Genomic DNA, 136,125 nt, shown 5'->3' on the forward strand with positions numbered 1-136,125 from the left:
TCAAAGGAGAATGGTGGCAACCCCCCAAGAGTAACACAGCAAGGACGGCAGCATGACACTGCCAAACCCACAGACTCCAGCGGGATCTCCCAAGTGTAAAAATGGGGGGCTCTTGCCAAGGGATGCTGGGTTCAGTCCTGCCATCCGTCCTGCCTTGGGGCTTCTGCTCATGTCCCGCAGAACCCAACTCTTCACTCCTGTTCAGTCTAACTGGCCAGCAGACAGCTCACAACAGACCGGTAACTCTAAGATCATCTACAGCAGAGATCGGCGACCTATGGCTCCCAAGCCAAATATGGCTCTTTTGAAGTGGTTCTGCAGGTCGAACTTAGCCTGACCCCACCCCCTGCCCTCCCGCCTGCACAATGGGAACCCCCTCTCCCCAAGACTGGAGCGCCAGCTTTGGCTTCCTGCGGGCGGGGCGAGAGAGAAAGCTCTGATAAGTCTTGCTCCTGAGTTTGGTTTTGGTGCTGTGTTTTGATGATTTCCAGGCTGTGTTTAAGCTCCTGAAAGTGATCCTGTTTTATTGATTCTGGTCCGTATGTCCTGGCTTGGGCTGATGGTGCTGCCCGATTATCATAGAATATTAGAACTGGAAGGGACCTCAAGACATCATTGAGTCCAGTCCCCTGTCCTCGCGGCAGGATCAAGCACCATCTAGATCTAGATAGCTGCCTATCCAACCTGCACTTGAACTTCTCCCAGTGATGGAGACTCCACAGCATCCCTGGGCAATTTATTCCAGTGCTTAACCACCCCGACAGATAGGAAGGTTTTCCTAATGTCCAACCTAAACCTCTCTTGCTGCAATTTAAGCCCCTTGCTTCTTGTCCTGTCCTCAGAGGCCAAGGAGAACAATTTTTCTCTCTCCTCCTTGTAACATCCTTTTAGCTACTTGAAAACTGCTCTCCTGTCCCTTCTCTGTCTTCTCTTTTCTAAACTAAACAAGCCTGATTCTTTCAGCCTTGCCTCCTTCCTCATGTTTTCTAGACCTTTAATCATTTTTGTTGCTCTTCTCTGGACCTTCTCCAATTTCTCCACATCTTTCTTGAAACGTGGTGCCCAGAACTGGACACAGTACTCCAGTTGAGGCCTAATCAGTGCACAGGAGAGCCTAGAGTAGAAACATGTGGTGAAAACATGACCCTCTCTCTGCTCTGGGGATGGTGAGGTCATGATACCGGTCGTATTGTGGCTGCTTTTCAGTCCAATTTGCTGCCTTTCTCCAGTTTCCTTATGTGGATGTCGTGTGCGACTGTGTCAAAAGCCTTGCTCAAGTCCAGGGACATCACAGCCCCCACATTCCTGCTACCCACCAAACCAGTTCCCGTGTCAAAGAAGGGAACCCCGTGGGATCTCTCTGGGGAGCAGGGCTCCCCTGCACCGGGGCCTCATTGCAAACATTGGCCCCTGGTAGGAAAGGGACGCTGGTGGAGATGGAGAAAGTGGGCAGAGGATGGATCAGACCCTGGCTCCTGTCTTTGAGGCCTGAAACGTAGAGCAAGAGAAGGCTGCCTTGACCTCAAGTACCAGTACTTCAGTCCTAAATTTGCTTCTGAATTCTCGCATGTGCCATGTAGCTCTCAAGTTTATCAGGTGGTTCCAACATCTCTTCCTTTCCCCTTGAATCTCACAGCACCTCATCATGTGACCTGCATCACGATTGGGCATCTGTCTCTAAAAACTGTGCTCTAGCTCGACCATCAGATCCAGGCTGGCGGCTGGCATCCCTGGGGGAGAGTCTCTGGCTGGGGCTAGGCAGGCAGCCAGGCTGGACAGTCAGATCCTCTCCTGGGCTTGCAACCACATCCACATCACTTCCGAGCTTTGCTCCCTCTCAGCTGGCAGGATTCCTTGCTCCAGTTTTAGAGGGCCAAGCTTTGTCAGGTACTACCTCCGGGAGAGCCCAATTGGCAACAGCATTGCCTAGTGTGTAGAGCAGCAGGCTGAGCCCCTAGCAACCTGGGCTCTTTTCCCAGCTCTTTGACACTCACTTGCTGGGTGAATTTGGGCCAATTGCCCCCCTCTGCCTCAGTTTTCCCACCTGTGAAATGGGGAGACTGATCTTGCTACCTGAGAGCAGGGAACTATTATTTATTATTAGTATGTTCGATTTGGGATCCACCACCATTGCCAGTGTAGCCAATAAGAGGTATGGCTGAGCCAATGCCTGTAATTCCTGTGCTCTTTACAGTCCCCACTGGACAAGATCCCAGTGTTAACATGCTGGCTGGGTGTGCGGCTGTTTCCTGGTATTCCACGGGGGAAAGCCCCGACTCGCAGGAAACATCAATTCAGCTCAGGAAGAGAACTCATTGTTAGCCTCAGCAACAGGATGGGAACAGCCTCTAGCTCTGCTGCCAGGAATGAATGGATGGTGTTAAATGCAGGATGCATCTGTACCATGAAGAGTCTGTCTCTATGCTCTGACTCCGCCAGGAAGGAGACCGCTGAGCCTCACTATGCTGGTGGCAGCGGTGGGATCGGCAGTGGAAGGAAAATGGCTGACTCCATACCTTATAGCCAGAAGAGCCTATTTGGATTACATAGCTAGACCTGCCTGGCACAGGCCAGAGAACCTCACCCATCCCATCTCCTCCACCCCGTGCACTGAGCCCAAAGCAGGCATCCAGAGATAATCGAGATGGTGCTTGGTCCTGCTGCGAGTGCAGGGGACTGGACTCGATGACCTCTCGAGGTCCCTTCCAGGCCTAGGATTCTATGACCCAGCCACTGAGAGATGGTGCGCTCACCCCATTCCTGGGGAATTTGATCCTCTGGTTAATCACCTTCACTGTTCAAAATGGGGGCCTGACTTCTAATTGGAGCACGTCTGCCTTGCACTCGCAGCTATTGATTCTTGTTTGACTCTTTGCTGCTACATTCAAGAGCCCCTTAGTACCCAGGGTTTATTCCCTGTACGTACCGGGGCCATGCCACCTCTCGACCAGGTGTGGTAATAACACAAAGAAAGTGAGGCCTGTAAAACTCTCCATCAGGCAGTTTTCCAGCTTCAAATAATTGTTTGTGGCTTTTCTCTGCCCCTCTCCAGTTTTTCAACACCCTAAGGACACGATGTTCTTGTATCTACCTTGCTGATGCTGCCTGCAGAGGGAAAAAATACACTCCTGGCTCCTAAGGTTTATGGAACTCTTGGTACAGCGGGAATTCGCGTGAAGTTGCTCTTCCTCTGGGAATTGTGGAACTTTTCACAGGACATGAGACAAACCCCAGTCGAGGGTAGACCAAGAAGCTGAACGTGGGTCTCTCGTGCACCTACCGTAGCACCCTAACCACTATGCCAGCCTTCCTCCTGAAAAGCACCCCAAGGGGGTTATGTGCAGTTGATAAGCTCACGGCTGGCATAACGAAGAGAGAATGTTCTGTAACCTGTTAATGAAATGGATCTGTGCCTCAGTTTCTCTCTGGAGTTAGCATTGCTGTCCCCTGGATTCAAAAGGGATAACCCTGCTTCTGGAGAAGAGCAGGAGTTGTGAATGGCCTGGCAGCTGGGGTGCAATGAATAAGCCTTTAAAGAACTGATTGAAACTGAGCCAGACCCACAGAGGATCCAGAATGCCCTTGAGGTCCCTGGCGACTAAACAATCAACAGAGAGCATGGAGCCACTGAGCTCAGCTGGAGAACAAAGGGGGAAGAGGGAGACCAGGGCTGACCTTTGGAGACCTGGGCCTGAACTAGAGATGGAGGGTACAGCTAACCCTATGCTGACCATCCATTCTGGAAAATCCAGGACAGTCCCGATTTTTAATCTCCTGTCCTGGTGTCCCTGTGAAGCACTGAAATGTCCTGAAAAGCCCCGAGACTCCAAACACAGCTGCGCGCTGCTGTTTCCCCTTCTCCTTCTTCACTGGGGGAATAGGTGTCATGGACGCTTCCTGCTCAATAGGAGCAGCAGGAGGTGGGGCTTGGGAGCATGGGAAAGCAAGTGATTTGCGAGGGGGGCGGTGCAGGGAAGTGGCACAGGGCTCAGTCGGGCTGCAAGGGGGGGCACTGGGAACTGGTGTGGGGCTCAGCTGGGCTGTGGGGGAGGGGGTACCAAGAAGCCCAGTGGAGGGGGGCAGCAGCAGGGGGCCTGAAATGATCTCCCCTGGTCTGGAAAAATCCCTCATCTGGAACCAGTCAGGTCCTGAGGGTACCAGACCAGAGAGGTCCAACTCCCACCTCAAATCCCCTCCTGCTCCCTCCCTCCTGGCCAGACACCCTTCCCTCACCCTGCTCCTGCATCCACCATTGCTCCTGCTCCCTTCCCCTGGCCAGACACCCTATTCCCAGCCTGCCTCTGCACCCTACCTGCCACCCAGACCTCACAACCTCTCCCCCTTCGTTCCATAAAATTCACCAGAAAAGAAAATCTGGCCTATGGGAAGCCCTGAACACCCGTCCTCCCTGTCCTTTCCCCTCACCCTGTGGGGCTGCAGCACTGGAGGTGTCTCAGTTGGCGGCCACATCAGGGAGTGTTGGGTTTTTTGGAAGAGTTTTTTTGCTTCTCACTTGTGTGGTCCCCAACTGATTTCTCTGCGACTCAGTGGCCCCCAACCCAAAACAGGTTGCCTACCCCTGCCATAAAGAAAGAAAACATTGAAACCTTTTATGTTGGACATAAATTAATATTTTACTTTATTTAAAATGACGTTTGATAAACTAACACGAGGAAAGTAAAATGCTTAATCTGTTTAATAAATTAAACCCTTCTCCCTATTTGCAGCACTAGCAAAATGGCTCGGGCGTAATTACGTAATTAGCGGTGGGTTTCCATAAGCAACTGGTGGTCCATGGAAAGGTTTACATTGAGCCAGGTGGTCCACGGGCCAAAAAGTTTGAGAACCACTGAAATAGAAGCAACCTCGGCCCCTCTCCTCAAGAAACCGAGGCGGGTTCCACAAGAGCCCACAGAGAGATCAGGTCTGGTACCTCGGCAGTGAAATCACCGTGTCACTCCGGGGCAGGGATGGTGGACAGAGTCTTTGTGAGTCTTCCTCATCCACGCAGTTGATGATTTAAGCAGCATGTTACGATGCCATGTGAAAACACTTGGCGCGTCCACAGAGAGGCAGGATGTATCGACTCTCCAGAGAGAGTTGTCATGACTTGAAACAAAAGACAGGACTACGTAGCACTTTAAAGACTAACAAGATGGTTTATTAGGTGATGAGCTTTCGTGGGGCAGGCTTGTGTGTCTGGGTGAACAAGCCCTTTGTGAGCTCTGTGAAGAGGTGAGATGTTTTGACTTCCAGTTTCAAGGGATTTATCCTTCTGTCTTTGGGCTGCAGGTTGCCTAGACCTGGATGGGGTGAGCTGTGACAACGCATGTCGGAGTTATTCCGACACACACAGCTAAAGACCCCACGTCCAGTGAGAGAAAGTGCTGCTGTCAGGGCTACAAAATAGCAGGTCCTGGTTGGGCTGCAACCCGAGCTCAAGGCTCTTTCTCCTTGACGGGTTTCGGAGCTCGGGTTCCAGCCTGCCTGGGAATGATGGACTGGAGGCCCACTCTGGGTCATGGAGGCTACAGGGTTGTGTGGGACCCGGCCGCCCAAGGGGGCAGTTACAGGTAGGGTTGCCAGATGGTTTAACCAAAAATACCAACACCCCCCCCCCCAAAAAACCCACCAGGGAAAAAATTCTATGGGGGGGGAGGGGAGACCAAAGTTGATCAGTAAAAAATAACTAAATTAATTAATTAAAACAGCATGGCCCCTTTCAAAGTGCATGCAGAATAGGGATAGGAACAGGGGAGCGGCTGAGCACTAAGACGACCCAGGGAAGGCTTTGCTTCCCCTTGGCCTTTAGGCTTTCTGTCGGCAGACATTTTGTTTTCTTGATCAAGCCAGAATGCAGTTTCCCAGTGGAACCAGGTAAGCAGAGGGTCCGGGGGCAGGGGGCTGGGGGTGTCGAGGGCCCGGGGGGGAGGGTGGCCGGGGTCTGGGCCCAGTTGCCGAGTGTGTCGTAGGGTTGCCAGGTATCTGGTATTTTTGCCTCCTGGCTGGGAAAAAAAAATCAGAAAATACCGGACATTTCAGGTGTCTGGTTGTTTTTGAATTTTTTTTACCGGCTCTCACCACTACACTACACTCCTTTCCCAGAGGCAGGGCCTCCAAGCATGGAACGACACACCTGGCCTTGGTACCCCTGATGGGGGGGCTACCCCATTGCTGCTGCTGCTCCTCCCTGCCCCTAAGTCAGGACTCTTTGCCCCCTGCCCCAGAGGTGCTGGCGCTGGGCGTTTTGCCGCTTTCCTTTCTTTGCTGTTTCTAGATCAATCTCCACCATGGATTGACCATTGCCATGGAGAACAATAACCATTGGCACGTCAGACTGCTCAAATCATGTGCCTGTGTGCATGTGCACACACGTGTGACCGCCAACGTGTGTGTCTCAGGGAGTTTGAACAACAGGGCATTTAAAAATGGCGGCACCCAGGAACATGCAAATAAAGCCCGGGATATTTAAATCCCGGGCTTCATTTGCAAGTTCGAATGCCTACATTAGCCACCCTAGTTCGAACTAGGGTGGCAGTATAGACATACCCAAGGTGTGTTAGTGAAAGCACAGTGTTTGTGTGACCATGCGTGTGCATGTGGGGCACCACTCGTGTGTGTGTGAGGGCGCCTCTGGCTGCAGGGAGCACATCCCGGAGTTGGCCAGCAACCAGCACACCCCCATCTGGCAGGTTTGAATGAGCCACGGGGGTCAGGGCGAAGCATCAGGCCACAGAAAGCCACCAGGGCTGCAAGCGCATCTGTGCTAGGGGAGGACTCACCAGACGCCCCAGCCCTCGTGATGCTGAGTGACGCCCACCCCACGACGCCCTGAGCACGCCGCAGCCCAGCGCTGGCACCGGGCCCCGCTGCAATGCCAGGCTGGCTCACGCAGCAGGGGAGGGCGATCTCCGTTAGACCCCCAAACAGGGCCTGCCTGCTCCCATTGCACAGCCACGTCTCAAAGCTCCTGGAGCCACCACTGGGACCTGCACACACAGAGCAACCCGCTCCCTGGTCACTGCCCCGAGCCCCTGCCCCTGCCCCGGCCCCTCACCGAGAGCCGACTAAACGGAAGGTGCGCGGGCAGCTGGATCGCAGTATTTACTGGCCGGTGCCGCACTGCCAGGCGGGATGGGGCCGCACAGCGCGAGGCAGATCCCCCGCAGGCCCTTCGGTCCCTCTCCTGTGGTGCTCGCTGCCACACACCAGTGAGGCCCAAGGCTCAGAGGGACCTTTCTCTGCATCCACCTGAGAACAGGCTCCGTACCTCAGACAGGCCAAACCCTGGCTCACAGGGCTTGGGCGGGAACTGTCCCTGGCCCAGGGTATCCCAGGATCCCCTTCCTGTCCTACACCCGGAGGTGACTGGTCAGAGGGGGACTGGGGGGGCTGCCAGGAGAGCAGAGCGAGCTGGGCCACGTTGCTCTGCTTCCCCCGCCACTGCCGGGGAGTGGGTGGGCCAGCCCCCTGCTGCAGGTGCCAGGCCCCCCCTCCCTGCTCATGCCCCTGCCAGCTGCTGGCCAGCCCCTCCCACTCATGCCTTTGGGGGTCATGTGACCCCTCGAGCCCTCCACATGTTGTCACTTCCACCTCCTTGTGAAGCAGGGGGTGGTCATGACCAGGGCCATTGCTAGAGGGGTGCGGGGTCTGCGGCAACAGCGTCCCTTCCCCAGGCATGGAGCGACTCCCTTCCTGCCCCTGCTCCAGCCCCAGCCTTGCTCTGGCCTCTCCCCCCACTGCACCCCTTTCCTCCAAGAGACATAAGCCGGGGAGCTATTGGGGGGCCTGGCATGGCGCGGCAGCAGGGATCGCCCCCCTCACACTCACCACAGAGCCAGGAGCTGCGGGAAGCAGGGCGCCCCACCTGGCCCCAGCCTCTCCACGCTGCTCCCCTGAGCCCCGCATTGCTCGGGGGAGGGGAGAGACGGGTCACTCTGCATCCACTGCACTGTGTGACCCGGCTGGGAGACGGCGGCGGAGTGGAGCAGGCTGCTGGGTCACCCCGTGTCCTGTAGCTCCCGCGCCATGGTGAGCACAGGGGGTCTACCCCTGCCATTGCCCTGTGCCCCCAAGCAACCCCCCTGGCTGCCCTCCACCCCCGGGCTCACATCGATACAGGGAATCATCCCGGCCGTGGGACAGACGAGGTGGCTGCTGCTGGGCCCTCAGAGCTCGGAGCCTGGGTTCCTATGGACGGGGCAGCTTTAGCCGGGCCTCTAAGAGATGGGGCCCCAGGCCAGGTGGGCCCCTGGACTGATTCACTGGCGCCATGGGGCCCAGAGGCAGAGAGCAGCCATGGCCAGACACAGAATACACGCAGGCTAAGCTGGGCTGCAGATTCAGCAGCTCTCAGCGTCAGGAGACATTCAAATGCCCTTCCTCAGCAGAGCGCGGCGCCGCCTGGGAAACACAGACCTGCCAGCTGGGTGTTCCTCCCCCAGCCCTCCCTCTGGCCGCCCAGCCAAGCGCCAAGCGGGGGGAGATCCCCCCACCTGCGGCCAGCGCCTAGAGACCGGTCCTGGACAGCAACACCGACCCTGTGCACTCAGCTCCCCCACGCACCAGGCCCGCGCCAGCCGTGAGGCAGTGCAGCTAGGGTTGCCAGATGATTGAAACAAAAATACTGAACTTCCCCCCCCACAAAAAAAAAACCACTGGGAAAAAATTCTGTTGACGGGAAAAAAAGGGGGGGGGGGGAGACCAAAGTTGTTGAGCAAAAAAAAAAAAAAGACTCCAAGACTTATTAAGCAGAAAATAATTAAGATAAAAGAGCATTAAAACAGCATGTCCCCTTTAAGAGTGAGCACAGGGATAGGAACAGGGGAATGGAAAAAAAATCAGAAAATACCCGACATCTCAGGTGTCCAGCATTCTCTGAATTTTTTTACTGGACAGGAGGTGAAAATACCGGACTGTCCAGGTGAATACCGGACACCTGGCAACCCTAGTTACAGGTTGGGACATAGACCCGGATAGCGTCTGCCTGTGACCCTCCCCCCATCCCAGCACAGAGGGAGCATAGAGCCCTGGCAAAGGCCTGGCTGGCGCATTGAGTGGCAGCATCATTCCAGCCGTGAGCCTGGCTTACAGACAAGCCACGTGTGGACATGTTTTTTCAGCCCACGTAGGGTTCTTTGGATGTGCCTGGCAGCTTCCCAGATGGAGGGTGGCCCTGAGCATCTCCCGAGCTCGGGGCTGGGCATTCAGGTGGGATCTGAGCCTGAGATTTGGCCTTTTCTCCTTCATGTGGCTGCCACAGGAAAATCTTGGATTCCATGAGACGTTTCAAGGCAGAGAGTGAATTGACCTGCTGTTCACACAACTACATGGCCCCCACAGACACCCTTCCATAATGTCTTCCTAAGACTGGCCTCTCGCTCACACACTTACGTCCATGTAGCAAAGGCCCTCAGGAGTTTGAAGAAGCCACACCCTGAACACTGTAGCTATCCCGACCAAACATCTACCGTAGACACAGGATTGTCCTACACTGATGGCTAACCCCCTTTCTGCTGCTGTAGCCTACGTCTACACTACTGAGGTTAATCCAGAGTAGCTACAGATCCCAACCCAAGATCCAATTTAAAAAAAGCTTTGGAAGGCAGTTTGTGACAGCACCAGCTGCTGACTCCTGGCTAGAGCAGCTCCCTTCACTGCAAGGCCTGCTAGGAAAAGGTGGGACGGGTAGCTTCCTGCCTTTGTGACAGCAATGGGAGGGCAGGGACTGAGGGAAGTGCAGCAGCTGTCTGGTGTAGGGGAAGGACCAGGATTCAATTGGAGTTCAGTGGCATTAACATTCCCTGTGGGAAGCTGAAGGCATAAGGGGTGGGTGTGGTGGGATCCTCTTTCAGCACTAGCGCCGAGTGGCCTCTCCAAGCCAAGGCCAGCTCAGTCGAAGGGGCAATTGCAGAGGACAGAGAACCAGAGCGCGAGAAGCTGGGGCTGGCCCCGGGGCGGGATCACTTGAAAATCGCCCTGTTCTGTGTGTTGCCTTGGAAGCCAGGTACTGTTGGAGACGGGGGGGGGGGGGGGGGGGGGGGGAAGGAGCCCTGGGCTGATGGCGGTTCATAGGAGGCCCCGGGGGAGGTAACTGAGAACAGCAGCCAACACCTACACCTGCACTTGCTGTCACATCTAGCATGTGGTGCCCAAACTGGGGTAGCCGCTCTCTGCCTCTCCCCATTCCAGCTGCTATTGAACCTTCCTGGGATTTCGGGGGCAGCTGGGAAGGGGGGCTGAAGGTTTTAGGAGAGGCCAAAGGGGACGTTCACTTAGCAGGGGCGTTTTCATCTGTATGAGTATCTCTGGGTCTGCGCAATATCATCCCCCCCATTCTGAGACACTGGAGAAAGGGCTGGAAATAACTGGCCCCCAAGTTCCAAATAATGCCTCAGGAAAAAGCCAGCAAGGCCCCCAGTGCCCCATGGAGCACGCAGGCTGGGGCGGTGATCACAGACTGGTAGCGCTGGGCTCGCACTGATAGGCAGGAACCTGTTGGGCACGAGGCCCTCGTGGGTGGGGCTGATGCATTGGGTCAGGCAAGGTCAGCACATGGGACTTTCCAGCAGGGGGGCAGCAGGAAGGACAGACGTACAGACACACACATGGTTAATGGTTTGCAGTGGGGCTAGTCACAGAGCCGGGTTATATCTCCCCAGCAGAACGGCAGCGCTAACATGTTCTGTCGCTCTCCCCTGCCCTTCTGCTTGCCTGGAACTGGCACCCTGGAGCATGCCAGGCACAACGTCTCGTCTTGCCCGGCCCCACGGTTTCCCAGCAACTCAGCCAAAAGCGCTAGCACCCAGAGCCCTGCGCAGATGCACAATCATGTATCTGCGTCCGTATCCATACAAATGAGCCAGTGCTATCTGCAGCCGTGTCTGCAGATCCTCGCCGATATAAAGTCAATATTGGCACCTGTCAGGGCTCTGCTAACTCCCACGCTTTCTCCCCACCCTGCCCCACTCCCAGCCACCTGGCTCAGCCCTGCCCTGTAAACAACTCAGGCTCCAGTGGAGAATCGGCAGCGATCAGCGCAGCCTGCGTAGGAATCATTATGAAAGGAACAGAATAAGACAGAAAATACCATATTGCCTCAGTATAAAGTCACGGTAAGGCCACATCTTCAATGCTGTATGCAGATCTGGTCACCCCATCTAAATAAAGCTATCTTGGATTTGGAAAAGGAACATCCAAGACAACAGAAATGATTAGGGGTTTGGAACAGCTTCCATATGAGGCGAGATTAACAAGAGAGGGACTTTTCAACTTGGAAAAGAAATGACTGACATCTGGGGGGATATGTTAGGGGTCTAGCATATCATGAATGGTGTGGAAGAATAGAATCAGGAAACATTATTTACTCCTTCACTAACATAACACAAGAAGCCGATCCACTGAAATTGTATAGGCAGCAGATTTAAATGAAAATATTTCTTCAATCAAGCTGTGGGACTCTTTGCCTGGAGATGGTGGAAAGGCCCCAACGATGTTAGGGTGCAGAGAGGAAGATGCAGACTTCTATTGACTGCACCTGCCGTCCAGCCTTCTTTTCTCCTGGGCCAGTTCATCTAGGAGGAAGAGTGAAGAGAGGTAGGATTAGGGGCAAAGGGAGGTTGTTTCGGATTTTCCCTGGCCTGGGGGAGCATGTGGCTGTGGATGCAGAGAGCTGTCCCTGAATCGCGGTGTTTTAGGGGCCACTCCTGCCTCCGTTTCCCCAGCAAGGCTGCCTTACTACCCAGGGGAGCCTGGATGTCTGAAGCTCTCAGCTGGTGCCATGGTTACCGCTTATGTGATAGTCAGGCCTATGCTGTTGTTTTAGCTAATGAGCATGACGGACCAAGGTGCAGCTGAGAGCCGTGAGAAGGGGATGGCAGCAGCGGAGACAAACCAGCCCCTGGAAAGGGAGCATTGCAGTTTGAGGTACCTGCACCTGCTTTCCCCCTCCATGCGCCACGTCTCTCTCCCGTGTGGCTACACAGTCCCCTGCCTACCTGGCTGGGGCTACTCCCAGACAGCCTCACCGGCCCAGCGCCAGGCCTTGGCTTCCTCTCGGAGGGCTGGGCCGGTGAAATTGCCGCAGCGCCGAGTGACCAGACAGCTGCTGAGCAAGCCCCACGCCTCTTTAACCTGAGAACCCACAGGCCTGGCAAAAGCTCCCCACAACTCAGCCCCACCCCAGCCTCAGTCCTTCCAGCCCCACAGCCGTGTTCCCCGGGTTTCCAGCTCCGAACCAGGGTCCTGGGCGCTTGCTGGCCCCTCTCTGGCGCTGGTCAGCAGCCGCTCGAGCCCCTCTCCACAGGCACAGCTGTGCAAGGCTGCTGAGCCAGCGGGGAATTTCCAGGTGGGGCTCCCGGGAATCCGTGGCACAGGCATTGCTTCTAGAGGCCCGGCTTGGGCCTGACGCTGCTGTAACCACGGCAGGGCCCTTGCAGAGTGACCGGCAGCCAAGCTGGGTCTCAGCAGAGGGGGGCACCTCTGGCCTCGGCTGCCCAGGGCTGAGCTCTGGAGAGGCCAGATCCGGGCAAGCCATAAACACTCGCTGTTATGAAGAGGCTGCTCTGCTGGGAGGGGGGAAGTTTTGTGTGATCTCCCTGCCCCCAGCCCAGAAACAACCAGCTAATAGGAGCTGAGTGATTGGCCTGGGAGGAGGGTGGGGCACTGCAAGCCTCTTCCCCCTGCCAGAGTTGAAAGCCACATGGAGGGAGCAGCCTGTATTTTCAAGCTGGCTGGGGCTACAGCAGGTAGGGAGCCCAGCCTGCCTTGAGTTCTTAGGTAGGCACCTCCCAGCCAGAGCCTGCCTCTGGCACCCCCGCCACTAGGGTTGCCAGATGGTTTAACCAAAAATATTGCCCTCCCTCCCCAAAAAAAAACCACCTGGGAGGGAGGGAGGAAGGGGGAAGACCAAAGATGTTGAGGGGGAAAAAAAAGGACTCTGAAAGTTATTAAGCAAAAAAAAACATTCCTGAGGGGGAGGGGGAGTGTGTGCACCCCCCCCCTTAGGCCCACACCATTCCTGAGGGGGGGGGAAGGAGGAGGAGGAATGTCAAATGTTCACCCCTTGCTGGAACAAAAAATAAATAAATAAATAAATAAATGAATAAATAAAATAAAACAGCGTCAAAACAGCATGGCCCCTTTAACTGAGAGAGGGGAGGCATTGCTTCCCCTTGCTTCAGGTCTTTTTGCAGGTGGCCATCTTGTTTTATTGATTGAACTCCCCCCCCAGGTAAGCAGAGGGTCCGTGGTCGGGGGTCCGGGGGCAGAAGGGGGGGACGACCAGTTGTCGAGTGTTTCATAGGGTTGCCAGGTGTCCGGTATTTTCGCCTCCTGGCAGGGAAAAATCCCAGAAAATACCCGACATTTCAGGTGTCCGTTATTTTATGATTTTTTTTACTGAACAGGAGGCGAAAATAGCGGACTGTCCAGGTCAATACCGGACACCTGGCAGCCCTACCTGCCCCCCAACTTCCTCTCCCAGGTCACCAGCCAAACCCTCTGCCCCAGGTCACAACCCCCTCCTCCACCCAAACACTGTCAGACCTCACACCGTCTCCTGCACTGAGTCCCTTACCCCGTGTGCCCTTCTGCACCCAACCTCCTGTCACGGCTCACAGGTCGTGCCCGCACTTGGCCCCTCGGCCCTGGGCGCGACCCCCCTCTTCAGCGTAGCAGCCCCTTCTCAGGGAGCCCGCTCCACTGCAGTGACCCTCTCCTGGGGGGCCCACTCTCACCTGGGGGGGTCAGCCCCTCCGCCTCCAGGACAGCATCTCTCAGGGCCTTCAGCCGCCTGCCTCCGTGAGCCCCTTCAGGGGGTCCCCTCCCTCTAGACCCCTGGGGCTTCCACTCCCAGAGGGAATAGCGCCCCCCTGTTCTCTGGAGCAGAGCGACTCTCAGCCAAGAGGGTTTATTGAGCTTTGAACACAGGAAAGGATCTGTCAGGCCTGTAGGGCTGGGCCCTCAGCCCCACATATCAGTCTCTCCTGCAGCCAGTGAGTCCTGCCTGTTCTGCTTTCTGTCTCAAACCGCCCAGCAGTCTCCCAGCAGAGCCTCCAATATCCTTAGCAACAGCCCCTTCCCGGCCATTGTCTCTCTCCAGGTAAGAGGATCACCTGGGCCCCTCTCTTCTCCACTTCTTCTCTCCTCTGTCCAATGTTCGCCCCTCGCTGGGACCAGATGGGTCGGTCCCTGGGGTCTTCTCTCTGCAGCCCATTGTCTGTCCTCTGGCCGGGACTGGTTGGCTATATCTACACTGGCAGGTTCTTGTGCAAGAACATCTTGTGCAAGGGTTCTTGTGCAAGAACACGTCCACACTGCCATGTGCTTTTGCACAAGAGCATCCATGGCAGTGTGGACGCTCTCTTGCACAAGAAACTACTGGTGGCCATTTTAGCCATAGGGGTTTCTTGCTCAAGAAATCCCTGCTGCACATCCACACTGCTCTCTTGTGCAAGAGGGCTTACACGTATTAGAAAAGACCATAGCTCTTGCGCAAGAAGCCCTCTCTTCCGACGCCGTACTGTAAATCTTCTGGCGCAAGAGCGGGCGGGCAGTGTATGTGCTGCGGATTCTTGCGCAAGAACCCGCCAGTGTAGACATAGCCGTTGTGTCGTCTGAGCAGGTCCGGGGTCACCAGGGTACCGGTAACTGGGCTCCAGTTCTGGGCTGTTCTCTGAAACAACCTCCCTCCCCTCTGTCACATTAAACCAGTAACATCCGGGCACTGAGTGTCCCTCTGCAGACAGCTCCCCTGAATCCTCAAAACTCCCCACTTCCTCAGACCTCCATCCCAGACCCCGCACTCCCTCCACAGAAAAGTGCAGCCCTTGACTCTTGGAGTGGCCCACACCAAAGATGATTGCCCACACCTGCTGCAGGGGGAGGAGCTGGCACAGTCCCTGCGATGCAGGTTAAAGGGCTGTTTGAAGCCCCCCCATGTAATTCCACTGATGGGTTTTCGGAGTTAAAATGACTTTACAATCAGGGCAAAGGGCCCAGAGCTGAGAATGAGCCGCTGTGCCTTGGTGCGCTGCTCTGGCAAGGAGCCGTGGCCAGGGCGCTCGGGTGCAGGAGGAGGGGCCGCGGCTGCCAGACAAGTGACAGGGGTGCACCCCCCCTTTCTGGAACTGCCCCAGCCCTGAGCCTCCTCCCCCCCGGGCGATTTTGAGAGGGTGGGGGAGGGGCCTGCAGTCCTACCTACTCTTCTTCCCCTGACTATCAGGGAGGAAGGGGAAAGTGCTAGCCTGCAGCCCCCCTCCCAAAATGGTGCTCTTGCCCCCCCAGATCTCACCCCACACCTCCTGAGCTCCCTGCTCTGAGCCCCTCCTCACAGTCCCCAACTCTGACTCCTGCACCCCCAAACTCCAACCCTTTACCCCGAGCTCCCCACACCCTCAAGCTCCTGTCCCCCCCATCCGTCCCCCCCTCCCCTGCACTCCAGCCCACACTTACATTTCTTACAGATACTGCCCTATCACAACCTCTCATGCCCCTGCCCTAAGTCCCTCCCAAGGGTGCAATGCAACAGTACCTGTAAGAAATGTGATTTACTTTCACCCCTGCCCTGGCACAAAATGATCTGACAGGAACAACGCTGAGCAGTTGAAATCACATGCACTGGCTGGGCCTGAAGCGATCGGGCAGTGAACGAGACACTGGGCAGCTTGGTGTTCCCCTGTTGCAGATGGGGAAACTGAGGCCCAGAGGAGGACATGCCACATCCTAGGTGCAGATAGTTGTCTGTGGTGGAGCAAGGATTTGAACCCAGGAGTCCTGACCCTTACTCACTAGGCACCTGCTGCCTGCAACAGCCATGAAGATGTTCCTCGTGTACTGGCTGCACTTCCCAGTTCTGATCATGGGAACAGGTAATGGGATGTGTCACCCTCAGCACCTTGTGCATCACAGCTGGAGTGAGCTCTGCCCCAGTCCCTATATCGCCCCCTGCTGGTCCAAGCTGGGACTGGGGCAGCTTGGAGCGCCTCCCACGGCTAGCATTCCCACCCCACTCCCACAGCGCCCCCTGCTGGGCCAAGCTGGGACTGGGGCAGCTTGGAGCGCCTCCCACGGCTAGCATTCCCACTCCACTCCCACAGCACCCCCTGCTGGGCCAACCTGGGACTGGGGTAGCTGGGAGCTCTGCCCCTGGTTAGCACTCCCACTCCACTCCCCACAGCACCCCCTGCTGGGCCAGGCTGGGGCTGGGGTTGCTGGGAGCTCCTCCCAGGGCTAGCACTCCTACCCCACTCTCCACCGTGCCCCCTGCTGGACCATACTGGAACTGGGGTAGCTGAGAAGATCCTCCCATTGATGGCAGATCCATCCCACCTCCCACAATGCCCCCTACTGGGCTAGGCTGGAGTAGCCAGGAACATCTCTGAGGCCGACAGTCCCACCTGGCTCCCCATGGTGCCCCCTGCTGGGTCACTGGAGTTTCTTACCCTAAAACTCACTACTCCATGTTTCCTGCTCCCTGCAGTGCAGTCAGTACCAGACGTGGTAGCTCACTTCGGGGGGGACGTCACCCTGAGCTGCCTCTTCCCCTCCCAGCCCAGGATGAACCTTGATCGTCTGACCCTCACCTGGCAGAAGGAGCTGGAGCAGGCGAGGGCAGAGCCCCGGGTGGTTCATAGTTACTACTATGGGAAGGACCAGCTGGAGAGACAGGATGCGGCTTATCGGAACCGGACGTGGCTGGATGCCGAGGGGCTGGCCCGGGGGAATGCATCCCTGGTGCTGAGGGGCGTCCGCACGCAGGACGAGGGCGTCTATTGCTGCCATGTTGCCTCGGAGCAGGGCAGCAGGACTGAGAACTGGGAGCTGCGAGTGGCAGGTGAGTGCCGGGAACGCTGGGTCCTGGGATGGGGCCTTCTCCATGCCCTCAGCTGGGGGCTGCAGGGTGCTTTACTATGTAATTGCCGCCCAGAGCTCTCTGCGCTCGGACTCTGAGAGCTCAGGTCCAAGCCTCCCTCATCGTGCAGGTGGTATTTTATCAACACTGCGCTAGGCTGGGCTGCTTCCAGGGTAGGGGATGGGGGCAGTGTGTCAGCTCCGCAGTCCCACAGAAACTCGCTGTTGCTGTGCACACTTGCTCAGCGCCGCCCCCCGGCCCGAATTCAGAGCGGTGCTTCAGGCTGCAGCCTAGGCCTGGGGCTCAGGAGGGGCTTGGGCTGCAGCCTCTGAAGTGCCTGTGTGCTGAGTACGGGGCCAGCTCTGCCTGGTGGTTGGGATGAGGGGCAGCTCCACACGCTGCCGTTCTCTTCTCCCCCCTCTCCCCGAGCCTCATTGCGGCCACAAGCCGTGCATCGTGGAGCTCTGTCCGGCCGCTGCCCTCTCCTGCAGGCTCCGCCCCTGCAGCTCCCATTTGCCGTGATTCTGGGAGTCAATGCGGGGCTTGTCTGTGTGGCCACTTTGCTGTGCTGTAACTTCGCCCAGGGGTGTGAAAACGCCCCCCTCGGCGCGCAGCTGGGGACGGTGCAGTAACGCACCAGTAAATGGGCTCCCGGTGCAGGGAGTTGGTTTTCTTAGCACGTGAGGGAATGGCTGCACTGCCGCGTTACAGCACTGCCGTGTTCACAGAGCCCAGGGCAGGACACGGCGGGGCCCAAATCCAAGCCCCCTGCCTAAATCTGCCCCCACGTTCCTTCTCCAGCCCCGTTCAGCGAGCCCCATCTGAATGTCAGCCTCTCCAGCGCCGGGCTCAGGCTGACCGCCTGCACAGGGGGCGGGTACCCCGCAGCCACAGTGCGGTGGCTGGACGAGGCAGGCAAGGACATCATGGCAGAGAGCACCACGGAGCAGCGGGCGGATGAACAGGGCCTGTACCACGTCACCAGCTGGGTCACGGTGCCGCCTGAGACTCGCAGCGCCCAGCTGACCTTCATGTTAACCCCTCGTGTGCTGGGAGTGCCGATCACCCGGCCCCTGAGCCTGGAGCTGAGCCCAGGTGAGTTGGGTGGGGGGTCCAGCCCCCAGGAGCAGTGCAGCCTCGCAGACCCTGAAAGAGAGTGTGTGTGTGGGGGGGGAACCAACCAGGACAGGGGAGCCCCATCCATCTCCCTCAGTCTAGTGCTCCCATTGGTAGATCTGTCCAGCCAATGCGATTGGGCCCTGCCCCTTTCTCAAAGCACTCGCCCCTGCCTTGAGAGGCCGTCCCATGTCCTCTCTCTGTTGCAGGGATCCTGGGTCCCCCAGCCTCCTGCCTGGGGAGCCGCCTGGCTGTTCTCTGTGCTGCCTGCCTCTTCCTCCTCCTGCTGGTCTCTGTGTTTCTCTGCCATCTCCGCCAAGGCCCAGTTGGCTCCTGCTCCCGGAGGAAGGCTGAGCAGGAAGAACCTAAAGAGGCCTCTTGCCTGGTCCCAGCTGGGCTCAGCTCAGGACAAGTCGGCCCCGCTGGCCATGAGCAGCCAGCCGGGGCTGAGACCTAGGGGACTGGCTGGGCAGAGCTGGAGTCACCATCAGCACCAAGCGGGCTCTGTTATCTCACAGCAACTGAGCCCTGGGAGGAGCTAGGACAATTCACACTGCTTGGCTCTACCATCCAGCCATGCTCCTCTGCCTGCTGCCCTGGACCTTGGCCAAGAGCTGGGAGACCAACCCCATCTTCTCGCAGAGTCACCGCAGGGTCTCTGGCCTGTAAAATGGGGATAACGCTTCTCATGTAACACTACTGATGTAACACTACTGATGTAACGCTGCTGATGTATTATGCCAGGATGGCTGCTGAGTTTCCAAGTGAGGTTTAGTTCAGGTTGTCGTTCATTGTTATTTATTATTTGTGTCATTAAATATGTTCATCTTTGGCCTTGAAATCCACGACCCTATGCCTTGCAGGGACATCAGGAGCTGGAGCATTTTAGCTCAGCAAGGGGGCGACTTGATGTGGGCCTCTCAGTGCCCCTGGTATGGAGGTTCTGGGAGCAGAACCACACTGGTGTGATCTAGGGCATGGGAGGGGCTGTGGCAGGATCCCCAGCTTGCTCTGGTCCTGAGGGGGAAGGGATGGGGTGGGGGTGGGGAAGGAGAAGAACCCAGAATTCCCCGTCCTACAGAAGGGACTCAGGATTCACAACCCCTGTGCCCAGCTGATCGGGGCCTGGGCGCTTAGGTGCTAACTCCATGGAGCACCCCCCCTGTGCGGCTCAGCTCCTCCCCTTCCATCTCAGCCGCTCCCACCGGCTGCAGTCAGCTGTTCTCTGTGGGCAGGAGGCACTGAGGCAGAGGGGGTGGGCTGAGAGGGAAGAGGCAGGGTATGACAGGAAGGGGTGGGGCTTTGGTGGAAGTGGGGGCAGGGCCTAGGGCAGAGTGCAAGTCAGGTGCTCCCAGGGAAATTAGGAAGTCCATGCCTTTGTGTAGAATAGAGAATGGCTGGAGCATCTGCCATGTGCCTGGCCTTGGGTCAAGGTGCCACTAGGAACTGGTGTGATCAGGCAGGAAGCACCTTCCTGTCCGGTTCCCTCTGCCCCAGGCTCACTCCCATATCCCCACCCCAACTTCCTGCTGCTTCTCCCACTCCTGTAGCCATGCTGTAGACTAAGCTGGCCTGGACCCGATCCCAATCCCTGGTCCCTTCTGCCAATCAGCCCAGAACTCCCCGCCTTTGTTCTGAAACAAGCCGTTGAGCGGAGCCAATAGAGCAGATATCTATCCAAAGGAAGATACGCTCGTTCCCCGCCTTAGAACAGGCTGGGGAAGCAGCGTTCCTGCACCGCCCTGGGAGGCTGGTCCCGCACGCAGGTGAGGGAGGAAGAGAACAAGTTGGAGAACTGGGACAAAGTGAGGGGCAGTTTTAGTGACGTGGAAAGAAACACGTCAGGCGTGAAACAGAATCAGTGATCCTCGCTGGAATGTGCGCGCCGGGGGCAAATCTTCTGCGGAGGGCACCTGGAAAGTGGCTACAGGGGACAGCTCTTCAGGGCTTGCTGGAGTTGAGAACCTCTCTCCTGTGCTTATTAATAAACCTGAGTGTCACTGGCATTGGGTCTCTTGAGCCAAACGACTGACCACACCCATGGCTTTTAGCCTGTGCTCTGGGCAGGCCAGTGAGGAAGCTGAAAATACCCATGGGGACCTCACATCTATTTGAAATGTGTAGGGGCCACAGGTGACGATGTTGAAATCCAACGCACTAAACAATCTCGCCTGGGGTTCTCTCCAGGGATGCAGATTAGCATCCGATTTGCGACTCTGCCGAAGGGACCCTTGTGATCATCTACTCTAGGGGAGTTCACAACGGTGTATTTTGGTAATGTGCTTATGTTTACACGCGGGGGCAGGCGGGAGCTGGTACTCGCAGGGAGCCGACTGTCACGGCTCCCCATGAGCACCGGCTCTTGCCTGCCTCGCTGCGTTGCTGCCTTCATACTGGAGGCAGCAACAAGGGCAGGGGGCAAGCGGCACTGGGGAAACCGGTGCTCATGTGGAGCCGTCCCCTCCCACGAGTGCTCCCATCTGGCCCAGGGCGTGTGTCTGCACTGCCTCAGTTTGTTAGTCCAACGTCTCTTGGGCAACTCAGCCCTCTGCCGAGTCCCACCCGCTGTATCACAAACACCTCCCTGGGTACACGTCTAACGGGCCCATCCCGGTGCCCCCTGTGGAGTGTCTCTCGGTTCATTCTCCCCACTCCCATCAAGAGTGGTGCCTCCAGGGCTCCTCCTCCTGGAGACAATTCCCTCGCCCCTATCTTGGGTGCGTCTACGCAGGACAGTTATTTCGAAATAACCGTGCGAGCGACGACACAGCAATTCCGTTCTTTCAAAATCATTTCGAAGCAACGGACGGCTTACTTCGAAATCTACAAACCTCATTCCAGGAGAAATAACGTCTCTTCTGACATAGCGATTTTGGAACAGCCGTCGTGTGCACGCTCCACTGCGGCTATTTCAAAATGGCTCCTCCCCCACTCAGAGTAGCTTCTCTCCAGCGCCTCCTGGGGCTCTAAACCGAGGTAGCGTGTCCACAGTAGGGGAGCCAACCTCGGACTCATTTTGAGGCTTCCCTGTAGTGTAGACGTGCTAGTTTGAAATAAGCCATTTCAGAAAAAAAAATCCAAACTAGCTTGTTTTGAAGTGAGTGTGCTGTGTAGACAGACCCTTGGGGCTTTGTCTTCCAGTCCTTCAGTCTCGCAGCATCTCTCCACTGGGAGCTGTCCATTGTGCTGCCGCTTCCTCAGCCAGCCAGCCAGTTGCTCCCCACCCTCACCTACTCCTGCTCTTCTCTCCTTCAGGGCTCAATTGCAACTGAGCTGACTCTGGTCCTCTAGCTTCCTCTTGGCTTTCCTGGCCCCTGATTGGCTGCAGCCCATCTAGACTCCTTAGAGGACTCCTCTATGCTCTTTTCTGGCCTCAGGGCCTGGTCTGCCCATCACAGGCAGCAAAGAGACACCTAATGTTTCGAGGGCTGGAGAAAAATACCTTCTAGTGAGGTACTGAAAAAGCTCAGTCTGCTTGGCTATACAAAGAAGATTGAAAGGTGACTTTATTGAAGTGTTGACGTGTCTTCCCGGAGAGAAAACAGCAGGTATCAAAGGGCTGTGCAATCGAGCAGACAGACGCAGTGGCTGGAAGCTGAAAGCAGAGCAATTCATGCGAGAAATAAAGCACAAATATTCACCAATCTACTAATGTATGAACAATGGAGTGTGGCAGGGAGCAGCCTCTGTTGTGTTACTGAGCCTGGCTTGGGTCCTCGAATGAAGGCTCCTTGCGGGGAGGGGGGGGAGTGGGGGATCCACAGGGAGCAGCTGAAACCTCCAGTGAGGCTGGCTAGGGGCAGGACACTGTTGGCCTCCGTTGGTCAGTTGACCATGGATGACGTATCCTAGTTCTCGTCTTGGTTCGTGTCGGATTGTCTGGGACAGCGTCGGGGACAGCGTCGTTGGTGGCTGAAAAGGCCAATCCAGGACAGGCATTCTTTGCCGCAGAAGTCGCAGCTGTAGGTGGTTCCCTGGCTGTTGTTGTTGCGTAACTTCCTGCGGGCTCGCTTTTCTTCTGATGCACGCATCATGTTCGTTTCGCCTGACTTGAGCTGTGTGGTCAGGGTGCCCCTCCACTTCGGGCGGTCTGCTGCGAGGTCTTCCCAGGACTGCGTGTTTATGTCGATGGCTTTCATGTCCCTCTTCACGACATCTTTAAATCGCAGGTTCGGGCGCCCTGTGGTTCTCTTCCCAGATGCCAGTTCCCCGTAGAGGATGTCCTTTGGGATCCTCCCATCCTCCATGCGGCGTACATGGCCAAGCCAACGCAGGCGACATTGTCGGAGCATGGTGTACATGCTGGGGAGGCCGGCTCGAGTCAGAACTTCGAGGTTGGAGACTTTGTCTTGCCAGGTAATGCCCAGGATGCGGCGCAGACCTCGTAGATGGAAGGCGTTCAGTCTCCGCTCTTGTCTCGCGTATGTGGTCCATGTCTCGCTCCCGTACAGCAGGGTGCTGATGACGCAGGCGTTGTACACTGCCATCTTTGTTGCGGTTGTCAGCCTGGGGTTGGTCCACACTCGGGTTGTCAGGCAGGCTAAAGTAGAGGCTGCCTTCCTGATCCGCTTGTTGAGCTCAGCGTCAAGGGAGAGATTATCGGTGATGGTGGAGCCCAAATACGTGAACTGGTGGACGACGTCAAGCTGGTAGTCGTCTACTGTGATGGCTGGTGGAGTGACAGTGTCCTGGCTTAGGACGTTTGTTTTTTTCAAACTGATAGTCAGCCCAAAGTCTTTGCAGGCCATGGAAAAACGGCTCATCAGCGACTGTAGTTCTTCCTGGGTATGTGTGACGACTGTTGCGTCGTCGGCAAATATCATGTCCCTGATCAGCGTCTCGCGTATCTTCGTCTTGGCTTTGAGGCGAGAGAGATTGAATAGCTTGCCGTCCGATCTGGTGCGGAAGTAGATTCCTTCCGTTGCTGAGCCGAAGGCATGCTTGAGGAGCAGGGCAAAGAAGATCCCAAACAATGTGGGGGCAAGAACGCAGCCTTGCTTGACGCCGCTGCTGATGCTGAAAGGCTCGGAGCAACTGCCGTTAAACTGCACTGTTCCCTTCATGTCTGTGTGGAAGGATTCAATCAAACTCTGCAGTTTTGGTGGGCAGCCGATCTTGTGAAGGATTTTGAAGAGTCCGTCTCTGCTGACCAGGTCAAAGGCTTTGGTGAGATCAATGAAGGAGACGTACAGGGGCATCTGCTGTTCTCTACACTTCTCCTGGAGTTGTCGTAGGGAGAAAATCATGTCTACGGTTGACCGTTCTGCGCGGAAACCACACTGTGACTCCGGGTAGACACGTTCAGCCAGCTTCTGCAGTCGGGTCAAAATGACCTTAGCAAATACTTTGCCTACGATGCTAAGAAGGGAGATGCCTCTGTAGTTGTTGCAATCACTTCTCTTGCCCTTATTCTTGTAGAGGGTGACGATCTTAGCATCCCGCATATCCTGCGGTACGGCTCCTTCTTTCCAGCACTGACAGAGCACTTTGTGAAGAGGGTGCAGTAGGGAACACTTGCACTGTTTCAGCAGGTCTGGAGGAATCCCGTCGCTGCCGGGGGCTTTTCTTGAGGCCAGTTTATCAACAGCCTTGCTGAACTCTTCTACTGTTGGCTCTGCATCAAGTTCTTCCATGGTTGGCAGGCATTCAATGGCATCTAATGCTGCGGAGGTCACCGTATTCCGTCTGGAGTAGAGGTCGGAGTAGTGTTCCACCCATCTCCCCAACTGTTGTTGCTTGTCGGAGATTATTTCTCCAGTAGATGACTTGAGGGGTGCTGTTTTGCTCTTGGTAGGGCCCAGCGCTTTCTTGATGCTGTCGTACATGCCTCTTGTGTTCCCTGATATGGCTGCTTTCTGGATGTCATTGCTGAGCTGCTGCCAATATTCGTTCGCACAGTGTCTGGCAACCTGTTGAGCCTTGCTCCTAGTATCCCTGAGAATTTGTAGGTTCCTCTGGCTTGGTGACCGCTTGTATTCTGCCAGGGCGGCACGCTTGGCTTCTATGACTGGAATCATCACAGAGGACTTTGCTTCAAACCAGTCTTTGTGGTCCTCTTTCCAAAGGTTGCCAGGGCAGTGCGGTGCATTATGTTCCGCAGTGTTTCCCACTTTTCCATGGCAGAGTCTCCTGTCTGTGTGGCGTCAAGTTCCTTCTCAAGCGCTTCTGCGAATTTCTGCGTCAGGTCAGGCTGCGACATCTTGCTGACGTCGATGCGAGGATTTTCTTGTTTCCTTGAACAATGAAACCTCTTCGGGTTCAGCCTGATCTTGCAGCACATTAAGGAGTGGACTGTGTCGCAGTCAGCGCTGTGATAAGAGCGTACGTGCAGGACGCAATTGATAGCTGAGCGACGAACTAGTATAAGGTCCAACTGGTGCCAGTGTTTCGAGCGCGGATGTCGCCAGGAGACCTTATGCTGGGGCTTGGTCTGGAAGTATGAGTTGGCAATGCACAGGTTGTAGAAAGCGCAGAGCTCGAGCAGGCGTTGGCCGTTCTCGTTCATTTTGCCGACGCCAAATTTTCCAAGGCACGAAGGCCATGAGTCATTGTCCGCACCTACTCTGGCATTGAAGTCACCCAGAAGGATGAGTTGTTCCTTGTCGGGGATGCTGTTGATGACAGATGTTAGGTTCTCATAGAACCGGTCTTTAGTTTCCAATGTTGCGTTCAGAGTTGGGGCGTATACGCTGACGAGGGTGATAGGGCCTGTGGTGGTGTTGAGACGAAGGGTGAGGAGTCGTTCTGAGCCATTACTGCCTGGTTCCACCATACTCAGTAGGCTATTTTTCACCGCGAAAGCTACGCCATGCTGTCTGGGCTCGTCTGGGGCCTTTCCCTGCCAGTAGAAGGTGTAGTCTTTTTCTTTCAGAATGTCTGAGTCTGCCAATCGTGTTTCCTGTAGGGCGGCGATGTCTACGTTCAGCCTCAGAAGTTCGTTGTTGATGACTGCTGTCTTTCGTAGGTCGTCAATGTCCCGTACGTCTTCGGAGAGGCCCGTCAACATTGTACAGACATTCCAACATCCCAGTTTAAGAGGTGGTCTCTTTCTCAGTGTTTTGTTGCCTGGTGCGATGGTTGCAGCCTGCCGTTCGGAATGTTCCTAATCCCCATGCACCCAGTGAGGAAAGCAGACTGTGGCGGGGCAGTACCTGACTGTCTGGGGGCTGCCCAGCTTGAGGCGGGCGGTAACTGCCCAGTGAGACCCGAAGATCCCTCCCACCGTCGGGAACAACCCCTGGCGCCATGCTCTACGCCAATTGAGCTGTGGCTTATAACCGGTAAACTGTTGCTCCCCGTGTTGTTTCCGCGCTAGTAGCGCTAGCGAGGCTGGAGTGTCCTCTCCAGGGTTGCGAGATATGTTGGTAGTCGGATACTAGCCAGGGCGATGTAATATGGAGGAACAGGCTATTGCCCACGTAGCGGGTCCCCCCTCTCCACGTCGTCGATGGATCCAAAGGAACAGCAGGGCTGCTACAGTTTGGCATCGGCGCCGTCGCAGGAGTTGCCAGAGCGAGGCTGCAAGCAGCGTCGAACTGCCTTAGGGACTCCGACTCCGGATTTTTCCTCATGGTTTACTCCTGAAGCCTTTTCCATGGAAGAATATAGCCGCAAGGCAGCGGAGGTTTAAAATCAGGGTTTTCCTTCCCCTAGATGAACTGCCTTCCTAGGCTGACGAGTATCATCTCCCCGAAGCAACTGGTTATAAGGCGCCAGTGACCCGCCTGCGCCCCTTCTCCTGTCAGTTAAAACAGTTCCGCCGGGTTTACAAGCTAAACCGCACGTGAAGGCCAGGAGCTGGACTTGGTTGTCAGAGGCTATTGGAGACGCACGCCGTATAGGGGTACTTTATAGACAGTGGGAGCTTATCCCCACTACCACCCCTGGCTATGACAACCTTGGCAGGACACTAGCCCCGCAGTTGAGTGGTGGGTGTGGCTGTGACATCACAAAGACCATTAGCAGAACCTCAGCCTATTGGTCGAAGGTGGTGGGGAGGTGATGACCTCACAGAGAGCCCCTGACATCATGTGGGTAAGAGAGGGGGGCAGGGCTGGGGCAGCCTTGTGGCTTTACCTCAGCAAGTCTCTCCTTGAGGGCTGAGAGCGTGTGGCCCTTCCCAGGGGTGAGCACCAGGAGGACCATCCTTGGAGTTTCCTCCTTTCCTGTTACTGAGTTTGCTGGAAAACCGATGCCCCTGCTTAGAAGGGAAGAGCCTCCAAGAGGCCTGGCACCTGCTCAGTTTGAAATAACCAGATACCGGCTGAATTCTAGACACAGAAAACTGGAGAAGTGGTGGACATTCCCCCTCCATCTAGGGCTTCCTCCCTTCGAATCACTGGGGACGCTGGGACATCTCCTCTCTGGTTTCCCTCTCCCCCCACCCCTCCCTCCTTTCTCTTGGTTTCTTGCCTCTGCTCCCTTCCCAGCACCAGGAGCCGTGTGAGTTTGGTGGGAGGCCCTCACACAGAGGTGGGGCTGGAATGGCGCTCTGAGAGGGATCCCTTGTGGTGGTGTCCTGGCCCATCTTTGGGTCACCTTGTGTGACTCTCCCACCTCTCGGTGGCTCAACGCTGATTGGGCAACCATGGGGCCATCTAAACCAGGGGTGGGCAATAATTAGAAAGTTACCACTTAATGAATGTTGTTACATGGCCATGGACCAGCCCCTCCAGGAAGGAGCAGGGCTTCGGGTGGAAGGGGCAGAGCTGGGGACTAGCCTCCCCCCAGAGTTGTCTGAGGCCAGAGGCTTTGAATTAAAAACAGCCAAGGGCTCCTCCTGGTTCCTGGCCCTGCCGCTACCACATTGTCTGAGAGCTGGCCAGGATTACTGTGGCTATTGCTAGGGCTCACAGCTCTGGCTCCTGACATTGTAGCGTGATGACCAGGAGCCCTTGAAATAGCCACAGCAGCCCCAGGTGGCTCCCAGGAAATGTGGTAGCAGGACTGCCTGGAAATTCAGTGGCGTGGGAAGTTAGGGTTGCCAGGTGTCCGGTTTTGAACCAGACAGTCTGGTATTTGAGCTTTGTGTCTGGGAAACAAATTGAGAAAACACCAGACATAGAAATGTTGGGTATTTTCTAATTAAATAAGTTTTATTATCATCATGAGTAGCAGTATGTAGTTGCATACTGCCTGGCTGGTAGACACACTCACATTGCATGAGCATGTCTACCAGCCAGGCAGTACGCAACTACGCAGTAGATGGGGGGTGAGGCTGGGGCGGGATGGAATCCCCGGGGCTGGACTCGCCCATGTGCCCCACTGGGACTGTGTGTGAGATGGGCAGCACCCCCGGATCTGCATGTGCCCAGGCCAGCCCTGCTCCCCACCAGCTGGTTCCCCCCGGACAGCCCCGCTCCCCCCAACCCCCTCCCGGCCAGCCCTGCTTCCCGTCAGCCGGTCCCCGCCCCCCCGATCTCCTCCAGCCAGCCCCACTCCCCCCAACCTCCTCCCAGCCAACCCTGCTTCCCGCCAGCCAGTTCCTTCCTCATAATCTCCCCCAGCCAGCCCCATGCCCCCCGACCTCCTCCTGGCCAGCCCTGCTTTTCGCTGGCCGGTTCCCGCCCCCCCTGGATCTCCCCCAGCCAACCCCACTCCCCCCAACCTCCTCCCAGGCTGCCCTGCTCCCTTCCTGGCTGTCCCCCCCTCCCCCGATCTAAGATGAAGTGTGTCCAGTATTTTTTTGAAAGCATCTGGTAATCCTACGGGCAGCAGGATATAAATAGAAAGTGACCAGATACAGTTCGTGGACCGGATCCAAGTGTTAGGCAGGCCAGATCTGGCACCCGGGCCGCATCTTGCCCAGCTCTGATCTAGAGGAAGATGACTTGGGTCCTTTGGGTTCTCTTTTAAAACCAAAGAAATAAGTTATAATCAAAGATGTGTTTGACTTCTCCCCACTCTGTCTCTGAGCAGTTCCTCTCTCTCACTCTCTCTGGCTATGTCTACAGAGCTTTTCTGTGATGCCAGCGGTATCCCAGAAAAGCTCTGCTGCGTCCAAGGAACGTGCCTGCTTTTTCAGAACAGTTTCCAAAAAAGCAGAGGCATTCTTTCAGCATCCCTGTATTCCTCACTGTATGGGGAAGAAAGGATGTTCCGAAAGAGGAGTTTTTTCCGAAATTCAGCCCCGTGTAGATGGGCCAAATTTCTGAAAAGCCTCTTCCAAAAAAAAAGCCGAAAAAGATACACAAATTGGGGTTCGTAGTTTGCGTGTTTTTTTCCGATATAACTCTGCAGTCTAGACATAGCCTCTGATGGTTAAGTTCTTCTTAAACACTTAGGCTACGTCTACACTGGCACGATTTTCCGAAAATGCTTTTAACAGAAAAGTTTTCCGTTAAAAGCATTTTCAGAAAAGCATGTCTAGATTGGCAGGATGCTTTTCCGCAAAAGCACTTTTTGTGGAAAAGCGTCCGTGGCCAATCTAGACGCGGTTTTCCACAAAAAAGCCCCGATCGCCATTTTCGCCATCGGGGCTTTTTTGCGGAAAACACGACTGTGCTGTTTACACTGGCCCTTTTGCGCAAAAGTCTTTTGGACAAAGACTTTTGCCCAAACAGGAGCAGCGTAGTATTTCCGGAAAAGCACTGACGATCTTACATGAGATCGTCAGCGCTTTTCCGGAAATTCAAGCGGCCAGTGTAGACAGCTGGCAAGTTTTTCCGCAAAATCATATGATTTTGCGGAAAAACTTGCCAGTCTAGACACAGCCTTAGGCTATGTCTACACTGGTGGGTTCTTGTGTAAGAACGGCCATTCTTGCACAAGAACCCGCAGAGCGTCCACACTGCCTGCCTGCTCTTGCACAAGAAGATTTTCAGTATGGCATTGGAAGACAGGGCTTCTTGCGCAAGACCTACGCTCTTTTCTAACAAGTGTAAGCCCCCTTGCTCAAGAGGGCAGTGTGGATGCACGGCAGGGATTTCTTGCACAAGAAAGCCCTATGGCCATCAGAGCTTTTTTGCACAAGAGAGCGTCCACACTGCCATGGATGCTCTTGCGCAAAAGCACATGGCAGTGTGGACATGTTCTTGTGCAAGAGTTCTTAGGCTACATCTACACTGCTATTCTGTATCTTAAGAACAAGCCCGTTATATTGAAATACAAGGGGCTCACTATTCCGATGTCCCTGCAAACCTCATTGCACAAGCGTTGAGGCGTTTTGGAATAGCACCTTATTTCGAAACTGACTCGAAATAAGTGACACAAAGGGTACGTCTAGACTACAAGCCTCCTTCAAAAGAGATTGTCTAGACACCCCCAAGGGTTTCGAAAAAGCAAGCCACTTTTTCGAAAGAGAGCACCTAGGCAATCTGGACTCTCTCTTTTGAAAAAGCCCTGTTTGCGGTCAAGAACGCCTTTCTTCAAAAGAGCTCTTTCAAAAACAGGCATTCTTCTTGGTAAAGTAGGTTTACTGATTTTGAAAAAACCGGCATTCTTTCGATTTAATTTCAAACGAACACAACAGCAGTCTAGGTGCAGATGAAGTTTTTTCGAAAAAAGGCCACCTTTTCCAGAAAACACTCAGGGCTGTGTCTAGACTGCATCCCTTTTTCGTAAAAGGGATGCAAATTAGACATCGCAATTGCAAATGAAGTGGGGATTTAAATCTCCCCCACTTCATTAGCATAAAAATGGCTGCCGCTTTTTTCCGGCTCGGAGCTTTGCCGGAAAAAAGCGCCAGTCTAGACGCGGATCTTTCGGAAAATAAAGCCTTGTTTTTCGGAAAATAAAGGCTTCCTTGTCGAAAGCGGTGCGTCCAGACTGCCCCGATCTGCCGGCAAACAGCTGATCAGCAGAGCGCAGCAGCTATTTAAATTTAAATGAAGCCGCGATTATTTAAATCGCGGCTTCATTTCCCTCTGCCGATCAGCCTAATCTACATGGCTCCATCAACAGAGCCATGTAGTTTAGACACACCCACTGGTTTAGTCTGGCTAGGATGTTTTGACAGAAAATGACCCTTTCTCACCATCTTCATTCCTGGGCTCTGTCTTGCTCCTGGGGGCTTATTGTCTGTTAGTTAGAACAGGAGTCAGGACTGTGGCCTGTCTCTGCCACTGCCTTGCTGGGCAGGACCTTTGATAGGTCATTTCCCCTCTCTGTGCCTCAGCGTCCCTGTCTGTGCAATAGACATAGGGATGGAAGTCTAGCTCCGGGCAGCCGTGAGCCTGGCTGAGATATGGGGAGAGAAAGGGAGATGCTTCAAGCTGTTGAGTGCCCAGAATTCTAAACCCAGCTAAAAAGTTTTGTTTAGTGGAGCCGGAAATGGTGAGAGCCACGTTACAGCCTTTGTCTTTTTTCAATCCATTCAGGGATGGGAGCCCCACTGAGCCAGAGAAGGGGAGCAGCTTCCCAAAGACCCCGGTCAATAGGAAAACCCGCAATGGACTCCAGGAGTCCTGGCCTCCAGACCCATGCTCCAGTCACTCCAGCAGAGTAGGGGACTGGCCATGTGGGCCTGGTGGGAACGGCCAGAGGTGGGAGGCAGCATGCAGCAGTGGTTAGCAATGGGGCCTGGAAAGAGGCATTGCTGGGTCCCATCCATGGCTCTGACCTTGATGTGATCTGGAGCCAGGAGCTTCACAATGACCCCAGGCCGGATTCCCATCAGCAGGGTTTGGGCCCCAGTCCCTACACCCTGGGCCTGGGGAGGGCTCTTGGAGGTGTGCAAGTGCCAGCTGTCAGGAGCTGGGAGGTGCCGTCTGCCCCCTGCCGCTGGCTGGGTTTCTGCCTCCCTCGGCAGCCAGACAGACCCTTGTTTTCACAGCCAGGTGATCACCCAGCGCCATCCCCTCCTGCGGCCAGGGCAGGGCGGCTCCTCAGGTCCTCCCCTACAGCATGTGCAGGTTCCTCTGGGGCTCCCCCGTCTGTTTGGGGAGAGTCTCTGCCATAGGAGAGGGGATTTGCAAACAGCCCCCAGCAGCCCTGGCTCCCCGGCTGGACAGGGCTTTTTCAGAACCTGTCTCCAGGGCGTTTGGAAACGTACCAGGCCTGGGGCTCCCAGCCCTTCCCTTGTGGGAGCCTGGTCCCACCCAGGCTGAGCTGGGCCAAGCCCTGTGGGCTGCTGAGCATGGGAATCAATGGGACCCGAGGGGGCCCTGGTCTTTCTATGCCCAGGGACTTGGTGGAACTGACGTGGGGCGGAGCCCGGCGACTGGTTCCTTCTCTAGCCTGGCCGGGAAGAGGGGGCTGCTTGAGCCAGCAACTGATGGGCTTTGCGACTGATCCCCGCTCTAGAAGGAGGCTCCCCAGGTACTGCAGCACCAGGCTGGGAGCAGCCCGTGCCATGAACTCCTGCCAGGGTGTCGCTGGCTCCTGCACCCTTGTGGGGAAGGAGGTGTCCCGTTAGTGGATTTTAAGGGGAGTAGCCAGATCACTGCTGCACCCATGGCGGGGGGGGGGAGGTATTTGCCCCAAAATCTATACAAAGGGGGTTGTGTGAGGTGTCAAATGAAAGCTCCTCTTCTCCTGATTCTGTGTGTGCTACTCGTGTACTTGTGTGATGTCTGTATGTGGAGTTGTGAATAGGGCTCTGTGCTGATACTGGGAATGTTCTCTGTCAAAGACAGAGCAGTGGGCCTGGGCTGCCTGTTGGAAAGAAGGATTGTCCAACAAATGACGATGCTAATTAGCACAGGTCCGGGGACAATGGCTCTCAAGGTGCCCAACACACACCTGAGGAATGCGTCTGGAAACCCGCAGACCATCTGCATCTAATGGCCACTGACACAGGACACGGGGATAGGTCACTTGGCCATGTGACCCGCTCCAGCTTAGAAGGTACCAGGAACGGTTATAAAGGGCCATGAGGCAAACTCCATCTTGTCTTCAATTCTGCCACTGATCCCGGATGCAGCCTTGCAAGGGACAGCGAGCGGGAAGGATTGTCAACCCGTCCTGACATACAGTGTACACCAGAGACTTTTAAGATAGCAGCTTGTAACATCTCTGCTGAGAGCCTGCATCAAGAACTGGGTGATGGGTGCATGTGAGGTATTCTCCTTAACCTCACTCTCAACCTTTTCTTTCTTTTACTAATAAACCCTTCCATTTTAGATTCTAAAGGACTGGCCCAGCGTGATCTAGTGGGTAAGATCTAAAACAGGGTTTCCCAACCTAGGGGTGGGGACCCAAATATGGGTCACCATTACATTCAAAAGGGTCGCCAGGTGTCTCCCCAGGTGGCTCTTAAGGAGCCATTCACACATTTTTTCAATTGCCCTGGGTCACTAAGGCCGTGTCCAGACTCAGGGGTTTTTTCGGGAAAAGTAGCCTTTTCCCGAAAAAACTTCCCCTGCGTCCAGACTCTAGCCGCGTTCTTTCGAAATTATTTCGAAAGAACGCGGCTTTTCTTTCGATGGCGGTAAACCTCAATTTACAAGGAAGAACGCCTTCTTTCGAAAGTTCCTCTTTCGAAAGAAGGCGTTCTTCAATGTAAATAGGCCGTCTTCGAAAGAGAGCATCCAGACTCGCTGGGTGCTCTCTTTCGAAAAAGCGGATTTCTCTTTCGAAAGATCCGCCTGCAGTCTAGACGCGATCTTTCGAAAGAGCCTCTTTCGAAAGAAGCCTGCAGTCTAGACATAGCCTTTGTCTTCCTGAATTGTCAAAATGGGTCCGCATCCGGAAAAGGTTGGGAACTGCTGATCTAAAGTGTAAATTGACTGGGAATCTGGCTGGTTCTTTGGGACCGGGAGAACCCGTTCGGGGTAGGTGGGATTGGGTTCTAGAACCCCTCACCTGTGTTAGGCCCGGGGCTGATTGTGGTACAGGGAGAGCTGGGGTGTCTGAGGGGTTTTGCTCGTGAGGCTTCCTACTGGCTGGATTGGCAGCTGAAGTGCTCGGTGGGACTGGTTTGTGACCTGTTTGGAAAAGGGGCTGTAAGCAGCCCTGGTTTTGAGCAATTCGCCTTGAGCGGATGCCCTCAGCAGTGCCCGGACCGGGCCCGGTCCATCACAAGAGGGACTGCTCTGGCTGGGGTAGGGCTGGGGAGGGACTGGAAAGGCCCATGAGGATGCCTGCCGCCCAACTCGGCTCCTGAGGATGTCCAGGATGAAGGCTCTGCAGGTGCCTTAGGAGCAACCCAGCACCAGACCCAGCAACTAGTGACATCCCAAGTCTTCCGGTTTGTCAGCTCCAAACCTCCACCCAGGCCCGTAGCCACTTGAAGCAGGAGATCTCTCTGCTGGAAGCAACACGGCTCCCCTGCTAACACTGGGAGCTGCACACCAGAAGCTGCCTGCTGACATGCACGGACGCCCATTTTCAACCCAGCAAGGCCCCTGTGCAGACAACTGAGCCTCAGAAAGAGCCGTAGAGGCTTTGGGCCCCTGAGGGCTGCTGCCTTGGAATAAAGAGGCTTTCCAGAGTCGTGGGACCTGGAAAGCCTCCAGGGAAGGAGCTGCCCTGGGCCAGGGGAGGTGCTGCTGTTGTAGCCCTTGGATTATGGGCCTGGCTCTGAGCCGTCTGCTAATGTCGTGTGGTTCAATTTATTTTAGATCCAAGGAAAGCCAGTACACTTCAGGGCTACTTAACCACATTCTTATTTATTGCAAGCTTTAAGCAGTTAATATAGTTGTTTAAGTTTTACAACCTTAAATATGATAAATTATATTAGAATATGATAAATTCTAAAGCAAATAGCAGCGCAAAGCAATGCAAAAGCAGTTACTAAAAGATCTACTATATAAAATAATAACCCTAATTCACTTACACCTCACCCGTAAGCTACCTACAGTGCCAGGCAGGAGGTCGTGGTTCCATCTTTTCCCACCCATAGGAACTCTACCACTGACATAGCCGGTGTGAAGAGCCTAATCACTTCTAGTTACCTGGAGCAGGACGTGTGGGTCAATTCTGCTCATTCCTTCCCACCGATTGTTCTTACTAAACCCAATTTATTGCAAAGCGAGACTTGTGCATTCTAATATTTACCAATTGATTATGTATTGCGTAGGATACGTCAAATGCCCAATGCCCCTATTTGGGGTACACCCTGCTACTCAGGACGTTGCTGCTACGTGCGCAGTTAACAGTTTTATGACTGCATCTGTACTCTTTGCTTATCAGAACGGAAGTACCAATACAAGGCTGCTTGTTCTGTGTTTTTTTGACGTGGTCTCACATACTAGGCTTAATCTGCATTGTTCTGCATAACAATTCCTGACTCTCGGGCCTTGTCTGCATGCATCCTACTTAGGGCCAAGAGTAATTGCCCTGTTTACGATACTACTCGGCTACATCTAGACTGGCATGATTTTCCACAAATGCTTTTAACGGAAAAGTTTTCCGTTAAAAGCATTTGTGGAAAAGAGCGTCTAAATTTGCACGGGTGCTTTTCCCAGCATGGGGCTCTGCTCTCCAGGGATATCCTGGAACCTGCACCCCGGCAGCAGCCCCCGGGGCGTGAAGAGCATCGAGCAGCCTCCTTCACGTGGCATGGAAGACTAGCGGGGCAGGGGGAGGTGCAGCTGCCAGCGAGTGCGGGGCGGAGGCACCGGGCCCCCCGGCGCAGGGGGCTGGCCCGGCTCTGGGACCCCGCGCTGCACGGTCTGGGGGCGGGAGGCAGGCGCTGTATCTAGTCTCGCCTCCATGTGCTGGTTTATTATGTGCATTACGGTCACCGTGTGCCCGGGTATTACGTGTCATACGGTAGCCGCTGGCGGCCCACTCTCCCAGGGGGCCTCGCGCTGCTCCCAGCTATTTCCGCTACCCGGCGCCGCTCTAGCCCCGCACCTCGCGTCTTGACATCGTCACTTCCGGCGCCGCTCTAGCCTTTCCCGACTCTGTGGTTCCGGTCTCCGGCCGTCGGGCGCAGGGTGAAAGTCACTTTCAGGCAGAGCCGGGTGAGGCCGGGACTGGGGAGGGGGCGGATCCCCCCCCCGCCTGTTTGCGGTGGGGGCCCGTGTCCGGGGGCTGCTCTGCGGGGGAGATGGAGGCCGGGAGCCCCCCCCGCTTGGCCCGAGTCGGGGGCGGGGAGGCCCCAGCCCGGCATCGAGCCGGTTAACTGGGGTCTTCCCTGCTTGGCGCCAGCGGGCCCCTCCCCCACAAGGCCCCGCCCCGCTCGACAGGCCCGCGGTGCAGACTCGCCTGCTGAGTCCGTTCCGCCCCCTGCTCGGTGTCGCGATGTAACGGGCCAGCGGCTGCGGTAGCTCGAAGGGGGCTGCCCCTGCTGCTTCCTGGGGTGGGAACGTAGCGGTAAATCCCCCCCAGATCCCAGAGCGAAGTGGGGAGATGCCGATGATCTGGATGCCCTCGTGTTTGCTGGGGGGTCCTGCTGCTCCAGGCTCAGAGGGTTTGCTTGGGCTAAATTGTTAGCTCCTTGGGGCAGGGCCTGCCTCTTGCAGTGCCTGGCACAACAGTGCCCTAATCCTAGCTGGGGCAGGCTGTGTTAGGAATCTTAAAGTGCTGCCACAATACAAATGATGGGATTATTTTTTTTCCTCCCTCTGTCTAGAACAAAAATGGCAGACAGCATCCAGGCCAAGCTGGACAACTACAGGACTGCTCCATTCGACAGCAGGTTCCCAAATCAAAATCAGACTCGCAACTGCTGGCAGAACTACCTTGGTGAGAGAGGCTAATAGCAGCTGGATGATTTGAACTCTGATGTAGCTTGTTTGCTTTGACTGGTGGTGACACAGCCTAGGATGTTTCACTTCCTGACAATAGTTTAGATTGTTCATAGTCTGTAAATTGTTAGAAATCCCAAGGCAATGATGAAAACTTTTGCTTTCCCCTCCTTTAGCTAACTAATTTCTGCATCGTTAAAGTAGCATCTAATGGCCTCAATCCATGGGGTGGTCCTATTGTACTGAGTGCTTAGTACACATGCCATGAAAAGACAATCTTTGCCTTGAGGAATTTATAACCCGAAGCTCTAATTTGGCAAAGACCTAAGAACCCACTTAACTTCACACTTGCTTAGAGCCCCACATGGATACAGAATGTTATCCGCAACCAATCCACACCTGGTCTGTGGCTATAAGGGGGTATCTGCAGAATAACAGGGTTCCATGAATGGTGTGTAGATCCTCTGAAGACCCCTGGGTGTGATTAATAAATGTAAAAGCTAGCAGGACCTATTCACTCATAGTCTGAACTACTAGATAACCTAGGCCGGAGGATTGTACTAAGGATGTTAAGAGACTGGTCAACTACCTCTTTGTTCAACTACGCCATTAGTCAATGAGGGAAGGCTTCCTCAGTCCTGACTGGTGCCAGTCTAAGAGCTATCTGGACAGAGAACATCTTATTGCCTCTATATAAATCCATGGTATGCCAACATCTTGAATACGGAGTACAGATGTGGTCACCTCATCTCAAAAAAGATATATTGGCATTGGAAAAGGTTCAGAAAAGATCAACAAAAATGATGAGGCATTTGGAGCAGTTGCCATATGCAGAGAGATTAAAAGAGAGGGACTTTTCAGCTTAGAAAAGAGAAGACTAAGGGGGGATATGACAGACGTGTATAAAATCTTGACTGGTGTGGGAAAAAGTGAATAAGGAAAAGTTATTTACTTGTTCCCATAACATAAGAACTAGAGGCCACCAAATGAAATTAATAGGTAGCAGGTTTAAAACAAACCAAAGGAAGTTTTTCTTCATGCTGTGCAGGGTCGGCCTGTGGAACTCCTTACCAGAGGAGGTTGTGAAGGCTGGGGTTCAAGAAAGAACTAGATACATTCATGGAGATTAGGTCCATCAATGGCTAGTAGCCAGGCTGGGTAGGAATGGTGTCCCTAGCCTCTGTCAGAGGCTGGGAATGGGTAATGGGAGAGGGACTGCTTGAAATTCCCTGTTCTCTTCTCTCCCTTTGGGGCATCTTGCATTGGTCACTGATGACAGACAGGATGCTGGGCTAGATGGACCTTTGGTCTGACTTAGTATGACTGTTCTTATGTCCCCCTGCTGAGGCTCTGCAGTTTAAATGTAGTAAAAGCCAGGTGCGTAAGCAGGGGGTAACTTTCGGACCCAGTGCGAGCCAGGACTGAGCAATCCTGGCTTGTGCCAGATCCACCCTCCCCCTGCTGGGACTACCCATGGACAGGGGCTGCTGCTGGAGCAGCCTCTGTTCACAGAGAGCCTGGGCCCACCGGGGGCAGAGGCTGCTTCGCTGCAACCTCCCCTGGCTCCCTCCCTCCCCCCATGTGCTGTCTCTGATAGAGGCAGCAGCATGGAGACAGTATTGGGAACCGGCTTTTAAACCAGCTCCACCCTAGCACTGGCTCCTGCTTATCTGCCCCTTGCTGCCTCTGATACGGGGGCGGGGAGCGAGTAGTTGAGTACTCGATTACTTGCTTATATCCCTAGATTGTACCTGGCCGTTCATGTGTTGAGCGCAATAATAGTTTGTTTCACATTCCATTAAGCGCATGTCAGTGGTCGTCTTCATGCAGTTTAAGCCAGCCCGTTCCTGTCTCTTGCCCTCCAGAATGCAGGGGAGGGCTCTGAAAACCAGGAAATAGAAAGCTCTGACACATGCCACCGCAAGCTTGAGGCACCAGTGAGACAGTTGATGTGTTAGCTGTTGTGCAGTGCACAATACAGAAATCCTGCCCCCAAGGTGATCAAGGGTGGTGTTAATCTAACTTAACAAGGCTTCATTAGATGCTCTGCTGTAGTTGCTCGAACTTGGTGGTGCCATCTGGTCCTAGGCAATCCATCCTGAATTGTGCTTCCTGATGGCTAGTTCACTTGGTCCGAAGAGCTATCCATGAATCCAGATTTGCTTTGAACACCTCATTTTTTCTCAGGCTCTTGAGTTACTCCACGTCTCAGCTTGTTACTCATGTGAGTAGTTCAACAGGGCCCGTGTGGGTGATATTGCAGCAGCTTTCATTCAAATCTCACCCGCGAAAGATGGAAAATAGGAATTATTGTGCTCTGGGAAGGGTGGAGAGAACCTTCAAAATCTGCGTGTGGCATGTGTGTTTAACCATATCGCTGTTGTCTGGTTTCTAGCACTGCAAGGGAAGATCTAGCTCTGGGCTTTTTAGTTTTTATCATACAAGACCTAAATAATATTCAGCTTAAATATCCTCTTTTCAGTGCTTTGCTAACATATTATCTCGGTAATGAAATAATGGATGGCCTAGTGGTTAGGGCATTGCTAGCCTGGAACTGCAGAGACCTGGTTCCTGCTCCATTTGTGATGTTGGTTGCTTAGCCTTGCTGTGTACCTCAGTTTCCCCAGCAATGGGTATAACAGCACTGCCCTGCCTCACAGGAGTGTGGTAAGAATAAACCCATTAAAACAGAGCCAGTTAGAAGCTGGGTTTTCTTTTTAGTGGGAAAATCTGAACTTTTTGATACCAAATAAGAACAAAAAGTTGAATTTTCAGAATTCTCCATGGAACAAAATTCCCCCCCCCCCCAACTTGATTCAGAGTCATCACAATGTTTTGCTTTGACTTTGCTAATAAATATAATCTATAATTGTTTATATTTTAACGTATTAGCTTTAATATGATAAAGTAGCAACTACGCTTTTTTGCCTTGATAGAAGGACTTGTTTTGGCTCTTTCCCATTGAAAATGGGCAGGGAGGCTGTCTCTAGCCTCTGTTTGTCGGACACTGGGAATGGGCGCCAGGGGAGGGATCACATGATGATTCCCTGTTCTGTTCACTCCCTCGGGAACCTGGCACTGGCTACTGTCGGCCGACAGGACGCTGGGCCAGAGGGACCTTTGTTCTGACCCAGTCAGGCCGTTCTTATGAAAATGATCAAAAGCAGCATGTTCCTGCAAAATCTTAAATTCTGGTGAAACTGATCCATGGAAAATTTTTAAAGGTGCTCAGATACTACAGTAATGGGGGGCGGGGGCAGATTAGTGCCGAGCCCTCAATCTAAGCTGCATTAGAAAGTAGAGGAGATGCAGGCTGTGTCCGCAGGGGCTGTACAGAAGAAGGGCTATCACCTGGCTGTCAATATCCACTGACTTCCCATGATCAGCACCTGTCACTATTAGGCCTGAAGGAAGCTACACCGATGCTGTCAGTCGCTGGTGTTTGAAACCCTCAGCCTTTCGTTTGGGAGAGCTCTCTCTCGGGAATTAGGGATGTAAGCCATTAGTTAACACCTGATCAGCATATCGGACGGCTCTTCTCTCATTTAAAAGGGAGAGCAGCAGTGGGGTTAGCTCCCGGGGCCTGGAGCTAACCCCGCTGCAGCTCTGCCGTTTTTCCCCTTATCGAGTAGTTGATGGAAATTCCATTGACCAGTTGATTAGCTGATTAAACGCAATGTAACATCCCTATTGGGAATAAGAGGAGCCGAGCCTCAGTGGGTAAAACTGGGCGTGTCAGATTGAGGACACACTGCTAAGACGCAGGGCAAACACACCCCAGAACTGGTGGTTAGTCTCCCATGAGATATACCGAACCAGCCACAAAAATAAACGTCTGTTTCACTGCACTGACTGGCAAGAAGTCAGACAGCAGTGACCAAAACTGATCTGGGGGTAATGGCAGGTAATCAACTGAACGCACATTCTGTATGGCCGAAAGGGGCATTGCAGTCCTGGGATGTGTCAGAGGAATCCTGAATAGGAGCCGGGCGGTAGATTTTCCCTTTATATTCAGCACAGGTGCGACCACAGTTCAAGTCAGAGGCTGAGAAGTTGGGAAAGGTTTAGAGAAGAGCCAGGAGAAAAATTCATGGGTTAGAGAACTTAAAGGGTTAGGCAGTAGCTCAGAATGTTTAGGTTCGGGAGAAGATTAAAGGTGGCTTGATCCCAGTCTGCAAGTACCTACCTAGTAGCTGGAGCTATTACCAACAGAATTTCCCTGACACTAACCAGAAATGCCTGTTTCAGATCCAAAGGCCGAGCAGTATTGATTCAGTTACTCTAAAGACACTTATTTAGTAAGCAGCTTGCTGCCTCCAGACAGCAACAAAACATTGACAAGCAGTTGACCAAGATACTTACAAACAGGCTAGACTCAATGTTTCCGCTCATCTTTTCCATCCATGTGCAGAATAGTTTTGTGTGCATCGAGGCATGTATAAATGTGCACCACCAATAGGAAACAGATCTAGCTGCGGGGAGTCTGCTGATCAGCTGGGCAGCATTTGAATCTCTCCTGAGCGGCAGCACAAGTGCACAGTTTACAGGAAACACTGGCTTAGAGCCAAGGCAGGTTGACACTTAAAATGCTTCTTCAGCGCTTAGTGAAGAGGTTCCTATGCCGTCAATAGAGCTCTCCTGTCGACTAGTTAGTCCACCTCCCTGAGCCGTGCTAGCTGTATTGATGGGAGGAGCTCTCCTGTCCACATAGTCTTCCCTCCCTCAAAGATAGCACTAAGGTCAGTATAACTCTATTTCATGGGCGGGGAGTGGATCCACGAGGAACTGTTCTACACTGCAGACCTGTGGTGTTAGACCTGGTCCCATTTTTGTCACCTCCAACCTGGTCAGGTGGGTACTAGCAGAGAACACTTGTGATGTCATTGGCAATTATCAGACTTCAGCTATGCCCAGATGAAGCAATTTCTTAAATAGTCAATGTATTGTGCTGCAACGCAGTTAACCTTGTTTAACTTCTTTCTTAAGTGAGAACACTGATAGCACGAAGGATCCTTACCTGTTCCTCTCAGCTGTTCCTCTTCCCCCATCTCATACGTTTTGGCCACGTGCTTTGGGCTGGTTGCTCCTGCTAAAGTCCAAACTTGATTTCAAACCACTGTTCACCCACATTCTATGTGGGCTTCTGTTCCTGTGCTGGGGAACAAATATTTGTGGGTTTTCAGTCTAGCAAACCCCATCCAGGGGCGGGCAGTGGGAGCTAGACAATGTCAACCTGGAAATCCTGTGCGTATTAACCACTGGAACGGTTCCCTAAGGAGCATGGCGGATTCACTATCACTGGTGATGAAAGTCCCCACTGGCTGTTTCCCTAAAAGATCTGCTCCGGGACGGTTATGGCAGATGGGAGGCAGATGATCACAGTGGTCCCATCTGGACGTCGAATCCATAAAACAGCTCCTCCATCCTGGAAAGCATCAGCGGGTGTCCCTTGGGGAATTTTTCTAGCCTTGAAACTACGGAAGTGAAGGACTAGTCAACTATCCAATAAGCAAATGCTGACCCCAGGCTCCGTACTGCGCTGCTACTTTGAAAAGCTGCGGGGAGCCCAGCATCAGGCTCCTCGTGGTGTCTCAAAGTGGCAGTGCCACTCAGAGTCCCCAGCTGATCCTGGGCTCCATTTGGTGCTTTCACCATTGAAGTATAGCAACAGCCCTAGAGCTGTTGCTGCACTTCAGAGGTGGAGACACCCTATTGACTAGTTGATGCAAAATGCATCAACTGTTTGATTAGTCAATTACCTGATACTTAACATCCTTACTTGAACATTTCTCCCCTCCCCTTTCTCTCTCAGACTTCCATCGCTGCGAGAAAGCCATGGCGGCCAAGGGAGCTGACGCCACGTGCTGCCAGTGGTACCGTCGTGTGTACAAGTCCCTCTGTCCCATCTCTTGGGTAGGTCGCTGCAGAAGGCTGGGTGTTTGCTTGGGTGTCTCTCCTTCAGCTGGGCTGGAAGGCTCTTGGCTAGAAAGCGGGGTGAGGAGGGTAGGGAAGAGGATTGGGCCTGCATTAATTCCAACTAGAGACAAGACATAAGAGCCACTTGGCATTTCTGGGAAGCCAAAATGCATCTGAGTGTGAGTGCCTTTAACTACAGTGGCCCCACTAGAGACTCGGCTCCCATAATCTCTTGCAGGCCCAAAGGATTGTGGGATCCAGGAAGTTCCTTTTAAGAATCTCCAGCTGGGGTCCCCTTGATTGGAGCATAGCTGAGTGGATCAGTGCCCCATCTTTGCCCCCCACTTGGGTTCCTGCACACCTCACTCTGGTCGCAGCACCCCTGTGGGGAGGGCAGTTGGAATAGTTGCCTTGTCCCCTGGATGGGAAGTCCTGGACTGCACCCATGTGCCTGCCCTTCCTCTAGTGGAACCACTAGGAAGGTGGCAGGGTCTGGAGTGAATCAGCAGCATGTGCTGCTAAACAGCTGCTGTTAATCATGCTGCTGACCCTGGCCTGCTACATTCTCCTCCTTGTCCTCTGTTTCCCATGATGCACTGTGGTCAGGGGATGCCCTGACTGAATTGCTTCCCCCAACAGAAGGTTGTGGTGCATCATGGGAGTTGTAGTCCATCCGCATGCCCAGTTGATATAGAATGGAGATGTGAAGTCTTTGAACTACAACTCCCATGAGGCACTAATCACAATTCTATCTTGCGGTCAGAATGGTGCCGAAAATTCCAGCTTTCTGCCAGGCAGGAAGGGAAAGAGCCGTTACTCAGCCAGCTTCAGCCCTGGCCATCTCCATCCATCCCATTCTGCCACCAGCCCAAGCGCCTTCCTTCTGATCCCATGATGCATGTTGGTTTCTTTCAGGTCAATGCCTGGGATGAACGCAGGGAAGAAGGGACCTTTCCCGGCAAGATCTGATTGGCTGGTGTCGGTGTGTCGGCCACTAGTGCCCCCTTGCCTCAAGGGGCAGTGGCTCTGCTCGGCCCAATGCCTCCGGCTGCTTCTTTGATTGTCTTTGTCTTCACTCGAGAGTTCAGTGTCCTGCCCTGGGACAGAGTCTGAGCCTTACAAACTGGTGATAAAAGTAAAGGGATGAAACCTGTTATCCATGTCTCGTGTTCCTTGGGAGCCATAATGGGATGTGCTAAGGAACTCGTTCCTCCCAGCCCCTATTCTTCCCCCCCCCCCCCACCCCACCCCATTCTCCCCCCCCCCCCTCCTCCCAGATGTGCTCTGGCCCCTAGGCTCTATTTCCCTCCCCCGGATGGGAAAGTCCTGCCTGATGCTAGTGGGAGGTTGATCCAACCTCTCCCTTCCAATGCCTGCCTGCCTCAGTGAGGCACCAGGTCCAGCCAGTCTTCCCCTCCCCACAGGGTGGAAGAGAGACCAGGCATGTGAGACTTCTGCTCAGCTTGGCACGCTTGTTGCCGGGGTGGCCCGTAGATACAGGCAACCTCAGCAGTCGCGGAGGGCCACAGACTTGGAGTCCATGTGCAGCCCTGGCTGCCACCAGCCCCATACGAGGGACTGTGAACAGAGAGCCCTGGGGCACGTCCTGCAGCAGCCGTGAACCTGGGATTTCCCAGCTAACCCCAGGCTCCACACTGCGCTGTCTCTTTGAAATGCCATGGCAGCACTGCACTGAGCCTGGGACCAGCTGTGTGGCACTGCCCCTTTGAAATGCTGCCTGGGTCAGTTTCCTGTACCCCTCCCCCAACAGCCCAGCTGAGCCTTGCACCTGTTCCCTGCCCCTCTCACAGCCCAGCTGAGCTGCTCATCTGTTCCCTGTGCCTTCCCCCCCCATTCCCTGCAGCTCAGCTGAGCCCTGCACCCAGGTTCCCTGCCCATCCCCCACAGTCCAGCTGAGCCCCATGCTGGGTTCCCATCTGTTGCAAATCACTTGCTTTCCTGTGCTCCCTCAGGCCCTGCCTCTGGCTGCTCCCACAGAGCAGAATGTGTCCGCGACTCCTATTCCCCCAGCAAGGGAAGAGGAGGGGAAACAGCAGGGTGCAGCTGCATGTGGAGTCTTGGGGCTTTTCAGGCTATTTCAGTGCTTCACGGGGACACTGGGACAGGAGATTAAAAACCGGGACTGTCCCGGATTTTGCAGGATGGATGGTCAGCACATCTCTGGTAACATCCGTGTTAACACCTGAGCCGTTATTGTTCTGTTGCAGGGAGTCCTAGTGGCTGTGTCTAGACTGGCAAGTTTTTCCGCAAAATCGTTTGCTTTTGTGGAAAAACTTGCCAGCTGTCTACACTTGCGGAAATTCAAGCAGCCAGAACACTGACGATCTCATGTAAGATCATCAGTGTTCTTACGGAAATACCTTGCTGCTCCTGTTCGGGCAAAAGTGTAGACAGCACGGAACTGTTTTCTGCAAAAAAGCCCCGATGGCTAAAATGGCGATCGGGGCTTTTTTGCGGAAAAGCGCGTCTAGACTGGCATCTAGATTGGCCACGGATACTTTTCCGCAAAAAGTGCTTTTGCAGAAAAGCGTCCTGCCAATCTAGATGTGATTTTCCAAAAATGCTTTTCATGGAAAACTTTTCTGTTAAAAGCATTTCCGGAAAATCATGCCAGTGTAGACGTAGCCAGTTAGTTTATTTGTATTAGCTAAGAAAGATCTTGTTGTTTTATCGAATCTCCCTGCGTCTCAATTACACTCAACAGTGATGATAGATGCGGAGGGTGTAGGATACTGCCGACAGCCCATCTTCTGACCTGTAAAATCATAGATCTAACTGTGTCGGGCTAACAACTCAGGATGACGTCCCCCTGAAATGAGCTATTACGGCTGGTACCAACTGCACTGCAGGGAGCAGAAAACACAGGGCAGTGAGTTTTGGATTATGTGTGTGTGAAAGGCTGGCCTGTCCTAGCCGGGGCACTAGAGGAAGCAGGGCAGGATGTTGGCTGAGGGGGAGCTTTTGGCCACTCCAGCCCCAACATGGCTCACAAGGGGACACTGTAAGGACAGAACACTGGGCTAGATGGGCTTTTGGTCTCCCCCAGTACGGCCATTTTCATGTGGGGCAGGAGAGCTGGCTGGGGGAAGAGGGTGCTCCTGGCTACTCCAGCCCCACTCTGGCCCAGCAGGGAGTGCTTTTGGGAGGAGGGCAGGATGACTGGCTGGGGGGGGGGGGGGGGGGGAGTTCCCAGCAATTCCAACCCCAGCAGGGGGTGCCGTGGGAAATGGGGTAGGGGGAGGGTAGCTCCCAGACATGCCAGCCCCATCAGGGGGTCAGTGGAACACAGTACAGGAGCCCTGGTTGTGTGAGGGGGGAGAGCTCCCAGATATGACAACTCCAGCAGGAGGCTCAGCACAGGCCAGGGCCCTGGCTGTAGGGAAGGGAGCTTCCAGACATGTCAATTCCATCGGGGGCACTGTTGGGAGCAGGGTAGGGTTCCATGGGAGGACCTCCCAACCATGCAAGTCCCAGCAGGGGGTGCGGTGGGGCCCAATGCAGGGACCCTGGCTGTGCGGGGGAGCGCTCAGACATTCCAACCCCAGCAGGGGGCACTGTGGGGCCCAGGATACAGGCCACTGTAAGGAAAATGTTAGCACAGGCTGTGACACGATTGGTTCCCGAGACCCTTGTGTGAAAGCCCCAGGATCCCCAGCTGGGGGCTTTCCTTCCTCACCCTCAGCGAGCTCCCCAGTCCAAAGTACGGACGTTAAATATCAGTTAATCGAATAGTCAAGTAGCCTCATTAATTCTTATCGGTTACTCAACTGTTCTATTGTCCCCGGAAGTGGGGCTAGCAGCCAGGGGGCTCCGGCCCTACTCCCGGGGAGCCTGCTGCCCCTCAGGAGCCGGTGTTGCCTGGGGGTGAAGTATAATATAATCTATATGGGTGTGGATTGCCAATCTGACTAGAAGGTTCCAAGTTTGCTCTCCTTCCCTAGGTCACAAAAGTTTGAGGACTATAAAGCTATTTCTGGAGGTGGATCTGGGGGCCCACAACAGCAGCCATGCTTACAATGAGGACAGTACCAAATTAAAACAACTTTTATTATGACTGGCATTAAGATGTCAAGCAAAACAAAGCACACAGCACTGATCACAGCTTGATTCAATCTCCCCTGAGGGTAACATTAACAAAGTTGGGATGTTCGGAAAAGGCCAGCACTCCTCCTATCCACTGCAGGGCCAATGGAGCCAGATCCCAGCTGGGGTCAATGAACCATAGCTCCACCGGAGAGGAGGGTCAGTCCAACTTAGCGGAGACGATTGAATTTCTGACCCTGCCTCCAGCGTCCATGCACTTTGATCCCTTTATAGCCAGCACCAACCAGATTGTTAAAATAACCCTTGTAATAAATGGAGTGGGAGGCACCATTGCCTCTTATACTAGTTATGGCTAGGGAAACTGAGTCATGAAGCAGAGACTAGGTGTGTCCCCAGGGTCCCTCCACAAATCAAGTTTTGAGTCCAGATTTGTTTTTGTTCCTGGTTGCTTAACTCCACTGATCAATTAACAGGTTGGAAGGAGGAAGCCATTGCTAGAAATGTAACATCCCAATTCCCTTCTGCTTAGATCCCAGTAAACATCCCAGAGACCAGCCTCCAGGGCTCCTGCAAAGCCATTTGTGGGGGAAGGGGGGGGATCACCATTTCCTAGGTATTTCTACGTTCGGGCGTAGCAAAAAGAAAGGATTTGCAAGTCATGTGGGCTGGTGCATGAAGAAGCAGGACTTGGGCTTTCTTAAAGCCATTTCTCTTTGGTATTTCATAGAAACCTAGAACACTAGAACTGGAAGGGACCTCGAGCAGTCATCCAGAACAGTTCTCTGCCCTCTTGGCAGGACCAAGTACCATCTAGATTAGAGGTGGGCGAGAGAGCCTCTGTGGGCCGGACCCGACCTACCAAGCAGGTTGATTTGCCCATGGACACTCTGCTGGTCCCGTCTCCAGGCCAATCAGGGCCTAGGGATGGGGGAGCCCGCAAAGTCTCCTCCCCCAGCAGTGGCGCACGGCATTTAGAGTGAACCATCCGATGAACAGCTGGCAGTTCACTCTAAGCACCACACATCCCTCGCAGGGTGGGGGCAGGGAGCAAGAGACTTTTCATGTTCCCTGCCCCAAGGCCCCAACTGGCCTGGGCTTGACGGGCAGGGGGAGGGGGGAGTTGTGTGCGAAGTCTCCTGCCATCACAAGGGGCACAGGTACCTAGAGGGAGCCACTAGCTGTTCAGAACAGCTGGTGGTTCTATCTGGGGGAGGGGTGGGGGCAAAGATTTCTTGGGCTCCCCGCTCCCAGGCCAATCAGGATCTGTGAGTGGGGGAGCACAGAAGTGTCCTGGCCCCTCCCCTTCTGCCCAAGGCTCCGTCCCTTCCAGGGCAGCCTAGGGCCACTTCAAAAGTTTCTGAAATGGTGCCCCTTCTAAAATTATTGCCCACCCTGATCTAGATGATCCCTGATAGATGTCCATCTAACCTGCTCTTAGATATCTCCAAGGATGGAGATTCCACAACCTCCCATACAAAATACATATTTTTATAAAAATAAACATTTTTAAAGCCTTTCATTTCTTTCAAAGAAAATCGCTCTGTTTGCTAAGCTGAAATAAATCAGCACCATCAATAGCTGCACAACATGCGCAATAACTTCCTGGCTGTCCCCAAACCCCACAAGCTCCTGCCACCTGTCCCAGCCGATCCTGCGCTGCAGAATCCCATGAGGCAGGTCCCAGAAATCATAAAATTAACTTCACAATCACAACATTATAAAACATAATAAATAAAAGAGTCAGTTCTGCCCTTGGGGCTGCTGGTGCCTGTGCATGAGAGCTGGGTGCTCCAGCCAGCTGGAACCGAGCACGGACGGAGGATTTCAAGGGACAATTTGGGGTGGTCATGTTAGGCCTGATTGGAGGGGCTGTTCATAATCCCCCATGCCTACTGCTCTGCCTTCTGCCCCCAGTGATTAATTGTTCTCCATGTCCATTGGAGGCAGGACAAGCAGCAATGGCACAGCAAGGGAGAGTGAGGGTACGGTAGGTCGGGAACCACTTGCCAGCTCCCAGGCATGGTCATCCTTACTCATACGCAGAATATGCAGCTGCATAGGGTGCCCAAACATTTGAGGCACATCTGGGCCTTCGTGTCACCCCACCTGCCTCTTTCTACCCCTGGAGCAAGTTAGCTTAAAAGTGAAAAGCCAGCCAGAGCTATGAGCAGACACTAAACCTGAGAAAGAGCCATTCAAGTGGTAATGAAACCATTTAACAAGGGGTTTGCCAATCGCAAATATATACAGGTATACTCAGTTTCTGCATTTACTGTGTTAGTCCACAAGACCTTTATAAACAATAAGTAGTCCTCCTGTAGCACCTTAGAGACCAATATATATATATGGGGGGGGGGGGGTTCTTTCTCTCTCTCTATGTCTGACCCACGAAAGCTCATCACCTATTAAACCATCTTGTTAGTCTTTAAAGTGCTACATAGTTTTTCCTTTTGTTTTAGCAAGATCAGACTAACACCGCTACCTCTCTATTACTATTCTCTATGTATATGAACAGGTACCCCCAACAGAAAAAGGGAGAGGGGGATTAAAAAAAAAGGACCTATTAATTGTAGTGCTAATAAGGCTAATTGAGTAGGCTGGAAGTATCCCATACTTAGCTTTTCATAGAATCATAGATTCATAAGATCATAGAATACTAGAATTCGAAGGGACCTTTAGAGGTCATCGAGTCTAGTCCCCTGCCCTCATGGCAGGACCAAGCACCACCTAGATCAGGTGTGGGAAATAATTTTTGGTGGGGGATCACACCAGGATTTTGGAAAGTGGTCAAGGGCCACACACACTATGGCAGGGGTGTGAGGTCCAGGAAGGAGGCTGGGTGCAGAAGGGAGCATGGGGTAAGGGTCAGGGTGCAGGCGACAGCGTGAGGTCTCGGAGGGAGTTTGGGTGAAGGAGGGGGTTGTGACCTGGGTCAGGAGATTGGGTGCAGGAGAGGATTCTGGCCTGGAGAAAGGGCTCTAGGAGGGGGTGCAAAGTCTGGAAGGGAATTATGACCTGGAAGAAGGGGAAACGGGGTGCAGACTGCAGAGGGTTTGACAGGTAACCTGGAGCAGGGGAATGGGTGCAGGGTCTGGTGCAGGAGATAATTCTGGCCTGGGAGAGGAGTGTAGGAGGAGGTTCAGGATCTGGGAGGGAGTTGTGATTGGGGAAGGGGGTGCAGAAGATTTGGCTGGTGACTGGGGGGAGGGAGTTGGGATGTGGGAGAGGCAGGGATGCCAGAGGCAGGCTCTGCCTGTGAGGTGCTCCTGGCCAGCAGCCCTACTTTAAATTGCAGGCTGTTCCCTCCATGGGACTCTCAGCTCCAGGAGGGGGAAGAGACTTGCTCGGCCTCCATCCCCCAGACCAATCGCTCAGCTCTTATTGGCTGGTTGTTTCCAGCCAATAGGAGCAGAGAGATTGGCTGGGGTCAGTTCCTATTGACCAGTTGTTTCTGACTGGTAGGAAGTGTTTCCTAATGTCCAACCTAAACCTCCCTTGCTGCAGTTTCAGCCCATTGCTTCTTGCTCTATCCTCAGAGGCCAGAATGAACAAGTTTTCTCCCTCCTCCTCATGACACCCTTTTAGATACCTGAAAACTGCTCTCATGTCCCCTCTCAGTCTTCTCTTTTCTAAACTAAGCAAACCCAATTCTTCCATGTTCTCTCACAGGTCATGTTTTCTAGACCTTTTGATGTCAATTGGGTGTTGAATGTAAGGACAGCAGGATTTATAATGGCCCATCCAGTTCAGGACCTTTGTTAAAAAGGTCCCCTTTAAAAATATATAATCAGTGCATCGCTGAAGATTATAGAATCACATCTCTAAAAAAAAAGTCATCTCCCATTCCCCTGAGCTGCCAATAGGCACAGGGCATGAGTACTGCCCAGGGCCCATAAATCCTAAGGATGGCCCTGATCCTTGGCACTGGATTGGAAAAACCCTTGTCAGAGCTGAGCAGGGGGTTACTTGGTGTTGGTCAGGGTGGAGGGCTACACTCTTACGGTCCCTGCCAGCCCCACCTCCTGGGGGTTCTATAAATACCTTCGAGACTTCCGCGGGGGTCTTGCTAACTGCTTTGTCATGGGGCAGTGATGACAGAGGGACAAAGCTGCCCTGCATGAGCTGGTTACGTTCCCCCTTTGGAGGCCGCAGCGTGAGCCCCATTGTCTTGACACAGCTTGTTCTCAGCTTCACAGGAAGTTCTTATGTTGCAAGGGTCAGGAAAAAAAAGCAGGGCCCAGAAAGCCAAGTCCCAATGCAGGGTGTAGCTCCGGGTTACAGCGCTGTGGTGTCAAGGCGAGGGAGCTGCCAGGAGATCAGCCCCCAGGCTGGTGGTGGGAGTAGCTGGGCAGGTGCCAGGTTTTGGGTGGCTCTAGGGCGAAGGATCCTTCACATCCATTGTCCTGGTGAAGCAACTCCCTGGGCAGCGTCCCCACATCTCCCGGCTGGGAGGGCAAAGGGTCCCTGCAGCCAGCACCGCAGTCAAGGTCATGGCAATCAGGGTCGTGGCACCCAGACCGGCCACCAGCAACCAGACCCAGCTGCATCTCTGCCCTGCAAGAGAGAGCCCAGAGCACCCTGTGAACACGGCCGGAGAGCTGGCATGAGCTGCTCAGGCTCAGCGCATCACTCAGCCTCCCGCCCCGGTCCATGGGGAGAAGCCCAAACTCTGGGCTGCCAAGCAGCAATAACAAACTCTGCCTGCGGGAGGGGGGGGGGGAAGCGACAGTGGGACACAGAACTAAACACAGTCATAGAGAGGTAGCCCTGTTAGTCTGATCTTGCTAAAACAAAAGGAAAAACTATGTAGCACTTTAAAGACTAACAAGATGGTTTAATAGATGGCCCACAAAAGCTCATCACCTATTAAACCAGTGGTCCCCAACGCAGTGCCCGCAGGCGCCATGGTGCCCGCTGGGGCATTGTGCACACCTGCCGACAAACTGGGACGGCCCAGCCCCCCGGTGTGTGGGAGGCGCCGGCCCCAGGTGCGCGACACGCACCGGCGCCGGGGGCGCGGCGCTCTGGCGGCCCCAGCCCCGGGGCACATGCAGGCGCTCGGGCACGCGGCGCTTGAGCAGCGCCAGTGCCGGCCCCAGGCACGCGGCTCAGGTGGTGGCGCCGGCCCCGGGCCCACGGCACAACGCGCTCGGGTGGCCGCAGCCCCGGCCCTGGGACATATGCCGGCACCAGGGCATCCCCGTCTCCTGGCGTGCCCCCGGACGTGCGGCCCCGCCCCCGGGTGCCCGGCGCGTGAGTAGCCCCACCCCCCCGGGCACCCGGGATCCTCTAAAGGTTGGGGACCACTGTATTAAACCATCTTGTTAGTCTTTAAAGTGCTGCATAGTTTTTCCTTTAGAACTAAACACAGCTACTAATCCCCTCCCCCGTCCCACTGTAGGCAGCACCTGGACCATTCCTAGCTCCTGCCCACTCACTGTTCCCTGTTGCCATTGTGATGTGCTGCATGGGGCGCTCCTGCCCCGGTGCTGTCACCAGGAACACGGTGAGGTTGGCACTCTGTCCCACGGGCACGGCCAGCTCGCTGCGCACGGTGTAAAGGCCCTGGGCGTCCACGGACTCTGTGCTGCTGCTGAGCCCCGTCAGGTTGGTTCCTGTCGAGTCCCTCCACTCCACACTCGCCTGCGGGTACCCACCCGCACAGCTGAACGTCAAGAGGGTGTGGTCCCGCCAAAAGGAGTCAAGGGTCAGATGAGGCTCACTGTAGGGTGCTGAAAGGGGAAAAAAAATTATTTCCCATGTCTCTGGAAATTATTTCCTCCCATTGCTTGACAGGCTCCAAACTCAGGAATTGCTCCCCCAGCGCAGGAATTCAGCCACCCAGCAACACGGCACAAGAGGTTAAGCTGCACAGCTTGAAGGGAAGCCATGAAGGCTTGATCCAGCTTTAAGGAGAGACAGCGCCTGCCATACATCCATAGAAGGAGGCCACAGTGTCCACACCACACCAGAACACTCCCCCTCTCTTGGTCTGACCAGCCAGAGCCAGTTACCACTTGCAGGGTTCCTGGTTTCCTTCTGCAGAACATGTTTTCTGGGATCTGGCCCAGTGGGCTGTAGCACCACTGGAGTCAATGGGGCCAGATCCCAGATGGGTCAATGGGGCCAGATTCCAGGTGGTCAATGGGCTGTAGCTCCACTGGAGTCAATGGGGCTATGCCAGATAACTCAGCTGAGAATTTTGTCCTGGGGTTTTAAGTTGTGTCTCCAACATTAACTTCATTTTCCTCCCACTGATATTTAAGAACATAAGAACGGCCATATTGGGTCAGACCCAAAGGTCCACCTAGCCCACAGTGGCCAATGCCAGGTGCCCCAGAGGGAGTGAACAGAACAGGGAATCAGGTGATCCAACCCTGTAGCCCATTCCCAGCTTCTGACAAACAGAAACTAGGGACACCATCCCTGCCCATCCTGGCTAGTAGCCATTAATGGATCTATCCTCCTTGAATTTATTTTGTTTTTGCTGGAACCTTTAATAGCCTTGGCCTTCACATCCTCTGGCAAGGAGTTCCACAGATAACTGTGCATTGTGTGAAGAAATACTGCCTTTGGCCTGTTTTAAAATTGTTACCTCATAATTTCATTGAGTGACCCTCAGTTCTTGTGTAATGAGGAGTAAATAACACTTTCTTGTGTACGATTTCAAAAGCTGCCATGAGTTTAAATAACCTCTGTCATAGTCCCAGTCTTGTTAGGCTATCAAGCTGTTCCATACCCCTAATAATTTCTGTTGCCCTTTTCTGAATCTTTTCCAATTCCAATATATCTAGTTTGATATGGGTCAACGACACCTGTATACAGTATTCAAGATGTGGGCATGCCAGGGATTTATAGAAGCAATATGATATTTTCTGTCTTATTACCTGTTCCTTTCTTACAGATTCCCAGCATTCTGTTTGCTTTTTTGACTGCTGCTGCACACTGAGTGAATGTTTTCAGAGAACCATCCACAGTGATTCTGAGATCTCTCTCGAGTGGTGACATCCAATTTAGTTCCCATCATTTTGTATGTATATTTGGGATCATGTTTCCTAATGTGCATTACATGCCGTCCTCACTATAAGTCTAAGATACATTCCAAAAAACTTGAACTTATAAACAACCTAAAGTGAGATTTTTTTTCCTGCGGCTGACTTCCATTTAAGCAAATTTTTTTTTTACACAACTTATAGCAGGGAATGGGAGGACATAACGCATCAGTTCCTACAAACATAATGAATGTCCTGCAGAATGGATGTATGCCAAGGTGACTTAGAGCAGGAATGCCCTGTACTTTGTATTTTCAATATGGAATTTAATCTGCCATTTTATTGGCCCACCACCCAGATTTAAAAAAAATAAAAAAATAAAAAAATAAACCCTTTGTGGCAGTCTGTTTTGGACTGAATTATCTTGAGTGGTTTTGTATCATCTGCAAATGTTGCTACCTCATTCTTTACCTCTATTTCCAGATTGTTTATGAAGATGTTGACTAGGACGGGTCCCAGTACAGACCCCTGGGAGACACCACTAGTTACTTCTCTCCATTCTGAAAACTGACCATTTATTCCTTTGTTTCCTATCTTTTAAGCAGATCCATGAGAGGACCTTCCCTTATATCGATGACAGCTGGCTTTGCTGAAGACACAGAACCCAATTTGTGCCTCTAGTTCTACCTATCTTGCCCCAGTGGGAACTGTAGAGTTTGGAATGCTGGTGACCAGCCTAGAAGAACACATTTCTGAATCTGTTGATTACTACTAATCTCTGCCATACTTCAGCCCTTTGTGGTGCATTGCTTTGAGCCCCAGACCCCTCACTGGAGTTCATAAACCAGTAAAGATTGGTCCTAGGAAATATTTCTCCCACCACAGTATACACCTAACCTGTGGAACTCCTTGCCACAGGTACCCTTGTCTCTGCCTCACAAGCAGTCTGAGATGGGCTACCAGGCTAGGTGGCCTCATGGGACTGAGTTAACCTGCAGATTCTTATCTTCTACAGGGCAGCTAGCAGAGCCTGGAACCCTATGTCAGCATCTGGCGTCAGTGCTGATTATAAGCACAGTGCCAGGAGCAGGCCTCTCTGGGGCTGCTGCCCGTTAGCATTAGGGGCGAAATAATCTCTGAATAAAGCAGCTTCTCTCAGCCCGTCTGATATCAAAAGACAATGGAGCCTAAGGGGAAAGCTCAGGCAAAATGCACCATACCCAACACTGCAACCTGCCTTGTCATCAGCGTCAGGCCCAGCTCGGAGGTCATGTGGCAGTGATAGACGCCATCGTCCTGCGTGCGGACACCCCTCAGCACCAGGGATGCATTCCCCCGGGCCAGCCCCTCGGCATCTAGCCACGTCCGGTTCCGATAAGCCGCGTCCTGTCTCTCCAGCTGGTCCTTCCCATAGTAGTAACTATGAACCACCCGGGGCTCTGCCCCTGCCCGCTCCGGCTCCTTCTGCCAGGTGAGGGTCAGACGTTCGAGGTTCATACTCGGCTTGGACGGGAAGAGGCAGCTCAGGGTGACGTCTCCCCCAAACTGAGCAGTGATGGGCGACTCGGCTGTGATGAGTCCTGAAAGGGAAACGGGGTCAAGGGCAAAGATCCTAGCCATGGCTCTGTCCCCCTCACCTGCCCTGGGGCCGCCGTAACCCCAGGAGCTAGCAACATGGGATGGAAGTTTGGGGGCAGGAGAGGCGAAAGAGGATCCAATCTGGCATGCTGACTGGATTGGGACGTGGAACCTCTCTCCTCTCAGTTATTAGTCAGTGGCTCATATGTGAGATGAGTTGGTGGGTCTCAGCCCAGTTCCTAGCAGGCCTGGCCATCCACAGCAATAAAACCACCCTCCCGCCTGGTCCTTTGCTCAGCAGCAGAGCCCAAAGGCTCGACAGGTGCCAGAGGCTCATCTCTAGCTGTCCCCCAACACAGCAGTGGGGCCAGTTGGAGATGGTGGGGTGAGGGAAGGCTCTCTGTGAAGCTCTTTCCCTTAGCATGGGAAAGGCTGGAGAGATGTCTGAACACTGAGGGGAGAGGCAGGGAGTTCCGTGGTGCCAGGCCCCCAACCCTCAAACCCTCGTCATTCAGGCCCTCAAAAGCCATAAGTTTGGCTTAAAAATCAGGAACAATACAAGGGCCATTGCGTTCATTGGCTTTCTGGCATCAGAGCCTCGGGCTGCACCCGGGCGGAGTCTGCAATTCAGCAGGTTAAAAGTTTGGAACATTCTTTTCAAACAAACAAGGGCTTCTGAGGCCCAGAGGGAACACATGTGCTCCTTGCCCCCGACTGCTGAACGGTTTGAGGCAGCCCAAATCCCCCACATTTCAATCAATATTCAATTAAATACTCGATTGAATATTTTCAATTTTCTGGTTTTCAGAGGCTTCAATGAAAACACCCAAAAAGTTCTGAAGAAAAATTTCAGCAACCCCCCCAGACCTTTCCACTGGTGTTTTTCTTGGCAATGAAAATCCATGTCCCAGCTCAGACTTCCAACCTTTTCTCCTCAAACATGAGGGCTAAAGTCTTCCTTTTTAACAAAATAATTCCTGTGTTATTCACAGCCAGCCAGAGCCAGGGTTGCTGTGAAACTCGCAATGTCACCATCAAGTTGTGTCCTTCGGGGATGGAAGAGGCAGAGTGTGCGGGGAGAGGAGGCTTCTTAATCAACACGGTTTTAGGGAACGGAACAAATATCGACTCGTTTTCCCATTACTGTTCAATAACACCGCCTCCCTGTACTGTCGGGAACTCGAGTCTCCCCCCTGAAGCCGGTTTCTTGAGCTACAGGTGAGTTTGGGAAACACCACGTGGTTTGTAAATGGGGCAGGATAGCAGGGCCTGTGATGAGATACTCACCCCACTGGGTTCCCCACACCAGGAACAGGAAAATGGGGGAGCAAGGGCCAGGGCTCATCCCACGCTGTGGAGACACAGATTTGTCCTGCAAGGGAAGCAGAGACACTGATTGGCCAAGCGACCCCTCCCCAGTGCCCTAAGAACGGATTTCTCAGCTATGCCCCCATTCTCCACCAGCTCCCAAGTGGGACCCTGCTCAAACCAGCAACTTCCTCCCAGCCCCAGCTCAGCAGAGAACAAACACTGGCCCCATCTGAGAACAAGGCAGTCCCTAGGGAGTCACGGGGCCCGGGACAACCCACCCACCTCAGGCCACGCCCCTGACCCTTCCTGTCCCCACCCTGCTCCTCCTCCCACCCCACCTGTTCCTGCCCATGCTCCGCTCCTCCCATCCCCATTGCACCCCTTGTCCCGAGAGACACAACCTGGGAGGATTATCGGGGGGGGGGGGGGAGATGGAGGCTTTGTGAGGGGCACAGCAGAGGCTGGGCCTCCCCATGATGGCAGGAGCTGCGGGAAGCAGCGTGATCCAGCAGCCTGCTCCACTCCGCCCTCTCCCAGCCAGGTCTCTCCACTTCACCACAGTGGCAGGGAGTCAAATGCCCCGGCCCCAGCCAGCTCCCCTGAGCCCTACATCACCGAGGGAAGCAGGCCAGGGCTGGGGCCACGGCCAACGCCCAGGTCACTCTGCTTCCTACCGCTGCGAGGTGTACAGGAGAGCTTGATCCCTGCTGCTGACCTGTGCCAGGCCCCACCTCCAGGGAACGCCCCTGGCCACCCTGGGCCCCATGACTAAGATGGGGACTGGCCTGCCCATGGGACAGTTGAGACAGCATTGTAGACACATCTCTGCGTGAATCACAAATCTCCGTATTTCATGTGAGTGGGGATCATCTTCATAGAATCTCTGTTACATGTTTAACTTGGTATCACGTCCTTTTATACAGAAACTTTGTAGCTTTTCATACAGAACATAGAAACATTATGTTACCTCTTGGTAAAATAGTCCCTGCAAATAAGTCAGGTCAAGAGAATGTCTTTGTACCAGACTAGATCTCCCCCCTTGTGCTGAGTGGATTGCTTTGTGGAGTGAATGAGGTGCGAATGGAAAAGGCGTGAAAATCAAGCACTTCCAGGCACTTACAAGGGTTGGAGAGGGGATGGAAGCCAGATCCAAGAACAATAAGACCTGTTAAGTGAGCTCATTGAAAGACAATTGAACATATGGACCCGTTGGGTGTCAGAAGATGAAGGTGGCAGCATTAAGACTAAGGATGTTAAGTAACGGTTAATTGACTAGTCCAGTAGCAGATGGAATTTCCATTGACTGGTTGACAGGCACTTCTGCATTCCTTCTTCGAAATGTACAAGCCCCTCCCCCTGACCTCTTGCTGGGGCTTTTGTACATTTCAAAGGAGGAATGTGGAACTCCCCCTGCAACCTGGGGAAGTCCCTCTGACTCCAGGCTGCACTCTCACTCCCTCTCACTCCCCACTGGGGGATCTTGTGCATTTAAAAGCGGCAGTGCAGCATGGAGCCCGGGGTTCATGCTGCGCTGCCAATGTGATCCCCAGTTGATCCTGGGTTCCGCAGAAATGCCACACTGGAGCCCGGGATCAGCTGGCAAGTCCCCAGCTGATCCTGGGCTCTACCTGCAGCAGCGCCACACAGCTGATCCTGGGCTCAGCTGTGCGGCGCTGCCCCTTTGAAATGCCAAGGCAGCGTTTCAAAGGGGCAGTGCTGCATAGCTGAGCCCGGGATAAGCTGTGCAGCATTGCCCCTTTGAACACCGCCTTGGAGTGTAAAAGGGGCAGCCGCACAGCTGATCCCCAGCTCATCTTTGCAGCGCTGCCCCTTTGAAATACCCCCTCTCTCCCGCCCTGCTTTTCTGCCTCTATCAGGGGGGCGGGGAGGGACTGACTAGTCGACTGACTATCTGATAAGCATTTGCTTATCTGATAGTCAAGTAGTCGACTAGTCCTTAACATCCCTAATTAAGACACCCCCCAGAAGAAGGCACCACAGACAACTAACTGTGTATGCATATGATGACTCACAGATTTTGCATATGCATAAGATGATAAATTTGCATGAGAAGGGAGCTACTATAAATCAAAGGCATCTTGCAGGGGGACCCCAGGGTTTCGTCTTGTCAACATGGGAGCATCGATTCGGATTGGCACAAGCTCAGCTCCAACCCTCCCCCACCTAGCCAGTGCGGTTAGGGGGAGCAACTATTGGTAACAACAGGACAGAGTGTGCTTGTGTGTGCGTGTGCGCCTCTGTGAATGTAATATAGATCGTATGCATGATAAGTGTTAATTGCTATGTGTATTACCGATAAATGTGGCGTTTCCCCTCCCCCCCCCGAAAAGCTCCTGTGCAGGGCTTTTAGTACAACAACTGCTGTGGGGCCCCCCAAAGTGTGGGGCCTGAGGTGGCCACTCCCAACCATCCTATGGACTCTGCCTGCTAATGCAGTGGCTCAGCCAGGCTAGCCAGCCCTGTTTCTAGGGTATCAACACCCTTCTGAGCCCCTGTCCCACCCACAAGCTCCATCTCCTCCCTGTCTCTCGCTGCACCACACCATCTGTGCTCAGAGATCACATGGTCTGTGCCCTGGAGTGGGGGCAGGCCAGATCTGGCCCATAGGCCACCCCACCAGGGCCCTCAGGCACAGAGAGGCCAGCGGCTTCTCAGCAGCTGCTGGTGGCTTCCTGTGACTCTCTGCTCACAGGATGGGGCGGGAGGGGGGGGGAAGAGGCTTTGCATGCTGCTTGTGCTACCCAAGCAAAATCTCTCAGCTTGGAAACTGGCCAATAGGAGGTAAGAGATTTTCCTGGGCAGTAGGGTCAGCATGTGAAGTCTCCTTCTCCTCCCTACCCCCAACATCCGGAGCAGAGAGGCACAGGGAGCAGCCAGCCATTTTGAGCACCTTGGGGTTGCTGCATGCAGGCAGCCTGCCTCAGGGTCCTGCAGGGCTGCTGGCTGAAGCCACCTACTAAGTGCCTCCTGGCCACAGCCTCCCTCTGGCACCCCAGCCCCTCCCTCCCTCAACTCCCTGTGCCAGGTCACCACCCAAACCTGCACCCCCTCATCTGGCCGAAACTCCTACCCAGATCCCGCATCCCCTCTTACACTCCCCCTCCCCCAGGACAGAATCCTTTCCTGCACCCAAACACCCTCCACACCCTGCACCCCAGATCACAACCCCCTCCTTCACCCAAACTCCTTCTTAGATCACACATCCTCCCCTGCACTCCAGTCCCCTACTCAGAGAGCTCCCTTCTGCACACAACCTCCGTCCCAGACCCCGCACCTCCTCCACAGAAAAGTGTAGTCCTTGACCACTTTCCAAAATCTTGGAGTGGCTCCCCTCTAGAGGCCCATCCCTGCACTAGAGGCTAGATCAGACACTGTAGGGCCTGTGGCAGATCCCATCCCAGCCCCACAGAGAGGGGAATGCTGTCTGAGAGCAGTAACCCACATCACTGATGTACTCACCGGAGCAGCCCGGCAGACTGAGTGGCCAAAGGGATGGGGAACCAGGCAGTGGGGCGTCAGCACAGGCAGTGGGGCCTCCTGAAGAATGCGCTGAACAGCTGTTACTCATCACTGGGTATTTAAATCACTGAATGTGGAATTTCCAGATAACGTCATGGTCACAGGATTTGTGGTTTCTATGCTATCACTATGGCAGGTCCAGCCCCCACACACCTCGGCTGTCTCTAGACTGCATCCCTTTTCCGTAAAAGGGATGCAAATTAGACACATCGCAATTGCAAATGAAGCGGGGATTTAAATCCCCCCCGCTTCATTTGCATAAACATGGCTGCCACTTTTTTCCGGCTCGGAGCTTTGCCAGAAAAAAGCGCCAGTCTAGACGGGGATCTTTTGGAAAATAAAGCCTTTTCCGAAAGAGGGAGCGTGGGACCCTGGGGATGGGGCAGCATTGGGGTTGGAGCCATGCTTCAGGCACCGGGCCCCCACCATTGCCTTGCCCTGCAAGTGACCTATTTCCTGTAACCAAGACGCAAGGGAAAGATGGAAGCACCTGCAGTTTGCTTTAGTCCTCCACCCCCAGGCAGAGCCCCCAAGGGTCCTGCCGGCTTCTCACCATGGAGCTGCCAGACCCGTCAATGGGAACGGTGGAAGTTAAATGGCCTGTGACCACAGTGGATTCTTGTGCCAGGGGGAGCCGGCAGCAACCGGCTGGGTTCCACAGCCAGGGGCCCCTCTTAGCAACACAACACAGAACCTGTTGAAGTTTCCCTGGGCATTGTACTAATACCTAGATGGGGATGGGAATTATGAGACCTAAGGCAGGATGGCATATGCCCTTAGTAACCAGAGCACCAGGTGACACCTTTTGCCTGAGAAGCAGGACAAAGGCCAGAGGGAGAGCCAGGCTAGGGTCTGGGACCAGGAGCTGGGGTTAAGTCAGTTTCAGCTGGCTTGGGGTGCAGGGAGAGGCTCATGCTGACTGCTTCTGATTCCTGTGCTGACCAGTCTGTGTCACTGGGAACCAATAAACCTTCTGTTCTGCTGAAAGCCCTATCTGGCTATGGGTGGGGGCGCAGGGCCCAGTGACTCCTCCACACCTCAGTGACACCAGGCCTCCTCTGTCCCTCCCACCCACCCTCGTCCAGGTGCACTGGTACAAGCTAGATTGGAACAATGGGAAACTAGGTTTGCGGGCACCTGGGCGCCATAGGGCAAAGTAAAGCCTGGAGTTTGGGGGCAGGGTGCCCATTTGTGGGTGGGGTGACTCTAATCTACATTAGGCTCCATGTGGGCAACAAGGCCACCATGGCTCATAGGTAAAGGTCCTGGGGATGGAGAAGGGCCTGTGCAGGGTAGAGTGCAGTGAGCTAGCAGGCAGATCCAAGGCGAGTGTTCTAGCCCCACTTTTCTCAACCTTTCTTTACAAAGTACCCCTTTAAAAAAATTGATAAGTATCCCCAGTACCTACAGTTTTCAGACATGCAAACATTTTTATACTGTTGCAACACATTTGTTTAAACAACTTAATCGTAGCTGGGCGGGCGATGACATTTTTGGGTGTAAAAAGTACAAAAATAATAAAACACTGTAAAACTTAAAACAAAAATTCAGTTTTCTCCAAGTTTCAGTTGTGTTGACGAACCCCCCCAGACTCCTCTCGAGTGCCCTTAAGGGTACTCCTGAGACAGGGGAGAATCACCTTCAGTGCTGGGGTTTCAGAGAAGATGGGGCATGTTCAATGGGGAATCGCCAGAGGTTGCTGGCTCCCAGAGAAGCTGGAGAGACACGGCATAACCGGGCCCTGACTTAAATTACCCCCTCTGGTTTTGGTTTCTTCTCACATTCTTGTGAAACTGAAATGCACCAAAATACCCCAAGTCACTTCCCAGAACTGGCTCCGTCCCCACTGGTGGGACAGCCCAAGTGTGGGGAGGCCCCTTGAGGGCTTGTCCCCAGGGAGCAGGGAGAGGGGTTTGGTGGAGTTTGTTGAGCAGCTGGTTCTGAGCCTTTGTGAGCCTCAGCTTCTAGCTTTTCTGCTGCAGCCAGGTGGGCATGACCCAGCCATTCACCTGACTCCGGGGGCTCAGGAAACTTCACGCGGCTTCAGTGACACTTGAACTGTCTTGTGAGTGAGATGCCCCTGACTAATTGTTCATCCCACGCCTGCTCTGACACTCAGGCTACATCTAGACTGGCATGATTTTCCGGAAATGCTTTTAACAGAAACATTTTCCGTTAAAAGCATTTTTGGAACAGAGCGTCTAGATTGGCACGGACGCTTTTCACTTTTTGCGGAACAGCGTCCGTGGCCAATCTAGACGCGCTTTTCCGCCAAAAAGCTCCGATCGCCATTTTCGCGATTGGGGCTTTTTTGCGGAAATCAAATCTGGGCTCTCTACACTGGCCCTTTTGCACAAAAGTTTTGCGCAAAAGGACTTTTGCCCGAGCGGGAGCAGCACAGTATTTCCACAAGAACACTGACAATCTTACATGAGATCCTCAGTGCTTTTGTGGAAATCCAAGTGGCCAGTGTAGACAGCTGGCAAGTTTTTCCGGAAAAGTGGCTGATCTTCCGGAAAAACTGGCCAGTCTAGACACAGCCAGTGTGCTCCCCTTCCTGCCCCTGCTCCCTCCTCCAGTCTGCCCCTACTCCCTGCTCCCTCCTCCAGTCTGCCCCTACTCCCTGCTGCCACCTCCTGCTTCCTTCTCCTTGTCCTCTGCTCCAGCCTCTGCTTCCCCCTCCCAGCCGCCTCCCTACTGGGGCTGCCTCTTACCTGCTGGCAGGGAGCCTGTGTCCGGCAGGGGGGGCAAAAGGCGGCTCCTGCTGCTCCCGGGGGAAGTTCATTTGCACCGAAATTAATGGGTTTTACAGAATCCGCCCCCCCCCCCCCCCGGAACGGGCTGCAGCGCCGCTGGGGCGGCCGGACCCCGCGCAGCCCCAGACGAGCAGAGGTCCCGGGGCGGGGGGCGGGATCTGAGCGGTCCTTGCAATTTCCTTCGCTGGTGCAGACGTCGGCGCTGACTCCATGGGTGCCCCGGGGCTGGTGCACTCTCGGGAAATGGTGGGAGCTGAGCGCTGGAAGCCCCCAGGCAGCTGCCCCCCACCCCACTCCCTGCCCGCTGGGACTAGCTGCTCTGGCGTGTGCAGGAGGCTGAGGGGCGGGGGAGGAGGGGAGCAAGGTGGAGAGTTGGGAATGGCTGAGAAGGGTTCCCCTCAGGGCGCCTGGCCAAGGGGAGCTGTGGAGGGCAGTGTACACCCTGTGTCAATGGGGACCTGAGGGCACAGCGCCATGCTGAGCCACCCGGAGCCGCCTCAGATGAGCGCCACCTTGTTAGAGCCCACACCCCAGTCCCCTGCCCCAGCTCAGAACCCCCTCCTGCACCCTAACACCTTCTCAGAGCTGGGACCCCTCCAGCTCAGAACCCCCTCCTGCACCCTAACACCCTCTCAGAGCTGGGACCCCTCCAGCTCAGAACCCCCTCCTGCACCCTAACACCCCCTCAGAGCTGGGACCCCTCCAGCTCAGAACCCCCTCCTGCACCCTAACACCCTCTCAGAGCTGGGACCCCTCCAGCTTGGAACCCCTTTCTGCACCCTAACACCCCCTCAGAGCTGGCACCCAGCTTGGAACCCCTTTCCACACCCCCTCAGAGATGGCACTCCCACTCACGCCCCCTGCCCCAGCTCAGAACCTTGTCCTGCACCCAAACACCCTCCCAGATCTGGAACCTCCTGCCCCAGCTCAGAACCCTTTCCCGCACCCTAACACTCGCTGAGAGCTGACATCCACACTAGGGATGTAAGCGAGCAGTCGACTAGTCAATTACAAATCAGCCTAGGCTTATCAGTTAATCTATCTGACTACTTGCATCCTCTCCCCCCTTGCTGCCTCTGTATCAGAGGCAGCAAAGTGGGGGGAAGTAGGAGAGGCTGCTGTGAGGCCACCTGTGTCTCTGTGGGGCCACCTGTTCTCCCCTGCTGTGCTGTCACTTCTGTTAGAGGCAGCAGTGCCTGGGTGAGACCGGGAGAGGCTGCTGAGAAGCTCCAGCAGCAGCCCCTGTCCATGGGTGGTCCCAGCTCTCAACTGGGACCTCCTGTGCAGTTGCCTCTGAATCAGAGGCAGCAGTGCCGGATGACAGGCAGCTGGTCTGTGCCGAGAGCTAATTTTTAAACTGGCTCCTCCCACAGACCAGCTCCTACCTGATACAAAGGCAGCAGCATGGGGTGACAGTGGACTTGTGGGGCCAGACTTCACTGGCTGCTGGCCCTGCCCTTGAATAGTTGTGTAACTATTGAATAGTTGTGTAACCACTAAGAATTCTTGCAGATAGTCGACTATTCTATTACCTGATAGCTAACATCCCTAATCCACACCCGCACCTGCTGCCCCATCTTGGAACCCACCCTAATGCCCTTCCAGCTCCCAAATTCCCTGCCCCCAATCAGAATCACATCCCAAACTTAAATTCCCTCCCAGATCTTGCGTATCACACTTCCCCCTTTACCCCAACCATCTGCCCATCCCTGAACCCTCTTCTGTATTCCCTTCCCCAGCTCTTCACTCCCCCTGGAACCTGCACCCCACACCTTTACCCAAGCCCTGAATCCTTCCTACACCCAAACTCCCTCCTGGAGCCCTCCTCCTGAAATCCCTCCTGTACCCCAATACCCTGCCTCAGTCCTGAGCATACTCTTGCACTCCAAACACTTCAGTCCCAGCTTCACCCCAGAATCCACAATCCCCAGCCAGAACCCTCACCTCCCCCTGTATGTCAATCACGTGCCCCAGCCCTGAGCCCCCTCCCAGCATCATTTCTGGTCCCACCCAGGAACCCATATCTCCAGCCACAGCCCTCACCCGCTCCCGCATCCTAACTCTCTGCCTCGGCCCAATGAAAGTGAGTGGAGAGGGGGAGGGACCAATGGAGGGAAATGAGTGTGTGTGTGTTTGTGTGTGTGTGTGTGGGGGGGGGGGGACAGGGCTGAGAGAAAGGGTGGAGCAGGACGGGGGGGCAAGGAATTTTTGAGTCTGTGCAATTCAACCCTAGTGGCATGGGTGATTGGACAAGGTAGGTCTAGGGGAGGCACTGCCCCTTCTGCTGATTCCCTTCCCCTTCCCTGCCCCTAACCACAGGGAGGGGAACAGGTGGGCTCCAGGGCCGACTTATCCATTAGGCACAGGTAGGCACAGTGCCTAGGGCCCATGAAAATGTTTTAATTTCTTTTAAAATCAGAAGAAAAAAATGGACTTTTAGGGTCGAAGACAATGTTTTAATTTTTTTCTCACATCAGAGAAAAATGAAACTTTTAGGGACCATGAAAATCTATTACATTTTGCCTAAAACAGAAAAAAAATAAAATGTTGAAGTATTTAAAGTTACATAAAAAATAATTGTTAATATTTTTTTTAATGGAGGAAAGGGCCAACAAAAGCAAAAGTGCCTAGGGCCCACGAAAGTCATAATGCGGCCCTGGTGGGCACACAGCATGGCTCCAGCCCCAGAGGAGGGCACATTGCATGGCCCAGCCCAGCCTCCCTAGCCCCAGAGCTCCAGGAGGGCGGGTGCTGAGGGCAGCAATACTCCTTCCCCCGAACAGGCGTTCAAGGGGTGGAGCCTGGGTGGGGCCATGCCTAGCAGTTTGGGAAGGCAAAGCCCATGCCTAGCGGAGTGAAGTACACTGGATGGTGGCGCTCCTTGCCTTGTTTTAGCACACAGGGCAAGGGTGAGCAGAGAGCAAGTGTGAAAAATCAGGACAGTGGCCGGGAGGTGATAGGCAGGTATATCAGAAAAAGCCCCAAGTATCAGGACAGTTCCTATAAAATTGGCACATCTGGCCATTCCAGCTCGCAGGAATCCTTTGTGTCAAAGCGTGATTCCTAGACCAGTTTGTGGGAAATACTGACATCCCCAGATGGGTCCAGAGACATGTGGTCTGATCACACACCTTTGTAGAGTTATAGCAGCCCCTGCTTACAGCGGGGATGGGGTGAGGATGGCCTTTTTTCTAGCAGGGGCCTTGAGTGCTGGGAACTGGACTAGATGAGGTCTCAAGGTCCCTTCCAGTCCTTCGAGTCTATGGTTGTGTGGGCCACACATAGACCTGCGGGGCAGTGTGGAGGCTTGAGGCTTCCCCTAGACCCTGGTGTAGGGGCATAAATGAGGGATTTGGGGTGCAGGGTCTGGTCAGGTAGAGGTTGCCTCAGGCTGCTCCTGATGGGTGGCCGCAGAGCTGAGACAGCCCTACCTGCCCTGGCTCCACGCTAGCCCCGGAAGTGGACGGCATGTCAGGCCTCCAGGCAGACGGGCCAGGAGGGTCTGTGTGGTTCCCAGCCAACGGACGCTGTGGGCAGAGAGAGTACACAGAGCTTCTCTGATCACCTGTACACCTAGGGGCTACAGGGACAGGCTTGGGGCATCTGTCCTGCAGGATGAAATAAAGCAGTGGGACAGATATGGCCCACGGGCCGTAGGTTTCCCCACCTCTGTCTGGCCAAAATGTTCACAGGAAGGTTGACATATTCCACAGTCCCTTGTCTTTGCTGATGGGTCATCAGCCTCATCTGGCTTCTTCACTGTTGTATCTAAGGGCTGAAGGGCATGAGTGTTTTCGAAAGTGAGCCTATTTGAATAACAGATCCCTAATCAACATTCATACCGTCAGATGCCAAAATCATATAGATGGGTAAATCTAGCGCCCATCTATAAAAAGGGAAACAAGAACAACCCAGGAAACTACAGACCAGTCAGTTTAACATCTGTGCCAGGAAAAATAATGGAACAAGTAATTAAGGAATTCATCGGCAAACACCTGGAAGATAATAAAGTGATAGGTAACAGCCAGCACGGATTTGTAAAGAACAAATTATGTCAAACCAATCTGATAGCTTTCTTTGATAGGATATCAAGTCTTGGGGATAAGGGAGAAGCAGTGGACGTGGTATACCTAGACTTTAGTAAAGCATTTGATATGGTCTCTCATGATATTCTTAGCAATAAACTGGGCAAATACAACTTAGATGGGGCTACTATAAGGTTATCCAGCGTAACAGGCTGGATAATCATTCTCAGAGGGCAGTTATTAATGGTTCACAATCCTGCTGGAAAGTCATAACAAGTGGGGTTCCACAGGGCTCTGGTTTGGGACTGGTTCTGTTCTATATCTTCATCAACAATTTAGATATTGGCATAAAGAGTTCACTTAGTAAGTCTGCAGATGATATGAAGCTGGGAGGGGTTGCAACTGCTCTGGAGGCTAGGGTCATAATTCAAAATGATCTGGACAATCTGGAGAAATGGTCAGAGGTAAACAGGATGAAGTTTAATAAAGACAAATACAAAGTACTCCATTTAGGAAGGAACAATCAGTCTCACACATACGGAATGGGAAGCGACTGTCTAGGAAGGAGTACTACAGAAAAGGATCTAGGGGTAAGAGTGGACCACAAGCTAAATATGAGTCAACAGTGTGACGCTGTTGCAAAAAAAAGCAACCATGATTCTGGGATGCATTAACAGGAGTGCTCTGAGCAAGACACTATTCTTCCGCTCTACTCTGTGCTGATCAGGCCTCAATTGGAGTATTGTGTCCAGTTCTGGGCACTACATTTCAAGAAAGATGTGGAGAAATTGGAGAAGGTCCAGAGAAGAGCAACAAGAATGATTAAAGGTCTAGAGAACATGAGCTATAAAGGAAGACTCAGAGAATTGGTCTTGTTTAGTTTGGAAAGGAGAAGACTGAGAGGGGACATGCTAGTGGTTTTCAGGTATCTAAAAGGGTGTCACAAGGAGGAGGGAGAAAAATTGTTCTCCTTGGCCTCCGAGGACAGGACAAGAAGCAGTGGGCTTAAACTACAGCAAGGGAGGTTTAGGTTGGACATTAGGAAAAACTTCTTGCCTCTCAGGGTGGTTAAAGACTGGAATAAATTGCCTAGGGAGGTTGTGGAATCCCCATCTCTGGAGATATTTAAGAGCAGGTTAAATAGACATCTATCTGGGATGGTCTAGGCCTGTGGTCGCCGATTGGTCGATGGCCTCGACCAATTGATCGTGAGATGTTCAGGCCCCCCATTTCTCCCCCACCCCTGAAAAGCTCCCATACCTACCTCCAGTGATAATGGAGGTAGTGCCGGCTTCCCATGAGGTGGATGGAAGTCCTGGAGCTTTGCGCCACTTCCGGGGGTTCCAGAAGTGCGCTGCCTGCTCCCCTCCCTCAGGTCTGTGGCATGCTGGGCATGCTGCGGGAGGGGCGTGAGCCCCGGAGGTGGAGTGCGGGGGCTTCCCTGCACCACGGGCGGGGGGTCGGGCCTGGGGAAGGCGTGCGCGGGGGTTTCCCTGCTTTGTTGGAGGGGTGGGTCAGTCCCGGGGGAGGTGCATGTGGGGGTTTCCCTGCCCCGCGGGAGGGGGGAGTTGGTCCCAGGGGAGGCGCACAACAGGCAGGGCGCATGCGCAGGCCGGTCAAGGCCGCTGGTGCTCAGACAGGGGCTTGCCCCCGGGGCGCACGGCACAGGCGCTGCCCAGCCCGGCCCGGCCCGGCCAGAGCTGCTGGCACGTGCACCGGGCCACGAAGGGCCCTGCAGCCGTGGGGGAAGGGCGCTGCTGGCCGGCGCCGAGAGGCCGGCGCTGTGGGAGCCGGGCGCGCGGCTCCTGATGGCAGCTGTAAGGGATGCTGCATGCCCCTTACAGCTGCCATCAGGCGCCCCCCGTTGCTTGGAGCCCTGGGCAGCTGCCCGGCTCACCCATGCCTCCGTCCGGCCCTGGCAATGGGGGTTCCCTGCTCCATGGAAGGGGGGAGTCAGGCCCAGAGTAGGCATGCGCCGGCTTCCCTCGGGGGCGGGGGGAATCCTGGGAGGAGGAGGGTGCAGGGGACACTCTGCCCCCACTGGCACCCTGTTCCCTGACCTCCCGGCACCCTGTTCCCTCTCCCCTGCCCCCAGCCACAGAACTCTGTCTCCATTGGCACCCTGTCCCCTGCCGAAGCTCCCACTAGCACCCTTCCCCATTACTATGTACCCTACTCCCACCAACACAGTTGGGGCCACATTAGTGAAGCTTGGATTGGAGGAGGTTTTTTTGCATCTCACTTGTGTGGCCCCAACTGACTTTTCTGTGGGTCAGTGACCCCTGACTCAAAGCAGGTTCCCTGCCCTTCTCAGAAATAAAGACAACGCAGAAACTTTTTGTGTTTGACATAGTCTTTTATTTAAAAATGAAGCCTGGCCAACAAACCCCCATCTGGCCACAGCATCATAACACTCCTGCACTCCCCTTTCCCCCAGACCCTACAACTGAGCCTATCATACACTGGAACCCCCTGCCTTGAGCCCCTCACATACCCCAACCCAAACTCCTGAACCTTCACATCCAGAAGTGTGTGGCTTGCTTAGTACCCTAACCCTACATCTGACCCCAACACTGCCTGGCCTGGAGCCCCCTCCCCGAGCCAGTGTCCCCTTCTCCACCTCCTCCTGCATCCAGATTTCCTCCCAGAGCTTGCACTGCTCACCCCTTCCCACACCCAAATCCCTCATTCCTACCCAAGAGACTGCACATCCTGTCTCAACCCAGCGAGGGTACGGCCAGACTGCAGGAGTTTTTCAGGATTCCGGAGATATCCCAGAAAAACTCTTCTGCATCCAGGGATGCGTTTGTTCTTCTGCTTCTTTTAGTGGAAGAACAAACATGATCTTTCGGTCACCCCCATATTCCTCTTTCCACGAGGAATAAGGGGGCTTCCAAAAGAAGGGGGTTTTCTGATATTTGATCCAGTTTAGACAGGCCACATGTTGGAAAAACCTCTTCCTACAGAAGAATTGGGGAAAAAAGCAGCAGTATAAGGGTTGGGGATAGGAAGTGGTGGAGAGGAGGAGAATAGAGAGGGCAGGGCTTCAAGGAAGGGGCGGGGCTTCAAGGAATGGGCCGGGTGGTAGATCTTGGCTTGTTCTGTCATTTAAAAAGTGATCTTGGGTGTAAAAAGGTCAGAGACCACTGGTCTAGGTGGTGCTGGGTCCTGCCCTGAAGGCAGGGGACTGGACTCGATGACCTCTAGAGGTCCCTTCCAGTTCTAGTGTTCTATGATTCTGTGATACAGGCATACAAATTGGCTAATCGTGTTCAGAAAATCATAGCTTTTTCAATGACACCTCATGGCTTATCTTGTACAAAACTTGTGATAGTTGTTGGAAATGATGGCAGGCAATAATTTAATGACAATAGGCAATGAGATTAAAAAAATGTAATCTTTATAAAAAATGTCAACATCACATATGCAAAGTAAACATCTTTAAACCAAACTAATAAGGTCTCAAGCAGTTTTTATTTTACTCTGCTTCAATTATTGTTAATGGAAATATTTTCCCGTTTGTTTCTAAAATTAATGTTTACAGTCATTCCCTACTAAAATTCTAGCTATTCCAATCTGTGTTCAATATTTTAATATAAAAGTTGAAATGGATTGAGTCTAAGTATTGTGACACTATTGAAACAAAAATGTTTCAAAGTTACCACCTGTATTTCTTTTAAATGTTCCTTTCATGGGAAATTTCTGTTTCCCTAGACATTTTGAACTTTATGGAGGGAATATTTTTATGGGAAATTTTGGAAATGTTTTTGCAGGAAATTTGGAAAAAAATATATTTTCCATGGGAAATTTTAGAGTATTTTTTAATCAGAAAATTGTGATTTAAAAATAAATAATGGGAATGTTGATTTAAAAAAAGATTATGAGGAATCCTATGGCAACAAACCCTGTTGCCAACTCTGTGCACATAGATATACAAGCAACACAATCATAGGACCTAACCACATCAGCTACATCACTGGCACATCCGTTATTGTGATATATGCCAGCAATGCCTCTCTGCCATGTGTATTGGCCAAACTGGACAGTCTCTGTGCCAGAGGATAAATGGACACAAATCAGACACCAAGAAAGGTTGCATACTAAAACACTTGAACTTCCCTGGACGCACAGTAACAGGTTTAAAAGTAGCCATCCTTTTACCTTAAAAAAGCCACAAACAAAACAAAACAAAAAATCCCTTCAAAGCCAGACTACTGAGAGAGACAGCAGAGCTGCAACCATTTGCAAATTTATTATGCTCAAATTAGGACTGGATAAGAACTTAGAATGGTTATTCAGTACAAAGGCAATTTTCCCTCTTTTGGTATTCACACCTCCCCATCTATTGCTGGGAGTGAAACACATCCACCCTGTCTGAATTGGCTTGCTAATACACCAGCCTCTGTGATTTCCACTCCATGCATCTGATGAACTGGTTTTTACCCACATAAGCTTAAGCCCAAATAAATCTTTAAGGTGCCACAGGACTCCACAATGTTTTTGCAGATACAGACTAACATGGCTACTCCTCTGAGATTTAAGAAGATTATGGGAGATTTCAGTCTTTTGCTATTGGGTGCAATCAGTGGAGGGGATTTTTTCCTGGGGGAAATTTCAATGTGTTTGTTTTACAGGAAAATGTTTACTTTAAACATGTTATGAAACATTCCAGAAATTGGTTTGATGGGATAATTTTACATTAGAGGCATGCTTTTCTCCTTTGGAAAATTTTGGAATTTTTGTTATACGGGAATTTTTTATCTTTTTAAATAATTATTTTCTGTGGGAAATGTTGGAATGTTTGATAGGAAATTTTGTTTTTTTACTTTTGTGTGAAATTTCAGAATTTTTTTTAGCAGGGCTACTCAACATGTGGCCTGTGACCTGTTTATTTGTGGCCCCTGGTGCAGTTTGGGTTTACATGGGGCTCAACATCCGGCCTGTGGGTGGGATCCTTGGAACATGGCCTCCACTGGGAACACGCTTCACAACATGATACAGTTCTGTGGTGATCTGGAAGCCTACTTTCGCTGTCTCCATCTCAAGGAATACTTCCAACACAACACTGAACAGTGCACTGACACACAGATACCTTCCCACCAACAGCACAAGAAGAAGAACTCCATATGGACACCTCCTGTGGGTCGAAATGACAGTCTGGACCACTACATATGTAAGGGGACTGTTAGCCCCTTATACTCTGTGGGAGTTTTTTGGTTTGCCAGCTCCCAGTGTCAACAGGGGAAGGGTCCATGAGACTGACAGACCCCAGAGACAATGGAAAGCAGCCAACACTCCAGCTTAGCCTGATTGACAAGTTGGACAGGCCAGTGAGAAAAGCAAGAGGCCAGGCCCCGTCCTCCCTGTGAGCTGGGATTGTTCTGGCTCTCTCTGAGCAAACAGAGAGCTGAGAGACTGCCCAAGGGGGGCAAGCTGTGTGCAGAAGAAGTCCTGCAAAAACACGGAGCTGAGAGACAGCCCAAGCAAAACAAGCTGTGTGCTGAGGGGCAGTTTTTGCAGCAGCTGAGCCAGACACACACAGCTCAAGGAGCGCAGACCCTGTGTTGAGCAGCAGACTGGCAGTGCTCAGAGAGCCAAAAGGAACAGAGAAGCAACGCAAGAAGCTAGAGACTGGCCACGCAGCACAGCCTGCAGCTGGATGTGGTGAGCAGCTGGGAACTGCAAAGTGTGGGGAGAGGCTCTGGACTGGGAGAGGGGTCTGGCCACTTAGAGCTTGAGGCTGTGTGGTCACTGCCAGAGCAAGCGTGTCCAGCCTGCAGCCCCCTGCAGCACATCCAAGGCCTCTAAGGGGCCTCTAAGGAAGAGACTGTGGACTGACCTTACACTCTGCAGGCTGCTGTTTTGATGTCCCTGTGCTACAGAGCAGGGCTGTGTGTTCTCATTTAACCATTCTCATTTTTTCTTATTATTTTCTCTTTAATCAGTTGATGTTTAATAAATTGTATTTGCTTTGAACCTTATGAAGTGATCGCTGGGCCAAGAAGGCCTGCAGTGTAAAGAGAGCACCTCGGAGTGGGGACACCCTAACTCCTGCCCCCAGTGACTACAAGGTCGGGGATTAAGCCCCAGGAAACCTGGGCCCAGCCTTGTTGGGGTTTCGAGGGCTCTGCTACTCAGGAGAGTGGAGGGGGAGCCCTCAGGATCAGGGAAGCCGTGGGGTAAAGGAAGTGGGAGCGGGGACTCAGATCCTTTCGCTGGTCCATTTCACCGGGGTGTATAGAAGCCAGGAAAGTTCCCCACAATAGCGGGACCATTCCCCCACTTACACATAGAATGCTTCTGCCAACGTGCACAGGCAGAAATTGTGGAAAACCAGCATCGCTTGCCCCGTAACCTCAGTCGTGCAGAACGCAATGCCATCCACAGCCCCCAGAACAACTCTGACATTATAATCAAAGAGGCTGATAAAGGAGGTGCTGTTGTCATCATGAACAGGCCTGACTTACAAAAGGAGGCTGCCAGACAACTCTCCAATACCAAATTCTACAGACCACTTTCCTCAGATCCCACTAAGGAATACACTAAGAAACTGCACCATCTGCTCAGGACACTCCCTAAACAAACACAGGAACAAATCGACACACCCTTAGAGCCCCGACCAGGGTTGTTCTATCTATTACCCAAGATCCACAAACCTGGAAATCCTGGACCCCCCTCATCTCGGGCATTGGCACTCTCACTGAAGGACTGTCTGGATATGTGGACTATCTACTCAGATCCTATGCCACCAGCACTCCCAGCTATCTCTGTAACACCACTGATTTCCTGAGAAATCTACAATGCATTGGTGATCTTCCAGAAAACACCATCCTAGCCACCATGGATGTAGAGGCTCTCTATACAAACATCTCACATATAGATGGAATACAAGCTGTCAGGAACAGTATCCCTGATGATGCCACAGCACAACTGGTGGCTGAGCTCTGCGACTTTATCCTCACACAGAACTATTTCAGATTTGGTGACAATATATACCTCCAGACCAGTGGCACTGCTATGGGCACCCGCATGGCCCCACAATATGCCAACATTTTTATGGCTGACCTGGAACAACGCTTCCTCAGCTCTCATCCACTTACGCCCCTTCTCTACCTACGCTACATCAATGACATCTTCATCATCTGGACCCCATCATTAGTGACCTACAACCCATCCTGGACAATGATCCCTCACTTTCACAGGCCATGGGAGGCAGGCCAGTCCTTGCCCACAGACAACCCGCCAACCTGAAGCATATTCTCACCAGCAACTATACACAGCACCATAATAACTCTAACTCAGGAACCAATCCATAAAACAAACCTCGGTGCCAACTCTGCCCACATATATATACCAGCAACACCATCACAGGACCTAACCAGATCAGCCATACTGTCACTGGTTCATTCTCCTACTCATCTACTAACATAATATATGCCATCATGTGCCAACAATGCCCCTCTGCTATATATATCAGCCAAACTGGACAATCCCTACGTAAAAGAATAAATGGACAAAAATCAGATATTAGGAATGGCAACATACAAAAACCTGTAGGGGAACACTTCAATCTCCCTGAACACACAATTGCAGATCTAAAGGTAGCCATCCTGCAGCAAAAAAACTTCAAGACCAGACTTCAAAGAGAAACTGCTGAGCTACAGTTCATCTTCAAGTTTGACACAATCAACTCTGAATTAAACAAAGACTGTGAATGGCTTGCTAACTACAAAAGCAGCTTCTCCTCTCTTGCTATTCACACCTCCAAATCAGCTACTGAAAGTGGGCCTCATCCTCCCTGATTGAATCCACCTCGTCATCTCTAGTCTGATTCTGGCCTGCATATTTATACCTGCCTCTGGAAATTTCCACTACATGCATCTGATGAAGTGGGTCTTTGCCCACGAAAGCTTATGCTCCAACACTTCGGTTAGTCTATAAGGTGCCACAGGACTCCTCACCACTTATGCTTCACAGCGGTGAGCATTTCTCAGACGGGGTGAGCATTGAAAGACGCAGGCAGACGGGCTGGCTGGAACAGACCGGTACAGGGTGTCGGCATTTCTAGCCCCCAGGGAGGAGGTGCCAGGAGTGCTGGGGCATTGTGGGAAGTGCTGGCTGCTTAGCCTTGTGGACAGAGCCTGACAGGTGCTGACTGGCTCACACTGGCCCATGGTGGCTTGAGGTTTAATCTTTGTATTCATGCAGGTCAGTGTGAAAGAAGCTATTTGCATATATTTGCATATAAATGTGCATGTATATGCAACCACACTTAAGTCACGGCCCTTGGCATGTGCTGTGAGTATCATTGTGGACCCTGGGGCTTCCTAAATTGAGTAGCCCTGGTTTTAGGATAAATTTTTGTTTACTTTTTAAAATGTTTTGCAATCAAATATTTGAAACCTGTGTTTTGCAGAAAATAAATCAACAGGACATGTCAGAATTTTTTCATGGAAAATATTTAATTTTTTTGAGAGTAAGGGAATTATTTCCAGCACAAAATTTCAACATTTTTGTTTTATAGGAAATAATTTTATTTTTATGCAAAATTTCAGAATGGTTATTTCACAAAATTTTACTTTCTGCCAGTCCCGCCCCCCTGCCTCTCTATTTCTGGCAGGCAGAGGTTTAGGGAAGCCCAAAGCATGGGCGTCACATCCCTGGCTCTCTTGGCTAATAGCCAAAGAAGTCATCCATGCCTTTTTTGGGTCACAGTGGCAAGGAGCTCCACAGGTTAACAGGCTAGTATGCTGCAGGGCTCCCCCATCCCAGCAGCTGCCCCCAGCCCTCATCAGCCATGTGTTGATGTGGACTCACTTGGCCTCAACAGCCCTGGTGCGGGAGGGGACCTAACACCGGGGCCAGGGATGGGCCGGGGGAGTACTACACGCATGCGCAGCGCTCTCTTTTTGCAGCGGCTCCGTTGTTGTGCGCATGTGCTGGCAGCGGAGACTACATTTCCCGTGGTGCCTCCTTCTGGCGGAGATGGGGAAAGCGGGGTTATTGTGGGCATGCGCAGCGGCGGCTCTTGGCGGAGCAGAGTTGCGCGTGCGCAGTGGCCAGGGTGCTGGTGTCTGCGCAGTGAGGCGGCTCGCGGCGTTGGGCGAGTAGCATGAGGCCGGGTGAGCGCGGCTGGCCCACGTGTGCGGGGAGGGGCAGTCAGTGGGGGCCGTGTCCCGGGGGACGGGTCAGTTGGGGGGGCCATGACCCCGAGGGGGGGGGACGGACAAGGTCAGTGCGGGGCCGTGACCCCGGGGAGGGGGGGTCCGGGGCTGGGGGTGCTTAGTGGGGAGCAGTCACGTGGCCCGGGCTGCGGGGGGTCGCGTGGCCCAGGGGGGTGTCCAGGTGCGGGAAGGGGGGGGGGTCTCTGTGCCCCTGCGGGGGGCTCGTGTCTGCACAGGAGCCTGGGGGGGTAGTGGGATGGGGGCGCGTGTTTGGGTTTTACTGTTAGATGGGGGCTGGTGGGTGGAGGATTTGGGGCGCACCCGAGAAGGTGGAGACAGTGGGGATAGAGGGACGTGGAAAGGCAGGTGGGAGGCGGGCTAGCAGGGTGCTGGGGTGGGGACAAGGGAGGTGAAGGTTTAACCAGTTAAGGTTAACCAGGGGGGGCTGCGCAGGCCAGGCTGGAGCAGTCCCTGCCTCCCGGGCAGGGGATGGTGGGGGCTGCTCTAGCTCGGGATGTTAAGAAGCGGGTATTTAACCAGTTGAGTAGTCGATAAAAATTCTATCGACTACTCGATTAGTCAATAGGCAGCTGGCTCAGTCCCGGTTTGTACAGGGTTGGGACCAAATCCCGCTGTGTCTCTGCAGTTTAAAGGCGGTAGGAGCTTGGGGGCAGGTTGCCTAAGTCCTACTGCATTTTCAATTGCAAAGACACAGTGAGGTGAACTGGGGCTGAGCTGGGCTGCCTGCCCAGCCGGCAGAAGCCCCTGCCCCTACCTCCGCGGAGACCGTGCTGGGGAGAATCGGCTTTTAAGCCAGCGGAATGTGAATAGTTAACTCCCTGGTTGACTAATAGACTGATCCCTTACTTCTCTAGGTCCAGCCCTGTGGCAGGCCCTCCCACTGCCCCCGTTTAATTGGTTTACCTATGTTTAACCAGTTAGTCAATTCAAGGGGATGAGGCGACCAGGAAGGATATGGGGTGGGGCTGTATCCATGGTGGGAGAGCAATGGTGGGGAGTGGTGTTCGGGTTCAGGCCGATCTCTCTCTCTATGGTGTGGGTGGAGGGTCATGGTGGGGTGTGGTCTCTAACTCTCTCCTGGTTGCAGGTTTCAGTCCCCGTGGAGGGCGCGGTGGGTTTGGGGACCGTGGAAGAGGCCGAGGGGGCTTCCGAGGAGGCCGAGGTAAGTGCTCTCTGTGCCCCAGTGGCATCGCTGTGTTGGGGAGGGGAGGGCTTTGTGGTTACGACTGAGCACCTGTGTGCTGCACCTCCCCCTCTCCCCTCGGTCCCAGGCAACACCCACTGTTGGAGACCTTCCTGTCCAGTGAATACTGGGAGAATTTTGCTCCCACCGCACCTCAGTTCAGTGGCCATTGACTTTGGGCTGTGTTGCTGTGTGGACAGCACATCCTGTCCCAGCTCCATCAGAGTGCCATGGTCCAACCCCTGCCTGGGTTATTTCCCCTCGTGATCTCAGGGACACTGGATCCCCGCCTTCATATCTTGTCCCAAAGTGAACAGCTGCTCTGCCCCTCTGCTTTCCATGCAGGGCGGGGACAATGGCACAGGGCCAATGTGCTTCTACTCCATCTCTTCTCTCCCTTGTAGGTGGTGGGTTTAAATCTCCGGGTGGGAGTGATGGAGGCTTCCGAGGAAGAGGAGGTGGCGGTGGTTTCCGTGGACGAGGCGGGCCAGGCCGAGGAGGCCGCGGTGGAGGAGGCCGGGGCGGCCGAGGAGGGTTTAAAGGAGGCAAGAAGGTGACGGTGGAGCCCCACAGGCATGAAGGTAACCAGCATGGGACAAAATAGTGCTGTCTCCTGGGAGCAGTGAGGTGTTGTGGCCAAGGTGGTCTGCCTGGACTGGACAGCGCTGGGATTCACTGCTAGATGTTGGATTGATCAGGGCACAGCTGGGGTGGATTGCTATCCAGTGTTGGAGGCACTGTGTATGGGAGGTTACATGGCTGATCCATGGCTTGGCAGCCCTGCTGTGATCTCTTTATGATTTGCAAGGGCAATTGACTCCTTCCCATAGCAGGGAATGTTCCCCCTGCTCTCCTTAGACTTGGGAAGAGGGTTGTCCCTGTTCTGACAGCTTCCCATCCGTTTCCTCCTTCCACCCAGGCGTCTTCATCTGCAGGGGGAAGGAGGATGCGCTGGTGACGAAGAATCTGGTGCCCGGCGAGTCTGTGTATGGAGAGAAGAGGATCTCTGTGGAGGTAGGCGGCCTTGTGGTAATGGGGGAAATTCTGGGCAGCACTGGCTGCCCCAGGACTCAGGGGTGGGATGGTGCCAGCCTGTTAAGGCAGCTCCCATGTTTCTAGAGGGACACTACCCCAGCAGGAAGGGTATTAGGGTTGGGGCGACTGCCACAGTGGAGCATGCTCGCAGCCAGTTAACAGCCCCGGGGGAGCTGAGCTGAGCTTTGACCCTGCTGCTCTCTCTGCAGGACGGTGAGCTGAAGATAGAGTACCGTGCCTGGAACCCTTTCCGCTCCAAGCTGGCAGCAGCCATCCTAGGTGGCATTGATCAAATCCACATCAAGCCGGGAGCCAAGGTCCTGTACCTGGGAGCTGCTTCTGGAACCACAGTCTCACATGTCTCCGACATCGTGGGGCCGGTAAGGAGCTGCTGTTGGGCCTGGGTCTGAAGAGGATGGGGGTGGGGGCAGGGACGAAGTGTGTGGTGAGTATGACTCAGCTGTGCTGAGAGAAGGCAGTGCCTGATTGCATTGTGGGGGGAGGGGAGAATGGGAAGAAAAGCTGCTCTGCCCTTGGGGGAGATGGCTGACCATGGTTTTTTACCCCACCCAGGAAGGCCTGGTCTATGCTGTGGAGTTCTCCCATCGCTCCGGCCGTGACCTCATCAATGTGGCGAAGAAACGCACCAACATCATCCCCGTCATCGAGGATGCGCGGCATCCGCACAAGTATCGCATGCTGATCGGTGAGGGCTCTGGGCTTCCTGGGCAGGGGTCAGTCTACAGACCAAGGATCCCCTGTCGTTCCCAGCCCCTACTGAGAGAAATTACGTTAGCATGGCCCAGGAGAGGCGGGGATGGGAGGAGAGCACGCTACAAAGCAAGGGGTCTCCCACCATGCACGATGTCCTGTGGACCCCTCCCACAGAATGGCTTCCCTGCACTGGGGGAGCTACCAAGTGAGGCTCACTGCCGTGCACAAGGTCTGGGCTGATAATGCCCATTTGCACGGTGGGGGCGGAGGCAATGTGGTGCCTCTCTGCAGCTGCTGGTTGGGTGGCTCTTGAGTAGCTGGAGGCTCCTTGTGCTCAGGCTGGATCATGAGGTGTTGTGGTGGGGGGGCTTGGGCAGGGGCTGGATCTGCCCCTGTGTGAGGGAATGGTGGAGGCTGGCATTTAAACCAGCCTCTTCTCCCTGCAGGGATGGTGGACGTGATCTTTGCCGATGTGGCTCAGCCTGACCAGTCCCGCATTGTGGCCCTGAACGCTCACAATTTCCTGAAGAATGGCGGGCACTTCGTCATCTCCATCAAGGTAAGAGCAGTGGAACCTGGCTGCTGCCCCTCCGTGGGCCCCAGGACTGGGACCCGTGAGCTGTTGAGTCCTCGATCTCAGTGCAGTAGTCCTCAAGAACCAGCCAGGAATGGGGGATCTGGTGTGCAAGGTGCTGCACAAGGACAGGGAAGCTGCCCTGCACTGCACACTCATGTGTTAGGGTCCTTTATCGGGGTCCTGTGGGCCAACTGCTCTGGCTCTTCTGTAACCTCTAGGCTTTGGCTAGTCCCTATGGCTTTGGATTTATTTTGGGGGGGAGGGGCAGTGGGTCCTCTGGCCCATGTTAGATCCCTTTGCCTGCTGGTGCCACGCACTGAGGTTGTCTCTTGTGGAGAAAACCTTTTGGATCTCTTGGGGTGGTGCTGGTCCCTCAACTATTGGCCAACTTGTGTCCCTGGAGGAGGGGTCTCAGCTGTGGGGCAGGTTCAGGACTGCCAGGGAGGTGACTTTCAGCATTGGGAAGGGATATCTAGTGACAGAACCATTTGCATTGGAGGGGAAAGCTGCTTAACTGCACAATGCTTCCTTCCAGGCCAACTGCATTGACTCTACAGCGGCTCCTGAGGCGGTCTTCGCCTCCGAGGTGAAGAAGATGCAACAGGAGAACATGAAACCCCAGGAGCAGCTGACACTGGAGCCCTACGAGCGAGACCATGCTGTGGTGGTGGGAATTTACAGGTATAGTATTAACAACGCTGAGAGATTGTGAGGGTGGGAGGAAAGAATGGCTGGGTTTGCCCAGCAGAGGGGTTGGGATATGTCCATATATCCCCGATGGGAATGTGCATTAGGGATGTCAGTGTGTAGTCAACTACATGATAAACCAGTAAACCTGAGCTTATCAGTTAATCTTGTCAATGACATCTCTCTCCCCCTCCCCCAACTGCCTCTGTATCAGAGGTTGCAAGCAGGGAGGGGAGCGGGAGACAGTGCCTGCGAGGAGCTAGGTTTAAACAGGCTCCCCACGCACACCGGATCTCTCAGCCCTTTTGCCCCAGCACTGCTGACTTTGATATAGAGGCACCAGCATGGAGGGTGAGGGGGGCAGGCTAGAGCCATTACATATGGGGAGCTAGCTTTCAAGCAGGCTCCCGGTTTGTGGCCACTCTGTGGATCCACCTGCCCCATTCCTCTGGCTGCCTCTTGCAGAGGCAGCGGGGGGGGGAGGGGGGGAGGGGGGCAGTCTCCACAGTACCACCTGCCTCCCCACCCCTCCTGCTACTGCATCTATCAGAGGCAGCAGGAGATGGGTGTGGGGAGAGGAGGCTGGTGCAAAGCAGCCTGTGTCCACGGCGGCTCAGGCTTGCCACAGAGAGAGGCTGGTCTGCAGCATCAGTCCCTGTCCATGAAGGGGTCCGAGCTCACTGCAGGTGGAGGCCGCTCTGCATCCCTTGGAGCAGCCTTTGTCCATGGTGAGCCTGGCCCCACTGTGGACAGAGGCTGGTCTGCAGCAGCAGCCTCTGTTTGCAGGGAGCTCAGACCGCTTGTGGACATTGCCAAGCTGATGCCTCTGTATCAAAGGCAGCAGTGCAAGATGGTAGGCAGCTGGTCTGCATGTGGAGCTTGTTTTTTAAACTAGCTCCCTCCTGCCCACTTCACTCTGCTGCCTCTGATACAGCCAGCCCCAGGGGCTGTCGAATAGTCCTGTAACCGCTAAGGCTTTATGCAGATATGACTATTCAGTTACACGATAGCCGGCATCCCTAATGTGCATGGAGGTGTAAAGGCCTGGACCTGTGGGGCTGCTCTCTTTGGGGGATGGGTCTTACCCTTACCTTTCTCTTCCAGACCTCCCCCCAAACAGAAGAAGTAGTCTCTCTGTGGAGCTCCTTGTCACCAGGCCCCAGGCTGGATCCCATCGTATGCTGGCTCTTCTTGCCTTGGGTCTGGGTGTGCTTCGTGGCTGTGGGTTCCTCTCACTGCCCACCCTCCTTTCCCCCCAGGACTCATTTGTATTCTTTGTGAATTTTTTTGAAGATGTATTTTTATTAAAATGTGAGAAAATGGCAGCGGCAGGCTTGTGTGTGCTGGGCAGGCAGTTCACACGCATAGGTCACACCCTGTCTCCTGTGGCTCCTGTGGAAGCTCTGCCTGCTGGGGACAGGGGTGGGGTTTGGGGAAGCCAGGGCTCTGTTCCTCATTTCTCCAAAGAGTGATGGGGGGGGGCTGGCAGTGCCCCGGGATGGGGGGGCTGGGGGCTGCGGGCGGGATTGCTCTGCAGGGGATGGGGAGTTGCCAGGCAGTGGTAGAGCTCCAAGGTGGGGGGGGGGGGGGGGATACTGGGAGGTGAATTGGAGGAATGGGCCAGGGTGGGGTCTAGGTTGGTGCGCATGGTCTTTACTGAAGGGGAGGGGCCATGGAGCGGGAGGGTTCTGGCTCCCCCGCCCGCCACAGTGAGGGTAGAAGCCCTTCAGAAATAGTGGGGCTGCTGGTCGAATCCCCTGATTGGCTGGAGATGCGCATGCGAAGTTGGCGCTCTCCTTCCTTGCAGGTTCCTGAGCTTTGCGTACGGGAGAAACGTCACATAGTGGCGCGTGCCTGGAGGGTGGGAACAACGCCTGCGCACCACCCAGAGTGATCACATGGTACTTCAGCGCCAATGAGGCAATACCGTTGGCGATAATTGATGACCCCATCAAACGGCGCCTCTGCCGTGCGCGTTTCATTCCACTGGTCACGCGCCTCTGCCTAGCGCGCATGCGTAGATTCCTTCTGGTCGGTCTCGTCACGTGGGCTGTCGGCCGCGCGCGCGTGCGCACGCCACTCTGCTTGGCCCGGATCACGTGGGCGGCCGGCGCGGCGCATGCGCGGTGCCCTGGCGGCGGCGGCGGTTTGTTGTGGTCGCCATTTTTTGTTGCATTACTGGGAAATCCCGGGGCGCGCGCAGGAGCCGCCGGACCGGACCGGGACCCGCCGCCGGGGGGCGCCGCCCGCAGCGGGCCGGGACCGGGATCTGCCTCCGCCCGCGCCGGGCCGGGCGCGCCAGAGTCCTCCGCCAGGGCCGCTGCCGCAGGTGAGCCCGGCCCCTCCCCCGAGCCTGGGACCCGCCCCAGCCCCGCATCCTCCGGCCCGGCCCGGCCGGCTCCGCCCGGCGCCCCATCCGGCTCCCCCGGGGCCCGCTTCCTTCCCCCGGCTCGATCCGGCCTGGGAGTCCCGACTTCCCGCCCGGCCGCGGCCCATCCCCTTGGCCGGGCCCGCCTCATCCCTGGCAGCTGCCCTGACAGGACGGGGGGGCGCAGGTGCCGCGGGCGGAGCAAGGGGAGTCCCAGGGGAAAGCTCAGCAGAAAAATAGCGGGGGGCCGTTTGCTCTTGGGCTCCGGGGCCGGTGCCACCTTGAATCCCCCTCGCCTGTCAGGGAAGCTGCACAGCGAGATGGGCCTGGCCCTCGCCCCTACCCTGCTTGGCTGGAGATCCACTGCTGTTCCCGCCCCCTTTTGCCTGCGTCCTGCCCGTGTGACCCCTGCCCTTGCCCCTTCGCCTCGCTCCACCAGGAACCCTAACTATCTGGCAGGGCCACAGCTGTGGGTGGGCCCACATCGACCCTTAATTCCCCACCTGTACACTCCACTGCCATGGTCAGTGCCACAGGTTTGACCAGCCAGGATTCCTGCTCTCTGCCTGGAGCTTCATCTGTCTGGAACAACTCAGAGGACTCTTGTAAACTGACTCCTTTCTCCTTACCTTGACTCCCCAAACTGCCCTACTGTACATGCTCTTAATCTTCATTCCTGGGAACTGACTCCTTAGATCTAACCTGCCTCAGAAATCATGACCTAGGAACTGACCTCCCCCCATAATGTTGCACCTGCCTAGGAACCAACCCACTGCTGCCTTGCTCTACTTGCCCTGGTAACCATCATAAAGAAAGTGAGCCCCTTCCCTCTTGTCCCTGGCCCATTGTATTTGTACCTGGCACTAGATACCATCACATAGAAAGCAATCCTTTGCTGCCCTACTGCAATTGCTATGGAACCCACTGCCCAGGAAACAACTCCCCCTTCTCCATAGCCTCCTGCTTGCTGTAGCTGCTCCTGAATCTGCCCCTTGTCAATCCGGCTCCTCCAGGTCTCTGGGAACACTAGCCTTATCTTCTCTCACAATGCATTGTCATCAACAAATGTCACCTGAAAAATTCCCCCTTGGGAACCCCAGCCTCACACTCCGATACCTGCCTGGGAATGCTCATGCCCATACTTGAGAACAATTTGGAATCTACTCACTGCTTTTTTTCACCCCCTCAATATCTTCCTGTACATCTTTCATGTTAACCCTGATCCCACCTGCATATTCCTGGTGCCTGAGAAACCTGTTACATTTGTCACCCTCTCCAAAAGCAAACTCCCTCTCTTTTGGTACTGACTGGAAACTGGGCTCTCTTATCTGGTGCCACCCAGAAACTTTCTTCTGATACCATCAGTGGGCACTCAGTTTTCTCCCCTTAGATCCCTTCACTATGTTGCCCTCATTTACTACTGGGGTGGTACTCTTGATTTTAAATGGCACCTCCTAGAAATCTCCTCTTACATGTTGGTTATGGCCCTGTCCCAACCTGTGCTCTCTCATCCCCCCCAAAATGTGCAGCCCATTCCTGTTCCACTCCAAGGAACCTGGCTCCCTTCCCACTTCTGAGAACCTGGAATCCCTCCCATCTCAGTTCCCTGTCTAATCCTGACAACCCTTTCCTACCCTAGCCCTACATCGTCTTCAGGTATCACCCCCTGGGCCTATCTGCCCTACTTTCACTCCCTCTGCAAGCTTTGCAAGGTGATGGGTGATCTTGGTCTGGGTGGAGTTTTTGCTGCTGTTATGTGTTTATGATTGTGTCTGTGGTGAGGCCTGCACTTTACAGGGGTATCTGTGATGTGTGTGGTGTTTTCACTCAGTGCATTGTGGGAGTATCTGCATTGGAGTGATACAGATCTGGGTTGGGAGGATCCGAGTTTGAACAGGGATTGTGGTATGGATATGTGGCTAGTTAAGGTCTGGAATGGAGGGGATCTGTATGGAGGTGTGTCTGGATGAAATTGGTACAAGCAAAAGCTGAGGTTTTAAGTCTGACTGACAATCTCTTAACGAGGCCAACCCTACATTATAACTTACATTGGCATAACTAGGATATTTCAAGGATGTGAAAAATCCATGGCCCTGAGCAAGACAGATATACTGATCTAACCCCTAGTGTAGCTACTGCCTTTCATGGAGGTGGGTTAACTATGCCAGTGGGAGACACTCTTTCTTTGACATGCTATAACTTTTTACGAGTAGGCCTACTCTTGGTTTCCATTATTGAGGGCATGTCTATGCTACTGAATTAAGTCCACCTGAATTGTCAGTGTACTGCAGTAATTGAATCAATGTTACGTGGCCATGCTATACTTCTTGTGTTGGTGGTATGCATCCTCCCCAGGAATGTTTTCCTCAATTTAACTGCTGGTGTGAGGACATGTGAGATGGTTTCTGAAAGGCAGCAGCAGTTGATGTAGGCAGTACCACATCTGCTCTGACACTACATTAATTTAACTATATTGGCCTAAGTGCCACACCTATTGCGGAGGTGGAGTTAAGTCGGCATAGTGGGTGAGTTACATCGGTGGGAGCTACACTTTAGTTTAAACACTTAACACTTAGGTCAACGTAAGCTGCCTTCTGTTGTCAGAACTCCAGTGTACCTGAGGGTCTGCGCAGTCACACACCTGCCAGTTCTCCAGTTGTCCATAGAGTCGCCTGATAGAAATGGGTGGTGAAGACCTCATTTCCCAGTGTCAAAAAGAAATGTGATTCTGGGGCTGGTGGGCCCCATTGTAGCAGCACAGATGTTGGAAGAGGCCATGGCCATTGGTGCTTTTTCCGGGTAATTTCACCCACATCCACACCCATCTCATTCTAGTTTGTTCCCTAGCAGAGCAATTTGAACAGTGTTGTTCCCAGGGAAGTGGGGAGAGCAGAAGACTGTGTTTGGTTCCATTCCGGGCACCTCCGCTGTGTTTGGATCCTGACTGGGCACCTCTACTTTGTCAGCCATGTGGCATCCCTGGAGAGCCTACATCTCATGGCTGGGCCCTGGTCTCAGGGCATCTCCCTTCCCTGGGCCTTGCTGGGTTTGCCATTGTTCTGTCCCAGCTGCTCCAGAACTTAAGGCCTTGATGTCATCTTGAGTGTTCATTTCCCTCCCCTGCTCATGGGCCAGCCCCCTGCCATTTCTCTCTTTCCTACTCTGTGTGCCTGCCCTCTGCCAGTTCTTCTCCTCATCCTCTCACCCAGTGGATCTGTCCCCATCTTTCCTACTGGTTCCCCCAGTGGTATGGCCACTATTTTCCCCTTCCCTGTTTCCTCAGCAGTAGAAGGAAGGGACTCCTGGAACAACAGTGGCTGGGTATCTGTTCACGTTAAGGCTTAGCTGGAAGGGGATCTTTCTGTCTCAGAGTGGGAGGCAGCAGTCTGGGGTTCGCCTTACTTGATGCTGGGGAATTGCTAGAATTTCCAGCTCTGAGAGGACAGGCATCCCAGTGGTTAGAGCAATAGCCGAGGACTTGGGAGACCCAGGTTTAGTTCCCTTCTCCTCCACATACTTCCTGTGTGGCCTTGGGCAAGTCACTTAGCTTCTGAATGCTTCAGTTTCCCCGTCTGCATCATGTGGATAATGGCCTTGTGAGGCTTTAGAAAAGGTGGCATGCTCAGATCCTGTTGTGTGAGCTGCATAAGTTCATAAGATAGAGACTAACCCCTTCAAAATACTGTAGGGCAACCATGTGGATGGCCCATGCTGCAAGGTTTGGTTGTGCCTTGAGCTATGGTGCCATTCTGCTGTGGCTGGAGTGGAGCCTATCCCCGAGAGTACCAGTCCCATTAACTGGGCCTAGAGGATGTGGTAGTGGCTGTCCCAGGCAGATGCATGTTGGGACCACCCAAAGCACCTTAACTCTGCCCATATGGGTTGCCTTGGTAGAACAATGTCTGCACATCATAGAGAGGGTAGTGCTTCCTAACGAGACAAGCCTGAGTAACCCAGGAACTGACTGGAAGCTGTTTGGGGAAGGAACTGTCCATTGAATGTGTGTCTGTACAGCACCTAGCACAAGGAAGATCTGGTTCATGGCTGGGGCACTAGGCCCTACCATAATACGCCTAACAAACCAATAACCTATAGCTCCTAGGCCAGTGATGTCCTGATCTGTTGGTAGGGCTCTTAGGTGCATTTAATAAATAACGCGCAGCACTCTGCACAGTGAGGTCCTGGTCTATGACTGCCATAATACACCTAATAAATACCAGTGTACAGCATCTAGCACAAGGGGGAGCCTTGTTCATGCTGCGGGTTTCTTGGCATAGGTACTACCGTCGAACATCTGATAAACAGTATGCAGTGCTTAACACAATGAGACCTGGTCTGTGACTTAGCCTTCCTAGTAATACCCCAGTAATAAGGGCAGTGCTGATCCATAGGCAGATCTTGTCTCCTAACCCGCAGGCAGGAATGTTTGTCCCAAAGAAGCAACTTATTTAAAAAAAATCCCATGTAACATAATTCTGAAGTTTTCATTCATTATTCCTGTTCCTCCTAATCCATTTTCCAATCACGGCTCCTCTCTTGTGGTGGTGAGGTCTGTAGGTGAACAGCATAGTGTGCACAAAGACAACTTTTCCTTTAATCTTGCTGCTGTGTATTTTCATGGTGAATCCACACATGCCCAGCTGGGTTCCAGATAACCTGCTTGTAACACACACACCTTCCTAACATAGAGCAGTGATAGAAATGTAGCTGTGTTAGTCTGGTCTAGCTGAAACAAAATACAGGACTATGTAGCACTTTAAAGACTAACAAGATGGTTTATTAGGTGATGAGCTTTCGTGGGCCAGACCTACTCTGGCCCACGAAAGCTCATCACCTAATAAACCATCTTGTTAGTCTTTAAAGTGCTACATAGTCCTGTTTTTTCTTCCTAACATAGGCACTGCTGCTCTGGCTGGCTTTTTGGTATGCAACATGGTGAGTGCTGTTCAAGGTCTTACAAACTGCTTAAAGGGCCACTACCTGGTTTTAAAGCAGTTGTCTGTTAACCAGATTAGTTGTCTGTGTTGTGAGAGAGGTGAAGAGGATGCACCCACTCTTTATACTGCTGTGGTGTGTCTCTAACCTTCCCTTCTAAATCTTTGCTTTTGGACACTGCAGCCCATCATTGCGATAGCTAAGCATCTTCCACAAAATTAATTGCAGTAGCTTTTTCTCTTCTGATAGCTCCAGCCCCGCCAAGCAGATGCTATGAGGAGCCAATCACAGTGACCCTTTCTCTCTCAGGGGTTGTGTTTAATGTGTGGGGAAGTTGCAGAAGGGGGCAGAGTTAAGGTACCTTGCCTGGTCCCTCACTGTGTGTGTAGGGCACCACCCTGGGGAGTTGAATTGGCAACCTCCAGAACAAGAAGCATGAGCAGTGACAGCAGAGCCAGGGCTCCTTAGGCTGTAGCAGATTGGCTCCTCTATTCGAGTGCACAGGAGGAGCTGCAAGACCCACTTTCTAGAGGGCATTGCCTGGGAACTGGGGACTCCTGCTGTGTGCGTTAGGTGTGCCCAGGCATTGAGACCTGGTGGCTATGGGCTGGGAGAGGAGCCTGACAGTGTCAGAATCTCTTGCTTCTTGAGGCTTTTGCCTGGAAAGAGGCTAGGGCCTAGAACTCTAGAGGAGCTGGGATAGCTCAGTGACATGTCCCATTTAGGGAGCAAGTGGCTGAGTTTGACGCTTCCCAGTGCCCGCCGCGCTGGGTGCTCAGATCTGGAGGTGGCAAGTGCTTGCTATGCCATAGCAAGGTGCTGCCCTGGTTGTGAATATGAGGGAATGGCTGGGGATCCCCAGAATGGATCATGTGGTGGTAGGAGCTGGATTGCAAACCCCACCCCCCGCCTTGGCGTGACATGTGACTGTTGGGGGCACTTGAGGGAAGTCGGGTAGTGTCAGACCCAGGCTCCATGGCAGCGCTGTGTGAATTACTTCATGGTGGCCTGTGGGCGGGGGAGGCGGTGCTGTCACTCTGCCTCGCCCCCGGCTGTTGCCTGTCTGTGCCCGGGTGGCGCTGCGCTTCCAGAGAAGCGGGCACTGTCTTGATCCCTCTGTGGCGTGGTGCCAACGGCCCGGGCTCCGCTGTCTCCGGGGCAGCCGGCTGAGCAGGGAGCGGGTTATTTATAGCCCTGCGTTCCTGGAAGGAGATCTGGCTCTTCCCAGGCGGGTATTTTTGGAGCCTCTCTGCCCTGCTCCTGTTTCACGCTTTGTTTGGGCATAATCGTCCCCACCGCATCCCAGAGAGCCTAGCAACACGGGCTGCTTCCCCATTGGCTCCCAGGGATTCCTGCTGGCCAATGGGGAGCCTGTTGCCATGGCAGAGGACTGTTGCACAGAAGCGACTCCGAGGCAGGCTTTCCCTAGATCTGCTGTCAGGGCATCCGGGTTGCAGCCTCCGGGTCCCAGCGTGGGGCAGGTGTCCCTCAAGCTGGGATTGCAGGGGCCCAGAATGGGGATCTGTTGTTTGGACCGCAGGGCTTGATCAAGCTCCCAGGTGCCCATCCTGCCCTGCCAAAGACCAATTTTTAATTCACAGCCTCTGGCCTAGAAGCAAAGAGCAGACATGGTCCTTTGCCAGGAGAGCCAGGCATTGTGCCTTACTAGAGTGGGTTGAAGCGCCTTGCAAGAGGCAGACACAGTAAAAATATCCTTTCCCCTCCTGTCCCGGGTCACAGCTCATCAGAGGATTGCAAATTGTGAGTGTTGTCCCTCACTGCTGCACAGGACATGTTCAAACTCATGAAATCCTCCTGCATAGGAGGACATGTCTGTTCCCTGTATGCTGGGATTTGCAGAGTGCCCATGACTGGGTTGTTTCTCTGTTGGTGGTGCACATTCACACATGCCTTTGTGCACAGAGAAAAAAATATTTCACACATGGCTGGGAAAAATTCGCACATGGATGGAAAAGATGGGAGGAGCTTTTTATATCTTTTGGAGATGGGATTTATCCTGTTATAATTATCCCCCAGTTTTCAGTTACTACTTCATCTAGGAAATGTCTCTGATTCCTACAGATTCTAAGCTTTCAGGCAAATGGTTTCTAGCCCTTTGGGTAGGGAAGTTAAATCTTCCAGTGGTGAAGCTGACAATGCAATGTTGTTTCCTACATCTGCAGGCAGGCAGGCAGGCAGGCAGCCAGCCATGCTCAGTTCCCCCTGCTTATAGCTCTGCCAAGCTGCCACAGAACCCCAGCACCCAGCTTTTGGTCACAGTAACCCAGATGGTTGGTCAGCCATGAAACTGACAAGATTCGGATCAGTTTCACTCTGCTTCTGTTGGCAAAGCTCTGAGCAGCAGCAGAGGCAGGCTGCTCCCATTCTGTAGCCAGAGACCATGGTGGTGGTAGTGGTGGTGCCGGGAGCCAGCGTATGGGCATCTACTATGTTTTGTTTATATATCACCTTGCACGGTGGGGCCCTGGTTTGTGAGGAAGGCAGTACAGATAACAAGTTTTTAATTGTGATCTGCTAGTAACTCATTCAGAGGTTATGAGTGTACTACAGGAGTAGGTGGGCGGGGTTCTGTGGCCTGCAGTGTTCAGAGGGTGATTGTGCTAGTCCCTTACAGTCAGTGAGTCATGGGAGCCTGTTACAAGCATTGGCAGCCTTGGATTGTTGCTTGGCCTTCTCTCTTCTGCCTGTGTATTATACAGCAGTGAAACAGCCCAGCAGCCTTAGCACCTAGAGCGTGAGCTGGCCTGGCCTGGCTGTGGGTTTTCTTTGCTGTGCAGGCATAGCCTTAGCCTCTCTGTCCCTCAGTTTCTCCCAGTGTACAAAGAGCTCAATAGTGCATCCTACCACACTTAAGTTGTGAGATAAATACATTAAAGATTGTGAGATGAGGAGATACAGTGGTGATGGGAGGGTGATATAATCCTGTAAGATCCTTCCCTCCTTGTGCCTCAGTTTCCTTCTCTGTGAAAAGGGACTGACAATATAGGTATGTTCAGGGCCTTGAGATCTGTGGGTGGAAAGAGCTAGCTATGAGAGCTAGGTGCCCATCTAGGTAGAAAGGGATTTGTCGTTGTGACCAACAAGAACAGCCAGAGCAGGTATAATCAATACTGTGATCCTCTAAAACAGGCCTCCATTTCAGATTTCTGAGACCATGACCTATGAAGGAAGGCTGAAAGAATTGGGCTTGTTTAGTTTGGAAAAGAGAAGATTGAGAGGGGACATGATAGCAGTTTTCCGGTATCTAAAAGGGTGTCACAAGGAAGAGGGAGGAAAAATTGTTCTTCCTGGCCTCTGAGGACAGACCAAGAAGCAATGGGCTTTAACTGCAACAAGGAAAGTTTAGGTTGGACATTAGGAAAATGTTCCTGTCAGGGTGGTTAAAGACTGGAATAAATTGCCCAGGGAGGTTGTGGAATCTCCATCTTCGGAGAGAGTTAAGAGTAGTTTAGATAAATGTCTATCAGGGATGGTCTAGACAGTACTGGGTCCTGCCCTGACAGGCAGGGGACTGGACTTGATGACCTCTCAAGATCCCTTCCAGTCCTAGTATTCTGTGATTCTGAGGTCAGGTTATTCCATCCCTGACACCATGACACTTCATGCTCGCTCTGCTGGATCAGTGCTGGCCGCTTTCTGGAGACAGAATATCAGGCTAGATGGGCCCCCTGGTCCAACTTGAGGTCCCCCACGTCTGATCCAGGCAGGTGACTCTTGTGGTTTGTTCTTTAATCTGACTCCTTAGTAGAGGTTTTGTGTGGGTTGGAAAACACCCTCTTTGCATTTCAGTTTGATAAGAAGCATTGGAAAATGACTAACCAGTGGTGCAAACCTTGCCCTGTGACTTCTACCTAATGAGCGGCACATACTTCCCCACCTGTTGGAGAATAGCTTTGGTTTATAACTCCAGCATGGAAGATTTATTGCTGTGGCTGGGCAGTAGAAAATAACTCTCTCTCTGCCTGTGCGGACTTTAAAGCCATTAGACCCACAAAGCACACCAGGTCTGGGAGTGTCTGTCTCCAGTTTCCTTGAGTTCTCAGTGTTAGGCAGTTAAGCCAGTACAGTGGTGGCTGTGGGTAACTTGCCCGTACTAAGTCCATAATTTCCCCCCATGGCTGGATGCTTATTTCTTGCTGAGGTCCACAAAGCAAGCCAGATTGGACAGGACTCTTCAAGCACACAGCTCCCCCAAGACTGGGATTTTCAGAGGAGCTGTGTGCCTGGTCTAGCCCCAGTTTTTGTACCGATGAAATTGTTTTGTGTAGGAGGGGTTACTCTCTGCCAGTAGCATTAAATGAGTGTGGCCCTAGTGTGGATGCAGACATGTTGGTATAAATATGCCTTATATTGCCAAAGCTGTTTCCTCTTTCCTTGCACAAATGACCGTGACAAATTAGAGAACTGGTCTGAAATCAACAAGATGACAGTCAATAAAGACAATGCAACTTCACTTAGGAAGAAAAAAGTCAAATGCACAACTATGAAATTATGAACAACTGGAGAGACACTAACACTGCAGAAAAGATCGCCGGTGGGTGGGTGGGTGTGTGTGTGTGTGTGTGTTACAGTGGATCACAGGTTGAATGTAAATCAGCAGTGTGATGCTGTTCTGAAAAAGGCTAATGTCATTCTGGGGCACATTGACAGAAGGGTTGTATGTGAGGCACCAGAGGTAACTGTCCCACTCTGCGTGGTGCTCATGTGGCCTCCGCTGGAGTCCTGTGCCAGTTCTGGATGCCCTGGTGCAGGACAGATGTGGCCATGTTGGAAAGAGTCTAGAAGAGAGTAACACAAATGATCAGAAGTTTAGAAAACCTGACCTATGAGGAAAGGTCAAAACAATTGGGCTTGTTTAATCTTGAGAGGAGACAACTGAATGGGGAGCCAATAAGGGTCATCCAATATGTGAAGGCTGTTACAAAGAGCACGGTTGTCAGTTCTCGGTGTCCACTGATCTAGAGCAAGCAGTAATGGGTTTAATCTAGGGCAAGGGACAGAAGGTACACTTGAACCTCTTTAATCCGGCAGCCTTGGGGAACAGGCTATGCCGGATTATGGAATTTTCCAGACCATGGATGTTTGCCATAATGAAGGGTTCTGGGGGTGCAGGATCTGGGAGGGAGGATGTAAGAGTATGCTGGGGGTGGGTCAGGGAGGGAGGGAGAGTGCATGATGAGGATTGGGGTGTGGGGTCTGGGCATGAGAGGGGTGGGGGTAGGGATGTCAACATGTAGTTGAGCACACGATTAACCAATAAGCCAGGTCTTATCAGAAGCAGCAAGGGGCTGGAGGAGCTGGTGCCATAGGGGAGCACAGAGTCACTTCCTCTTCCCCATGCTAGGGTCCGAATCCTGGGCATTCCCCAATCAAAGACACCTAGATTACAAAGACTCAAGAGTATTAGGGAAAATTTTCTAACTCTAAATGGAGTTACGCTCTGGAATTGGGATGTTAGAGTTTAACCGGTTAACTGAGACGTTGGTGCATATCAGTTAATGTTATTGGTTTAACTCTGCCCCGCTGCTGCCTCCATGGGAGTGGGGTTGGTGGCCCTGGTCCTGGGGAGGCTTCGCTGCGGGTTCTGCAGTATAAATCTTATTTAAGCTTTTATATGGCACAGCCTGCAGCGTGTAACCGCTGAGATTTTTAGCAGCTACATGGTTACCTTTTTCACCAACTTTTACATCCCTCGTCAGATTTGTAGACAGAGAGAGCCCTGCGTGAATACAAAATTGGCGTCTGCATCTGCAGAAATGATCCGCAGATATCGGCATCCACATCTGCGTATATAAAGCGAGAATCTGTGGATTTGCGGGGTTCTGGATGCAAAATTTGTGCATGCATCTGTATCCCGCAAAATGTGCCAGATATCCTCATCCACATCCACAGATATAAAGCCAGCTGTGGACTTGCAGGGCTCTATTTATATGGTCCTGCTGCAGTGCAGGGGTCTGGATTTGTTGACCTCTTGAGGTCCCTCCCAGCCCTATGGGTAGTTGCAGTGATAAAACACCTTTGTCCACTGCTGCAACTGCATCCCTGCTAGTGTTGTTATGTATCACGTGTCTTGCTGGAGTGCCTACGCACTAGGACCCCACACCAGGGAGTGGACAGTCTAAATACAGGGAGATTGTACCACATTAGCTAGATAAACAGAGTTACAGTGGTGCAGCTTTTTGTGTGTAGATGAGGCATGAGGGTGTTGGCGGCACTAATAAACCCTGCTAGCTGCTAGGAACAATGTCATGCCTGCCACAGGTGGCAGAGCGCAGCAGCCTGCGAAGAGAGATGGGCCAGTGGCAGAGCTCTTGCCTACAACTTGGGAGAGTGGGGCCACATTCCCCACGTCTGTCATTGACATTCATGTTGCCTGGCTGTAAAGTGGGGTGACAGAGCCTTGCTTGCGGGCTGTGAGGGTATCCCGTGAAGTAGTGAGGTGTGCAGGTACTGCGATAGCAGGGGCTGGATAGCGTGATAGAGAGTCAGTGTCGCATTGATGATTGTGCGCTGAAGTTTTACAAAGCCTGGGAACTTCCTTCCAGAGAGCTGGATGAAGTGAATTCTCTGTTTGCACAATACAATTATCAAGTCAGGCAGCTTAAAATTTGCTCCTTTTGCTTTTAACGTGGCTCCGCTACCATCCTGTCAGCTTGAATTCTCTAATCCTTGAGTTCCAGCATGCCCTGTATGCCACAAGCGTGGGGACACGTGCAGGGTTGTATACGGCATCTCTGACAAAGTACCAATCTCATTTTCCTTAAGCACACTCCTGCAGCCGTGCTTTGATAACCAGGTCAGCACGGATGGTTCCAATATCCCTGCAGACAGCAGCTCTCAGCTATGCTGCCTTAGCTTGCCTCAGTGCTGCATGCTGGTGGGTGAGGCGGTGAATTATTTAGCAAGCTAGAAGTGCTTCTGCCTTTCGTTGCTGGCTTAGGACAGTGGCACTTTTCACTGTGGGCAACTTGCAAAGTTGGACTTGGAGAAGGGATAAAGCTGGGGCTAACTCTATTGGGTAGAGGCCACTTGAGAATAGGCTTCAGAAGGCAAATCTGATTCACGTGCTTCTAAGTCACCCCAGCTCACAGGAGCACTTAGGACAGCTGCATGCTCTGCACACGCTTCCGGGGAGCGCCGGCTGCCTGTCAAGTTGCTGTTTCATCTTCCCCTCGTTCCAACCTGACTTCCAGGCTTGTACTGCCATGCCCACGGGTGGGGCATTGGGAACGGAACTGCACCTAGGACCGCTGGCTCTCAAAGCACAGATCTCTGCTGATGACTGACCCTGTTAGCTCTCAGCTGCCAGCAGGCTCCTCCAATTCTAGATGTGGCCCAGTCTCAACTATTGGGGGAGAAGAATGCAGAGTGTGAGGGAGGTTGTGTGGCCTGGTGGGTAGAGCCCTGGACTGGGACGCTTGGGGTCAGTTCCCCACTCTGCTTCTGGGTGGCTGTGGCCAAATCGTATCTGTCGGTGCCATCTGCCTGTCATGCAGCTGCTACCAAGCGTGTGTACAGAGTGCCTGGCTATCGCACGAGTGCGCCGCTGGCGAAGGCTGGGTGGGTGTCTAGCCCCTGGTGATATGCATGGCCAGGAGACCTTTGTGGACTAGAGCCAATCCCTGCTCTTGTGACCCTCTTCTCCTTTGGGCCGATGCTTCCTAGTGTTAGAATTCTACAGCAGGCGCTAATCCTTCGCTCGCCAGAGTAGCTCCCTCACTTGATTGAGTCCCTGCCATAGACTCATAGAAATGCTGGGTTGGAAGGGACCTCTGAAGGTCAATAAATCCAGCCCCCTGTGCTGTGGGGACCCAAGTAATCATAGATCAGCAATGGGCAACCTACTCTAATGAGTGGGCCACACGAGCGGCTTCCTTCGTCTCAGGCCGTAAAATCATTGTAACCCGGATGGTCTCCTGGGATCGGGCAGTTTTGCTAACTGCACTTGCGCACCTAGAATTTGCAAGGGGAAGCCGATTGTCCAAGAGTTAGAAAGATTTGCCTAATACATAACCTCAGCCTCCCTTGTTGCAGATTAAGCCCATTCCTGCTTGTCCTACCTCCAGTGTACGTGGAGAACAGTCCTTCCCTGTCCTCTTTATAACAGCCCTGACGGGGTTTGAAGACTGTGTTCAGGTCCCTATTCCGTGGTTGTTTTTCAAGACTAAACATGCCCAGGTTTTTAACCTCCTCCCGTAGGTCAGGATTTCTAACCCTTTGATCATTTTTGTTGTCCTCCTCTGGATTCGTTCCAGTTTGTCTCAGCTTTCGGGAAGCGGGGAACCCAGAACTGGACCCAGGACAACGGCAGTGCCAAGCAGAATGGGACAGCGGCTTTCTGGTGCCTTAGAGCAGGGGTCTCAGACATTAGTGTACTGTGGTCTCTCCTGCTCTGCCAGTGTAGCATGCAGAAGTTGAGTCTCTTGAGGACTGTAGTCTTAATGCTGGAGAATTTTGAAAGGAAAAGGGCAGTCCAAAAAAAACCTCAACATTTTCGTGCGATGGGAAACCAATTGGCCACTCAGTTCTGCTTATCATTCCCCATGTGATGGGGAAACTGAGACCCAAAAGGGGGGAAAGTGACTTGGTCAAGTCACCCAGTGGCAGAGTTGGGAATAGAATCCAGGGCTCCTGGTGTCACTGCCCCCCTCACTGGGGCACTAGTATCCCCTAGAGGTGACTGGCTCACAGGCGCTGGTGCTACTGCCTATGAGCTGTCCTTTTAGCTGGGGCAAGTGTGTTCAGACAGAGAAGTCCCCATGGGCCACGTTGCTGATGCCCGGCTAACAGCTTGACCCACAGTCTGCAGAGTGTAAACCAGGTTTGGAATGAGGATCTGATTGCTTCCCGCTTTTGCAAGCTCACTTTCTTCCCCTGTTGTTGTGACAGCCCCAGGTGCCTGAAGCAGCCAGGGGTGGGAAGTGTTGGCTTTGCATAAGAATGGCGTGCACTGAGCAGAGGCTAGTGTGTGGATTTGTGCAGGGTGCTGGGTTTCACCCTTCTACTCCACGTGGGTTATTTTGTATTGCTGCTATTACCGTAATGTTCATAGAATCATGGAATCCTAGAACTGGAAGGGACCTCAAGACATCATTGAGTCCAGTCCCCTGTCCTCGCGGCAGGACCAAGCACCATCTAGACCATCCCTGACAAGTAAGTGTCCGTCTAACCTGCTCTTAAATATCTCCAGTGATGGAGACTCCACGGCATCCCTAGGCAATTTATTCCAGTTCTTAACCACCCCGACAGATAGGAAGGTTTTCCTAATGTCCAACCTAAACCTCTCTTGCTGCAATTTAAGCCCCTTGCTTCTTGTCCTATCCTCAGAGGCCAAGGAGAACAATTTTTCTTTCTCCTCCTTGTAACATCCTTTTAGCTACTTGAAAACTGCTGTCATGTCCCTTCTCTGTCTTCTCTTTTCTAAACTAAACAAGCCCGATTCTTTCAGCCTTGCCTCCTTCCTCATGTTTTCTAGGCCTTTAATCATTTTTGTTGCTCTTTTCTGGACCTTCTCCAGTTTCTCCACATCTTTCTTGAAATGTGGTGCCCAGAACTGGACACAGCACTCCCAAGTGAGGCCCAATCAGCGCAGAGTAGAGCAGAAGAATAACTTCTCGTGTCTTGCTCACAACACTCCTATTAATGCAGCCCAGAATCATGTTTGCTTTTTTTTTTTTTTTTTTTTTGCAACATTGTCACACTGATGACTTATATTTAGCTTGTGGTCCTCTGTGACCCCTAGATCTCTTTCTGCAGGACTCCTTCCTAGACAGTCACTTCCCATTTTGTAGGTGTGAAATGGATTGTTCCTTTCTAAGTAGAGTATTTTGCATTTCTCTTTATTGAACTTCATCCTATTCACCTCAGACCATTTCTCCAGTTTGTCCAGATCATTTTAAATTATGACCCTATCCTCCAAAGCAGTTGCAACCCCTCCCAGCTTGGTATCATCTGCAAACTTAATAAGCAAACTCTCTATGCCGCCATCTAAATGGTTGATGAAGATATTGAACAGAACTGGTCCCCAAACAGACCCCTGCGGAATCCCACTTGTTATGGCCTTCCAGCCTGGCTGTGAACCCTTAATAGCTACTCTCTGAGAATGGTTATCCAGCCAGTTATGCACCCACCTTCGAGTAGCCCCATCTAGGTTGCATTTCCCTAGTTTATTGATAAGAAGGTTATGCAAGATTGTGTCAAATTCCTTACTACCGTCTAGGTATGCAATGTCCACTGCTTCTCCCTTATCCACAAGTCTTGTTATCCTATCAAAGAAAGCTATCAGATTTGTTCTTTACATTGTTGTGGGCCTGCAGCCCCAGGCCAGGGCCCTATTGTGGGAAGCACTCTACGTTATTGTTTATTAGTTGTATTATGGGAGTGTCTGGAAGCTCTTTCTGTACGTGAGGCCCCCATTATGAAGGGCGCAGCAGGTTGTTATTTATTGTGTATATTACAGTCACACCTAGGAGTACCAGGCCCCCATTGTGCTAGGCGCTGTACATTTATTGTTTGTATTACCATGGTGCTCTGGCCTTTATTGTGCTCTCTGCCATGCGTTATTAGTTATCTGTGTTACCATGGTGTCTAGGACCTCTGCGTGCTTGGTGCTGTATAGAACAAGATATTTGCTGTCCGGGTTGCAGGTAGCCAGCACTGCGTGTGTTTCCCCTGCTTGAGGTTCCACTTCCCCTCCTGGGACTGGCACTTCCTAGGAATGCATCCTGGCGGTGGCAGGTCGCACCTGGAGCAGCCCTGATACCTGCTGGCAGTCTAGCGGGACAGCTGCTTGGCCGGTGCGAGGTTTGTCCCCCATCGTGCTTATCACGCCAGGGTAGGATGTGGCGATGCCGTCCCAAGCTAGCAGCTCTTCAGGACCTGGGGCTGCAGCTTTGCTCAGGAGGCTGGTAGAGAAGCCCTGTCAAGAGGGATGCTCTGGCTGCTTCCTGAGGGATGCTGGAGTTCCCCGTGATCCTTGTCCCATTGCAGAGTGCCTGGGTGCTGTTCCTCCCCCAGGTCCAGTCGAAAGTGTCCTGGGGCCCGCCCACTGTTTCTGTCTCAGGGAGAAGGGCTAGGGGTGTTAACAGGTATTTAACACCTGGTTACGTGGTAGACATCACCCACGCCATGGTGGGAGGGCTGCCCCAGCCCGCCTGCCCCCGTTTTATTAGTTAGCTGGTTAAACTTAACATTTACCTGGTTAGCGAATTAAACAGGATTTTACATCCCTAGTAACAAACCTGGTCAAGCTGGGACCCCGTCTCCTGGAGTCGTGCCACCGGCCTCCCCCCCTCCCCCCCCCAGTGCTGCACGGCTCTCTGGAGTGAGCTGGTGGCATGCAATGTGGGGAGGCGAGGCACGTCTTGGCTGGTGGCAGGTGCAGGGGAGGCTGGTGCTCAGCAGTGGATTCTGGCGGCGTGAGGACCAAACCTGGATAGGAGCAGCTTGTAGGCAAAGTCTCTTGGGCATGATTCCTTTGGTTGGGCCTGTGAGGCCTCTTATTCCTGCCGTGTGTCTTTGCTCAACGGGCAGCCTCCCTGCATCCCAGACAGCCTCGTTCGGTGGCTGTCTCTCAGATTGCTCGCGGTGTTTCCGGAGTCCGTCGTTGTTAGAGTTGGGAGTGAACGGCCCAAGAAAGGTGCGTTTCCACTGTCGCCAGCCAGAAGCCGTCGGCCAAACGCGGGGATCCCCGGGGAAGGTTCCTTGACCTGTGCCACAGAGACGATTGAGCAGGATGGATCCTTGCCCTCGCTTTTGGCTGCGGCGCCTCTGCAGAGACCTGAGGGGGCCGCAGTGGAGTGTGCCCCTTTGGTGGGAAGCTGAGAGCTGCGCGCTGCGGGGTTTCCTTCAGAAAGGCGGTTGGCCTGGAGGCCACGCGCAGACGGTGGGGGCGGCGGCCCGGCCTGGTGGGTGGGTTCCTGTTGAGTGGCAGCACAGCCCTGCCCGTGCAGGGCAGGCCGGGTGGCTCAATTGGTCGCGCTCCTGCCTGGCTTGCTTTGGGGCTGTCGTTCAGCTGTTCTTCTTGTCAGTTTCCTCTTTGCCATTTTGTTCAAACAGCTGCCTTGATCCCAGCCCCCCTTCCCCGCCGTCCTTCCCCGACCTCCGGTCTCGCCTGCGCGCCACAAGGACAGCTTCCCCGGGAGGGACTGGGAGCCAGGGCTAGCACCCTCCGCTCACTCCCACACCTTCGCAGGCTCCGGGCAGGGAGCAGCTGCCCACACCGGGGGCAACTGGACACTTTCCCCCATGGTGATACCTTCCAGCATCGAGGTGCCACCGCCTCCGGCCATGCTGCTGGCCCTGCAGACGGACTGGGGCAGGAGGGAGCCCGCGTGCTACCTGCCATCTTCCCGCTGCCACAGGCAGTCATCCACAGGTGGGCCCCGGCACTGGGCGGTGGGAGATGGCTGGTGCCTGCCTCCTCCCTGTGTGATGGAGATGGGAGGTCAGGATTTGTGTTCAGGGGTTGGGAGACGGGGCCGAGAGAGCAAGAGTCTGAGAAAAGGTGGCTAGCGGGTGCCTTGAGGTTCCTTCCACTCTAGTCCTGAGTTGTGAGCGTCTCTCTGAAGGATCTGGAGGTGGGAGCAAGCAGGCAGGTGACAAAATGTACAGATGCCTCAGTTATGGGGCTGACGTGGGGCCAGGCAGGGTCCCAGGAGCTCTCACCAAGCTGGGGGAAAGGGTGGCTCGGAAGCAGATGGTAGTCGGGTTTGCTGTCTGCAGGGGTGTGTCCAAGAGGGAAAAGCTGAAGCAGCTCAGACACTAGACAGGCGTGAAAACAGCCCACAGGCGCTCGAGAAGGCCAGCAGCGTGGTGCAGAGTTCTGCCCATGCCCAGCCGCAGTCACGTAAGGGCTCAGCTGGGCAGTGTGCAATGAGCGACTTGTGTCTTGGCCCCCTCTTTGTAGAGCAATGGTGCAGCCGCTTGGAGTGGTGTGTGCATGATGGGGCGCCCCAGCTCTGAAAGGGGATGAGAGTGATCCATGGCCTGGAAAAACTGGAGAGAGATGCGGGTTGGTACTGGAGAGATCCGTGAAGGGATCGGTGGAACTGAGAAGGGGAGTCTGGGGGTCAGTCCTCCCAGCCTTGCAGCTAGGGGGCATGTGATAAAATGGAAAGCCTGGGGAGCTGTAAACCTGGCTGAGGAAAGGCTGTGTGCTCAATTGTGTGATTGGCCTGGGGAGCTGCCTTCCATAAGATAGAGGTCTATAAAATCGTGGTCGGTGCGGAGAAGGTGAATGAGGAAGTGTTTTGGATTGCTTCTCATAATGCAAGAAGTAGGGGTTGCCTAGTGACATTAAGAGGCAGCAGCTTTAAAACAGAAACAAAAGGCAGGATTTCTTCACACCACACATGACCAACCTGTGGAACTCCCTGCCAGAGGATGTTGTGAAGGCCAAGACTATAAGAGGGTTAGAAAAAATAAAAAAGAGCTAGGTAAGTTCCTGGAGGCCAGGTCGTCAATGGCTGTTGGCTAGGATGGGCAGGGATGCAAGACAATGCTATAAAGTATCCTCCACCTCTGTCAGAGGCTGGGAATGGGCACTGGGATGGGTCACGTGATGATTCCCTGTTCTGTTCAGACCCTCTGGGGCACCTGGCACTGCCCACTATGAGATCCTGGTCTAGCTAGACCTTTGGTCTCACCCCGAGACCAGTGTTGTGATAAGCCCCGAAGCTCAGCGAGACACAGAAGTGCCCAGCTGTCTGAGTGCTGTTGTGGGCAGGTTATTCCCGCCTGCTGCAGGCGCCTCGCACCGTCCTCCCAGCATCCAGCGCTGAGCCTTGGGGCTGATCCCCCCGAGCTGCGTCTGTGTTCCTGTGGGTTGGATGTGGAGAGGAGCTGGGGGAGGTGTCCAGGTTTGTCAGAGGGGGGCAGGTGTCTCCTGGCCCACAGGGCGGCCTCAAGGCATATCTGGCAGGGAGGAAGGGGTGTGAAGCAGATGTCAGAAAGTCACTGGCAGCAGGATTAGGCTGTGTGCTGGGGGCTTCCAGAGCCTGGGGCCCAGACATGCCCTGGCCCCTTCCCCCTGTGCAGTGTAGGGTGGGGGAGAATCTCCCTGCCCTGTGTGTGTCTCATGGGGATCCCAGAGTCGGGGGAGCCTTCTCTCCAGAGCAGTTGGCTCTAGTCCCTCCCTGCTGCCTCAGTCAGCTGCCAGGATTGCCTAGCTCCCAGGGGGTTAAAAATAACCCCAGCAGCTGTGCTGCCTGGGGCCCCACCCAGCCTCCCAGCTGGCTCTCTGATGGTGCTCAGCCAAGTGCAGGACGGTTGTAGGGCCCCTCCCCAATCCTGGCATGTGAGTGTCTCAGCTGGCACTGGGGCAGGTCCCAGGGCCCGGATCCCGACATGAGCCCCTCGTCTGGCACCAGGGCAGGTCCCAGGGCCCCGATCCCAAATGTGAGCCCCTCGTCTGCTACCTGGGCAGGTCACAAGGCCCCGATCCTGATGTGAGCCCCTCATCTGCTACCTGGGAAGGTCACAAGGCCCCGATCCCAACGTGAGCCCCTCGTCTGGCACCAGGGCAGGTCCCAGGGCTCCGATCCCGACGTGAGCCCCTCGTCTGGCACCAGGGCAGGTCCCAGGGTCCCAATCCCAAATGTGAGCTCCTCGTCTGGTAGCTGGGCAGGTCACAAGGCCCCGATCCCGACGTGAGCCCCTCGTCTGGTACCAGGGCAGGTCCCAGGGCCCCGATCCCGACGTGAGCCCCTCGTCTGGTACCAGGGCAGGTCCCAGGGCCCCGATCCCGACGTGAGCCCCTCGTCTGGTACCAGGGCAGGTCCCAGGGCTCCGATCCCGACGTGAGCCCCTCGTCTGGCACCAGGGCAGGTCCCAGGGTCCCAATCCCAAATGTGAGCTCCTCGTCTGGTAGCTGGGCAGGTCACAAGGCCCCGATCCCGACGTGAGCCCCTCGTCTGGCACCAGGGCAGGTCCCAGGGCCCCGATCCCAAATGTGAGCCCCTCGTCTGCTACCTGGGCAGGTCACAAGGCCCCGATCCTGATGTGAGCCCCTCGTCTGCTACCTGGGAAGGTCACAAGGCCCCGATCCCAACGTGAGCCCCTCGTCTGGCACCAAGGCAGGTCCCAGGGCTCCGATCCCGATGTGAGCCCCTCGTCTGGTAGCTGGGCAGGTCCCAGGGCCCCGATCCCAAATGTGAGCCCCTCGTCTGGTAGCTGGGCAGGTCACAAGGCCCCGATCCCAAATGTGAGCCCCTCGTCTGGTAGCTGGGCAGGTCACAAGGCCCCGATCCCAACGTGAGCCCCTCGTCTGGCACCAAGGCAGGTCCCAGGGCCCCGATCCCGACGTGAGCCCCTCGTCTGGTAGCTGGGCAGGTCCCAGGGCCCCAATCCCAAATGTGAGCCCCTCGTCTGGTAGCTGGGCAGGTCACAAGGCCCCGATCCCAACGTGAGCCCCTCGTCTGGTAGCTGGGCAGGTCACAAGGCCCCGATCCCAACGTGAGCCCCTCGTCTGGTAGCTGGGCAGGTCACAAGGCCCCGATCCCAACATGAGCCCCTCGTCTGGCACCAGGGCAGGTCCCAGGGCCCCAATTCTGACGTGAGCCCCTCGTCTGGTACCTGGGCAGGCCCCAGGGCTCTGCTCTCCAGATTTGCTTCCCCAGTGGCACCTGGTTGGGTCACAGGCCCCCAGTTGTGCGTGTGCGCGGGTGCTGTGTCAGGGCAAGTCGCAGGCCCCTCATCCCTGCCCAGATGCTCCTTGGTTGGCACCCGGGCAGGCCAGAGAGCAGTCCTGGTGTGCTGGCTCCTTGGGTAGCGCTAGAGCCGAGCCAGTCACGGGGCTCCGATCCAGGCGTGCAGGATCCTGGCCCGCAGGGGCTGGCGTAGGGCCAGCGCACAGGCAGTTGTGCCCCAGGACCCCAGGCTTTGACTCTGGCTGGACTCGTACTCACCCCGGGCCAAGGAGCAATGGAAGGAAAGTCCCGGGGACCCTCGTTTGGGGGGCCACCCAAACATGCACATTCCTTCCGGGTGAACTTGTTTCAGTGGGAAAGAAAACCCGACAAAGCTTCACTTTGGCTGGGGCGGAACCGAATTCAGCAGCCCCTGAGCCCGTCCTCTGGGCCCAGGCCGTGGGGCTGGTCTCTGTACCTGCAGACGGGGGGCGCTGTTACTTAAAGGCTGCGTGTGGCAGGCACTGCTCTGCGATGGCCTGTTGCACTGTGTGTGAGCGAGCTGATTTGCCTCAGCTGAGTGGGCTGAGGGCAGAGGGCGGTGTCAAAGCTGGCAGCTAGAGCTGGAGGGGGAGGGCAGCTGGGCTGTGTTGGGGGGCGGGTGCTGGGGTTCCGGTTGGCACTTTGGGGGAGGCCAAGGGCTCACACTGACCCCTTCTCCATCTCCCTCTGCCCCACAGGTGGCAGCAGCAGCAGCGCAGGATGCCAGCTGCCGCCCGCCAGCCAGCCTGCCTCTCTGGGCCTCTCTCTTCCCACTGAGCCAAACATGTCGAGCCAGCACGGTCATGCCCCCTTCTCCAGCATCCAGTCCATGGCTGATCACCCGCAGGTACCTAGAGCGGGTGAGGGGCTGCGGGAGCAGCTGGCTCTGGCTGAAGGGATTCTGGATGCAGAGGGCCTGGTCTGAGCCTCCTCGCGGGACAGACGAACAGCCTGGGAGCCCTGCAAGGGGCTGGAGATCTTCCCTCCTCACCCAGAGCCTGGCCCCAGCGGGAACGCCTGGCAGACGGGCTCAGAGCCAGGGCTCCTGATGCCCTGGCACAGCCTGGCCAGCCTCGTGGGAGGGCTTGGTGCTGGGTGGGGTAGCCGTGGGGGGGAGGGCAATGGGTGTGCCTGGAGCACCCGTCCCCCACCGTGACTGCCCATCCGTGTCACCGCAGATCCTGCCAGACCTGAGCGTCCTGCAGAGGCGAATCCCCCTGACCTTCCGGGACTCGGCCACGGCGCCGCTGCGCAAGCTTTCTGTCGACCTCATCAAAACCTACAAGCACATCAATGAGGTGAGCTCCGGGGTGGGGAGCGCGGTGCCCCCCGCGGACGCCTTGCTTCGGGGCAGCGCTGCTCCCTCCCCAGCCCCTGTGACAGCGTGCGGAGCCGGGCTGGCCTGGAGCTCTGGGCACGGGTAGCACATGGGAGGCTGGCTCTCTGCAGTGGGCTCCCTGGCCTGGGCCGCAGGGTCCCTGGGGATTGCTGTGGGCAGGCTCCCCGGCCTGGACTGCAGGCTCCCCAGGGCTCGGTGTGGGCAAGTTCTCCGACCTGGGCCACAGGCTCCCCGGGGCTCGGTGTGGGCAGGCTCCCCGGCCTGGGCCGCAGGCTCCCCTGGGCTCGGTGTGGGCAGGCTCCCCGGCCTGGGCTGCAGGCTCCCCAGGGCTCGGTGTGGGCAAGTTCTCCGACCTGGGCCACAGGCTCCCCGGGGCTCGGTGTGGGCAGGCTCCCCGGCCTGGGCCGCAGGCTCCCTGGGGCTCGGCGTGGGCAGGCTCCCCGGCCTGGGCTGCAGGCTCCCCGGGGCTCGGTGTGGGCAGGCTCCCTGGCCTGGGCCGCAGGCTCCCCAGGGCTCGGTGTGGGCAGGCTCCCCGGCCTGGGCCGCAGGCTCCCCGGGGCTCGGTGTGGGCAGGCTCCCCGGCCTGAGCTGCAGGCTCCCCAGGGCTCGGTGTGGGCAGGCTCCCCGGCCTGGGCCGCAGGCTCCCCAGGGCTCGGTGTGGGCAGGCTCCCCGGCCTGGGCTGCAGGCTCCCCGGGGCTCGGTGTGGGCAGGCTCCCTGGCCTGGGCCGCAGGCTCCCCGGGGCTCGGTGTGGGCAGGCTCCCTGACCTGGGCCGCAGGCTCCCCGGGGCTCGGCGTGGGCAGGCTCCCCGGCCTGGGCCGCAGGCTCCCCGGGGCTCGGTGTGGGCAGGCTCCCTGGCCTGGGCCGCAGGCTCCCCGGGGCTCGGCGTGGGCAGGCTCCCTGGCCTGGGCCGCAGGCTCCCCAGGGCTCGGTGTGGGCAGGCTCCCCGGCCTGGGCCGCAGGCTCCCCTGGGCTCGGTGTGGGCAGGCTCCCCGGCCTGGGCCGCAGGCTCCCCTGGGCTCGGTGTGGGCAGGCTCCCCGGCCTGGGCCGCAGGCTCCCCTGGGCTCGGTGTGGGCAGGCTCCCTGACCTGGGCTGCAGGCTCCCTGGGGCTCGGTGTGGGCAGGCTCCCCGGCCTGGGCTGCAGGCTCCCTGGGGCTCGGTGTGGGCAGGCTCCCCACTCTGGGCCGCAGGCTCCCCGGGGCTCAGCGTGGCAGGCTCCCCAGGGCTCGGTGTGGGCAGGCTCCCCGGCCTGGGCCGCAGGCTCCCTGGGGCTCGGTGTGGGCAGGCTCCCCGGCCTGGGCTGCAGGCTCCCTGGGGCTCGGTGTGGGCAGGCTCCCCGGCCTGGGCCGAAGGCTCCCCAGGGCTCGGTGTGGGCAGGCTCCCTGGCCTGGGCCGCAGGCTCCCCGGGGCTCGGTGTGGGCAGGCTCCCCGACCTGGGCCACAGGCTCCCTGGAGGATTCGGGATCTGCCTGACTGGGATGCCAGCAGGCCGGTGCTGACGCTGCCCCTCCCCCAGGTGTACTACGCCAAGAAGAAGCGGCGGGCGCAGCAGGTGCCCCCCGAGGACTCGAGCACCAAGAAGGAGCGCAAGGTGTACAACGAGGGCTACGACGACGACAACTACGACTACATCGTCAAGAGCGGGGAGCGCTGGCTGGAGCGCTACGAGATCGACTCGCTCATTGGCAAGGGCTCCTTTGGCCAGGTCAGTCCCCTCCCCCGCCGTCCCCCCCCAAACTGTCCTCACATCCCTAACCCCAGCGACGAGATGGACTCGCTCACCTTCAGCCGGGCCAGCCCTTGGCCCTCCTGCATCCCTGCTGCACCCCTGCCCCTGCCGCCCCTGCTTCGGAATCAACTCCTTGGTTGCCAAGGTCTCTGTCATGCAGGCAAGAGGTACCTGCACCTGTCACATCCACCCCCGCGCTGCCCCTCCCTCAGGCTGTCCCCCCGACCTCACTGTCCCCCCCCCCAGGTGGTGAAGGCCTACGACCACCACGACCAGGAGTGGGTGGCCATTAAGATCATCAAGAACAAGAAGGCGTTTCTGAACCAGGCCCAGATCGAGCTGCGGCTGCTGGAGCTCATGAACCAGCACGACACGGAGATGAAGTACTACATCGGTGAGTGGGCAGGCCGCTGCGCTCTGGGGGGGCTGTCGGGGGGCAGGGCTGCATGCTGGGGAGCAGTGGCATGTGTCGGGAGGGGGAGGACGTGTCGGGGGGCTGGGCTGCACATTGGGAATCAGGGAGTGGTAGACTGTTGGGGAGCCAGGAGGATGTGGGGCGACTGGCATATTTAGGCAGGGGGGGGTGGGACATCCGTGAGTGAGCTGGGGCATCTTTTGGCGAAGGGGGATGCATTGGGAGCCGGGTGTATGTCAGAGAGTGGGGGGGCTGGGGCATCTGTTGTGGTGCAGGAGGATGTCGGGGAGCAGGGATGTTGGAGGCTGGGGCAGATGTTGGGGGCTGAGGAGGTTCTACGAGGGAGGCTCTTCTCATCATGATGGGGGGGGGCTCAGCAAGTCTGTAAGGTCATGGGGGGGTAGCCCCCTCCCCCCCGATCTGTGCCTCACGCTCCCTCCCCCACAGTGCACCTGAAGCGCCACTTCATGTTCCGGAGCCACCTGTGCCTGGTCTTTGAGCTGCTCTCCTACAACCTGTACGACCTGTTGCGCAACACCAACTTCCGGGGCGTCTCGCTCAACCTCACCCGCAAGTTTGCCCAGCAGCTGTGCACGGCTCTGCTCTTCCTGGCCACGCCCGAGCTCAGCATCATCCACTGCGACCTCAAGCCCGAGAACATCCTGCTCTGCAACCCCAAGCGCAGCGCCATCAAGATCGTCGACTTCGGCAGCTCCTGCCAGCTGGGCCAGCGGGTGAGGGCGCCGGCCTCACCCCGCAGCCTCAAGCACAGTGCTTTCGGGTTGGGCCACTGGCCAAGTGTGCCAGCTGCACCGCCAAGCTCCATTCCCACCCCCCGTGTAATAGCCTGGCTCCTGACCCCACCCCCTCTCCTCCAGCCCGAAGCGCAGTGCCATCAGGATCATCAACTTTGCCAGCTAGGCCAGCGTGTGCATGTGCTGGGCCTGAGCCGAGGCACCACTCCTCTGCTATGGCCCAACCATACCCACATGCCCTTTGCTGGTCCAGGATCATTGACTTCAGCACCTGGGGCCAGCAGGGTGCTTAGCCCTGCCCCTAGCCCCGCTCTGGGCCGGGGGGGAGGCGGGAATACAGATAGGAGACAGCCTGTCCCCTCCCTACCTCAGCCCCACGGCCAGATCTGGGCTGCCCTGCATTAGTGGTTACAGAGGAGAGGCTGGGAGCCAGGACATGAATTGTCACTCAGCTCTGGGAAGGGAGTAGGGCTTGGTTAGAACAGAGAGGGGCTGGGAGCCAGGACTCCTGTTGCTGTGTCTAGACTGGCAAGTTTTTCCACAAAAGCAGCTGCTTTTGCAGAAAAACTTGCCAGCTGTCTACACTGGCCGCTTGAATTTCCGCAAGAACACTGATTTCCTACTGTAAGAAATCAGTGCTTCTTGCAGAAATACTATGCTGCTCCCATTTGGGCAAAAGTCCCTTTTGCGCAAAGCTTTTGCGCAAAAGGGCCAGTGTAGACAGCTCAGATTTGTTTTGCGCAAAAAAGCCCCGATTGCGGAAATGGCGATCGGGGCTTTTTTGCGGAAAAGCGCGTCTAGATTGGCCACGGACGCTTTTCCACAAAAAGTGCTTTTGTGGAAAATCTGTGCCAATCTAGACGCTCTTTTCCGCAAATGCTTTTAACGAAAAATGTTTCCGTTAAAAGCATTTGCGGAAAATCATGTCCGTCTAGACGTAGCCCTGTGAGACCAGGCTGTGCCTCCCTGCGGGCTGCTCCAGCTCCTGTCGGGGACTCACAACGCTGCACATCTCCACAGATCTACCAGTACATCCAGAGCCGCTTCTACCGCTCGCCGGAGGTGCTGCTCGGCATGCCGTACGACCTGGCCATCGACATGTGGTCCCTGGGCTGCATTCTGGTGGAGATGCACACTGGGGAGCCACTCTTCAGCGGCTCCAATGAGGTGAGGGATGGGAGGGGGAATTGATGCCTGGGCAGAGCCCAAGAGCCACAACCCTTCTCTGGGTGGGAGAGGGGCAGGCCCTGTCGGGGAGAAGGCCATGGTGCGTCATGGGAATTTTTGTTTGGGTGCCTTGGGCCAAGCATCCTGACTGGACTATATCTCTGAGGATGCGCTGTAGTAATGTAATGCTCCTCCAGCACTTCATCAGAGTGGGGCATCATGGGAAATGTAGTCCAGCCAGGGCACTCAACTCAGAGGACAGAATGGAAGCATGAGCCATATAAACTACAATTCCCATGATGCACCTTGCTTGTTTAGCGGGGATGTCATGGTGCATCATGGGAGATGTAGTTCAACCAAAGTGCTCCATATGCCAGAGCATATGGACTACATCTTATCTGAAGCGGGGCAGTTTAACCACGAACACTCAAACCAAAGCGTATTTAGTTGGTTGGTTTTGAGCAGGGTGGAACTGGCTCATGGGCCTCCCGCTTGGCTGCCCCGCCACCTCCCTGTGGAAGAGGGAAACCTTTGGGCAAACTGAACAGCAGTCAGGATGTGTCCCCCTGGGAGAGGCTGGGCGTGACTGCCCCCATGATCGGGGAGGGAGGGGGACGGCGAGCACGGGTGCCCCATGACGCATCCCCCCTTTCCTGCAGGCAGACCAGATGAACAGGATTGTGGAGGTGCTGGGGCTGCCGCCCCCCCACATGCTGGAGCAGGCGCCCAAGGCCCGGAAGTACTTTGACAAGCTGCCCGAGGGGGGCTGGGCCCTCAAGAAGAACAAGGAGATTAAAAAGGTGATGGGGGCCCCTGGGCTCTCACCCTGGTCCTCATCCTGCACTACTGCTCTCTTCCCCCTCCCTCCCGCCTGCAGAATCCCCCTTCTCCCCATGCCGAGCCAGGCCAGGCCAGGCCAGGCCATTCCTGTGCTGCTGGGACCCCACCTGCCTTATACCCTGCACTGCTCCCTAGCACCCACTGCCAGGATCCCCCCCATTGGCCCTTGACTGCTGAGATTCCCTGGTCCCCTAAGGTGCAGGGACCCTGGGGCCACTGCTCCTTCTTCCTGCCCATCCCACCCTGCTGGGTTCCCCCATCAGGATCCCGGAATCTCAGGCATGGCCCCCCCCAATCCCTGCCCTGCCAGGATCCCCACGAGCCTGCCCTGCCTGTCAGGGTTCTTGGGTCCATTTCCCTCCCCGCTTGTCTTCCGTGCTCCCCACGGTCCAGCCGGGACCCCCGCAAGTCTCCTCCCGCAACATCTCAGCCGGGACACCCTGCTGACCTGAGCGTCTTTCCTTGCAGGAGTACAAGGTGCCGGGCACACGGCGACTGCATGAGGTGCTGGGGGTGGAGAGTGGGGGTCCTGGGGGGCGCCGAGCGGGCGAGCTGGGCCACTCGCCCTCCGACTACCTGAAGTTCAAGGACCTGGTGCTGCGCATGCTGGACTACGAGCCGCGCAGCCGCATCACGCCCTTCTACGCCCTGCAGCACAACTTCTTTAAGAAGACTAGCGACGAGGGCACCAACACCAGCAACAGCAACTCCACCAGCCCGGCCATGGAGCACAGCCACAGCACCAGCACCACCAGCTCCGTCTCCAGCTCGGGTACGGCTCCTGGTCTCCCCGCCCCCGATCCCTCCGCCCTGCCCCCTCTGGTATGACCTCTGCCAAGACCCTGATCCCCCACCTCCTTGGACATGGCCCCCACCTGGCCACCACTGATCCCCTGCCCCCTTGGGTACAGCCCCTGCCCCTGCCCGGTTCCTGATCTGTTGCCCTCTCAGGTACGGCCCCCACCCTAGTTAGGCCACTGATGCCCCCACCCCCACCCCCTCGGCCCGGCCACCCATTTCCCTGCACCCACCCCCTTGGATACGGCCATCACCTGTGCCCAGCCACTGATCCCCCTGCCTTCGTGGGTTCGGCCCCCACCCCTGCCTGGCCACTGATCTCCCCTTGCCCCAGTCCCCTCTTCACCTTGGATACCCGCCTCACCAGCCCCCTCTCCAGCTCAGCTACAGCCAGTGTCCCTCTAAGATTTTCCATCCGTGAGCGGAGTAAGATTTGTCTAGTGCACCAGTATTGACGTCACGGGCGCGTCTTCGGATGGTGCCACCGCAGCGCCCGCCAGTTATTAACTAGATCGAATAAATTGTTACGGGAGAAAGCTCCACTTATGTGCAAATGTGTGAGCTGCCCCATCTTCCGCCCTGTTCCACAGCGATCCCCTGCCTCCTCCGCCCCCGCCAGCCCCACGGTTCCAATCCCAGGCGGCAGCTGCTGCCCCCCACGTGGCCTCGGCCCTGGCGGCAGCCACCTCCCAATATCACTTTGGCCCCAGCGGCAGCTGGAGCAGCCTCCTCTTGCCGTGGATGCCCCACCCCCCACATGGCCCCACAGTCCAGGTCCAGGAAGGTGAGTGCTGCTGCGTGGGTCTGCAAAGGAGGTGGGTGGGCGCAGAGAGACCCATGGCTACAACCCCACTCTCCTGCCCCAGCCGTGCCCCGATCTACCCCATGCCCAATTTCCCACCCATACCAGCCCTGGTCATCTGCTGCTGGCTCCGTCTCATGCTACGGACTGCACCTGCCCCATATGCTCCAGCCCCACTGTGGGGCTCAGCTGGGCTCCAGCACTGACTCATCTTCTCCATGCCATCCTCTTTCTCCCCACACAGGCGGCTCCAGCGGCTCTTCCAATGACAACCGCGACAACCGCACCTACCGCTACAGCAACCGCTACTACGCCAGCACGATGGCTGCCCACACTGACTGTGAGATGCAGAGCCCCCAGGTACGGCCCCCGTCCCCTGCCGCCCACACCCACTGCGAGATGCAGAGCCCCCAGGTACGGCCCCCGTCCCCTGCTGCCCACACGCACTGCGAGGTGCAGAGCCCCCAGGTACGGCCCCCTGTCCCCTGCCGCCCACACCCACTGCGAGGTGCAGAGCCCCCAGGTACGGCCCCTGTCCCCTGCCGCCCACACCCACTGTGAGATGCAGAGCCCCCAGATACGGCCCCTGTCCCCTGCCGCCCACACCCACTGTGAGGTGCAGAGCCCCCAGGTACGGCCCCCTGTCCCCTGCCGCCCACACCCACTGCGAGGTGCAGAGCCCCCAGGTACGGCCCCTGTCCCCTGCCGCCCACACCCACTGTGAGATGCAGAGCCCCCAGATACGGCCCCCGTCCCCTGCCGCCCACACCCACTGTGAGATGCAGAGCCCCCAGGTACGGCCCCTGTCCCCTGCCGCCCACACCCACTGTGAGATGCAGAGCCCCCAGATACGGCCCCTGTCCCCTGCCGCCCACACCCACTGTGAGGTGCAGAGCCCCCAGGTACGGCCCCCTGTCCCCTGCCGCCCACACCCACTGCGAGGTGCAGAGCCCCCAGGTACAGCCCCTGTCCCCTGCCGCCCACACCCACTGCGAGGTGCAGAGCCCCCAGGTACGGCCCCTGTCCCCTGCCGCCCACACCCACTGTGAGATGCAGAGCCCCCAGATACGGCCCCTGTCCCCTGCCGCCCACACCCACTGTGAGGTGCAGAGCCCCCAGGTACGGCCCCCTGTCCCCTGCCGCCCACACCCACTGCGAGGTGCAGAGCCCCCAGGTACGGCCCCTGTCCCCTGCCGCCCACACCCACTGTGAGATGCAGAGCCCCCAGATACGGCCCCTGTCCCCTGCCGCCCACACCCACTGTGAGGTGCAGAGCCCCCAGGTACGGCCCCCTGTCCCCTGCCGCCCACACCCACTGCGAGGTGCAGAGCCCCCAGGTACAGCCCCTGTCCCCTGCCGCCCACACCCACTGCGAGGTGCAGAGCCCCCAGGTACGGCCCCCTGTCCCCTGCCGCCCACACCCACTGCGAGGTGCAGAGCCCCCAGATACGGCCCCTGTCCCCTGCCGCCCACACCCACTGTGAGGTGCAGAGCCCCCAGGTACGGCCCCTGTCCCCTGCCGCCCACACCCACTGCGAGGTGCAGAGCCCCCAGGTACGGCCCCTGTCCCCTGCCGCCCACACCCACTGTGAGATGCAGAGCCCCCAGATACGGCCCCCGTCCCCTGCCGCCCACACCCACTGCGAGATGCAGAGCCCCCAGGTACGGCCCCTGTCCCCTGCCGCCCACACCCACTGTGAGATGCAGAGCCCCCAGATACGGCCCCCGTCCCCTGCCGCCCACACCCACTGTGAGATGCAGAGCCCCCAGATACGGCCCCATGTCCCCTGCCGCCCACACCCATTGCAGAGCTCCCAGAGAGGTGCAGCGGTAGGGAACAGGGATGTTAAATATCTGTTAATTGAATAGTCAATTAACTTCATGAATTTTTATCCATTAGTGGACTAGTCTATAGTCCCTGGGGCGGGGCCGGTAGCCAGTGCGCTTCAGCCCCATGCCTGACGAGCCCCCTTCTATCCGGGCTGCTGCTTCTCTATCAGAGGCAGCAGAGTGGGGTGCCAGGCAGGAGCTGGCCTACAAGGCGAGTCAGTTGAAAAACCAGCTCCCCTTGTGGACCGGCTGCCTGCCGCCCCCTGATACACAGGCAGAAGCACAGGGTGGCAGCAGCCCCTGTCCAGAGGGGCCTGAGCTCCTGGACCCAGCGCGAGCCGGAACTGAGCTGGGCTGCCTGCCCACCTGGCTCCCAAAACGCTGGACATGCAGAGCCGCAGCGGGAGCAGGGCCCGGGCTTGCTAACACGCGTACTGGTGGGGAGCAGGGGAGGTGCACGTGGTCTGTAGCGTTAACCTGTCAGCTTTTGCGTGTCAGTTAATGGAGTACACTTCCAGCCCCTGCCGAGCCAGTGCTGGGGGGACTGGCTTTTCCGCTGGCTCCCCCTGCCCCCTTGCTGTCTGTCCCTGATGGGGGGGGGAGGGGGAAGCGACCAGTGGAGTGACTGCAGGTGTTCTTACCGTATCCCCCCCACCCGTTCAGGCCATCTGCAGGCACTGCTCCCCTCACCCTGTTCTTTCTCTCTGCAGGCTCCTCCCCAGCAGCAGCAGCCCCGTCTCTGGGCCGGGGGGGATGTCCCGGCGCCGCCCAGCGACGGCTACCCGCCGATCTTACCTCACAAGCCCACGCCCAGCCAGCCAGCGGCACCGCACTTCCACGGGGCCGGCCCGCACCCGCTCTTCCAGCCGCCCGGGCGCGCCCACTACCACCGCCCGCCCGTCTCCCCCCATGGCCCCGAGTGCATGGAGCTGGGCCCGGGCCCCCGGCACCTGGACTGCGCCCCCTTCGGCTCATCAGCCTTCCGGACTAGAGCGGCGGTGGGGGGGCGGGCGGGCGAGGGGGGGCTGCCGCTGGCCTACCCCGCCCACCTGCGCAGCCGGGCGGAGCCCGAGGACTCGGCGCCCATGTTGGGCGTGTGCGTCCCGCAGAGCACGGCGGCCAGCTCTTGATGACTCCTCAAGCCATAACGCTCTTAGGATGCGCCTCGCGGCGGGGGCGGGCTCCGTGCCCACGGATCTTCACAGCCTCGGGAGCCTTGGAGCCAGCGCCGGGCCTCCTCCGGGCGCGGCCCTGCCCACCACAAGCCCCAGGGGGTGGCAGCACTCACAGCACCCTACCCCGCCCCCCACGCTACCCTGCCCACCTCCCAGCCACCGTGGCCCCTTGCTCTGCCAGAGAGCCAGCCCGTTGGTGCCACCCATGTCCCACGGCTCAGCCAGTCTTGCCGGAGCCTGTGGGCACCGGGAGCTGGTACTGCCCTTGTCCCCTAGCTCTCCCAGGGCCCGGAGCTGGCACTGCCCCTCCCCATGTCCGTGTGGTTCCTACTGTAAATGGTTCCTCGTTAACACTGGCTCCCTGGGCCGAGAGGGCACCGGGGGGGCTGCCGGCCGGACAGAGGGACCCTCTGCACTTCACGGACTGACGGCCACGCTGCCCACCCCACTGTCCAACTGGAATTGCTGCTAAAACCACCCCTTGCTCCGGGCGGCAGGGCCTTAGCCAATATTTATAGACCCCGGCTGCTCACGCCGGGCGGAAGGAGCGCCCTGGTCCCCCTCCTGCCGGGTCGTGCTGGGAGAGCCCTGTGCCCTGCCCTGCCCTGCCCCCCTTCCAGCGTGAGCCTCCTTTCCCCTGCCCCTCCCCCAGCGTGTGTGGGAGCCCCCTGGGGCCAAGGCCTGTGGTCCTGGCGTGGCAGCGAGCCAGGCCGGCTGTGTGGCCCCTGCGTGGCCGTGGTGGCACCGCGCCTGCTGGCTGCCCCCTCTCCGTGGCTCGTGCTGTACTGTTTGTCTTTAATTTATTGTACCAAAGACGGTGCGCGGCTTCCCCTGGAGAGGCCGGAGGGGCTGCCCCGTCGGGCCCTCCCGGCACGGCCCCCGCGCTCGCTGCCGGACCTGGGGCCTCTGCTTTGGAGGGGGTGGTGAATAAAATAGTGACAGCAGCTCCGCCGGCTCCCGCTCCCTCTGCTGGCGTCCTCTGCCCACAGGGAGCCCGGAGCCCTGCCTGCTGCTGGCTAGGGGGACCAGCAAATGGCCAAGCCGGGCGGGGCAAGAGGTAAGCAGGGGGATGAGCCTCCCTTTAGTGGCTGTGAACTCCTTGTGTCTGGGCAGTGCCTGGCACAATGGGGCTCTGAGTCCAGCTGGGCAGCATCTGGGGTGGTGGGGCCCTGAAGTTGGGGTCTTGTCCCTAGCGAGTGTGGCAGGGGAGTGAGACAGACCCTGGGGACAGTTTGAGGACACTGGGACAGTAGCCTTCCTGTCCCAAGGGCAATCTTGGCAGGCTCTCCCCTCCCACCCCCATCCCCTGCAGGCTGCTGCTGACTTGGAGACCTTAGTGCCACAGCTGTGCCCCTCTAGACCTGCCAGCAAGGCGGGGAAGCCCTAGAGCTTGGATTCCCCCCAAGGAGTCTTGTCCCTTGGAGGACAGTGTCCTGCGCTGGTGCCTACTGGGGGCCGCAGGCTGGAGGTGAGGCGATTCATGGCAACCGCGCATCCAGGGCTGCCCCCATGTGGCAGCTGTACCCACAATCACGTTCCTGGGGCCGCATGTCGTCTTGCCCCGGAGCAGGTAGGTCTTTGTGGCTTGACCTTCCCCGGAGCTGGAGCTGGAGCTGGGTGAGTTCCGGTCCCCACTGCAGCCAGCCCAGGGTGCTTGATGAGGTATCCATGGCTCCTGGATGGCTAGCCGGGGCCAGGCCTGCCCCTCCTGTGGCTCTGGAATTGGCCAGTCAGGCTGTCTCTGGCAGGAGAAGGGAGCTTGGTGTCCAGGTGTTCTGGCCGAGTGGCAGGTGCCCTGGGTTGGTGTAATCAGCCAGCGAAAACCCAAGCGCCTTGAAGTGCTATGGCTGTGGTGCATCAAGGGGCTGTTCTCTGGGCTGGGCTGCATCTCCTGGCACTGGCTCTTGGCGAGGGGAGGGGGAGGGGGAGGTGGAGGTGGAGGTGCTGCTGGGCTGGCTCGTACCCCCACCCTGCATGTTGGTAGGATGTTAGACTGGCATTTCACAGCCTTTTTTAATAGAGCTCCCCCTCTAACCCAATACCCCTCCCTGCCCGAACCCAATGCCCTCCCCTGGCTCTGGGGGGAGGGGTGTGTGCCAGGCCCCAGTGTCAGCGGCCAGTGCCAGGTGCCCCAGAGGGAGAGAACTAAACGGACTCATGCAGTGATGCCTCCTCTGTTTCCCATTCCCAGCGTCTGGCTAACAGGCCGGAGACCCTCTCTGCCCAGCCTGGCTACCAGCCATTGCCAGACCTTCCTCCATGAACTTAGCGAGCTCTTTTTTTAACCTTGCTGTAGTCTTGGCCTTAACATCTTGTGGCAGGGAGTTCCACAGGCTGCCACCCAGCCAAGAGGTTTGGGAGCAGGAGGTTGGTGTTTCGAGCTGCTGAACCCTTCCCTACGAACATGGAGTGCTGGTCTGCAAGCTCCCAGTCTGCGGGCTTCAGCCTGCCTAGGCCTGGGTCCTTGGGAGCTGTGCCAGTCTGGAGTAAGAGCAGGACCCTGGTAGGCTGCAGTGCCCCAGACCCAGGGGACTCCAGCCTCGCTGGTGGGGGCAGCACCCGCCTTTGTCTCCTGGGGCTGGCTGAGCTTGACGTAGCTCGAGCTGGTCACAACCCCTGAGTTGGCAGCTTTTGGTCCCTAGTCCTCAGGCCCCTTCGCCCAGCCCCTGCCTGCCACTTGGCATGGGATCCTTAGCCAGAGGCAGCAGGCAGGAGCTCAGATCTATGGCTGGGGGGCAGCTGCTGCCCGCCATGCGGGTGCTGGGGCCTGTGTAATCCCCCACCTGGAGATGCTGGAGCCTATGATGGGCCGGAGCCCCTTAACCCCTCCTCCCCCCGTTACTGTCTCACCCCTGAGATATCAGTTCCTGTTACCTCTCCATGAGCTACTCCACTGCCCCCACCTGCGCACACAGCCATGCCCCAAAGAAACCCCCGTCACCCCCACGCTGGCCTGGTTCCCCCTCCTCCCCCATGAGGTATGTCAGGGCCCCATAATTCTCCCTTCATGTCAGAACCCAGGCACGTTTTTCCCGTGTGGGGGAGGGGGCTGGAGGTGGGGGTGGGGTCTCCAAGTGATGTCTTTCAACCCACCACAAGGGCCCTGCTGGAAGACGCCTCGGTCAACCTGCACGGCTGGGGTCGCCCCAAGTGTGAAAGGGGAGGTTCCCTAGCTGGGGGGAGGGGGGGAGAGACGGGACGGATAGGCCCCCTGACCACTGAACTCGGATCTAGGAGCCAGCCGGTATTTGCATCCCACCGGCCTAAGAGCCAGTGGGGTGTGGGGCAGGCCTGGAGCAGGGGGATGGAGCTGGGTGTTGGCCAGAGCAGGGGATGGAGCCTGCCAGAGGGGGGGTGGGTTGAGTATGGAATGGCTATGGAGGAGGATGGGGGGCTTGAGGAAGGCATCTGTGGCTGGCACAGGCTCCCCCGCCCATAGGCGAGCCCCCTTTCTGCCATTGGGCAGTTCCTGTGTGTATGTAACAGTCCCCAGTCCTGCTCCCCACTGTCCAGTATTCCCCACCCGCCTGCCCGCCAGGGAAGGCCAAAGTCCTAGCTGCACCCAGTTGTGCTGCAGGGCATCAGGCCGGTTCAAGGCAAATCTCCTGGTTTCCTGCAGGGGGTTTGCTCATCGCACCCTGCCCTAAAGCCGCAGAGCAGGGCCCAGTCCCCTCCACCTGCTCCCATCATGCACTGTGATTGCTTGGGCTTGCTCCCATCATGCACTGACATGAGCTTATCCACATCCCATCATGCATTGCACAATGCCCTGCTCCCATCATGCACTGTGATTGCTTGGGCTTGCTCCCATCATGGACTGACATGAGCTTATCCACATCCCATCATGCATTGCACCATGCCCTGCTCCCATCATGCACTGTGATTGGCTTATACAGCTCCCCTCATGTACTCACATTACCATGTCCTGCTCCCACAATGCCTTCCCATTAGTTTGTCCTGCTCCCATCATGCACTGCAATCCTAATCTCGCAGGGATCCTTGCCCCACGGGTGGACCTCAACCCATGGGCTCTGCCCGCACTCCTCCCCCACTGCCCAGTGTGCCCAGGGCTGGGATGAGGCGGGGTTGCCCCATGGCCCGGTCCCCTGGGAAAGCCCACGCAGGAGAGCAGGGGAGCGCCGGGCTGGGGTGCCTTGCTTTGCACAAAGGGGATACAGGAGTAAAGTGGATGCTCCCATTTTATTTTCATGCCCCCCCCCCCACTAGGGGCCAGGTAAATAGACAGTTTTCTTGCGGGGGTTCAGGCGCCGCCGCACGGTGACCATGACGGAGACGGCCTCCTTCGCGCCGGGCACCGTGGCAAACTGCAACAGAGAGAACATGGGTCGGGGGAAGGGCGCTCGCAGGGCTGACCCTGGGCATCCAGCTCCCCTCGAGACACTGTCTCATCGCACCCTCCACTGCCAGACACCCCTCTGCATCCCCAGTGCACCCAGCCCCAACCCCCACTGCACCCAGCCATTGCCAGACACCCCTCTGCATCCCCAGTGCACCCAGCCCCAACCCCCACTGCACCCAGCCACTGCCAGACACCCCTCTGCATCCCCACTGCACCCAGCCCCAACCCCCACTGCACCCAGCCATTGCCAGACACCCCTCCGCATCCCCACTGCACCCAGCCCCAACCCCCACTGCACCCAGCCATTGCCAGACACCCATCCCTGTCCCCCACTGCACCCAGCCACTGCCAGACACCCCTCTGCATCCCCAGTGCACCCAGCCCCAACCCCCACTGCACCCAGCCCCAACCCCCACTGCACCCAGCCATTGCCAGACACCCATCCCTGTCCCCCACTGCACCCCCAGCCACTGCCAGACACCCCTCTGCATCCCCACTGCACCCAGCCCCAACCCCCACTGCATCCAGCCACTGCCAGACACCCCTCTGCATCCCCAGTGCACCCAGCCCCAACCCCCACTGCACCCAGCCCCAACCCCCACTGCACCCAGCCACTGCCAGACACCCCTCTGCATCCCCAGTGCACCCAGCCCCAACCCCCACTGCACCCAGCCATTGCCAGACACCCATCCCTGTCGTCCACTGCCAGCCACCCCTCTGCATCCCTACTGCACCCAGTCCCAGCCCCCACTGCACCCAACCCATCTCCCTCTGCATCCAGCCCCTCCAGTGCTCCCAGTTCTTATGTGCCTAGCCCTCCCTTGCTCCCAGCCCCACATCCCTCCAGTGCTCCCAGTCACCTCCCCCCATGCACCCAGACCCCAGGTCCTGCTGCCCTGCCCCCACTTACGGTATAAGGGGGACTCCAGGGCCCAGGCCCCGCCGCGTTAAGGGCCCGCACACGGATCCGGTACTGGGTGCCAGGACTCAGGTTCTGCAGCCGCTCGGGCGCCTGGGCACAAAACCACTGGCTGCGGGTCCCGCTGGGCTCCTGCAGGCGCAGCTCGTAGAGAGACACCCAGTCGCTGCCGTGGGGGGAGACCCACCACAGCTGGGGGACAGGACAGAGATGGGAGCCATGCAGAGACCCCTGCCCCACCCCGCAACTGGGCACAGACCAGAGACCCCCTTAAAGCCAGTGCCCACCATGCCCAGTTCCCCCTTGACCCCAGGGCTCCCAGAACCTAGAACCCCTTTGAGCCCCCAGCCTGCCCCAACCTGTGCGGTGGCGGTGCCCGCGATGTGCTGGCAGATGATGGGCGCCCGAGGGGGCTCCATGCAGACGGGCGACTCCGCCCCACTGTCGGAGGTGTCACCGTCGCTGCCCTCCAGGCCTGGGGCGGCTGGTGGGGGGCACCGGCAGGGACGGCTCACCCGGGGCTTGGCCTCCCGGCGCCCCCCCAAGTCCCGTTGGGCCAGCAGCTCCTCCAGGCTACAGTGCAGGCTGCTGGCTCCTATCGGCCCCATACTGGCCCCCCAGGCTCTGCCCCCCAGTGTGCTGGAGCTGCTGCTGTCACTGTCCCAAGGTAGGGAGTGGTGCTCTATGGGATCCATGGGGCTGGGGGGAGAAGAGACACAGTCAGGGCCCCCCCGATCTACAGGGCCACAGTGCCATGCCCACCAGCAGCCCCTTCCCACTGCCCCAGACTGCCCCCCAGTGCCCGCTGTGGCCCAAAACACCTACCCCCAGACTTCCTGCCATTCTCCCAAACCCTGACCCACTCCACGACCCTGTGACCCCCGTATCCTGGCCCCTAGGCCCCAATCCTGACCCACACAACCGCAATTCGGCCCTCACACTTCCACCCTAATTCCCCCTCCGATAATCCCAGCTCCCCACACGTGACCCCCAAGTGTGGCCCTAAATTCTGAACTGTCCACCAACCCCCACCCCAAACCTAATGCCCCCTTGAGCCCCAAGCCCCCAGTGGCCTCAACTGTGACCCCACATACACCCAACCCCTAATGGGCCACCCAAGCCCACGCTTGCCCCATTCCCCTGCTCCCCCACCGCTCCCATTCGGCACCCTCCGACCCCTAGGCTGACCCAGGACCTGCCGTCCCCTCCCCCAACATCTCCCATCCCAAATCTGCCCCAGCCCCATCTGACTGGAGCAACCTCAACCCTCTTAGGCCTTAGCAGCCCCCTCCCGCAGCCTGGCCAGCCCGGCCCCTCACCGCAGCGGGTTAGCCAATGTCAGCGGCAGTCACGGCAGGGCAGGGCTCAGCGGGGTGGGGGGGGCGGGGAGAGTCTCTGCAGCTGAGGGGCAGGGCCAGGTTGGCACTTTTTCAGCCCCATTGTGACTCGCACTGGCCTGGCCCCACTGTGACCTGCTGGGTGGCCCTGGGCAAATCATCACCCCTTTGGGGGCTCAGTTTGGGCTCCACCCAAGATGTGGGGCAGGGAGCCAGACTGTGTGTCTGGTCAACGGGGCCCTGGTCCCACCTGGGTCCCAGGCTGGGTCTCCGGGCCCTGCCCTGACCGTGGATTAGCAGCGGTGACGCAGAGTTCAGAGCAAATCGGCCCCACGTGGGCTGAGTGTGGCCAGCCCAGCGAGGCCCGCCCGAGTCTGCAGAGAGCCTGGCTGCCACCCGCCCCAGGCTTTCCCCAAATCCCCTCGGGCTCCTGCCCCTTGGCCTGGCTGGAGCCGGTTCCTCAGCCCCTGCGGCCCCGCGGGCGCCTTTCCCTCGCGCCCGAAACTCTTTTGTGCCGAAGTGTTGCAGGCGCCATATTGCCACATTTGCCTTACGTTCACCTGCCCCCAAATAAGGCAGGAACTCCCCCCCCCCCCCCCCAGGCCGCAGTCCCAGAAACGCTCCATGCCAATGGGGGCAGTCCCTCCCTCCCCAGTGCACCACAACCCCGCCCCACAGCCCCTGCCCCATGGCTGAGGGTGGAATGTTTCAAGGCTCTTTTCTCACGGGGGCGACGTGGCCAGGGGCAGGCCTGCAGATCCCTGGCTCCCTGGCAGGCTGGCTCCTCTTCTGCCCTGGGCTTTGCCCTCCTAAGGCCTCCAGTGGCTCTGCCCAGGGCAGCCCCAATGCCCACCCACCAGGGTCACTGAATGACCCCTCCCCTCCATGCCTTGGTCACCTCCACAGCTCTGGGCTGGGCCTCTGAGGGGGGCAGGAAATGGAGGGGCGGGGAGCGGGAGACGAGGCATCTGTGGGGAGGGGTGGACAGGTGACTATGGGGCGCGTGGGGTTGGCTGCATGGAGGGGGGGTGCCCTGGGAACAGAGACGCGAAGGATGGGGAGGAGGCAGGCAGAGGGACGAGGTGTGTACAGAGATCCCACCAGTGGTGTGAATGCTGGAGCTAGAGTGGGGGGGGGGGGGGGGAGGTGCAGACAGAAGGAGGTGGATTATCGCCATCGCTGGCTAGCTAGATATGAACATCACAACGGCCAGACTGGGTCAGACCAAAGGTCCATCTAGTACATTACCCTGTCAGCCAGCCGGGGCCGGGGCCAGTGCCAGATGGCTCAGAGGTTGTGAACAGAACCGGGAATCATCAAGTGATCCCTCCCCTGTCACCCATTTCCAGCTCTTGACAGAGACGAGGGACACCCTCTCTACCCATCCTGGCTAACAGTCATTGATGGACCTAACCTCCATAAACTTAGCTAGCTCTTTTTTGAACCCTGTTAAAGTCCTGGTCTTCACAGCCTCCTCCAGCATGGAGTTCCACAGGTCGACTGTGCATTGTATGAAGAAATACTTTGTTTTAAACCTGCTACCTATTCATTTCATGTGGCTTGTGCACGGAGAGAGAGAGAGCCAGACACCCAGCCAGCTGGGGGTGTATGTCTGTGTGTGATAGATCTGTACATGCTTATAGGCATTGAATGCTGATGGCAGAGAGGCTGCAGATAAAACAGGCTCTTCACTGAACCAAACGGCTGCCTGGTTCTAGGTTTGCTAACGGATCTGGCTGGTGGATGAGAATTGAAGGCCAGGGAGGATGTGTTATAGTCCAGTTTCCCCCTGGGATCCCAGCCTCCTGCCCGTATCTGGGGGCTGAGCTAGTGCTAGTGAGTTCAATCCTTGCGGAGGCTATTTAGGGATTTGGGGCAAAAATTCATCAGGGATGGTACTTGGTCCTGCTGAGAAGGCAGGGGACTGGACTCGATGACCTTTCAAGGTCCCTTCCAGTTCTAGGAGATAGGCAATCTCCATTATTTTAAATTTAGAAAGAGGCATCCAATCTCAAAGGACAGTTGGAGTGATGGAGAATCCACCTTATTCCTCTGATCAGAGATCGAACAGTTAGCCTGGAACCGGTCTCCTGGTACGTGATGGGAATTTGCAGGCCTCACTAGCGTACATCAGAATCATGCTACTAATTTTGCAGCAGGGGGCTCAATTGTAAATTGGCATTTGCCACTGCAACTGGGTGAAAAATTGCAGGCCAACTTTTCTTCCCACCAATATCTCGCAGCGTTGAGTAGATCAAAATATTTTCAGATTTTGAGTTGAATTCACCAAATTGCGTTGATTGAAAACAAAATCCAAATATTAAAACCTTTCATTCAGTCACTTCAGACATTTTGCGGATTTTTGTTTTATTTGAAACTTTCTGGTTTCGAATTTTACTGCAAGTGTTTAGCAGCGGAGAAAATCCAGACTTGTTTTTGGCTCGGGCCCCCAGGCCTGCTCCGTTTTACAAGACCTTGAAATGAAACAAAATACTGACAAATGTGAAAAGGCTTCGTTTGGCCTCGACTGGAATCGTCTCTCCCAAGGCAAAAGTAGCCACCCCTGCACCTGTGGGTGACCTCAGGCACCGTATAGAAATGAGCCATGGGTGCAGGAAATGGGGATTTATTGACATTTTGACATTTTTTGAAAATGACACAAATTCTGTTTTTTTCTGGCTTGAGCTTTGTAGGCACTTTAAGAACAGCCGTGCTGGGTCAGACCCTGTCCTCTGACAGTGGCCAGTGCCAGGCACCCATGAGGACAGAACAGGGAACCATCCAGTGATCTCCCCCTGTCACCCATTCCCAGCCTCTGACAAACTGAGACTGAGGCGCCCTCCCTGCCCCGCCTGGCTACCAGCCATTGCTGGACTTACCAAGTCCTCTATGGATTTATCTAGCTCTTCAGCAAATTAACCAGGTAAAGGTTAAAAAAGAGGCCCACCGGGACACGAGCCCTCTCAGAACGACGCAAGCAGGCCAGGGCTGTGAGCAGAGCTGAGAACAATGCTGGATTTCCTTGTCTGGTTAAAAAATGTCCAGATTTTGGCTGTTGAATCCCACTTTGGAAGAACCGTTTTCGGGCGTGTGAAGCTATTCCGGGAATTCAGTTCCCAGCCCAGCTGCGCAACAGACCACCAGGTGGCAGCAGATGACTAAGCTTTGTGACAGCGCTTGGCAAATGTTCCCCTTTGGGGCAGGAGGGGCGGGGCCAGCAGCCACCCCAGCTTACAGAGGGGTCTGAGCCCTGGAGGTTTTAGGCCGGGGCAATCAGAGTTGCCCAGGGCCATGAGACACTTGGATGTGAAACCCTGGTGCAACTGGACAAATCTGTTGAGCTCAGGAGGGTCAGGGTGTTGCCCCATGAAATGTGGTTTATAAATCCTTCCGCCACCTTGGAAAACCAAGCTCAGTGCCGGGCACTACCCAGACCCAGCCAGAGCCAGGCCCTGTCCAGCTGGGATCAGGGCCCCGTTGTGCCTGGTGCTGCCCAGACCCAGCCAGAGCCAGGCCCTGTCCAGCTGGGATCAGGGCCCTGTTGTGCCTGGTGCTGCCCAGACCCAGCCAGAGCCAGGCCCTGTCCAGCTGGGATCAGGGCCCTGTTGTGCCTGGTGCTGCCCAGACCCAGCCAGAGCCAGGCCCTGTCCAGCTGGGATCAGGGCCCTGTTGTGCCTGGTGCTGCCCAGACCCAGCCAGAGCCAGGCCCTGTCCAGCTGGGATCAGGGCCCCGTTGTGCTTGGTGCTGGCCAGACCCAGCCAGAGCCAGGCCCTGTCCAGCTGGGATCGGCCCCGTTGTGCCTGGTGCTGCCCAGACCCAGCCAGAGCCAGGCCCTGTCCAGCTGGGATCAGGGCCCCGTTGTGCCTGGTGCTGCCCAGACCCAGCCAGAGCCAGGCCCTGTCCAGCTGGGATCGGCCCCGTTGTGCCTGGTGCTGCCCAGACCCAGCCAGAGTCAGGCCCTGCCCAGCCGGGATCAGGGCCCAGTTGGCAAACTGGGCAGGGGGTGGCTGCTGCACCCACCCACCGCCTGTGACTACAGCAGCAGCGAGACTCTTGGCAGATCCAGGCCGAGTTTCTGGCTCATTCTCGCGTCCCATTCTCAAGGCCTTCTTCCCACCGTGCCCCTCCTGGAGAACAGCTCTTGTGCCAGGCTGCTGCCTGCCAGCCCGGGCAGCTCCTGCCTTGAAACCACAGCGAGAACCCGGCATTCCCTGCCTTTGCCGCACTGCAGCCCGGCCCAGAAATGGCCACAGCTGGTAAACACCGGCACCAGCGGGTCTCGGCGCGTCCCTCCGGGCACGTGAGCCGTGCCAGTGGTGGCACCACGACTGCGCCGTGGAGGAGGCCAGGGTGAAGCCCCTTTGAAGCCTCGCTATGGAGATTAGCCGCGATGCTAATTAGAGAGAGCCACCTCCTCATTAGGTGTGGGCGGGGAGGCCACCTGGCGTCCGGCGCCCTGTCAGTGCTGGCCCGGCCCCCAGGGCAGCTGGGCGGCTGGTTAAAAGCAGGGTGTCAGCCGCTGGAGTTGGCTTGCGTCCTCTGGAGCCGAGTCTGGTGCCGATCCAGGTAAGAGCAGGAGCAAGATGTGAGCAGGAATGGGCGGGGGGGGCGCCAGGCTGGCTGGATTCACCTGCCCCATCCTCGCTCAGGCCGTGGGGGAACTTGGTGTGTGGAGGCCGGGCTGGCGATGAACCCGCAGATCTGAGCTGGGAGCGGGGACCATTGAGCTTTGGGGGGAAAGCCAGTGCCGGGACAGCAGGGGGTGGATGCACTTAGCGGGGGAGGGAGTTGAAGTTTGATCTATCGATCCCCATCCACCCCCTTAATCTATCTCCATCCACCCTATGTATCTATTGATCCCCATCCACCCCCTCTATCTACCTATCTATTGATCCCCATCCACCCCCTCTATCTACCTATCTATTGATCCCCATCCACCCCCTCTATCTACCTATCTATCTATCGATCCCCATCCACCCCCTCTATCTACCTATCTATTGATCCCCATCCACCCCCTCTATCTACCTATCTATCTATTGATCCCCATCCACCCCCTCTATCTATCTATCCCCATCCACCCCCTCTATCTACCTATCTATTGATCCCCATCCACCCCCTCTATCTACCTATCTATCTATTGATCCCCATCCACCCCCTCTATCTACCTATCTATCTATTGATCCCCATCCACCCCCTCTATCTACCTATCTATTGATCCCCATCCACCCCCTCTATCTACCTATCTATCTATTGATCCCCATCCACCCCCTCTATCTACCTATCTATCTATTGATCCCCATCCACCCCCTCTATCTACCTATCTATTGATCCCCATCCACCCCCTCTATCTACCTATCTATCTATCGATCCCCATCCACCCCCTCTATCTACCTATCTATTGATCCCCATCCACCCCCTCTATCTACCTGTCTATCGATCCCCACCCACCCCCTCTATCTATCTATCTATCTATTGATCCCCATCCACCCCCTCTATCTACCTATCTATCTATTGATCCCCATCCACTCCCTCTATCTACCTATCTATCTATTTATCCCCATCCACCCCCTCTATCTATCTATTGATCCCCATCCACCCCCTCTATCTATCTATTGATCCCCATCCACCCCCTCTATCTACCTATCTATCTATTGATCCCCATCCACTCCCTCTATCTACCTATCTATCTATTTATCCCCATCCACCCCCTCTATCTATCTATTGATCCCCATCCACCCCCTCTATCTATCTATTGATCCCCATCCACCCCCTCTATCTACCTATCTATCTATTGATCCCCATCCACCCCCTCTATCTATCTATTGATCCCCATCCACCCCCTCTATCTATCTATTGATCCCCATCCACCCCCTCTATCTACCTATCTATCTATTGATCCCCATCCACCCCCTCTATCTATCTATCCCCATCCACCCCCTCTATCTGTCTGTCTATCGAGATAAGAACATCTGTCCACCCTCCCATGCCTCCCCTTTTGTGTGTTGGGGTGGAATGGTGTCTGGGGAGGTTTGGTGGCTGGGATGGTCAGGAGCAGTGGGCAGTGTATCAGATGGAGGGATGGGGGGGTGGGAATGGAGCGTGTAGCAGAAAGAGATAGGCTGAAGAATGGGCCCGGTGCTTGAACCAAAGTGAGCAAGCGTTAGACTGAGTCAGAGACAGGCCGTGTCACAAGCAGATGTTCGCCTGCCAGTGGGTGTTTCTGGGCACTGGAGCGGCTGGCATGGATAGAAGCACACGAAGTACCAAAGACATTGCACCAGGACAGTCCAGGGACACTCAGCTGAGTACAAGATCAAACAAGCGAGTAAGAACAACAAGGGCTGTGACTGCTCTGGAGGAAAGGCCAAAGGGCGGCACCAACCGTGTCATGAATGCGCAAGAGGATACGTGCGGGGTGTATAGGAGGCTGCTCGTTACTGTCTGTGTCTTGGGGTGTCTCCAACTGACTCTTTGGCAGGCTTAGGGGGCAACAGAGGAATCCATACGACAGACGGGGCCTGTCCCGGGTACAAATACAAAGGGGCTCGCGGGCCATCTGGCTACTGAGTCCTCTCACTGTCCTTTGTTGGACAATAAACCCGACCTGGGCGCCTATCTCGGGGGGGTCGCAGTGCCGGGCCGGCCGCCATTTTCTTTTCCCAGCTCGGTGCCTGACATACACACAGCGGGGGCGGGCGAGTGGCAGGGGAGCCGACCGGCACTTTAAATGAAATGTTCCTGGCGTGCTTTTTTTTTTTGGCTCAACCAAAATTTTCCCAGCAGGTGTTTTTTTTTTTTTTTTTGCTTAACAAAAATGTTCCCGGCCCTGGGGGTTGCGAATTAAAAAAGGTCGAGCACCACTGTCTTATTGGAGTGTGTGGTCTGTGGGGGCTCTTGTAAAGTCAACCATGAGCAGGGCTGGCCGTGTATATTGAGGGACAAACGAAACAAACGCAGCCGGACGCTGATCATCACCGGCGGAGCAGATCTGTCCGGATGTCACACCAGTGAACCCGGAATTTACTGTATCACTGCGCTGAACTACTACAGAGCGTGTGGGATGGAGGGGGAGGGATGGATGGAGGGGTGTGTGGGGGGGAGGGATGAGGGGGAGGATGGATGGAGGGGTGTGTGGGGTGGAGGGATGAGGGGGAGGATGGATGGAGGGGTGTGTGGGGTGGAGGGATGAGGGGGAGGGATGGATGGAGGGGTGTGTGGGGTGGGGGGATGAGGGGGAGGATGGATGGAGGGGTGTGTGGGGTGGAGGGATGAGGGGGAGGGATGGATGGAGGGGTGTGTGGGGTGGGGGGATGAGGGGGAGGATGGATGGAGGGGTGTGTGGGGTGGAGGGATGAGGGGGAGGGATGGATGGAGGGGGTGTGTGGGGTGGAGGGATGAGGGGGAGGATGGATGGAGGGGTGTGTGGGGTGGAGGGATGAGGGGGAGGGATGGATGGAGGGGGTGTGTGGGGTGGAGGGATGAGGGGGAGGATGGATGGAGGGGTGTGTGGGGTGGAGGGATGAGGGGGAGGGATGGATGGAGGGGTGTGTGGGGGGGAGGGATGAGGGGGAGGGATGGATGGAGGGGTGTGTGGGGGGGAGGGATGAGGGGGAGGATGGATGGAGGGGTGTGTGGGGGGGAGGGATGAGGGGGAGGATGGATGGAGGGGTGTGTGGGGGGGAGGGATGAGGGGGAGGATGGATGGAGGGGTGTGTGGGGGGGAGGGATGAGGGGGAGGATGGATGGAGGGGTGTGTGGGGGGGAGGGATGAGGGGGAGGGATGGATGGAAGGCTGTGTGGGGTGGAGGGATGAGTGGGAGGATGGATGGAGGGGTGTGTGGGGTGGAGGGATGAGGGGGAGGATGGAAGGAGGGGTGTGTGGGGTGGAGGGATGAGGGGGAGGGATGGATGGAGGGGTGTGTGGGGTGGAGGGATGAGTGGGAGGACGGATGGAGGGGTGTGTGGGGTGGAGGGATGAGGCGGAGGATGGATGGAGGGGTGTTTTGGGTGGAGGGATGAGGGGGAGGATGGAAGGAGTGGTGTGTGGGGGGGAGGGATGAGGGGGAGGATGGATGGAGGGGTGTGTGGGGGGGAGGGATGAGAGGGAGGATGGATGGAGGGGTGTGTGGGGGGGAGGGATGAGGGGGAGGATGGATGGAGGGGTGTGTGGGGTGGAGGGACGAGGGGGAGGGATGGATGGAGGGGTGTGTGGGGTGGAGGGATGAGGGGGAGGATGGATGGAGGGGTGTGTGGGGGGGAGGGATGGGGGGAGGATGGATGGAGGGGTGTGTGGGGTGGAGGGATGAGGGGGAGGATGGATGGAGGGGTGTGTGGGGTGGAGGGATGAGGGGGAGGGATGGATGGAGGGGTGTGTGGGGTGGAGGGATGAGGGGGAGGGATGGATGGAGGGGTGTGGGGTGGAGGGATGAGGGGGAGGATGGATGGAGGGGTGTGGGGAGGGGAGGGATGAGGGGGAGGGATGGAAGGAGGGGTGTGTGGGGTGGAGGGATGAGGGGGAGGGATGGATGGAGGGGTGTGTGGGGTGGAGGGATGAGGGGAAGGATGGATGGAGGGGTGTGTGGGGTGGAGGGATGAGGGGGAGGATGGATGGAAGGGTGTGTGGGGTGGAGGGATGAGGGGGAGGATGGATGGAGGGGTGTGTGGGGTGGAGGGATGAGGGGGAGGATGGATGGAGGGGTGTGTGGGGTGGAGGGATGAGTGGGAGGGATGGATGGAGGGGTGTGTGGGGTGGAGGGATGAGGGGGAGGATGGAAGGAGGGGTGTGTGGGGTGGAGGGATGAGGGGGAGGGATGGATGGAAGGGTGTGTGGGGTGGAGGGATGAGGGGGAGGATGGATGGAGGGGTGTGTGGGGTGGAGGGATGAGTGGGAGGGATGGATGGAGGGGTGTGTGGGGTGGAGGGATGAGGGGGAGGATGGAAGGAGGGGTGTGTGGGGTGGAGGGATGAGGGGGAGGGATGGATGGAGGGGTGTGTGGGGTGGAGGGATGAGGGGGAGGGATGGAAGGAGGGGTGTGCGGGGGGGAGGGATGAGGGGGAGGGATGGAAGGAGGGAGGGATGTTTATAGGATGGGGTGAGGAATCGTGTGTCTCTGCCTTGTTCCTGCGGCCTGACCCCCTTTTCCATGTGCCCATAGAGCCCACTGCTGCTTGGCCCATGCGTCTGCTGGGCATCGCTCTGCTCCTGGGCGCTGCAGGTGAGAGAGTGCTTGCACCAGTGTGTGTGTGTGTGTGTGTGTGTGCACAGCTGTGGTTTGTGTATGAACCTTCACTGATGTGTTGGTCTGTGTGCGCGTGCGTACCCATGTGTCTGTGTGTGAGCATATCTGTGTTTGTATATGAGCCTTCACCCGTGCACTAATCTGTGTGTGCGTGCGCACAGTTGTGTTTTGTGTGCCTGTCCCCATGTGTTTGTGTGCGTGTTCAGCTTTGTGTTTGTGAGTGCCTGCAACTGTGTGTTGATGTGTGCCTCCACCCATGCATTATGTTGTGTGTGTGTGTACCCAAACCCTTGCATTAGTGTGCGCGTGTGTGTGCGTGCGCACAACGATGCGTTTGTGTATGCCTACACTAGTAAATTAGTGGTGCATCTGTGCCTGTGTGTCAGTTTTTGAACATAGATATGGATATGCTTCTGTGTGCAGTTATTTTAGTGTGTATGTTAATGTGTGAGTGACGGCATCCGTGTGTTAGTCTGGGCGGGGGTATGTGTGCCCTTGTATGTGTGTTTGTGTATGAAGTATGTGAGTCCTTGTGCATGTCTTAGTATGTACGTCTACCCACATCCCCTACCAGTATGTACACAGGCTATCACTACACACACAGCCCATCGCATACATGGCCCTGCCCAGTACTACACACACAGCCCATCGCATACATGGCCCTGCCCAGTACTACACACACAGCCCATGGCATACATGGCCCTGACCAGTACTACACACACAGCCCATCGCATACATGGCCCTGACCAGTACTACACACACAGCCCATGGCATACATGGCCCTGACCAGTACTACACACACAGCCCATCGCATACATGGCCCTGACCAGTACTACACACACAGCCCATCGCATACATGGCCCTGACCAGTACTACACACACAGCCCATGGCATCTCCATCTAACAGCTCCTCCTTAACTCAGCACTGCAACATGGCTTGAAATCTACAAGGGGCAGAGTTAAGGGCACATATTCAAGAGGGCAGAGTTAAGGGGGGTGCAGCTCCACCCCAAGAGGTGGACTGAATACAGGACCCTCTGGAAGCACCCCGCTGGCTGTGCTGCAGGGGAGACTGAGGGTCGGGGCTTGAGGCTGGCTGGAGACTCAGGTGCCTGGCTCCTGGCAGTGACCCTGACCTGTGCTGATCTGAGGTGACGGAGGGATGGTCTCTCCCTGTGTGTCTGTGCCACGGCATGGCCATTGGCAGGGGGATCGGCTGTGGACCACCCCAAAGGGGCAGGGCTTTGTTCAGAAGGGGCGGGGCTAGGAGCACCCCACCCTCAGCACAGCCCAGACCTCACCGTGAGGGACTCCGGCGGTGATTTAATGGACTCGTGCTCTGGCTGCCTTTTAAAGCCTCAGGTCCCGGGGCAGCTGCCCTCTTTGCCCCCCATTGGCCTCCCTGATCTCAGCTGGGGCCTGTACCCAGCTGTTGCCCCCGTGCCTAGCTCACCCAGCTCAGCCCTGCTCTTCTGCGCCCCACGACGGGTCCCCGGGGCTAGCGGGAGCTGCCAGGGTGTCTGTGTTTTACTTTCCAGCTGTGCCCGGTGGCAGCTTCAAGCTGCGTGGCCAGCCGTGCCACCCGCACTCCCAGCCCTGGCAGGCCGCCATATTCGACCGCTCCAGGTACAACTGTGGCGCCACCCTCATCAGCCAGAGATGGGTCCTGACTGCAGCCCATTGCCACACCGGGTAGGTGGCCTGGGAGTGGGGGCGGGGGTTGGGTTACAGCACAAGGGTCCATCCAGCCCTGTGTCCGATCTGCTGACTGTGGCCAGTGCCAGGTGCCCCAGAGGGATCTAGTGATCCCTCCCCTGTCGCTCATTCCCAGTGTCCGACAAACAGAGGCTGGGGACACCATTCCTGTCCATCCTGGCTAATGGCCATTGATGGACTGATCCTCCATGAATGTATCTAGCTCTTTTTTGAACCCTGTTAAAGTCCTGGCCTTCCCAACATCCTCTGGCAAGGAGTTCCACAGGTTAACTGGCAATTCTGCCATTGGCTTGTTTTTCACCTGGTGTGTTACAGATTCACATCAGGGCAGCTCCCCCATCCCAGGCATGGGCAGAGCCAGGCCGTGTGCCATCTCAGTCCTCTCCCCACCTTGTCCCCCAGTGGCGTGGGCGAGGGAGGCGGATTCTGTTCCTACTGGGAGCAGAGGCCCTGCCAGAATCAGTGCGGACAATTCAGCCCTTTGCCTCCCCGCAGCCCCATCCACGTGCGGCTGGGGAAGTACAACCTGTACACGCGGGAGGGGAGCGAGCAGCACCGAGCCGTGGCCAAGGCCCTCATCCACCCCGGCTACAACTGCACAGACCACAACAACGACATCATGCTGCTCAAGCTGCACACGCCGGCCGCGCTCAACCGCTACGTCCAACCGCTGGGCCTGGCCTCCCGGTGCGCGGAGCCAGGAAAGCAGTGCTCCATCTCGGGCTGGAGCAACGCCATCAACGCCCAAGGTGGGGGGAAAGGGGGAGCCGTGGGCCTGGGGTGCTGCTGGGGGCCAGGGGGCGTCGGGGACTGGAGACATTCGAGTGAGGTTCGCAGGCCCCCAGCCCGAACCAGCCTCTCCCGGGAGCCTGGGCTAGTGCAGGAGACAGGGAGAGGCCATTGCTAGTGACCGGTGAGGCCTGCGACGGTGGGGAGGGAACGGAGCAAAAGGCAGGAGCCCCAGGTGCTGTAAGTTACTGCTGGAGCCCCACACGGTCCGCTCCGGGAGGTGCTGAGGGGAGGGGTGGGGCACCACAGTCTGGGCGGTGCTGAGGGCTGACTGCCCCTTCTGGGGTGTGGAGATGCCCCCCACTTGCCGAGGGGCCTAGTGAAGTTGTTGGCTTCTCTGCAGGGAAGACAGACAGACAAATAGTATCTATCTATCTATCTATCTATCTATCTATCTATCTATCTATCTATCTATCTATCTATCTATCTATCTATCTATCTATCTATCCTCATACACCCCCTCTATCTATCTATCTATCTATCTATCCCCATACACCTATCTATCTATCTATCTATCTATCTATCTATCTATCTATCTATCTATCCCCATACACCCCCTCTATCTGTCTGTCTGTCTGTCTGTCTGTCCCCGCACCCAGGCTCGCTCTCTCTAGCCCCAGGCCCCCCCAGACGCCGGGGGGCTGCATTCCAGGGGCAGCCGTAGTTGGGGGCAGATCATTTCCCTGGCCTTGTGGCCTGGTTCTCGCACCGTCCATCTCGGCCACGGGACACCCGGCGAGATGGGGCCAGGGCAGATCCAGCAGCCCCCTCAGTGCCGCTAAGCAGGGGCTCTCCGTCTCTCTCAGAAAACGTCTCCGTCATCCTCTACTGCAGCACGGTCCACACCATCTCGGATGAGCAGTGCGCGGCCGACTTCCCCGGGCACGTCAACGGGAACATGCTGTGTGCCGGCCTGAGGGGCGGAGGCACGGATTCCTGCGAGGTGAGGAGGTGGGATGAGCCAGCTGCTCTGTGGGTTGAGGGGCTGGTCTGTGGGGGAGGGGGGTCAATGAGGGGGTGGGATGGGGTGGTGCCGGAGGCTGGTCTGTGGGGGAGGGGGGTCAATGAGGGGGTGGGATGGGGTGGTGCTGGAGGCTGGTCTGTGGGGGAGGGGGGTCAATGAGGGGGTGGGATGGGGTGGTGCTGGAGGCTGGTCTGTGGGGGAGGGGGTCACTGAGGGGGTGGGATGGGGTGGTGCTGGAGGCTGGTCTGTGGGGGAGGGGGGTCACTGAGGGGGTGGGATGGGGTGGTGCTGGAGGCTGGTCTGTGGGGGAGGGGGGTCACTGAGGGGGTGCGATGGGGTGGTGCTGGAGGCTGGTCTGTGGGGGAGGGGGGTGATTGAGGGGGTGAGATGGGGTGGTGCTGGAGGCTGGTCTGTGGGTCTGAGGAGGTGTCTCCTGCAACCCCTCGGGTCCCGCCCTTGTTCTCTGACTCCCTGTGGTCCGTCCCCTCAGGGTGATTCCGGAGGCCCACTGGTGTGTGATGGGAAGCTGCAGGGCGTGGTGTCCTGGGGGGACGTGCCTTGTCTCTCCACCCTGAAACCTGGAGTTTACATGAACGTCTGTAAATACTACAACTGGCTCCTGGCCACCATGTGGGCAAACTGAGCCCCCCAGAATAAACCAAGTGCTGCCCCCTTGAGCCTTGGCGTCTCCTTTCCCCACTTGGTTAATTTTTAAAAAAAATTTCTGCTGGATTTTTTTCACTTTAATTCCCCATTTTTTGATGAAAATGCTGAAAACGGACTTCTTCCTCATGTCCCTTTTGCATTTTCATTTCATTTTTTTTTCAGTTTTTAACTCCACTCCCTTTCAGAAGTTTTAAATGTGAGAGAAAATGTGTGTGGGGTGTTTTACCTTCACTTTCCTTTCCTTTCATTTCCTTTCCTTTCCTAAAATGCTCTCTGCACGTTTTACACTGGGAACTAAAGCAGGAAAAAGCAAAAAACTGAATGAGGAATTGCCTTTCAAAGAAAAAAAAAAAAAAAGGAAACATTTTCATGGGAATATGTTGTCACCGAAAAGCATCAAGAAAAGTGAAAGATTTTGAATGCAAGGTGACATTTTTCCACTAGAAAAACGGGGGCAAAGATTTTTTAACTGGAAAAATTGGGTAAAATGAAGTGTCAATCTTTTTTTCCACCAGAAACATGGTAAAAAATGAAAAAAAAAAACCCCTTAAAATTTCTTTTACTGGAAAAGTGAGGTATATCAGTGAAAAAAATCTATCCCAACAAAAATCTTAAAAAAACCTCAGAATAAAATAGTGAACAATTTTGAATGTAACAAAACTTTTTGTCCTGGGAAAATGGAACATAGTGGAAGACTTTGGAAAAGTTAGGGTTAGGGGGGGGGGGGGAGGGGGGGAAGGAGAGAGGAATTAGATAGTTGAAAATGCAAGAAAATCTTTTTCCCAGCAGAAAAATAGGAATAAAGTTTCAAAAGCTTTTAAACCCCCCCCCCGCCCACTTTTGCATCTTTCCTAGTGGGGAAAATAAAAATAAGTGCAAAGAAATGGGGCTTTTAAATCACCTTTAAAAAATATCTTTGCCTCTTTTTTTTCCCAAAGGAAAAAGCAACATTTTCTCTGCTCATCTCAAATGAAAAAAAAATGGATTTTGTTTTCTGTAAAATGTTTCATTTTGGAATGTGTTTTGGGGGAGGATGGGCAAAGGAAAAAAAAGGAACAAAAATATTGTTCGTTTCATGTGCAAAATGTTTAGAGCTTCATAGCTTCCAAATCCAGCAGGGACTATCTGACCTCTTGTGTCCCAGCCAAACCCAAATGCTTCCCAGAATCGATCCTTTAGTGAGAGAAACATCCAGGTGTGATATAAAATGGGTGGTGCCGGAGTCCCATAGGAAATCGCTCTCCTGGCTCCTTCCTCTCACTGACAAACAATTGTTCCTTTCCCCTCTGGCTTTAGCTCCTGCCCTTGGGTCAGGCTCGCCCTTTCCCGTGTGTATCAACGCGTCCCTTAGTAAATGTGGGGTCCTGGGGAGACATTGATAAACAGGGATCACATTGTGCCCGAGCCTGCCTTGGGCCTCCCGGACTCTCTCACTGGAAAGCACTTTTTCTAACCCTTTCATTAGCCTCGTGGCCGGGGGAGGTGGGTGAACCCCCACTGTGGGGAGGCAAGTCCGCCAGCCCCGCCCCTTCCACCCCAGGCCACGCCCCTGCTGAAGCCCCCGGCCTTCTCAGTCTGCCGACTCTGCGCATCACTCCTCACTGCCCTGTCCCCAGGAAGGGGAGCAGGGAGTAGCGGGGACCTTTGGGGTGGGGGGGGGGCAGGGGGAGAGCCCCGTGGCCCCATGGCTCTTTTAGAGAAGTGGAAGGGCTGGTTAGCTCGTGTATCTGGGGCTGGACGCCACCCGGGTGGAGTTAGTATCTAGGAATTTGCTTCCCATGGTAGAATACAGAACTGGCTCCAGCCCAAGGCCCATCACCGGGGAATTCACACCCTGCCGCCTCCAGGGAATTCACACCCCTCCCGGGGGAATTCACACCCCGCCCCTGGTGCCTCGGAGAGGCAGCGCTGCCGCACTGCAAGCTGAGTCCGAGTGTGGAAAAGTATCTGCTAATGAAAGGACGGAGGCCAGGCGCCAGTGCCCAGGGAAATGCCACCAGCGGGATTTGCAATCGCAGAACTGGGAGCAGGCTGTGAGGCACATGCTGTGCCCGGGCACTGGGCGCTCCGCCTGGAGCCTGGCAAGCTCTTGTCAGGCTGGCCAACTCAATCAGCCACCCACTCCATGTGCCCACGGCCGTGCCATGCAGCCAGCGCAAGCGCAGAGACAGCCCCGGCCCTGCCCGCGTGGTGCTGGAGCGGAGCGGGTTGCTCGCCCGTCTGAACTTACCGACTCTCCAGCCGGGACTGTCAGGGGCCGGTGGCAACGCTGCACCTTGCACACGTGCCGGGGGGCTGTGAGATCAGTGGTGATCAGGCACGACCCTCTTTGGCACCCAGGTGGCTAAGTCCCAGCTGGTGCTGGGCGACCTCCGGCCAGGTTACCCCAAAGGGTTTGCAAGCTGAATGCAAGAGGTGGGCTGAGACTGGGGAGCACAATGAACCAGGAGCTGCTCTCTCTGCACTTTGCTTTGTTTCCCCTTGTGAGGGGGGGCGGTCACAGAAGACCCCTTGGGGCGGCTTCCTGGGGTGCTGACACGGCCACTGCCACTCACCTTCCTGCTCTCTGGGGCTTCTCACCACCCAGACCTGCCGAGCCAGCTCCCTGGCCAAGGTCCCGAGCTGAGATCCTGCCCCCCCGAGAAGCAGCACAGACACTGAACCTCTTCAGATCCAAGGAGAGTGCAGTTTTGGGCCCAGCCTCCTGGGATACCCCTCCCCAAATGGGGTCAAACCCCAATGAACGATGCGGGCAAGTCCCTTTCCCCCTTTCATTGCTAATGTGCACACTGGTTGCTCCCCCAGGTAATAATTAATTACGCTGGGCTTGATAGAAAATACAAGTGACTTTATTAAGTACAAGCAGTGGGATTTTAGTGGTAATAGGTGAGAACAGGCCGAGCAAAGTAGATTCCAAATGAAAGAAAACAGAAAACGCGTCGCTAACGCTGCCACTTGCTCCTCAGCACGAACTTATTACAAACTTACTACAAACTCATCCGAAAGCTGCTTCTTTCCCCGCCAAGTCTTCCAGACCAGGGCAGTCTCCCTTTCCCTGGGGTCCCTGGTCCCCTCCTTTGGGTGTGTCACACCCACCAGCCCAAAGACCCCAAACTCCTATTTTCCTATTGTTTTGAAAGATTTCCTTATTGCATGGGGAGTCACCTGGCCCGTCCCTACCAACG

General features: G+C 55.6%; 8 protein-coding genes across 18 annotated transcripts; 5 read left to right on the forward strand and 3 right to left on the reverse strand.

Moving 5' to 3' along the window:
• Nucleotides 1-9,827: 9,827 nt before the first annotated feature.
• LOC102445912 (CD276 antigen homolog) lies at nucleotides 9,828-18,856 on the forward strand. 7 transcript variants are annotated; one of them, XM_089772457.1, is made up of 8 exons: nucleotides 9,828-10,006; nucleotides 10,975-11,114; nucleotides 11,450-11,595; nucleotides 11,825-11,925; nucleotides 15,686-15,869; nucleotides 16,552-16,834; nucleotides 17,654-17,947; nucleotides 18,178-18,856. In XM_089772457.1, the coding sequence occupies exons 6-8, from the start codon at nucleotides 16,558-16,560 to the stop codon at nucleotides 18,423-18,425; spliced, it is 819 nt and encodes a 272-aa protein (XP_089628583.1). In that variant the 5' UTR covers nucleotides 9,828-10,006; nucleotides 10,975-11,114; nucleotides 11,450-11,595; nucleotides 11,825-11,925; nucleotides 15,686-15,869; nucleotides 16,552-16,557; the 3' UTR covers nucleotides 18,426-18,856. The 7 variants fall into 7 exon arrangements, with proteins under 7 accessions (XP_089628583.1, XP_089628580.1, XP_089628582.1 ...); XM_089772454.1 differs by having other exon boundaries at nucleotides 16,481-16,834; nucleotides 18,178-18,854; XM_089772456.1 differs by lacking the exon at nucleotides 11,825-11,925 and having other exon boundaries at nucleotides 16,481-16,834; nucleotides 18,178-18,854.
• On the reverse strand, nucleotides 18,613-24,974 carry LOC149521847 (protein CFDP2-like). Its single transcript, XM_089772732.1, has 2 exons — nucleotides 24,079-24,974; nucleotides 18,613-18,631 (listed from the first exon to the last, which is right to left on the reverse strand). The coding sequence occupies exons 1-2, from the start codon at nucleotides 24,972-24,974 to the stop codon at nucleotides 18,613-18,615; spliced, it is 915 nt and encodes a 304-aa protein (XP_089628858.1).
• Nucleotides 24,975-34,658: 9,684 nt separating this feature from the next.
• On the forward strand, nucleotides 34,659-42,613 carry COX6B1 (cytochrome c oxidase subunit 6B1). 2 transcript variants are annotated; one of them, XM_006129011.5, is made up of 4 exons: nucleotides 34,659-34,815; nucleotides 35,427-35,539; nucleotides 41,354-41,454; nucleotides 42,373-42,613. In XM_006129011.5, the coding sequence occupies exons 2-4, from the start codon at nucleotides 35,434-35,436 to the stop codon at nucleotides 42,424-42,426; spliced, it is 261 nt and encodes an 86-aa protein (XP_006129073.1). In that variant the 5' UTR covers nucleotides 34,659-34,815; nucleotides 35,427-35,433; the 3' UTR covers nucleotides 42,427-42,613. The 2 variants fall into 2 exon arrangements, with proteins under 2 accessions (XP_006129073.1, XP_006129074.1); XM_006129012.4 differs by lacking the exon at nucleotides 34,659-34,815 and adding an exon at nucleotides 35,039-35,167.
• A 2,890-nt stretch (nucleotides 42,614-45,503) lies between these two features.
• Nucleotides 45,504-61,496, reverse strand: LOC142819514 (CD276 antigen-like). 2 transcript variants are annotated; one of them, XM_075907260.2, is made up of 5 exons: nucleotides 58,884-61,496; nucleotides 55,380-55,464; nucleotides 53,735-54,094; nucleotides 50,961-51,254; nucleotides 45,504-50,076 (listed from the first exon to the last, which is right to left on the reverse strand). In XM_075907260.2, the coding sequence occupies exons 2-5, from the start codon at nucleotides 55,435-55,437 to the stop codon at nucleotides 49,895-49,897; spliced, it is 894 nt and encodes a 297-aa protein (XP_075763375.2). In that variant the 5' UTR covers nucleotides 55,438-55,464; nucleotides 58,884-61,496; the 3' UTR covers nucleotides 45,504-49,894. The 2 variants fall into 2 exon arrangements, with proteins under 2 accessions (XP_075763375.2, XP_089628422.1); XM_089772296.1 differs by lacking the exon at nucleotides 58,884-61,496 and having other exon boundaries at nucleotides 55,380-58,427.
• Nucleotides 61,497-74,725: 13,229 nt separating this feature from the next.
• Nucleotides 74,726-80,430, forward strand: FBL (fibrillarin rRNA 2'-O-methyltransferase). The gene is made up of 9 exons (XM_006129009.4): nucleotides 74,726-74,846; nucleotides 75,997-76,071; nucleotides 76,497-76,673; nucleotides 77,012-77,106; nucleotides 77,337-77,507; nucleotides 77,701-77,833; nucleotides 78,288-78,400; nucleotides 78,954-79,099; nucleotides 80,210-80,430. Exons 1-9 carry the CDS (start codon nucleotides 74,837-74,839, stop codon nucleotides 80,232-80,234), a joined length of 945 nt encoding a protein of 314 aa, XP_006129071.1. The 5' UTR covers nucleotides 74,726-74,836; the 3' UTR covers nucleotides 80,235-80,430.
• Nucleotides 80,431-81,231: 801 nt separating this feature from the next.
• LOC102447848 (dual specificity tyrosine-phosphorylation-regulated kinase 1B) lies at nucleotides 81,232-113,893 on the forward strand. 3 transcript variants are annotated; one of them, XM_075908482.2, is made up of 12 exons: nucleotides 81,233-81,434; nucleotides 98,623-98,805; nucleotides 102,796-102,944; nucleotides 103,276-103,395; nucleotides 104,955-105,143; nucleotides 105,414-105,561; nucleotides 106,030-106,316; nucleotides 107,358-107,504; nucleotides 108,164-108,304; nucleotides 108,813-109,116; nucleotides 110,189-110,304; nucleotides 112,485-113,893. In XM_075908482.2, exons 2-12 carry the CDS (start codon nucleotides 98,676-98,678, stop codon nucleotides 112,902-112,904), a joined length of 2,151 nt encoding a protein of 716 aa, XP_075764597.2. In that variant the 5' UTR covers nucleotides 81,233-81,434; nucleotides 98,623-98,675; the 3' UTR covers nucleotides 112,905-113,893. The 3 variants fall into 3 exon arrangements, with proteins under 3 accessions (XP_089628396.1, XP_075764597.2, XP_089628397.1); XM_089772270.1 differs by lacking the exon at nucleotides 98,623-98,805 and having other exon boundaries at nucleotides 81,232-81,434; XM_089772271.1 differs by lacking the exons at nucleotides 81,233-81,434; nucleotides 98,623-98,805 and adding an exon at nucleotides 87,792-87,967.
• Nucleotides 113,894-117,134: 3,241 nt separating this feature from the next.
• On the reverse strand, nucleotides 117,135-118,720 carry LOC142819739 (fibronectin type III domain-containing protein 8-like). Its single transcript, XM_075908483.2, has 3 exons — nucleotides 118,588-118,720; nucleotides 118,220-118,420; nucleotides 117,135-117,274 (listed from the first exon to the last, which is right to left on the reverse strand). The coding sequence occupies exons 1-3, from the start codon at nucleotides 118,645-118,647 to the stop codon at nucleotides 117,173-117,175; spliced, it is 363 nt and encodes a 120-aa protein (XP_075764598.1). The 5' UTR covers nucleotides 118,648-118,720; the 3' UTR covers nucleotides 117,135-117,172.
• Nucleotides 118,721-123,996: 5,276 nt separating this feature from the next.
• LOC102447357 (kallikrein-15-like) lies at nucleotides 123,997-133,054 on the forward strand. Its single transcript, XM_075907577.2, has 6 exons — nucleotides 123,997-124,132; nucleotides 128,722-128,781; nucleotides 130,344-130,497; nucleotides 131,017-131,270; nucleotides 132,117-132,253; nucleotides 132,765-133,054. The coding sequence occupies exons 2-6, from the start codon at nucleotides 128,742-128,744 to the stop codon at nucleotides 132,915-132,917; spliced, it is 738 nt and encodes a 245-aa protein (XP_075763692.1). The 5' UTR covers nucleotides 123,997-124,132; nucleotides 128,722-128,741; the 3' UTR covers nucleotides 132,918-133,054.
• The last annotated feature ends 3,071 nt before the right edge of the window (nucleotides 133,055-136,125 follow it).

Source organism: Pelodiscus sinensis, chromosome 22 (genome assembly GCF_052426305.1).
Source record: "Pelodiscus sinensis isolate ZL-2025 chromosome 22, ASM5242630v1, whole genome shotgun sequence".
Classification (NCBI taxonomy): domain Eukaryota; kingdom Metazoa; phylum Chordata; order Testudines; family Trionychidae; genus Pelodiscus; species Pelodiscus sinensis.

What these genes read in the sequence shown, in the direction of transcription:
- LOC102445912 (XM_089772454.1), top strand. Translation starts at nt 15,815, where the DNA reads ATGAAGATGTTCCTCGTGTACTGGCTGCACTTCCCAGTTCTGATCATG. An exon ending in AGTTCTGATCATGGGAACAG is followed by an intron (nt 15,870 to 16,480) that starts GTAATGGGATGT and finishes TGCTCCCTGCAG; the next exon opens with TGCAGTCAGTACCAGACGTG. An exon ending in GAGCCTGGAGCTGAGCCCAG is followed by an intron (nt 17,948 to 18,177) that starts GTGAGTTGGGTG and finishes TCTCTGTTGCAG; the next exon opens with GGATCCTGGGTCCCCCAGCC.
- LOC149521847 (XM_089772732.1), bottom strand. Translation starts at nt 24,974, where the DNA reads ATGTTGACGGGCCTCTCCGAAGACGTACGGGACATTGACGACCTACGA.
- COX6B1 (XM_006129011.5), top strand. Translation starts at nt 35,434, where the DNA reads ATGGCAGACAGCATCCAGGCCAAGCTGGACAACTACAGGACTGCTCCA. An exon ending in CTGCTGGCAGAACTACCTTG is followed by an intron (nt 35,540 to 41,353) that starts GTGAGAGAGGCT and finishes TTTCTCTCTCAG; the next exon opens with ACTTCCATCGCTGCGAGAAA. An exon ending in CCCTCTGTCCCATCTCTTGG is followed by an intron (nt 41,455 to 42,372) that starts GTAGGTCGCTGC and finishes GGTTTCTTTCAG; the next exon opens with GTCAATGCCTGGGATGAACG.
- LOC142819514 (XM_075907260.2), bottom strand. Translation starts at nt 55,437, where the DNA reads ATGAGCCCTGGCCCTTGCTCCCCCATTTTCCTGTTCCTGGTGTGGGGA. An exon ending in GGTGTGGGGAACCCAGTGGG is followed by an intron (nt 54,095 to 55,379) that starts GTGAGTATCTCA and finishes TTTCCCTTTCAG; the next exon opens with GACTCATCACAGCCGAGTCG. An exon ending in CACAATGGCAACAGGGAACA is followed by an intron (nt 50,077 to 50,960) that starts GTGAGTGGGCAG and finishes TCTCTCTTGCAG; the next exon opens with GGCAGAGATGCAGCTGGGTC.
- FBL (XM_006129009.4), top strand. An exon ending in CAAGTATCGCATGCTGATCG is followed by an intron (nt 77,834 to 78,287) that starts GTGAGGGCTCTG and finishes TTCTCCCTGCAG; the next exon opens with GGATGGTGGACGTGATCTTT. An exon ending in GTGGTGGTGGGAATTTACAG is followed by an intron (nt 79,100 to 80,209) that starts GTATAGTATTAA and finishes TTTCTCTTCCAG; the next exon opens with ACCTCCCCCCAAACAGAAGA.
- LOC102447848 (XM_075908482.2), top strand. Translation starts at nt 98,676, where the DNA reads ATGGTGATACCTTCCAGCATCGAGGTGCCACCGCCTCCGGCCATGCTG. An exon ending in CCTGCCAGCTGGGCCAGCGG is followed by an intron (nt 106,317 to 107,357) that starts GTGAGGGCGCCG and finishes ACATCTCCACAG; the next exon opens with ATCTACCAGTACATCCAGAG. An exon ending in AGAACAAGGAGATTAAAAAG is followed by an intron (nt 108,305 to 108,812) that starts GTGATGGGGGCC and finishes CTTTCCTTGCAG; the next exon opens with GAGTACAAGGTGCCGGGCAC.
- LOC142819739 (XM_075908483.2), bottom strand. Translation starts at nt 118,647, where the DNA reads ATGGAGCCCCCTCGGGCGCCCATCATCTGCCAGCACATCGCGGGCACC. An exon ending in CGGGCACCGCCACCGCACAG is followed by an intron (nt 118,421 to 118,587) that starts GTTGGGGCAGGC and finishes CCTGTCCCCCAG; the next exon opens with CTGTGGTGGGTCTCCCCCCA. An exon ending in CCTGGAGTCCCCCTTATACC is followed by an intron (nt 117,275 to 118,219) that starts GTAAGTGGGGGC and finishes TCTCTGTTGCAG; the next exon opens with TTTGCCACGGTGCCCGGCGC.
- LOC102447357 (XM_075907577.2), top strand. Translation starts at nt 128,742, where the DNA reads ATGCGTCTGCTGGGCATCGCTCTGCTCCTGGGCGCTGCAG. An exon ending in GCAGCCCATTGCCACACCGG is followed by an intron (nt 130,498 to 131,016) that starts GTAGGTGGCCTG and finishes GCCTCCCCGCAG; the next exon opens with CCCCATCCACGTGCGGCTGG. An exon ending in GAGGCACGGATTCCTGCGAG is followed by an intron (nt 132,254 to 132,764) that starts GTGAGGAGGTGG and finishes CCGTCCCCTCAG; the next exon opens with GGTGATTCCGGAGGCCCACT.